Genomic DNA, 144,179 nt, shown 5'->3' with positions numbered 1-144,179 from the left:
GTGCCTTTCCTCTCAGTTGAACAGGTGACAGCTGAGATATACAGTAGTGAAGAAACTGCGGTAAGCTGTGCTTCAGGGATTCATTTCGTATTGTAACTGTAGCCATCTCTCTGCACATAGCTACTGTACAGTACATGATGATGTTTATGCTATAAGATATAGAGTTGAAAGAAAGAGTCTGTTTATGCTTGTTTTGTTTGAAACTACCAGCCAAAAGTTTTAGAACACCTACTCATTCAATGGTTTTTCTTTATTTTTAAAATGTTCTACCTTGTAGAATAATAGTGAAGACATCAAAACTATGAAATAACACATATGGAATCATCTAGTAAGCAAAAAAGTGTTAAACAAATCAAAATATATTTTATACTTGAGATTCTTCAAATAGCCACCATTTGCCTTGATAACAGCTTTGCACACTCTTGGCATTCTCTCAACCAGCTTCATGAGGTAGTCACCTGGAATGCATTTCAATTAACAGGTGTGCCTTCTTAAAAGTTAATTTGTGGAATTTCTTTCCTTCTTAATGTGTTTGAGCCAATCAGTTGTGTTGTGACAAGGTAGGGTTGTTATACAGAAGATAGCCCTATTTGGTAAAAGACCAAGTCCATATTATGGCAAGAACAGCTCAAATAATCAAAGAAAAATGACAGTCCACCATTACTTTAAGGCATGAAGGTCAGGCAATGCTGAAAATGTCAAGAACTGAACGTTTCTTCAAGTGCAGTCGCAAAAACTATCAAGCTTTATGATGAAACTTGCTCTCATGAGGACCGCCACAGGAATGGAAGTCCCAGAGTTAACTCTGCTGCAGAGGATAAGTTCATTAGAGTTACCAGCCTCAGAAATAGCAGCTCAAATAAATGCTTCACAGAGTTCAAGTAACAGACACACCTCAACATCAACAGTGTTCAAAGGAGACTGTGTGAATCAGGCCGTCATGGTCAAATCCTGCAAAGAAACCACTACTAAAGGACACCAATAATAAGAAGAGACTTGCTGGCGCCAAGAAACAAGACCAATGGACATTAGACCAGTGGAAATGTGTCCTTTGGTCTGGAATCCAAATTTGACATTTTTGGTTCCAACCGCCGTATCTTTGTGAGACGCGGTGTGGGTGAATGGATGATCTCCGCATGTGTATTTCCTACCGTAAAGCATGGAGGAGGAGGTTTTATGGTGTAGGGGTGCTTTGCTGGTGACACTGTCAGTGATTTATTTAGAATTAAAGGCACACTTAATCAGCATGGCTACCACAGCATTGTGCAACGATACGCCATCCCATCTGGTTTGCGTTTAGTGGGACTATCATTTGTTTTTCAACAGGACAATGACCCAACACACCTCCAGGCTGTGTAAGGGCTATTTTACCAAGAAGGAGAGTGAAGGAGTGGTGCATCAGATGACATGGCCTCCAGAATCACCCGACCTCAACCAAATTGAGATGGTTTGGGATGAGTCGGACCACAGAGTGAAGGAAAAGTAGGCAACAAGTACTCAACGTATGTGGAAACTACATCAAGATTGTTGGAAAAGCATTCCAGGTGAATATGGTTCAAAGAATGTCAAGAGTGTGCAAAGCTGTCATCAAGGCAAAGGGTGGCTATTTGAAGAATCAAATCATTTTTATTTGTTTAACACTTTTTTTGGTTACTACATGACTCCATATGTGTATTTTCATAGTTTTGATGTCTTTACTAGTATTCTACAATGTAGAAAATAGTAAAAATAAAGAAAAACCCTTGAATGGGTAGGTGTTCTAAAACATTTGACTGGTAGTGTATGTTACAACAAAGCAATAGAAATGTGCATGGCTCTCTTCATTTAAATCCAGCTCTCATTTCCTGGTTCTGCTGCTATCTAGCATCCCTGGATGTTTCTGTATAACCTGGTTAGAAAGAACTCTATTTTTTGGATTAACACATGTTTCATAGCATTAGATGGTTGCCTGATAATGAGGTCAGGCAAAGAAAGGGAATGGAAGAGAGGGATCTGGTTTGTATAATGCCGCAACAACACTGTGATAAAAGACACTCAACTTTGGGGTACTCTTTCATTATCTCGCATTTCCAACAAGGCAGAATTATTTAGGGAATTAGAATCACAGAAACTGTGTCACTGAGTCATTTTTCAGGTTAAGGTTTGGTTGGTAGTCATTTCATAAAGTGCCTCTTACTATTTGAACTTGTACAGGAGAGCTGAGGTTTGATAGTGACCCATAAAGATTAGCCACCAGTGAGGGCTGGCCATCTGGACAGCGTTGGCATCACTTATGACATCATAGAGGTTAATAGTTAATCATCCAGGAGAAACACCTCTGATTCAAGCACATTGATTCAAACCTGAGTAAGGTTTCAACTGGGAATTCTGGAATTTGGGCAAAGTTACCGGAATTTTGCAATCCTAAACCTGAGCAGATATAATGATATTTGTTGTGTGGTAAAACTACAGTTAGTGGTGTAGAGGAAGATACCTGCAGGGCATTAGTGTCTGGTACCCATGATTGGGGTTAACCTGGATGACATAGCTAGGGGCCCTAAGTTCTTCCTGATCCTGACTGTGTGATCTGATCAAAGGAACTCATGCCCTTACAATAGCCCACCAGGTACTGTGTATCTGACCACGTCCCCATAGCAGTCTGATTGTGTCCCCGTCAGTGACCACAGACTCGCCACACACCTGGCAGGGTGTAACGGCAGTGGATTTAACTGCAGTGTTTATTGAGTGGCCCAGAGGTACCCGGAGCATTCAGTGAGTCACACATGAAGGTCAGAGTTGATGACCCAGCTCAATCTGGGTCCTGGAGAAAAGAGGGAGGGATCTGGGAGCCACTGCAGGGCATGTTGATCTTGTCAATATGATCAAACAAATTATTTGAAACATTTTCACATGTTTTGTGTTTTGTTCAAGATATTGCCTAAGAGTGTGTATTCAGAAATAGAGGTCTTGAACACTGACAACCTCAATTCTACTTCACTAATAAGACTACACAGTCTCTAAAATGAAACACTCCTTTGAGTCCAGTTTAAGAGTGAAACAGAATAAAAAAGGTAACTCAATGTCTTTTAAAACCAGCCTATAACACAACCTCTGCGGCGGTGAAGAAAGCCAAGGCCCCAAAAAATCAATCCAATAGCGCCAGAGCACACTCAGTAATGAGAACGGGGTTGAGGAACTGGCAACAATGGGACCCTTAATAAACTCAATCCCTGGCCTGCATCTAAAGCGGCAATCTTTTGGATCCTATTGTTGTGTGTATAATGTACAGTATTGATTAGCTGTGCATTTACATTTACAAGGTGAACTCTAGGGACGTTGCTATGTGGACACCAGTTTAGTTTGTCTGGCTGGCTAACAATCACATTCTTCCTGGAGATTTTTTCCACGCTGATTTAAGGATGCTGACTTCACTGCCTACTAAAGTTCAATTAAAAAGCAGGGCCCTTCTGATTGAATGGCAGGCAAAACTCTTACTGAAATGATAAAAGAGCTAGACAGTGGAAGAGAAAATAAGAGAGGAGAGGAGAAAAGAGGAGGCGCTAGGCACAGAGAATAGACTGGGTTAGAACAAAGCGCTGATCCAGCACACCATGTCCTACACAGATAGGCTGATGCTCGCTGGCAAATTTAGAAAGGCATGCAGGCAGGCATTGTTACTCAGTCCTCAGTGTGCAGAATCACTCTCAGTCAGACCGCTTTGACTTTGCAGCATTCTCTCATTGAGCCAGTGCAGCACGATAGGCAGCTCTCTCTCTCTCTCTCTCTTTCATCTCTTCATCAGTTAGGCCTGATAGAGTTCCCTAGATTGACACACGGTGGCTATTCACAATCAACATCACAGAGAAAAAGAGATGAAGTTGAACCTTTACTGAGGAACATTGAGAATCATCCATACTGTTGGCTACTGTATGTCTTTCAGCTGTACACTATGTCCGCTGCAGCAAGAACTCATGCACTGTATATTACTTTGAAAGTGGTCAATTGTTTGTGTAAAATAATGACATTTCTTCAAGTTTCAAACAACCTATAATTTATACTGGACTTGAGGCATGATAAGATAACATTCCATAAAGGCAGATGGAGAGGAAAGAGGAAAGCAATGAAACACTGTCCTCTAGTTGTTTGTCTCTATAACACAGTGCCAATAACGTACTGTACATTACCAGAAGGCTACAGTACATTTTCACACAGGTTTGTACGGTGGTTTATTCATTCTTGAAAGACTGTAAAAATCTATTCTGTTTTTGTGTGGATGGAGGGACAAAGCACAACTTGGTGCAACAGGGATGACTATTCAGCAACTTGTCAGGGACGTTCACGTCCCAAGGTCGCTGTCGTTTTACAGTAACTCTCTGTCACCCAACTGGCTAGACTGAAATATGTTGTGTGCAATAGCACATATAAAATGGTGCCCACACATTGACTCGTTTTGCAGTAAAACTTCCTGTACATAATCTCCTCTGGTTCCTATGCGTAGTTACCTGCAAAATGCTCAGTAATGCGTATTCACAAGACTTGAATAAGCTCAGAGAATGATAACCTATTGAATCATACATCATATCGTATTGGGGTGATATCTCACTTTCAATCAAATGTTATTCATCACATGCTTTGTATACAACAGGTGTGGAGTAACAGTGCGATGCTTACTTAGGGCCCTTCCCAACAATGCAGAGAGAAAGAAAATAGAGAAATAATAGAAAAGTAATAACATGTAATAATAAAAGTCATAATAAATACACAATGAGTAACAATAACTTGGCATTAAAAACAGGGTACTAGTACCGAGTTGATGTGCACGGGTAAGGTAGATATGTCCGTGTAGCTAGAAATAAAGTGACAGATAATAAACAGTAGCAATTACAGTACCTGTGGGTAAATGTCTGGAATGCATCAAACCCGTCCATACATAATACATCAGAGTGTGTTGGGTCATGGAGATAACACCTAGAGATAAGGCCTCACCACAAGGCAGACTCTCCTCTGAAATGGAAAATGGCAAGAGATTACCATGGATAGTGAGTGTGCAGAATAGATCTCATCTTTAAACCTAGCCTCCCTGGTTGTGTACAAAACTGCCCTTAGATATTGCCTGAGAACACAGTCGTGAGTAAAGAAGCATCTTAAAAGGATGGTTGTGTATGGAGACTCTCTTTGCTCAAGAACCCTAAATGAAATAAAAATACTTAAAGGCCCAGTTCAGTTACACTGTCCCCCAAATGTATTTTACTCTTATTGGAATGCATAAACCACCTTCCACCAAAAGGGTGTTTTTTGATCAGTTTAATAACATGCTTAGGGAATGTGATTTTGGGAAAGAGGTCATCTTAATGGGAGATTTTAACATTAATTATGAAGACAAGTCTTGTAGAAAAACCCTCAAATGGATCACTAATACCTTTGACCTTACACAGCTAGTTAGACGGCCAACCAGGGTGACTTGTTGTTCTAAAACACAGATTGATCTGGTGTTCAGCAAAAAACCTGAGAGAGTGACTAAATCTTTCCTTATGGTTACTGGGCTGTCTGATCATAATCTGACACTTATAGCCAGAAATCTTTCCACGAACAGGTTTAACCTTTCTACTGATAGAAAGCCTGTTCTGCTCAGAATACCTAAGAGTGAATTAAATTATTCTGAAAATGCAATTGAGGGAATTAACTGGAATGATCTTTTGTCCTATACAGATAGGGTAGCTGATAGTCAGGTGTTTCTATCCACAATCCAGACTACAATAAATGGCTTCTTAAAGAAAATCTAATCCAAACCTGGCCAAAAGAATACTCTTCCTTAGCTAAATTGAGAAATCTGGAAACTGATGAAAGAATGAGATCATGCTCTAAAAACAGCCCTGAAGTCCAAATTAGAGCATGACAGACGTAGGTTTACCGTGGTGAGAAATAATGTGATGAAAGAAATCAGACAGGCCATGGATAACTTTTTTATCAACATAATTGGTGAAGCAAAGGGATATTCTAAATCGATCTTGGAGATTCTAAAAAAGTTAACAGGGAAAGACCATAGTAACACTGTAAAAAGACTAGAAATCAATGTGAATGACAGTCTAACAGAGGATGCAGTCAAAATAGGAACAGCATTCAATTCCTACTTTGTTGACTCTGTCAAGATACTGACACAGAACCCCTCCACTGGTTTCTTGGGCTCAGTGCTAGTGAATGACACTCAACCTGTCTTCATCATAAGGGAGGTTTCTGAGTCAGGGATGAAAAAGTTAATTAGCTCACTAAAGAACTCTAAAGTCAAATATGTGTTTGGGCTGGAATCTACCTTTCTTAAAAACTACAAAGAGTCACTCATTGGCCCCATTACTAAGGACACCAACACATCTATTAGTCAGGGGGTCTTTCCAACGTTCTGGAAGTCGAACATAATAACAGCCATCTTTAAATCAGGTGACCCTGCTGACGTGAGTAACTACAGGCCCATCAGTATATACTACCTGTGGTGTCGAAGGTTGCTGAAAAGTGTGTAGCAGAGCAACTGATTGTCTACCTCAACAACAGCCCCTTTACATTACACTCCATGCAGTTTGGCTTCAGAGCAAAACACTCCACAGAAACGGCCAACTGCTTTCTTCTGGAAAATGTGAAGTCCAAGATTGACAAAGTGGGCATTGTTGGGGCTGTATTTCTAGACCTAATGAAAGCTTTTTGTCACAGGTTCCGTTTATTTGATTGTTGTTCCCTTAGGTTACCGCTGGAGGGAACCCTTGCTTTGTGTTCTAGTTTCCAGGTTACCCTAATAATTACTTATTGGTTTCACCTGGTTTTGATTACCGTCACTGTTCACCTGGTTGCCTTGCTAATTAGGTTCCTCTGTTGCTTGTATCTGTGCTTAGGTCTTATGTTTTGTTTTAGTGCACTCTTGTGCTGTTGCCTTGTTTTTGTCAAGACTTTAAGTAAAGAGCTGAATTTACCTTTACCTCTGCTTGCTGTGTTTCTCTGCGACTGAGTTCGCATTCATACAAGCATCATTGTAACACTTTTAATACTGTTCACAAAACTGTCCAAGTAAAAATGTTCCCCGATGCTTTGAGATGGAAGAAATCATACCTTGAAGGCAGAACCCAGTGTGTCAAAGAAAGCAATGAGCTGTTGCCCACTCTCAGCTATGATGTGGGCATGCCCCAAGGGTCAATACTGGACCCCCTTCTGTTCAGCCTGTACATTAATGATCTGCCTTTTGTCTGTACTGGGACTGAAGTTCAAATGTACGCAGATGATACAGTGATATATGTGCATGGAAAGAGCAAACAACAAGCTGCACAAGAACTCACTACTGTAATGGCCCAGGTTACAAAGTGTCTCAGTGACTCATGCTTACATCTCAATGTGAAAAAAACACTCTACATGTTCTTCACAAAGAGGGCAGCTGATGCTACTGAGCCAGATGTCTACAGTACGTGTCAGGGGAGAAGCTCCAGGTGGTATCTGATTTGAAGTACCTTGGCATCATACTTGATTCCAACGTCTCTTTTAAAAAGTAGGTGAAAAAGGTAACTCAAATAACCAAATTCAACCTAGCTAATTTCCGATTCATACGCAATTGTTTGACTACAGAGGTAGCAAAACTGTAATTCAAATCTATGATACTCTCCCACATAACATACTGCTTGACTAGTTGGGCCCAAGCTTGCTGTACAACATTAAAACCCATGCAGTGTGTCTACAAACAGGCTGTCAAAGTGCTTGATAGAAAGCCCAATAGCCATCATCACTGTTACATTGTCAGAAAGTATGAGCTCCTGAGTTGGGAAAATCTTGTGCAATACACCGACCCACGTCTTGTATTCAAGATCCTAAATGGCCTGGCTCCCCACCAAGTACTTTTGTTAAACAGAAAACCCAAACCCATGGCAGCAGATCCACAAGGTCTGCCATGAGAGGTGACTGTATAGTTCCCTTAAGAAAAAACACCTTTAGTCAATCTGCTTTCTCTGAGAGAGATTACCATGTCTGGAACAAACTGCCATCAGAAACACATAACTGCACCACCTATCACACTTTCACAAAAAACATAAAGACATGGCTAAAGGCCAATCAGACTTGTGAACATAATCCCTAGCTGTGTATTGCCGCTTTTAATGTTGTCTGTAGCTTGTGAGGTGTGGAAACACTGTTTCTTTTATGTATTTTGTTTTGTTGCTTTTTGTGGTATTGCTCTGTCTGCGTGCTACGTGTTGCTTGTTCTATGTTGCTCTTTCTGCATGCTACGTGTTGCTTGTTCTAAGTTTCTCTGCATGTGCCCAATGCTCATTGTTTATCTGTATTGTTATTGTAATTGTTTTTAATAACCTGCCCAGGGACTGCGGTTAAAAATTACTTTCACTGAAACGTTGAATGAGGTACAAAAATAAAAAATAAACTCAAAAATGTGATTTTCCTGTGTTTTATATGCATTTCTACACTATGAAATTGGAATAATACTGTGAAATTGGGAAAATTATGATATTGCCCTTTTAGTGTAAGAGCTGTTTGAAGACACCCCCTGAAATTTCAGCCTGTTTTGGTGGGATGAAAATTTGTTGGGATTAAAAGTAATTATCTAATAGACCAATAAGAAAGAGAGTTCAAAACCTCTCACCCAATAACAGCTAGTTTTCCCCTTCCCGCTCAGATCACTCCCAGACAGTCCTAGCAAAATTCTTGCTTGAGAAATTGCTAATAAGCCATTTTTGTTTATTTTTGACCATTTTAATTGAAAACAATCATAGTAAGGTACCTAATTGTTACCCATAAATGTTTTGATATTGAGAAAAAAAATGGCTGTGTTGGACCTTTAAGGCCTAGTTTATCTTTGTGGCATATTGACATGGGCCGTAAAATGGATTGCAAACAAAACTGGAGTTGAGGGCTGAGAGGGGACATAATGGATACGGTCAATATTTGATACATTATGAATATGGTATTCAGGTGAGGTTATCTATGAGATTATCGGTTTACTGTTGTGCGCATGCCTCTTAAGGATCCAGCCTTTTTTTTCAATTTTCACCTAAAATGACATACCCAAATCTAACTGCCTGTAGCTCAGGCCCTGAAGCAAGGATATGCATATTCTTGGTACCATTTGAAAGGAAACACTTTGAAGTTTGTGCAAATGTGAAAGGAATGTAGAAGAAAATAAATAACACAATAGATCTGTTAAAATATAATACAAAGAAAAAAACAACCGTTCTTTTGTTTTTTTTGTGTACCATCATCTTTGAAATGTAAGAGAAAGGCCATAATGTATTATACCAGCCCAGGTGCAAATTAGATTTTGGCCCCTAGATGGCAGCAGAGTATGTGCAAAGTGTTATTCTGATCCAATGAACCATTGCATTTCTGTTCAAAATGTTCTATCAAGGCTGCCCAAATGTGCCTGATTTGTTTATTAATAACCTTTCATATTCAAAATTGTGCACTCTCCTCAAACAATAGCATGGTATTCTTTCACTGTAATAGCTACTGTAAATTGGACAGTGCAGTTAGATTAACAAGAGTTTAAGCTTTTTGCCAATATCAGATATGTCTATGTCCTGGGAAATGTTCTTGTTACTTACAACCTCATGCTATTCGCATTAGCCTACGTTAGCTCAACCGTCCCGTGGAAGGGGCACCAATCCCGAAGAAGATTTATTTTAACTCTCTGCACTTACCTTGTACATGAGCCCTGCATGTCAGTGTCAGTGGATACATACGGTACAGAAGGTCCCCTTCTATTTGTCTGTGGTGGGGTGTATACCGCAAGACTAAAGGCCAGTTGAAGAAAAAAGCAGTCCAGTTAATAATGTGGGGGTACAGCCGTCCCCCATGCAGTCTGATCCAGATCCATACAGAGTGCTGTGTAGGGTGTTTCTCTGATCAATTTGTGATAATGTGTTAATCAATACGCCCTGAGGCCAAACGTACCAGTGCAAGAAAAGTAAAACCAAGCCTGAGAACTGGAATTGTACTGTACCAGTCACATCACTGTGTCAGTAGAAATCAGGCCTTGCTAAAATGTGCATACTATAAGGGACATTCTGTATCTCAAGGAATGTTAATGAGAGCAAAAAACAACAACTTCACTCGGCCTCCCGAGTGGCGCAGCGGTCTAAGGCATTGCATCTCAGTGCTAGAGGTGTCCCTACAGACCATGGTTCAATCCCTGACTGTATCATAATTGGCTGTGATTGGGAGTACCATAGGGCGGTGCACAATTGGCCCAGTGTCGTCTGGGTTAGGGGAGGGTTGTAAAATTGTAATAAGAATTTGTTCTTAACTGACTTGCCTAGTAAAATCAGATGTACTGTACACTAAATTTGGGGTGCATTAATGTATTATAATAACCCACCCTTTGAAAGGGAAGCTGTACATTTTATCTTCTGTTAAGAACAAAGCTGTGTCCTACAGTATATCAGCCAATTGCCCACTTGCCAATTCTTGCCATGAGAGGACAATGGAAAGATACCTTTGGTGATCTGCTTTTCTCCAGCCTATTGTGTGCAAGGATTCGTCATTGCAGCAGTGACACAAATGTTTTAAAGGTAATCCTCAAAGCTTTGTAATTCTTGACTGAGCATGGCATTCTTCTTAATGAATGTCAGGGGTGTTAAATGTTCCATCATGAACAAGGCCGCTGCTTTACATTTCAACAGGCACTTTCCCTATCAAAGAATACCCAGTGTTTCTTCAGTTGTACGATACACCTCCATACAGAGAATACACAGGCAACATGCAATACAGGTCAAAATAATGAATATTAACAAAGGAAATAGAGAGACTAACAGTACAGATAGATAGCACAAAAAAAATGTACCATAGAGGCATAGAATGCGTTAGAGGAAAAACGAAAAGAAATGGAGGAACTTATTCAAGAAAGATCAGTATAATATATTATTTAAAAAATTAAGCAAACTGGATGGAACACTGGGAGAAATGCACCAAATTATTTTTTCATCTTAAACATACAGTGGGAAGAAAAAGTATGTAAACCCTTTGGAATTATCTGGATTTCTGCATAAATTGATCATCAAATTTGATCTGCTCTTCATCTAAGTCACAACAATAGACAAACATAGTGTGCTTAAACTAATAACACACAAATTATTGTATTTGTCTTGTCTATATTGAATACATTATTTAAACATTCACTGTGTAGGTTGGAAAAAGTATGTGAACGTCTAGGCTAATGACTTCTCCAAAAGCTAATTGGAGTCAGGAGTCAGCTAACCTGGTGTCCAATCAATGAGATGAAATTGGAGATGTTAGTTAGAGCTGCCTTGCCCTATAAAAAACACTGACAAAGTTTGAGTTTGCTATTCACAAGAAGCATTGCCTGATGTGAACCATGCCTCGAAAAAAAGAGATCTCAGAAGACCTAAGATTAAGAATTGTTGACTTGCATAAAGCTGGAAAGGGTTACAAAAGTATCTCTAAAAGCCTTGATGTTCATCAGTCCATGGTAAGACAAATTGTCTATAAATGGAGAAAGTTCAGCACTGTTGCTACTCTCCCTAGGAGTGGCCATCCTGCAAAGATGACTGAAAGAGCACAGCTCAGAATGCTCAATGAGGTTAAGAAGAATCCTAGAGTGTCAGCTAAAGACTTACAGAAATCTCTGGAACATGCTAACGTCTCTGTTGATGAGTCTACGATACGTAAAACACTAAACAAGAATGGTGTTCATGGGAGGACACCACGGAAGAAGCCACTGCTGTCCAAAAAAAACCATTGCAGTCTGAAGTTTGCAAAAGTGCACCTGGATGTTCCACAGTGGTACTAGCAAAATATTCTGTGGACAGATTGAGTTGAGTTGTTTGGAAGGAACACACAACACTATGTGTGGAGAAGAAAAGGCACAGCACACCAACATCAAAACATCATCCCAACTGTAAAGTATGGTGGAGGGAGCATCATGGTTTGGGGCTGCTTTGCTGCATCAGGGCCTGGACCGCTTGCTATCATCGACGGAAAAATGAATTCCCAAGTTTATCAAGACATTTTGTAGGAGAATGTAAAGCTATCTGTCTGCCAATTGAAGCTCAACAGAAGTTGGGTGATGCAACAGGACGACGACCCAAAACACAGAAGTAAATCAACAACAGAATGGCTTCAACAGAAGAAAATACGCCTTCAACAGAAGAAAATACGCCTTGAGTGCATGCTGTGTTTGTCTATTGTTGTGACCTAGATGAAGATCATATAAAATTGTATTACCAATTTATGCAGAAATCCATTTCTTGCCACTGTAGAAATGCTACCAAATATATTCATTGAAACTTGATATAAATGATGGAGTCTCCCATCAGTCACCAAACCTTATTTTGAAAGGAAGCAAAGTGCTTTAAGCATATGTTTTCATTTCAGTCTCCTCCATCTCCACTAAACAAAGTTAATTGTAAAGATGTTTTTCCTATTAATAATGTGAACTTAACAGCTGTACAGAAAGACTAATGTGAAGAATAAATGAAAGAGAAACTTCTTGATGCAATTAAAGCTTTTATGAAAATCTCCAGGGCTGGCTGGCATACCAGTTGAGGTATACCAAACCTTGTTTGATGTACTCAGAGGATCGTTATAATAATGTTTTAACCACTCCTATATAAATGGTAGATTATCAGATACTCAACAAGGTCTGATTTCATTATTACTGAAACTGGACCCAAGTTGTAAATATAAAGATCCAGTCCATTTAAAACATTTGAGGCCCCTTACACTTCATTGTTGTGGTCATTGACGTCACCAGACCCAGGCTTTTGGGGCTTCAGCCCCGAGTCTTTTGCCCTGCTGGGATGGTGTAAACAAGCTAGGCTACACTGCATTACACACTGCAATGGATACTACAAACATGAGCCCTGTCCTGCCCTGCCTTTTTAGTGCTGCCTAAAAACAGCATTTCTGTGTACAGTGGCACTTTAGGAGGCAGAGTCAAAGTGGTTTCCCAAAGTCATTTTTGATTCATCCAAAACAATTATATTTTGGCGCTCTTGTATGACTGTTCATTCTCTGAGGGAGAGAGTGCAAAGGTGAGAAGGAGAACAGGAGGAAAACTTTGTTAGCTTGCTATTGCTATAGAACATTTTGTTAGACCATGATGAGATTATTCAGAGTATTGACCTCAGAGTAATCTAGATTCCAGTGACATACATTTCAACATGTTGACTCAAAAGCTGCACTGACAGATAACGTTAGTATTAAGCTAACTAACTAACATGAGGGACTACCCAGTCTCTCTAGTAGTGCTGCTTCATTAACAACCTAGCTAAATGAACAGGGTTTTGACAGTACAGTTATTGATTAGCTATCTGGACACTGAATCCAACTTCTGGAGCTCTGTTCACCACCAGACAAAGTATCACTAACCAACCAATTACTGTCTAACTAAGTACTGTCCAAATTATGCTAAAAGTTACTAATAAAGATAGCTAGCTAATGGCCTTCCCTGTGGCTCAGTAGGTAGAGCATGATGTTTGCAACGCCAGCATGGTGTGTGCAATGCCAGGGTTGTGGGTTTGATTCCCACGGGGGGCCAGTACAAAAAAAGAAAAGAATAATAATAAATTGTTTAAAAAAAAATTATGAAATGTATGCATTCACTACTGTAAGTCGCTCTGGATAAGAGCGTCTGCTAAATGACTAAAATGTAAATGGCTAACATGATGTAAGCTACTTTTGGTAACGTCAGCTCAATTAGCTAGCTATCTATTGAAATAACTAAGCTGGATAGCTGAGTTAAAAAAATCTAATGTAGAGAAGATGGACATACAGAATTGAAGATGCAGCTCAGCAAACATAGAGATGGTTGTTGCATTTGCAGGAGTAAGTGAATATATTGTGTGTCTGTGTTTACAATACAGGTATTTAGTATCTACAGTTGAAGTCGGAAGTTTACATACACCTTAGCCAAATACATTTAAACTCAGTTTTTCACAATTCACTTACGATCACCACTTTATTTTAAGAATGTGAAATGTCAGAATAATAGTAGAGAGAATGATTTAGTTCAGCTTTTATTTCTTTCATCACACTTCCATTGGGTCAGAAGTTTACATACACTCAATTAGCATTTGGTAGCATTGCATTTAAATAGTTTAACTTGGGTCAAATGTTTCGGGTAGCCTTCCACAAGCTTCCCACAATAAGTTGGGTGAATTTGGGCCCATTCCTCCTGACAGAGCTGGTGTAACTGAGTCAGGTTTGTTGGCCTCCTTGCTCGCACACGCTTTTTCCGTTCTGCCCACAAATTTTCTATAGGATTCAGGTCAGGGCTTTGTGATGGCCACTCCAATACCTTGACTTTGTGTCCTTAAGCCATTTTGCCACAACTTTGGAAGTATGCTTGGGGTCATTGTCCTTTTGGAAGACCCATTTACGACCAAGCTTTAACTTTCTGACTGATGTCTTGAGATGTTGCTTCAATATATCCACATAATTTTTTTCTTTTGTGAAGTGCACCAGTCCCTCCTGCAGCAAAGCACCCGCACAACATGATGCTGCCACCCCTGTGCTTCACGGTTGGGACGGCTGCGTGGTCCCATGGTGTTTATACTTGCGTACTATTGTTTGTACAGATGAACGTGGTACCTTCAGGCATTTGGAAATTGCTCCCAAGGATGAACCAGACTTGTGGAGGTCTACAATTTGTTTTCTGAAGTCTTGGCTGATTTATTTTGATTTTCCCATGATGTCAAGCAAAGAGGCACTGAGTTTGAAGGTAGGCCTTGAAATACATCCACAGTTACACCTCCAATTGACTCAAATGATGTCAATTAGCCTATCAGAAGCTTCTAAAGCTATGACACATATTTTCTGGAGTTTTCCAAGCTGTTTAAAAGGCACAGTCAATTTAGTGTATGTAAACTTCTGACCCACTGGAATTGTGATACAGTGAATTATAAGTGAAATAATCTGTCTGTAAACAATTGTTGGAAAAATTACTTGTGTCATGCACAAAGTAGATGTCCTAACCGACGTGCCAAAACTATAGTTTGTTAACAAGAAACTTGTGGAGATGTTAAAAAAACAAGTTTTAATGACTCCAACCTAAGTGTATGTAAACTTCCGACTTCAACTGTAGCTACATAGATGGGTTGGCTGACAACGTCACGAAAACAACGTGCGTGCTTCCATGGGGCCTAAATCAGCCTGTTGTGATTCTGGATGGCACTGCCATGTGGGGAATAAGTGGCTTATTTCAGCATGTTTCATCATGTTATTGATACCATGTCTTGTTTTGAGGTGTTTTGACTGATTTCATGTCAATGCAAATATGGCAGATAATTTACTAGCTACTGTAGCTAACCAACAACTGTAATGATGTATTTGAAACAAGTGGTCATTCTGCAAATGTATTTGATTTCAATAAATATTGGAGACGAAATATAGCTTACATGCTAACATTCTAAGCCAACCTCATCTGTTTTGCCCATGGTTGCACATATTTTGATTTTGTAGCTAAAGCGACAGAACACAGGTATTGTGGTTAGTGTGAAGGGTAAGACAGCTGAATGTTAATCAGGTTTAAGATTGAGTGAACTGCTAATATCAATAAGGAACAGAAATGATCCAAGATTTTACTTTTAGCTCAATTCAGGTAAACATTATTTGCCTGTTGTTCATATTGTGTGTGTGTGTGTGTGTGTGTGTGTGTGTGTGTGTGTGTGTGTGTGTGTGTGTGTGTGTGTGTGTGTGTGTGTGTGTGTGTGTGTGTGTGTGTGTGTGTGTGTGTGTGTGTCTGTGTGTGTGTGTGTGTGTGTGTGTATTGCTTCTGTGTGTGTTCGTCTGTTCAGAATACTCCATATTGCTATGGCACTGATACTATGCCGTCTCTGTAATAATATAAGAGATCCAGGAAAGCAGAACTTCCGACAGCAAGGAAGAGAGGGGAGCAGACAGGTCAGAGCGAGAACACAGGAGAACAAAGAGAGAGGGGAGGCCCACACAACTCAAACATGGCATATTCCTCTCAAGACAGAGGAAGTAGACCTTGCTAAACATTACCTCTCAAAAAAGAAACATGACATTTCTGACAAATCCGGTATGTATAAATTGCTAGACCCTGATATGTTCCCATCACTGAGGGCAATCATACAGGCTGCGTTGACCATTCCAGTTAGCAGCTGTGAGAGATCCTTTAGTGCATTAAGACGTCTATATACATGGTTTAGGAGCCCAATGACCAAAGATAGAATGCATCGTGACAATTGACAAAGATATACATACTAACGCACTTGGGAAAAAGTGAAGTCATAGACAGGTTTTCACCTACAGTTTAATTTTGTTTAATTTCTAATCTTTATGGATGGACTAAAATCCTAGTACTGTGTAATATAACTCGCAAACATTGTGAATATTTATTTGGAGAAAGGATTGTATGCTGTGTGTGTGTAAAATGTGTGTAAAATTGTGAAATGCTGTTACTACAGGGATGTTGTAGGGGATGTATTTGTTTTTGTGTAATTAATAAGGTAGAAATATTATCCTGTAGCTAATTGACCTTGACATCTGTGATTTATTACCCCAAATATTATAAAATCATGATTTTCAAGCGTGTTTGGTGCCTGCGTTTGTACATATGATATGTAAAAGATGTGTTGTCCCCACTGCCCCCCACTCTACAGTTATAATACAAGCTGCTAATACATTTATGCTGTTCGAACATATTCCAAAAGGATGGCAGCCTAAAATCTCAATCCAGCTATATTGCATGTAACTAGATTTTTTTTTCATGCAAAACATTAATTAATTTGTGGTTTAGGCTGCCACCATTTGGAATATTTTGGAATTGCACAGTGCACGCAGTATGACTAGCTCACATTAGTTATAGTAATGTGACTAACATCAACAGGAGGCTTTTTTATTGCCAATCAAATATTCGACATGGTTTATGGAAACATTGCAACAAAATGATAAATACTATTTCCCCCCAAAAAAATATTTCATGGAAAATTACGATATAGTTATGCACTTGTAGTTAGTACTTGCTAATAGATTTAAAAAATATATTATTGACACAATATTCTATGGGTTTACTGACCACAATCCATTGAATTAATATTGAGAAGTGTTCATTATTTGGCATCAGGAGAACAGCGCATGGAAGAAAGCAGTTAGATATGCAACATTAAGTTATGTTTTCATATTATATGTTACAAATTTACAAAATGTACAATATGTCAATAATTCGCATAACTATTATATGCTACGAATTCTAGCTAGGTTGCTAGGTGGCTAACATTAGCTAGCTGGTTAACGTTAGCTAGGCTAAGGGTTAGGCTTAGGGGTTATGGTTAAAGTTCAGGTTAAGTTTAGGAGTTAGGTTAAAGGGTTAAGTTTAGAGTTAGGGGAAGGTGTAGGGTTAGCTAAGAGGGTTAGGGTTAGGGGAAGGGTTAGCTAAAAGGGTTAAGGTTAGTTAAAGAGTTGCTAATTTTGCTAAAATGCTAAAGTTGTTCATGATGCGATTTGAACTCGCAACTTTTGGGTTGCTAGACCTTCGCATTATATGCCCACCCTGACCAACCATGTAACCATACCAAACATAACATATCATACAAATTTAAGTGTAACGGATTTACATTTACTATGTTACGTCTAGTCTGTGAGACCATGCTGGTTATTCATATTACAATATTTGCCATTAGCCAGAATATCATACAGTAGGAAATAAAAGCTTCAGAATTTAATGCTTCAGACTCTTTCAAGCCCTGATTTACTGAGTAAAGCTATTTTTAAACGAAACACGACAATATAGCTATTGTTCTCCAATTATAAAATAAAAATGCAACACAAGAAATATCCTTGTGTTCAGTTCACCCAAAACAACTGCAGATTTCCATGTATTTAGAGTCAGTGTGAAAGGGCAGCAGTCAAGAGCAGGGTCTGTTCCACCCAGATAAGGTAATATTAAGCATGGGGGAACCACGAGTTACAAAAACAGTGGTTAATTTTATAAACAGATGCTCAGCCTATTGAACAGCAGGGAGAGCCTGCCAGCCTGTGCTTCTAATCTCCCCCACATCAGGGACAACAGGCATGCTCTGTGAGCTGTGGGTGGTCAAGCAAGGCTGCAGGTGCATGACAATGACAAAATACAAGCTGGGGAGAGTCGATCGAACTGTAAGTGACTCTCTTCTACTCTCCTGGAAGGAGGGAGGACCGGACAGTCAGTTCCTAATACACTGAGTCACACACAGGAAGCAATGGCAGGTGTATGTTTCTACATGTACTGTAAGTTTACATTTCAAATGTTAATGGTCACATGCACCAAATATAACAGGTGTAGACTTTACCGTGAAATGTTTACTTACGAGACCATTCCCAACAACGCGGAGTTAAAAAGTAAGAAAGATATTTGCAAAAAATGTATACAGTACCTTCAGAAGGTACACACCCCTTGACTTATTCCACTTCTTTTTTTTTTACAGCCTGAATTTAAAATGTATTAAATTTAGATGGTTGTGTTACTGGCCTACACACAGACCCCATCATTTCAAAGGGAAATTATGTTTTTAGATTTTATTTTACAAATTACCAAAAAATGAAAATCTGAAATGTCTTGATTCAATAAGTATTCAACCCCTCTGTCATGGCAAGACTAAATAACTTCAGGAGTAAACAAATCACATAATAAATTGCATGGACTTACTCTATGTGCAATAATAGTGTTTAACATAATTTTTGTATGACTACCTCATCTCTGTACCCTAAGGTCCCTCAGTCAAGCAGTGAATTTCAAACACAGATCCAACCACAAAAACCAGGGAAGTTTTCCAATGCCTCGCAATGAAGGGCACCTATTGGTAGATGGTTAAACATTTAAAAAAAGTAGACATTCAATTTCTCTTTGAGCATGGTGAAGTTATCAATACACCCAGTCACTTCAAAAATACAGGCGTCTTTCTTACTGTAACTCAGTTGCCGGAGAAGAAGGAAACTGCTCAGAGATTTCACCATTAGGCCAATGGTGACATTAAAGCAGTTAAAGCGTTTATTGGCTGTGATAGGAGACAATTTAGGATGGATCAACAACATTGTAGTTACTCTACAATACTAACCTAAACGACAGAGTGAAAAGATGCATCCTGTTTGGAATAAGGCACTAAAGTAAAACTTCAAAAAATGTGGCAATGATATTGACTTTATGTCCTGAAAGAAAAGTGTTGTGTTTGGGGGAAATCCAACACAACATCACTGAGTGCCACTCTTCATATTTTCAAGCATGGTGGTGGCTGCATGTATGTCATCGGCAAGGACTAGTGAGTTTTTTTAGGATAAAAATAAATGGAATAGAGCTAAGCGCAGGCAAAATCCTAGAGGAAGACCTGATTCAGTCTGCTTTCCAACAGACACTGGAAGACAAATTCATCTTTTAGCAGGACAATACCCTAAAACACAAGGCAAAGACCAAGACAACATTGTGTCACGTCCTGACCATAGAGAGTCCTTATTTTCTATGGTGGAGTAGGTCAGGGCATGACTGGGGGGGTTATCTAGTTTATTTATTTCTATGTGGCGTTCTAGGTTTGATTTTCTATGTTGGTGATTTGTATGATTCCCAATTAGAGGCAGCTGGTTATCGTTGTCTCTAATTGGGGATCATACTTAAGTAGCATTTTTCCCACCTGTGGGTTATGGGATATTGTATGTTTTGAGTTAGTGCACGTAGCATCTCTGTAGTCACGGTTCATTTATTTATTGTTTGTTTTGTATTTTGCTAAGTTTCACTTTATAATAAAGATGTGGAACACTACTCATGCTGCGCCTTGGTCCGACCATCATTATTACAACGACGTTCGTGACATATTGAATGTTTCTGGGTGGCCTAGTTACAGTTTTGACAAATCGTCTTGAAAATCTATGGCACGACTTAAAAAGGGCTGTTTAGCAATGATCAACCAAACAACTTGACGGAGCTTGAAGAATTTTTTTACGAATAATGTGTAAATATTGTATAATCCAGGTGTGCAAAGCACCTAGGGAAAAAAAGACTCACAGCTGTAATCACTGGCAAAGGGGATTCCAACATGTATTGATTCAGGGGTGTGAATACTTATGTAAATGAGATATTTCTGTATTTCACTTTCAATAAATTAGCAAACAATTCTAAAAACATGTTTTCGCTCAGTCGTTGTGTGTAGATGGGTGACACAAAAATATATTTCATCAATTTTTATTTCAGCTGTAACACAACAAAATGTGGAATAAGTCAAGGGGTATGAATACTTTCTGAAGGCACTGTACAAGGAGTACCAGTACTGAGTCAATGTGCAGGTGTAAGAGGTAGTTGAGGTAAATGCGGTAATACAGTATGTACTCGTAGATAAGGGTAAAAGTGACTAGGCAATCAGGATAGATAATAAACAGTAACATTCGCTTGTGAAGACTGTGAAAGAGTCTGAAGAGTGTGTCTATATGTGAGTGTGTGTGTCGTCAATATGCATGTTGTGTGTTTTGTGTGTGTGAGCGTGTGTTTGTGTGTGTGTGTGTTGGAGTGTCAGTTTAGTATGTGTGCGTGTGTGTGTGGGTAGAGTCTAGTGAGTATGCATAGAACAAGTACAAGAGAGTCAGTGCAAAGAAAGTAACAAATAATCATAACAATAATGATACAGTCTACTGCATAGGGAGGCATCTGTATGTAAGTTTATATGTCAAATACAGTAAAAAATAATAAAACTGCCAAGCTTAGCTAAATAAGCTAACATACACACACTCACACAGACAGACCTTCACTCTCTGTCACACTCTTCACATTCTTTCACACTCTTTCACAGTTTTCACATGCTGCTGCTACTCTGTTTATTATCTATCCTGATTGCCTAGTCACTTCTACCCTTCCCTACATGTACATTTACATTTACGTCATTTAGCAGACGCTCTTATAGACTTACAAATTGGTGCATTCACCTTATGATATCCAGTCGAACAATCACTTTACAATAGTACATCTATATCTTTTTTGTGGGGGGGTGGGTTAGAAGGATTACTTAATCCTATCCCAGGTATTCCTTAAAGAGGCGGGGTTTCAGGTGTCTCCGGAAGGTGGTGATTGACTCCGCTGTCCTGGCGTCGTGAGGGAGCTTGTTCCACCATTGGGGTGCCAGAGCAGCGAAGAGTTTTGACTGGGCTGAGCGGGAACTGTGCTTCCGCAGTGGTAGGGAGGCGAGCAGGCCAGAGGTGGATGAACGCAGTGCCCTTCTTTGGGTGTAGGGACTGATCAGAGCCAGAAGGTACAGAGGTGCCGTTCCCCTCACAGCTCCGTAGGCAAGCAACATGGTCTTGTAGCAGATGCAAGCTTCAACTGGAAGCCAGTGGATTGTGCGGAGGAGCGGGGTGACGTGAGAGAACTTGGGAAGGTTGAACACCAGACAGGCTGCGGTGTTCTGGATGAGTTGTAGGGGTTTGATGGCACAGGCAGGGAGCCCCGCCAACAGCGAGTTGCAGTAATCCAGACGGATTAGGACCTGCGCCGCTTCCTGTGTGAGGCAGGGTCGTACTCTGCGAATGTTGTAGAGCATGAACCTACAGGATCGGGTCACTGCCTTGATGTTAGCGGAGAACGACAGGGTGTTGTCCAGGGTCACGCCAAGGCTCTTAGCACTCTGGGAGGAGGACACAATGGAGTTGTCAACCGTGATGGCGAGATCATGGAACGGGTAGTCCTTCCCCGGGAGGAAGAGCAGCTCCGTCTTGCCGAGGTTCAGCTTGAGGTGGTGATCCGTCATCCACACTGATATGTCTGCCAGACATGCAGAGATGCGATTCGCCAACTGGTTATCAGAAGGGGGAAAGGAGAAGATTAATTGTACATACTGTATTACCTCAATTTCCTCGTACACCTGCACATTGACTCTGTACTGGTACTCCTTGTACAGTGCCTTCAGAAAGTATTCATACCCCTTGACTTATTCCACATTTTGTTGCGTTACTGCCTAAATAATAAATGCAAAAAGGGTTATTGTGTATGCTGCAGGGGTTTTCAAATGGCAATTTATCCAACATGTCCAGGGCCATTGTTCAACCCAAAGTCATTACCACAAATAAAAATTGTATCTACCTCGTCATATCTACACTACCACAACAGAGCAACTATCAGAAAATGATCTGCAGTTTGCATAACAATGCAGTTGTAAAGCAGCCATTTGTATCCACGTTACAAATGATGTGCTGACAACACCGAGTTTCAGTCAGTAACTCGAAATGGGAGGCTTTTGCATTCAGCCCATTGAAAACAGTCAAAGATGGATCTGTTTTTAGGAGCCATGAAAGGCAGCCTTTCTTTCTGTGATTAAATCCTAGTCAATACAACAACAAACTCTAATGAGAAACCTTGGGAATTAGGCCTACGTTGTTGTTACATGACGTTCTTACCTTCTTTTATATACAGTAGTTGTGTAGGGTACTTATTAGCAAATTCTCTAAAAGAAACTCTCTGGCAAACCAATTTCCAGAGCATGTTGGTGTTTGTGAAAAGGTAAACGTGCACTACTGTCTTGGTCTTATGGGCAGGCAGCAGTAGGCATTTTTGGTTTTATAAAAAAATAACTGTAGGGTAGCAGGGCTAGCGTTATGGGCGGGCCCTAGGGAGCTTGCCCTACCTCAACTCCTTGCCTGTCCCCCCAAAAATATTGAATTATTGATAAATAATTATGTCGACGCGCGCCGACATAAAGATGCATCAATCTCAGATAAAGCATCCGAGCGAGCCAAACAGTCTGGACAAAAAGAGTATGGCATGTCATACTTTTTCTGGCGAGATGGCATCAGAAACATGGGCTACATATAGTAAGTCAGTCAGAGAGGGGTGCTGTTTCGCTCGCTAGTTTAAGAAGAGAGGAAGTGGCGATGCGCGAGGGCTCACTCTTGCCAAAATCTGTCCTGAATAAGCCCAATGTGTTTCTATGGGCATAATATGCTGACCTAAGCTTGTCTCCTGCATTCCCGCCTTTGGAACAATGACTCGCATTGTTAGGGTGGAGACATGAACATTTTGTCATTATATACAAATCTCTCATTTCAGCCACTTGCAAATTAAAAGGAACATTGGCGGGTGCACAGTTTGGATGCTTGCTTCCTGCTAAAGTAAATTGATGTTTTGCCAAAATTATATAATTACTCCTGTCTAAATAAAATCATTCAAAATATTTTACCAGAGAGCTTGGCTTAGCTACAGAGGATCATCAGGTTATTTAAAAAAGAATGTAAATACAGTAGCAGTGGATTGTTTCTAATCACATGTGCGTAGGCCTATGCATATTTGAGAAGCCAACAATTTGGGCAGCGCACGTGGCAATTGGCCTAGCTGATTATTGAGTTGTGGCTGTCAGTGAAAACCGTCTAAAATGTGTGAAGATAATGTGTCTCGAGTAAAATGTAAAATACTGAGACATGGTGAAGTGAGGGGTATGTGGAGAATATATGGGCGTCTCTCTTCAGAACGCATGCACTCAGCTCTCCAGAATGTGCTCCGCTGTCTCCCACCAATTCTTGCACATTCATTGTATCATTGTGTGAATTGTTTGCCCTCTGATTGTTTAATTTATTAGTTCCCCATTACATATGTAACCAGTAGGCCTAGTAAATGTACTGTTAATCCCCATAATTTGGTTACATTAACTTTCCTTAAATACATGATTGAAAGAACCTGCATTTTCATCAGCATATTTTCGATTGATTTTATTTGTCGGCTTTAGGCCTATGTATTTTACTTAGTTGACAATGGAAGTTATAGGCCTACTGCTGCATTGGCCTTTTGGCCACCTCTGAGTACCATACATAGCCGCAGGAAGAAGTTTGGAGGTGGGGGTGCTGCAGAAGAAAACAACTTTGCCTGCACTGAAGACATCTATATTCATTTCAATTCAAGGGGCTTTATTGGCATATGAAACATATGTTTACACTGCCAAAGCAAGTGAAATAGATAAACAAAAGTTAACTTTTACTGCTCCAAAAGAATAAAGACATTTCAAATGTCATATTATGTCTATATACAGTGTTGTACTGATGTGCAAATAGTTCAAGTACAAAAGGGAAAATAACTAAACATAAATATGGGTTGTATATTAGTCTGTTAATACAGGACTAGTAAAGGCCCAGTGCACTACTTTTGTGAAAAAATGTAAACTAAATGTGCTGTATTTGAGTGTTTACCAGCATTTGTAATTTGAGTCGGATAATTATCTGTACAAAACAGCTAATCTGATAATACTCGTGGAATATAAAAATACTTGCTTGATATACAGTACCAGTCAAAAGTTTGGACACACCTACTCATTCAAGGGTTTACATTTTTTTTTTTTTACATTGTAGTAACCAAAAAAGTGATAAAGAAATCAAAATATATTTTATATTTAAGATTTTTCAAAGTAGCCACCCTTTGCCTTGATGACAGCTTTGCACACTCTTGGCATTCTCTCAACCAGCTTCACCTGGAATGCTTTTCCAACAGTCTTGAAGGAGTTCCCACATATGCTGAGCACTTGTTAGCTGCTTGTCCTTCACTCTGCAGTCCAACTCATCCCAAACCATCTCAATTGGGTTGAGGTCCAGTGATCGTGGAGGCCAGGTCAGCTGATGCAGCACTCCATCACTCTCCTTTTTGATGAAATAGCCCTTACACAGCCTGGAGGTGTGTTGAGTCATTGTCCTGTTGAAAAACAAATGATAGTCCCACTAAACGCAAACTAGATAGGATGGCGTATCGCAGCAGAATACTGTGGTAGCCATGCTGGTTAAGTGTGCCTTGAATTCTAACTAAATCACTGACAGTGTCACCAGCAAAGCACCCCCACACCATCACACCTCCTCCTCCATGCTTCACAGTGGGAACCAAACATGCGTAGATCATCCGTTCACCTACTCTGCGTCTCACAAAGACACGGCGGTTGGAACCAAAATCTCAAATTTGGACTCATCAGACCAAAGGACAGATTTCCACCAGTTTAATGTCCATTGCTAGTTTTTTATTGGTATACTTTAGTAGTGGTTTCTTTGCAGCAATTCGAAGATGAAGCCCTGATTCACATAGTCTCATCTGAATAGTTGATGTTGAGATGTGTCTGTTACTTGAACTCTGTGAAGCATTTATTTGGGCTGGTAACTCTAATGAACTTATCCTCTGCAGCAGAGGTAACCCTTGGTCTTCCTTTCCTGTGGCGGTTCTCATGAGATCCAGTTTCATCATAGCACTTGATGGTTTTGTGACTGCACTTGAAGAAACTTTCAAAGTTCTTGAAATGTTCCGTTTTGACTGACCTTCATGTCTTAAAGTAATGATGGACTGTTGTTTCTCTTTGCTTATTTGAACTGTTTTTGCCATAATATGGACTTGGTCTTTTCCAAATAAAGCTATCTTCTGTATACCACCCCTACCTTGTCACAACACAACTGATTGGCTCAAACGAATTAGGAAGGAAAGAAATTTCACAAATTAACTTTTAACAAGGCACACCATTTAATTGAAATGCATTCCAGGTGACTACCTGATGAAGCTGGCTGAGCGAATGCCAAGAGTGTGCCAAGCTGTCATCAAGGCAAAGGGTGGCTACTTTGAAGAATCTCAAATTAAAATATACTACTCAAAAAAATAAAGGGAACACTTAAACAACACATCCTAGATCTGAATGAAAGAAATTATCTTATTAAATACTTTTTTCTTTACATAGTTGAATGTGCTGACAACAAAATCACACAAAAATAATCAATGGAAATCCAATTTATTAACCCATGGAGGTCTGGATTTGGAGTCACACTCAAAATTAAAGTGGAAAACCACACTACAGGCTGATCCAACTTTGATGTAATGTCCTTAAAACAAGTCAAAATGAGGCTCAGTAGTGTGTGTGGCCTCCACGTGCCTGTATGATCTCCCTACAATGCCTGGGCATGCTCCTGATGAGGTGGCGGATGGTCTCCTGAGGGATTTCCTCCCAGACCTGGACTAAAGCATCCGCCAACTCCTGGACAGTCTGTGGTGCAACGTGGCGTTGGTGGATGGAGCGAGACATGATGTCCCAGATGTGCTCAATTGGATTCAGGTCTGGGGAACGGGCGGGCCAGTCCATAGCATCAATGCCTTCCTCTTGCAGGAACTGCTGACACACTCCAGCCACATGAGGTCTAGCATTGTCTTGCATTAGGAGGAACCCAGGGCCAACCGCACCAGCATATGGTCTCACAAGGGGTCTGAGGATCTCATCTCGATACCTAATGGCAGTCAGGCTACCTCTGGCGAGCACATGGAGGGCTGTGCGGCCCCCCAAAGAAATGCCACCCCACACCATGACTGACCCACCGCCAAACCGGTCATGCTGGAGGATGTTGCAGGCAGCAGAACGTTCTCCACGGCGTCTCCAGACTCTGTCACGTCTGTCACATGTGCTCAGTGTGAACCTGCTTTCATCTGTGAAGAGCACAGGGCGCCAGTGGCAAATTTGCCAATCTTGGTGTTCTCTGGCAAATGCCAAACGTCCTGCACGGTGTTGGGCTGTAAGCACAACCCCCACCTGTGGACGTCAGGCCCTCATACCACCCTCATGGAGTCTGTTTCTGACCGTTTGAGCAGACACATGCACATTTGTGGCAATCATTTTGCAGGGCTCTGGCAGTGCTCCTCCTGCTCCTCCTTGCACAAAGGCGGAGGTAGCGGTCCTGCTGCTGGGTTGTTGCCCTCCTACGGCCTCCTCCACGTCTCCTGATGTACTGGCCTGTCTCCTGGTAGCGCCTCCATGCTCTGGACACTACGCTGACAGACACAGCAAACCTTCTTGACACAGCTCGCATTGATGTGCGATCCTGGATGAGCTGCACTACCTGAGCCACTTGTGTGGGTTGTAGACTCCGTCTCATGCTACCACTAGAGTGAAAGCACCGCCAGCATTCAAAAGTGACCAAAACATCAGCCAGGAAGCATAGGAACTGAGAAGTGGTCTGTGGTCACCACCTGCAGAATCACTCCTTTATTGGTGGTGTCTTGCTAATTGCCTATAATTTCCACCTGTTGTCTATTCCATTTGCACAACAGCATGTGAAATGTATTGTCAATCAGTGTTGCTTCCTAAGTGGACAGTTTGATTTCACAGAAGTGTGATTGACTTGGAGTTACATTGTGTTGTTTAAGTGTTCCCTTTATTTTTTTGAGCAGTGTATATTTTGATTTGTTTAACACTTTTTTGCTTACTACATGATTCCATATGTGTTATTTCATAGTTTTGATGTCATCACTATTATCCTACAATGTACAAAATTGTACAAATAAAGAAAACCCCTGGAATGAGTAGGTGTCCAAACTTTTGACTGGTACTGTACATTTTCCTGTTTTTTTAATACTTTGCAAATGAAACTTATTTCTATGTGAAAACTGAAATTGTCTGTTTATTCCATTGCTATTTTAGTTGATGCTCTTATCCAGAGAAACCTACAGTTGTACATTTTCAAACTTTTTTGTACTGGTCCCCCGTGGGAATCGAACCCCCAACCATAGAATTACAAGTGCCATGCTCTAAAACTGAGCCACATCATCACAAACCCTGTGACATCTCAATGTACTCAATTGCTGTATTGTTCTTCTTCGTGGTGATGGAAAGTCTACAGGAAACAAACCTAGATGACCAGCCTATGTACAATACAGTAATGTACATATACATTAACCTGTCTGGGAACCTGGGACGCTTGCGTCCCACCCTAGTCAACAGCCAGTGGAATCGCGTCGCGCGAAATACAAATACCTCATAAATGCTATAACTTCAATTTCTCAAACATATGACTATTTTACACCGTTTTATAGATACACCTCTCCTGAATCGAACCACGTTGTCCGATTTCAAAAAGGCTTTACAGCAAAAGCAAAACATTAGATTATGTTAGGAGAGTACCCAGCCAAAAATAATCACACTGCCATTTTCAAAGCAACTAGCATGCATCACAAATACCCAAAACACAGCTAAATGCAGCACTAACCTTTGACAATCTTCATCAGATGACACTCCTAGGACATCATGTTACACAATACATGCATTTTTTGTTCGATAAAGTTCATATTTATATATAAAAACAGCATTTTACATCAGCGCGTGACGTTCAGAAAATATTTTCCCTCAAATGCTTCCGGTGAATCAGCGCTACAATTTACAAAATTACTATTCAAAAACATTGTTAACATGTAATATTGTCATTCAAAGAATTATAGATTAACATCTCGTGAATGCAACCGCATTGCCAGATTTAAAAATAACTTTACTGGGAAATCACACTTTTTAATAAACGAGGTGCTATGCTCAGAAAAATAGGCTAGGCGATACAGGTTAGCGCCATCTTGGAACCATCTAACATCAAATATACTATTGTAAATATTCCCTTACCTTTGATTATCTTCATCAGAAGGCACTTCCAGGAATCCCAGGTCCACAACAAATGTAGTTTTGTTCGAAAAAGTTAATAATTTATGTCCCAATAGCTCCTTCTTGTTAGCGCGTTCCGAAGGCTACTCATAATGTACGAGGCGCGCTGGACTTGTCGTCACGAATGTGCAGAAAATATATATTTACGTTCGTTCAAACATGTCAAACGTTGTATAACATAAATCTTTAGGGCCTTTTTCAATCAGAGCTTCAATAATATTCAAGGCGGACGATTGCATTGTCTTACTAAACGTTTCGGAACAAAAGGGTACCTATGGGCGCCCGCGTCATAGTAGTAATGGCCCTCCCCCTATGACCAACTTCCCAAGCCTCTCTTTCGGTCAGTTTCTACCGGAGAAGACTCAAACCACTTTGTAAAGACTGTTGACATCTAGTGGAAGCCTTAGGAAGTGCTAAATGAATCCTAACTCACGGTGTGTTTCATAGGCAAAGTGTTGAAGGTGATTCCACAAATCAGATTTCCACTTCCTGCATGGAATCTTCTCAGGTTTTGGCCTGCCATATGAGTTCTGTAATACTCACAGACACCATTCAAACAGTTTTAGAAACTTTAGAGTGTTTTCTATCCAAATCTACTATCTATTATATGCATATTCTAGTTACTGGGCAGGAGTAGTAACCAGATTAAATCGGGTATGTTTTTTATCCGGCCGTGCAAATACTGCCCCCTAGCCCCAACAGGTTTTAAGTGGTTTGTAAGGATGGTAAATGAATACTGCATAAAAAGTGGTTGTTTTCCATGTTATTTGATCAAGAAAAATATTGTATTTATTGTAGATATTTTGTCTTTGCCCATAGCTATGCACCTTTTAATATACATTTTTGAGGACAGGATTTTGTTCTTTAGAATGACAATCGCAGAGAACGGGACAGGGCAACAGCTCTTACAATTTCAACATGTTTTTTGTGTGCATGCGCTACATGTGAGAAAAAAATATTTTTCACAAATTGAATATTTTTATCATTTTTTTTTTTTCTTCAGATTTTCCAGGGGGTGCTGCAGCACCCTCAGGACCCCTACTTCCCGGGGCTATGGTTCCATTTGCTAATTTCTTTAGCCACCAATGGATCACGGTGTATCAATGTGTTCAAATGGAAATGTCTGGTGCTCTTGCGTTTAACTTTTACATTTTTATCATTTTTATTCAGATTTGTATGATTAAATAATGGTTTGCTTTAGAAATGCCTGTGAATATTATGTGATGTTTTGGTGGTCTACTTCTAGACGGTTGTAGTATAGGCCTAGCCTTCAGTTTGTAGTTTAAAGCAGTTGTTGTCAAATCTGTCCTCGTGGAACCACAAATGTTTACATTTTATTGTAGCCCTGAACTAGTTCACCTGATTCATCTAAGGGCTTGATGATAGATTGACAAATTCAATCGGGTGTGCTAGCTCTGGAATAGTTAAAATACATGGAACAGCTGGAGGTCCCCAAGGCCTAAAGGAGGGGTGTGTGCACCCCTGCTTGTTGAGGCAATGGTTTTGCCCAGGTAGTGGCTCAAAGTATTGGTACCTAGCTTTGCCAGCGTTCTGTAAGCTCTTAAGGACATTATCCTTATGTGGTTAAATAACCTTTTATGGCTAGGGGTTCCGCTAGCGGAAAGTTTCGACAACATCCGGTGAAATGGCAGAACGCGAAATAATATTTAACTTTCATACATTCACTTTCATACATTTCATACATTCACAACGGCAATACACCAAATTAAAGCTTAACTTCTTGTTAATCTAGCCACCGTGTCAGATTTCAAAAAGGCTTTACGGCGAAAGCAAACCATGCTATTATCTGAGGACAGCACCCCATCAAACAAACACATGACAATCATAATTCAACCCGCCAGGCACGACACAAAACTCAGAAATAACAATATAATTCATGCCTTACCTTTGAAGATCTTCTGTTGGCACTCCAATATGTCCCATAAACATCATAAATGGTCTTTTTGTTCGATAAATTCTGTCGTTATATCTCCAAAATGTCCATTTATTTGGCGCGTTTGGTTCAGAAAAACACCAGTTCCAACTCGCGCAACATGACTACAAAATATCTAATAAATTACCTGTAATCTAGATCCAAACATTTCAAACAACTTTCCTAATACAACTTTAGGTATTTTTTTACGTAAATAATCAATACAATTTAAGACGGGATAAACTGTGTTCAATACCGGACGAAAACAAAGTGGAGTGAGCTTTCAGGTCGCGCGCACCAACCACAACAGTACACTAGACTCGACCCTCGTTCTGAACAGCCATACTTCTTCATTACTCAAAAGAAAAACATCAACCAATTTCTAGACTGTTGACATCCAGTGGAAGCGATAGGAACTGCAAGCAAGTGCCTTAGAAATCTAGATCCAAACCCATTGAAAAAACCCATTGAAAACACTGTCACCTCAACAACAACAAAAATCCTGAATGGTTTGTCCTCAGGGTTTCGCCTGCCAAATAAGTTCTGTTATACTCACAGACATAATTTTAACAGTTTTCTATCCAAATCTACCAATGATATGCATATCCTAGCTTCTGGGCCTGAGTAGCAGGCAGTTTACTTTGGGCACGCTTTTCATCCAAAATTCCGAATGCTGCCCCCTATCCCAAAAAGTTAAGGACCATATCACCTCTACCTTACATCCTAGACCCACTTCAATTTGCCTACCACCCCAATAGATCCACAGGCGATGAATTCGCCATCACACGGCACACTGCCCTATCCCATCTGGACAAGTGGAATACCTACAGTACGTCAGAATGCTGTTCATTGCCTATAGCTCAGCTTTCAATACCATAGTACCCTCCAAGCTCATCATTAAGCTTGGGGCCCTGGGTCTGAACCCTACCCTGTGCAACTGGATCCTGGACTTCCTGATGGGCCGCCCCCAGGTGGTGAAGGTAGGAAACAACACCTCCACTTCACTGATCCTCAACCCTGGGGCCCCACAAGGGTGTGTGCTCAGCCCCCTCCTGTACTCCCTGTTCACCCATGACTGTGTGGCCACGCACACCTCCAACTCAATCATCAAGTTTGCAGATGACAAAACAGTAGTGGGCCTGATTACCAACAATGACAAGACAGGCTACAGGGAGGAGGTAATGGCCCTGGCGGAGTGGTGCCAGGAAAATAACCTCTCCCTCAACGTCAACAAAATGAAGGAGCTGATCGTGCACTTCAGGAAACAGCAGAGGGAGCACACCCCTATCCACATCGACGGGACTGCAGTGGAGAAGGTGGAAAGCTTTAACTTCCTCGGCGTACACATTACTGACAATCTGAATTGGTCCACCCACACATACAGTGTGGTGAAGGCGGCAAAACAGCGTCTCTTCAACCACAAGAGGCTGAAGATATTTGGCTTGACCCCTAAGACCCTCAGAAACATTTACAGATGCACAATTGAGAGCATCGTGTCGGGCTGTATCACCGCCTGATACGGCAACTGCACTCCCCGCAACCGCAGGGCACTCCAGAGGGTGATATGTTCTGCCCAACGCATCACCAGGGGCACACTGCCTGCCCTCCAGGATACCTACAGCACCCAATGTCACAGGAAGGCCTACAAGATCATCAAGGACATCAACCAACCGAGCCATGGCCTGTTCACCCCGCAAAGTCAGTACATGTACATCAAAGCTGGGACCGATCTAAAAAACAGCTTCTATCTCAAGGCCATCAGACTGTTAAATAGCCATCACCAGCCAGCTACCACCCGGCTACTCAACCCTGCACCTTAGAGCCCTATATACATAGACGTAGAATCACTGGACACTTTAATAATTGAACACTAGTCACTTTAATAATGTTTACATTCTGCTTTACTCATCTCAAATGTATATACTGTATTCCATTCTACTGTATTTAGTCAATGCCACTCCGACATTGCTTGTCCTAATATTTATATATTTCTTAATTCCATTCTTTTACTTTTAGATTTGTGTAGTGTTGTGAATTGTTAGATGCTACTGCACTGTTGGAGCAAGGAACACAAGCATTTCGCTACACCCGCAATAACATCTGCTAAATATGTGTATGTGACCAATAAATTTGATTTGATTTAGAGCTCTGCTACCTGACCCGAGCCGGACGGCCCCGACATTATTCTGTACATCTGGTTAGGGCCAGGTAGGGCCTGTTTTTTCATCAATAACTAGGGTACAGGCAGGGCTCGGGTATCACTATGAGGCAACAGTTTTGCTAGTCCTGTGTGGCTACATTGGTAGAGCATGGCACTTGCAATGCCAGGGTTGGGGCTTTGATTCCCACAGGGGACCAGTATGAAAATGTATGAACTCGCTACTTACTGTAAGTCGCTCTGGATAAGAGCGTCTGCTAAATGACAAACGTAAACGCGTGCAAGGAGTGAGTGACAGACAGAGAGCAGCAACTAATAGAGCCCAAGCTCGGTCCTTACATTTGGCAGAAGCAAATCGGGCCTGGGGTAGGCTAGGGCCTGAACGGCATGGGTAGGGCTCGGACTTAAAATGAATGCCCGTGCAGGGCTATAATGTGTGGAATTTGCAGGTTGCTTTCAAAATAAAAGTCCCTCACTGAAAAGGATGCAAATGGTTAGCAATAGTGGAATCATGACATATTTGGACTAGATAATGCTAAAGAAGGTTGGAATGTTGTTGCCTAATTTTAAATGAAATACCAATAATTCATTAGTTTGACAACAGAGAGAAAGAAACTGTTGAAATCTCATTGTGGATCTATTAGACTGCATAATTGCATTGGGGAATACTTATATGCACTGTACAGCCTTACCTATGGATTGTGAACCCATCGTGTCAACAAATATGTAATAACATTCCAACCTTGTTAATTATTATCTAGTCCAAATATGGCATGAATCCACTATTTGTATCCATTTGCATCACTTTCAATGAGGGACTTAGATTTTGCAGACGAAACGCAAATTCCACAATTTAGGCTAATCCTTATTGTGGCTAGTGTCACATACGTAGACAGAAGTGGGTACCAACGATGTATATAAACTCTGGATTGCTGATGCTATTTATTGGCCATTGAGAGGCTTTGAAGGCACCGTTCGGCCGTATTGGCACTCCCCAGTAGGAGCAGCCCTCCATAGGAATGAATGGAATTATACAGTTTTTAGAATCAATGTTTTTTTGTAGTGGGACAGTAACATTAGTAATCTCAAAAAAGTACACAAAGGAAACATTCAAAAACGTTTTTCTACTGAATATGGCCAGGCAAACCCACTGAGCTATACGATTCCTGCTCTACCCATTGCTTGTTGGTCTGGAAAGCCTCCGCAAATGAAAACGTACCTTAACACAGATGCTGCATTCATCACAAGTCAGAACCTCCAAATTAAAGTTAAGTTATTTGCGTGTAGCTTCCCATTGGTTGATTCTGATACTTTCCAATTGGAAAACTTTGAACGGCCTACTGCCTATCATCTTTCTACAATGAGTTTCCAAGTCGTAACAATTCAGAGTTTCCTTGATTCGACATGTCATGAATGCAGAGACACATGGGACCATTATTAAAAACCTGTACACACCCCCTCCCTAACCTTGAGGCATGCTGAAGTGATTAAGCAGCTAAAAGTGGCCGCCCTAGTTGTCCCTGTATATCCTGAACGGGATCAGCAGTGTTGTTTTGCTGAATGAGGGATTGAGCCCACCACTTATCTTCCCCTGGGAATTAAGGAAATCTATGTGATGCACCTCTGCCAGACTATAAGGCAAAACAGAGGTCAGGTTATTAACTGTTGCTGACCTAACAGCTTTTGGAACTCAGCAAAGTCAGGCCACCTGGGAGCTTTTTTTCCCTGCTTGGCTTATTGTTGTTTATCTCCCCTCAGCAAATTGCATAACCCAATTGTTGAAATGTGAACAGTGATGGCAAAAGCTCAAAATTATGTCATGACAATTAATCACACTTTATTACATCTTTGATCCCCCCCCACCAAACTTCCTTATCAAACTACAGTAGAATCAAAACCACGTGACTGTAATCATGCCGAATGATCATAATATTCCGTTTGTAATTGTAATCCATTTCTCCTCATTCATCTAAAAAAACATTTTGACATGTCTGTCAGTTGTCAAGCACAGTTTTGAATATGACTGGTGCAGGCCTCCATTTACTCAGCTTCTTCACTTCCAGGATGTCTGCCTCTCTGTCCTCCATCCTCTTCCTCGCTACATATGGAATACTGCAGAAAGACATCACACACACCAGCCACAAATAAATGGCAAAACATACTATACATCTGGAATGCCTCTTCATCTAAACCTTGCATCAATCATGTACATTTGCATAAATAATATCACTTGTTAAATACAATTCTTCTTCCCCAGGTCTCCAGAAGTGCACTAGTTTAAGAGTTATCTTAATTGGTTATATGTCTCACCATGTCTTTTTTGGAGGTGGCTGAAGAGGAACGAATGTATCTGCACTGAAGGTCAGTGACCTACAGAGGACAATTCCACTGTGAGTATGAAACCACCATCACACATCACTGAGCATGCTGATAACCACAGTTTCACATTTGTGAAAAGATGGGTATGTCTCAATTATCTCTCTTTCCTTCCAAAGTGTGCATTTGTCCACTCCCCTTCACTGACTTGAAAGGAAATATGGTGGAAGCTCCCACTGCCCCATGACTCCACCAATCTACTGCGTTTAGATTGGTTGAAAGTAGTGAACAAGTGTACACTTCAGGTGAGAGGAGAGATTATTGGGATGCTCCCTGTGTGCGAAATTGTTGTACACTTGCTGTTTGTCCCTTGAAACTGGGCAATATAAAGACCAATAGCACCATCTTTCAGCCATCTGTAGTACTTCATGTATGAAAACAAGACAGAGCTACAGTATATCTACAGCACCGTAGCCTACTGTATCCTATTTCAATCAAATGTACCATCAACACAACTGAAGGACAACAAAAACCTTACCCAAAATGTGTTGTTGCTAATGTTGATCCAAACTTGTGAAAGTCAGGACTGTACTCAGGTGTTAGATAGGGTCTAGAACCAGGTGCAGAATGGCAGGTAAACCTGGCTGGAATGGAGGAACAAGCGGTTACATTATGATACATGTATTCTCTCGTCGACAGACTGCGTAAACATAATCGAGTGTCTGACCAAATGATGCAAGATTTTAGTTCTGGGTTAACTGAGATTATAATACATTTAACACTGAGCATAACCTTGTTTAACCCAGAAATAACATTGTGTGTAATTTTATGTTTACTTAGTCTGTCCAGGAGAAATTACACAGAGCATAGCCAATCTAGAATGTATTATTCTATTAGCCTAAATCATGCATTCCAATTTACCATCAGAAAGCCTAACCATAAACGTAGATAATCATAAACTACTTATCAACTTTAACACAATAGCCTTCATCGGATAATCTTGTTTCAATAATACTTTGAACATTCTGCAAAACGTATGCGTTTTCACAGCTACTGAATATTTGCTGTACATACCTTGTTTTTTCCTCCCAATGGTGGCCTCCAGAGTTCTCTCTGAAGAACACCGTATGGTCCTATAATGGTGACCTCCCTCCAGCAAACAGCGTTTGCCAACATGGAAGGTTCTGGGCTGACCAAAGTTGGGATAAAACGTCCACTCAGTCTGGGACACCATGTTGGCCTCTACAAAAATAAATAAAGAGAGTAATAAACGTAAATACAGAGGTTTGATTAATAGTATGCAAAACATCCGAGTTAGTGATCTAATAAAGAATGACGTCACACAGTTCTATTTATGATGTAGTACTGTACATTCAATAGGGGTTACTGTCGTGGCACTGTTTATGTCAGATTATTGGCACTTTATACACCGAGTGTATAATTCGTCAGGGCATGGACTCTACAAGGTGTTTGTATGTTGTATTTATGAAGGATCCCCATTAGCTGCTGCCTCTTCCTGGGGTCCAGCAAAATTAAGGCAGTTATATACAATTTAAAATATTACATTTCTTATCACAACACATTAAATGTGTTCCCTCAGGCCACTACTCTACTACTACATATCTACAATGCAAACTCCATGTGTACATCTGTGTAGAGTGGGTGTCTTATCATGTGTGTCTGTGCCTGTGTGTGTGTCTCTTCACAGTCCCCGCTGTTCTAGAAGGTGTATTTGTATCTGTTTTTTTAAATCTGATTCTACTGCTTGCATCAGTTACCTGATGTGGAAGAGTTCCATGTAGCCATTGGCTCTATGTTGTACTATGCGCCTCCCATAGTCTGTTCTTTACTCGGGGGTTGTGAAGAGACCTTTGTTGACATTTTATTTAACTAGGCAAGTCAGTAAAGAACAAATTCTTATTTACAATGACGGCCTACCTCGGCCAAACCCAGGCCAATTGTGAGCCGCCCTATGGGACTCCCAATCACGGCTGGATACAGCCTGGAATCGAACCAGGGTCTGTAGTGATGCCTCTAGCACTAAGATGTAGTGCCTTAGACCGCTGCGGCACTCGGGGAGCACCTCATGTCTTGTGGGGTATGCATGGGTGTCCGAGCTGTGTGGTAGTAGTTTAAACAGACAACTCGGTGCATTCTGCATGTCAACGCTTCTTACAAAAACAAGCAGGGATGAAGTCAATCTCTCCTCCACTTTGAACCATGAAAGATTTACTGCATATTATTAACGTTAACTTTCTGTGTACATTTAAGGGCCAGCTGTGCTGCCCTGTTCTGAGCCAATTGTAATTTTCCAAGGTCCCTTTGTGGCACCTGACCACACAACTGTAGTCCAGTCATGACAAAACTAGGGCCTATAGGACCTGCCTTGTTGATAGTGCTGTTAAAAAGGCAGAGCAGAGCTTTATTATGGACAGACTTCTCCCCATCTTAGCTACTGTTGTATCAACATGTGTTTAATATTCTTAGGTAGCGGAATAACTTTTGCTTTCCTCCAGGAATGAGGGCACACACTTTCTAGTAGGCTGAGATTAAAGATATGGCAAATGGGAGTGGCAATATCGTCCACTATTATCCTCAGTAATTTTCCATCCAAGTTGTCAGACCCTGATGGCTTGTCATTGTTGATAGACAAAAGTTCTCTCACCTCTTCCACACTCACTTTACAGAATTCCACAGGGAGCATTCCACATGGATGCTGGCCCATGTTGACTCCAATGCTTCCCACAGTTGTGTAAAGTTGGGTGGATGTCCTTTGGGTGGTGGACCATTCTTGATACACACGGGAAACTGTTGAGCGTGAAATACCCAACAGCGAAATACCAGTGCCCCTGGCACCTACTACCATACCCCGTTCAAAGGCACTTACATGTTTTGTCTTGCCCAATCACCCTCTGAATGGCACTCATACACAATCCATGTCTCAATTGTCTCAAGGCTTTAAAATCCTTCTTTAACCTGTCTCCTCCCCTTCATTTACACTGATTGAAGTGGATTTAACAAGTGACATCAATAAGGGATCTTAGCTTTCACCTGGTCAGTCTATGTCATGGAAAGAGAAAGATTTCTTAATGTTTTGTACATTGTGAAATCATGGCCTCTTATATATTGGTAAATTAAATGGGGGGCATTTTCAAACAAACAATCAATCAATCATTTGTAGACATGATCTAAGCCCAGTGACTCACGTGGGAAGGACCTGAGCAGTCTGGTCTCTTCAGGGAACTTGATCAGTTTGATGTGAGGGAGTGGAGCATCACTGTAGCGAGGCGCTGGCAGCCACCGCAGACCAGAGCTCCAGTCAAGGTCACACCTGGAGAAGTACAGTACCCAGTCACCAATCCGTGTGCTGGACAGCTACTTGGTGTGCAGGCTTTTATTCCAGCCCAGCACTTACACACCTGACAGAGCTCATCTGTTAATCATCAACTAACAATCAATAGCTTGATTAGCTGTCTTATGTTAAGGGTAAGGTGCCATAAACATGAGGCATCATGAACTTCGGAATATATATATATATATTGCAGACAAGGCGAAAGGTAGGCTGAGCTTCCGTCTAGAAGCACTGCAGGATTTACTGGTTGCTGGCTTGCTGCAGCTTCCTCTGCTCTGACATTGTGACATAGCTAATGATGAGACAGACAGCCCTGTCAGAATGCCATTGTGTCAAGCCAGTTCCAGACATGGGAGTGGTGTGAGTAAACACTTTCTCAGTTAGTCTTTTGTGTTCATCTTACATTAATGTCAATGACATATCTTGGTATGTCAATGAATGAAGTGAAATTATAAAGGAATGCTATTGCCTACAGTCTGGTGTTCTTAGATCCTCTCAACGCGCTGGACTTGGATTTAGCTTGCAAAGGTCACTGTGCCTGCTCTGTATCTTAGCTACCCTACAAACAAACAGTGTAGAAAAAGAGAAAGCACACAAAATAAAGTGATTGGTAGGTTACAAAACTTTAACGTCTAGACTATACATTCAGTTGTTCGTAAAGTAACCCTTTATCCCTGTACATTGAAAACCCTTTTATCAACTTTGTTGATGTTCATACAATAGTCTAAAGACGATCACATACTCTGTTAGGTTGGGCTCTATGTGCCGAATGTGCGGTCTGTATTGTATCTCTCCTCCATGTGAATAGTGTCCGAGCTTGTCCTGGGGTCCGAGCTTGTCCAACGCGCCAAAAGAACACATACTGAATGGGAACCACCTTTTGCACGAGTTTATTACTTTATATTACAAGGAAGCGTATCCTGATAGCTATTTTACTTTGACCGTGTTTTGCAGCGGTCATTCATGTTATCTAGATTAAGTTTAATGCGTCTCGCCCAAAAAAAGTTGTTGGAAACAATAGGCCTGTATGACACGTTTGTAGCCTATAGAACGACCCAAGCTGTTGCTAGGAGAAAATGACAAACTTCTCTGAGGGGTGGGTCGTTCCACCAATTAGGTGCCTTTTGAGGAGTGTAACTTCGTGAGAGAAGAATACGTGTTATTTCTCCTAATTGTAACATTCTGTCATAAAGAGCAAAGTTAGACTTAATAAAAAACCTGTTTCCCCATCTCAAGAGGTCAAATAAAATATCTACCATTACATTTACATTTTAGTCTGTCTGGCTAGGGTCCGGTAGCAGAGCTCTAACCCCCCCCCCCCCCCCCCCCCCCCACAAAGGCTTAGACTTTTAGGTGTTAAATGGCACTTAATTTAATTTAATAGGATTTTAATATGTGATATTTGTGCACAATTTCTACTTAAAATATCAAAGGCACTAATTTCATGGAACGACCCAGGTATGAAAATGAGAGGTGATGGGAAGATTACTTGTGCAAAGCATGGAAGGGTCAGACCTATACTACATTGACAAAGTGTCAGTTGTATGACCTGTTATAATAACCTATTTTAGTATGAATTTGCATATAGATTATTTGTGAAGAATCTATATAGGCATTGTAAAGGTTTTATGAAGGCAAATTTCTAAATTTGGTAGTGCATCAGCAGTTTTCCACTTATTATGTCAGTCACTGACAGTCATTCAGTTAGCCCATGTCAGCTAAAAACATGTATATTGCAAAGTAAGGTAGTCTAGCCAGCCATCCAATAGTACTGTTGACCAAGTGCCGTTTACAAATGTAGACCTATTTTGTAGGCTACTATTTAAAAACGGCATAATTTGCTTATTTCTCATCATTATGGTCAGAAACGAGATTTGGTTGTTTGCTGACATAGGCTACAAATGTTAGGTGACATGGGTTAATTGAGTGACTTCTCAGTAACTGAAATAACAACTGGGAAACCGCTGATGCACTACCAAATGTAGAAATTGCACCTTGTGTATTCTAATTTACTAACTCGCAACAGTAAATTTAGTTTTTTTTTTAAAACGGCCAGAGGCGCCTCTGATTATGGTGTCATTATCTGTCACACCAATTTATCAGTGTCAAATTTTTTTTATGTTCAGACAAGTAGGCGATACTATGTAACCATAGTCACTAGATGGCGCCAACAGATAATTTACTAAGCATTTGCCTGTCTACTTCCTAGTCAAGACCTAAACTTGACTGTCTCATAATGGTGCCCTGATGTGCCCTAGTCTAGATACATATGTCAAAGGCTTTGGCAGAGTAAATTGCAATTCGTAATGCTTTCCCAATAAATGTATCGGAGCCACACTCAAAATAAATAATCTGTGGCATCTTTTTGCATTTTAGTCATTTAGCAGACGCTCTTATCCAGAGCACTTACAGTAGTGAATGCATACATTTTTTCTTCTTCTTCCGTACTGGTCCCCGGTGGGAATTGAACCCACAAACCTGGCGTGGCAAACACCATGCACTACCAACTGAGCCACAAGTTGTATTTAGATTTTTAAACCCTATCTCTGTAGCCTAAATGTGGGGTGTGTCTTATTATTTGAGATAATCTGTCGACTCTTCACTTGCTTGAAAACAATAGATTACAGTAATTTATATTTGCTAAAACTTCAAAATTCTAAAAAGCATATGCTTTTGAATGGGAATCGGGAAGATAAATTAGATCAACACTACTGCCTGAACACTGGCCCTTTAAATCCACCTGTTGGGGCGCAAGACTGCGCCTTCGGAATCGTGGAGCTATAGGTTAACTGTGGTTTGAAGACACCGTTTAGTACGAGTGCCAGGAGTGTTGCGGAGCTCCAATTTTAATACCGTTACATTGTAGCCAACCAGATTCTCTTTAGTAATTTGCCTGTCCAAAGCATTCTTCCTAACCTGGGATGTTTTTGAGCATAATTTGGATCTCTTGATATCCATTTCAAGACATCGCTTGGATTTATATTATTTATATTCTTATTGTGTAATCTCTGCATTGAAATGTCTGTCGTTTTCATCAAGTCTAGGCCACTGGTCTAATTTCCAATTAAGAAATTGCGCCGCAAAACGTTTCGACTTCAAAGTGAGACCGTGGATGCGCGTTTCGTTGGAGACGTTCTGCAACAATTTGTTGCAAACATTCAGAGCAAAGTGATGGATGGAGTCGTTATCACCTCGGTTTGCCATGGCACCTTAATCATTTAGTTTTTTTAATGTGATTCATCTGAGTCCTCTTTTCGTGTTATTCAATTATGTTCACTTTCGCTGCCTTTTGCTATATGCTGTCACTGGTCCTCTGTGCTTCCCTGATCTTCTTTGCGATATGGCATGTAAGTGGGTGTTTTATTACTTGTTTTTGTTGTTGTTATACGTTTTTTAAGATGTGAAAATGAATTTTTATATGATTATGAATGATTTTGGCTATGGGCAATATTCCATAATGGTGCGTAATAGCCTAGTGTATTTATACCTGCTCACAACCCCTTTGCCTTTTGCGCAAGATAATTAATACATTATTCGATGTATGCAAAGGTGCTGTTTCAATGCCCAACCTTTCACTTGAATTATAATTTTATTAAGATCCCCATTTGCTGATGCCACCCGCTCTAATGGGTAGGAAAATATAATACATCCCCAAATTGACACGAGCGCACCTGTATCTCGGACGTTTAGCCTTTAACACCACTAATTTTTTAGCTATGGTTTCATCAAATGGTTTTACAATTCACTTGACTCAGTCATCATGCACCTCTGCAATCGATTGGGAAATATGTTAGAGACGTTGGACACACTGAGACGAATTCTCCCCCGCACACAGTTTTATCTGTGTGTTATTGTCTTTGTTCAAACCAGCCGGGAGACCCTGCAACACAGAAATGCCAATAAGAACGCATTACAATATTTGGATAATATAATTATTTACTCTGAAAGCCCTTGCGCCCTCCTGCGGAACTTTATGTAAAGGCAGATTTCGGTCTGGTCACACAGTCCGACGTACCTTTGCATAGCAATAGACCCGAGACTGGAGAGCTTCAGGTTTACTTCTGATCCCAGGCAATTACTGGAGGCATGGCATGTGTCAGGCCCATATGGGGTACAAAGCGGTGGACAGATCTCATCTAGTCTGCCTGCTACTCAGGAATAGAAGAACATACAGCTTATGCCAAGAGCAGAATTATCACCATGGATGTTTTCATTCTGTCTATATTACTGTAATATACTGTAAAGTGGTAATTTCTCACACACACACACACACACACACACACACACCACACACACACACACACACACACACACACACACACACACACACACACTCTGTTATCCAAAACAACTAACAGCTCATACATACAGTACATTCAATGTATCTGTGGTCTTGTAAAGCACCATGTTCCAACCAACTGAGACTTATGGGAAACACAATGCTTCTGATGGCAGGGTGGCGATTTCAATTCACAAACACAGGCATAAGCTACGAATAGCCTGTTATGCAGGCTTCATGGCGTGATGTCACATGCATAGTCAAATAAATGGGTTTTAATTACCAGCCCTTTTCACATTACAGCATGCCTGTCATCCAGTCATCATCTGGGTAATTGTAATACATGATCCCATACACTCTGACAGTGAAATGTACCCATACAAGTACAGTAAATATCCGTCCCACTGGGCAAAAACTGGTTAAATCAACAACAAAAAATCCAAGTCATTTCAACCAAAAATATAAATCTGATGATGTTGAATCAACATAGAAAAGCTCATTGGATTTGCAAAAAGTAATCAGTAATCAACGTATTTTCTTCACCCAGCTTTTAACCTAAATCCAATGACTTGGTGACATTTGATATTGATTTCCCATTGAATTCACAGTTAGTTGACAACTCAACCAAATGTAAATCAAAACTAGACGTTGAACTGATGTCTGTGCCCAGTGGGACTTTATTCATTCTCTTTCATCTATACTTGTCCTGCCAAATATGGCATCCCTCTACTTGACAGGTTTATTACAGTTCTGCCTGTTTTTCAGTGGACCTGTCATGTGTACCATGACCTCCTCTTTACTCTCCTGACACGTTTGGAATATCAGGACATGTCTTGTCATTAATCACTGCCTGTTAACAGGCGGTCTCATCTCTCACAGGGCATGTACTGTACTGCACTAAGGCTGACTGAGGAGAACCCTATCAGACGCTACGTTGACTGATGGATAGGATTTGTTGAGCTTCCATGTCCAAGAAATCATCATTTCAGTCTCAGTGATGATGCTTCTTTACATGTCCAGGCCGCACAGCACTCCCCATTCTGGGCTTTGGGGGACTCTGAAATGTTGTATCTATAGCAGTGAAATAGATTTTTATGGTAGTGACAAAGACAAGCTGACGTTCAGTCGTCAAGTTCATTGACTAAGCTGAAGCCCTCGACTCTATCTAGCTTAACACATGTTCAAGGTTGATCAATAACAAGATAATCTCATTCGATACGCTTAAAAGTCACTCCGTCTGTGGAAGGAAAATCACACCTCACTGGTTAGCTATCGAGCTTCTGTCCAGATTGAATGATCAGTAATCAATCATGTAATCCCGGTTACACCATCACTCCTGGGACAGCTTGTAGCAGATTAGGGGGAATTTTAATTAACATACCCAATGAACTGTGTTCTCTTGCACTCCGCTCAGCTCCACACTCACCGACAGAAAATGCTTGAGTGATTTCCCTCCATGTAGCAAAGCCCCTAATGTATTATGAGTGTCATTATCACCATGTGAATGGCTCCTGTGGATCCAGTGACTTCTGGGAAAACCCCCGTGCCCATATGATGTGTAGAGAGAGTCCATTGGCTAAGAGGGCATATGTTAAGTTAACGTCATTCACTTTCATTGTGGCCATACAGTATATTGTTGTTTTAGTTTTTCTGACGCTTTTAGTGGATGCCGGTTAGATTACCATAAGCGTAGTAGGAAACTATGAAGGAGTCATATGTATGCATGGTTTCTGTCCTGCTGCTTTAATGTGTGCCTCATGCTGGTTCCTTAGGCAAGTACAGGACATTCACAGGTCTAATTATCCTTCCAACTGACTCCCATGCTCCTCCACTCAATGCTACTGTCCTCAGAGCATGGTATTATTTGGAAAGGACATCTTGCTTCAAATTTCAATCTATGTGCAGTATAAGAACATTTCTCTTCATCTTTGAGGCTGTGAGTAGCCTAAGTGGCTCTATAAGAGTCAGCTTGGGTTTAGTTCAGTAGGGCTGCGCTTATAAAGACAGCCCAATTTTGATATTTCTTTCACAAACTAGTCTTGACTAATCAGGTGAGCTCTGAAAAAGATCTGATGTGATTGGTCAAAAGACCAATTAGTGGAAAAAAGATCCGATTTGGGGCTGCCTGTGTAAACACAGCCTTTGTGGTTGGTTTTGCACGTAGTCCCACACATTCATTAATTCCTCATAGGTTGTTCATCCATCAATATGACATCAATTACATTAAGTTACATTGTTCCTCACTGTATGTTATATTGCCTTGTATAAATGAAATTGTATTTTCCTGGCAAGAGGAGATAGGGATTTTATTATTCTGAGCCAGGGGGAAAAAAACAAAAATATTACTTGCCATGCTGGTCTTTGGAGATATACTGTAGGCCTATACAGATGTGAGCATGTTTTTAAGGCCAGTCAACCATGAAGAAGCAGAAACGTCAAGTCCCAGATATGGAACCAATGCCATTAAAAAAAAAGTATTGATAGAAAGCTTCAGGAAATGTAATAAAATAAATAAAACACATAATATAAAGTCCATTCCCTTCATGTAGCTCTGCTGCCTGCAGCCACATCAAAAAGAGCAGCAATCCCCAAATGGGCAGTCTCCACTCACCAAGGAAACGTTTGTGAAGCTTCCAAGCGGTTGCACTGGGCACATCAGACATTTTCTTGGTATTCAGTTTAGTGAGTTGATTTGGGGCGTCATCCTGCAATGACTGTGACTGTGAGCAAACCAGACCTGTCAGTCCATGATTGCCTTTCCAGTCATAGAGAAGTACTGCACCCAATGATGTTAAAATTAACCCATTTCAGGCATTTTAAAATCCTTCTGAATAATTAACCATAGCTGGTCAATTATTAACATCAAACTTGAAGTCTTTTTCATCAGAATTTATGTTCTCCGCATCGCAGTTGTAGTGTTATTTTTATGTATATGAATGGCAGTGACGTAAGGTAGGGAATGTGTTCAAAGAGGGTCAGGGTCTGTCACAAAGAAAGATAACAGTTGAGTTGCAAGTCGACCACAGAGTCTGTGGACCAAGGGCGGCCAGCCATGCTCATGTATGGATGTACACAACTGTTCAAAAGTTTGGGGTCACTTAGATATTTCCTTGTTTTTGAAAGAAAAACACATTTTTTTGTCCATTTAAAATAACATCAAATTGATCAGAAATATAGTGTAGACATTGTTAATGTTGTAATTGACTATTGTAGCTGGAAACGACTGATTTTTAATGGAATATCTACATAGGCGTACAGAGGCCCATTATCAGCAACCATCACTCCTGTGTTCCAATGGCACGTTGTGTTAGCTAATCCAAGTTTATCATTTTAAAAGGCTAATTGATCATTAGAAAAGCCTTTTGCAATTATGTTAGCACAGTGTCTGTGTTATTTTGCCCATCTTAATCTTTTATTTTATTGACCAGTCTGAGATATGGCTTTTTCTCTGCCTAGAAGACCAGCATCCCGGAGTCACCTCTTCACTGTTGACGTTGAGACTGGTGTTTTGCAGGTACTATTTAATGAAGCTGCCAGTTGAGGACTTGTGATGCATCTGTTTCTCAAACAAGACACTCTAATGTACTTGTCCTCTTGCTCATTTGTGCATCTGGGCCTCCCACTCTTTCTATTCTGGTTAGAGACAGTTTGCGCTGTTCTGTGAAGGCAGTAGTACACAGCGTTGTACGAGATCTTCAGTTTCTTGGCAATTTCTCGCATGGAATAGCCTTCATTTCTCAGAACAAGAATAGACTGACGAGTTTCAGAAGAAAGGTCTTTGTTTCTGGCCATTTTGAGCCTGTAATCGAACCCACAAATGCTGATGCTCCAGATACTCAACTAGTCTAAAGAAGGCCAGTTTTATTGCTTCTTTAATTAGCACAAACGTTTTCAGCTGTGCTAACATAATTGCAAAATGGTTTTCTAATGATCAATTAGCCTTTTCAAATGATAAACTTGGATTAGCTAACACAACGTGCTATTGGGACACAGGAGGGTTGGTTGCTGATAATGGGCCTCTGTACGCATATGTAGATATTCCATAAAAAATCAGCCGTTTCCAGCTACAATAGTCATTTACAACATTAACAATGTCTACACTTTATTTCTGATCAATTTGATGTTATTTTAAATGGACAAAAAAATTGCTTTTCTTTCAAAAACAAGGACATTTCTAAGTGACCCCACATTTTGACCCCACACTTTTGAACGGTAGTGTATGTTTACACCTGGTGAGCAGGAGGTGTCTCTGTCAGTTTAGGCAACATTGAATTCAAAGACTTCTATTGAAACCACCCAAAGGTGGCATGATGTCAACTGTGTGCATACAAGATGTCACCTCATATGATGAGGATGACAGGCATGAATATATAGCGTGTATTTGCTGAACATTCCATCTCCTCATCACACCCCACTGCCCCAGGTGTTTACAAACAGTCCATCCATGTTGTTTGCCATCGGCCCGTGAAGAATTTAGGGAGCATCAACACACAGTGGAGCCCGCCAGAATCACACCACAGGGAAATATGGCTGGCTGGCTGTCTGTGTTTGTGTGTGTGTGTGTAACACGGGAAAAAAATCATAAAATACACACACACACACACACACACACACACACGACCCTAAGGACTTACATACATGCAAACACGTCCACTCTCTGCCTCTGCTGTGCCGCTGTATGACCACAGGGAATAGACATGCAATGTCAGCTGTCTCTGTAAGACGATACCCTCCTATGAAATTACTAGCACTGCTTCTAGTCCTATTCCTAATGCAGCTCTGTCTGTCTGATTGATCCTGTTTGTCATGCAGTGTTGTAATCGCTGTGCTAGCTCCCAGACAGCCTATAGAACCACTGACACAGCTCCAGCCACTGACACAGCCACTGTGAGTGATTAACACTGATGCAGGCAGAGAACTAAAACACATTGTTCTTTTTCCTCACTTTGTCACTCTCTCTTTCTCTCTCTCTCTCTCTTTCTCAGATAACAGCCTTTGATGAACTGCAGGCAGACTTTAAGGTCCCCATCGATCAGGGCAATCCACTCCATGCGGTACGTGTGTTTCTCTGCTGTGCTAGTACACATACATGTTACTCATGTACTACTGTCAAACATCCTCTCTCACTCCAGTAGTGTGTTTATTTTGGCGAATGGAAAGCGTGTGGAAAGTGTGGTGACTGTAGGATGTGCTCGTGGTGAATTAGTGTACGATGTGTCATGAGTGTGGTATCTGGAATATGCATGTGTAACCAGCATGTTTAGAGCATGTGAGTGTGTGTGCTGATTGTTTTGGGCAAATATGTGGTGCGTGTGTTAGTGTCTGCGTGCGTGTGTGTCTTCGTGTGTGTGTATCTGTGTGTGTGTGGGGGGAGGGGGCGGGGGGCCTTGGAAGAGGTGTGTAATCAGCACCAGGGGCCGCGGCCAGGTGTGGTGCCACCCTGCTCCTCCAGAAGATCTCCCTCAGTCATCTGCAGCTCTGCATTAATACTACAGGGACCAGATGGCTGCATGCTGTTCAATTCCTCCTCCTCTGGACTGGGACTGAGTGGCTGACAGGCACCTCACATCACAGGTTTAAAGGCCACAACACCCTGGCTGTGTCTGAAATATCGTGCACTACTTTTGACCTGGGCCCACATACCATGTAGTGCCATTTCAGGTGCAAGCTCTGTATAAATTATACCCCCTTCATCAGAGAAGAGATGGGACCCTGAGGTTGCTAAAGGACAGGTTCCGCTCCATGAATCCCCTCTGGGGTTTCTGGCTTATTATTCCCTCTGGCTCCTTAATAGAGGAGAATGACTTGAGCAGTTTAGGTATGATGTCCCGGGGACAACACAGTTTAGAGGTGACTTTGACTGTACTGCCGCAGCACTTGAATGTTGACAGCTGTGTGTCCTTTGGGATAACTAGAGAGAAAAGGTGGATGGAGAGACAGCATATTCGAGGAACAGGATTGCTGAGCAGTTTCAAATGCAAATGTAGGAATTACTTTTTTCAAAGTCATTGTCGCTTTGAAAATTATCTCAAAGTACAGCGACACTTGTTTTTTGTAGCATTTGCTTTACATGTAATTATGAACAGCACCTGGATACTAAACTTGATGCTAATACTTGTGATCTCAGAGAGAGAGAGAGAGAGAGAGAGAGAGAGAAAGAAAGAAAGAGCCTGAGTGTTCAGTCTTTGCCACTTAAAGAAATTGTGTCGTTATCACTGTGCAGATTTTTTTTCAAAGCCATTTTAGCTGTCGCACTAGCTGTTCGGTCAAAACAGATTCCCAAATGAAAATTTGTCAGGCTATGCAGAAGTTGCCTCCCACCGAGGCACACGTTGCTAGGCAACCCCTTGGACTTGCCCAGGCAGGGTCTGGCTCAAGCCAGTTTAAAAGACTTGCTAGCAAACATTTGTGCTATGGAACTAAATAAGTACTGCACTCTGACCACAAAGCACATTTGCTAGATTAGTTCATCGTGTTTTTATTCAAGCAATGAAAGTGAACTTCAAAACGTGGTATAGTTTTATTGGGATTTGCAGCTGTTGTTGGTAAGAAGTGAAACTGCTAGCTTCTGATATGACTTACTCAACCTTTAAATACTTTGAAATAAAAATGTATTTAGTAAAATCCATTGCACTACTTCATAGTCTCTCACTCCATATGGCCTCCATGCTCTTTCCTTCCACTGTGACATGGATACCACCTTCCCTTTTTCTCTCCCTCCATCTCTCTTCTTCCCACCATTTCTCCCTCCCTCTCCTCCCTCCCTCTCTCCACCTCAACCACCTCATGAGTCCTGATTGGAGATTGATGGCCCTGGGCACCACCCTGCTCCCCTTCCACCCTTGCCACCTCTGCCACCAGCAGTGTCATTCCCATAGGGAGCACAGGGGCATGTGCCCACTCAGATTTGTTTTTAAAGATAATTGTTTCTCTTTAAAACTACTAGTCGTCTAGCAATTTTATAAAGTTGGCTTTAGCTAGCCCAGATACTGTAGGTTCCCAATCTCCCAACCTCATAACTAGCCACCAAGAAGCCATTTCAGGCTATCAATCAAGTTATAGTAGCTATCATAGCTGGCATGCCTGCTGCCAAGGTTGGTAGAGTTTAGAAAAGCAAGCAATAACTAAATGAACTGAATAAGACTCCCATTCCTCTCAATCTTTTACCCAGATTTTAGCAGAGATGCAGAGAAGAATATATAGTTTATTTAATAAAGAACCACCAGTCAGGAGGATACAGACAGCTCAAGAGGTATGCTTAGATACATTTATTTTTTACATAGAATTAAGCATAATGATTATGGCTCTAGATTGCAGGAACAAGCTGCTTCAGGTGTTTGAAAAATGCACAATTCTCCACCACCAGCCATCCTCACATACTTTGTGCCCTCTCAGATTTTTGGGGTGCATGACGCCCCTGTCTGCTACATCAGCCTCACACCCAGGCAGCAGGCTAATTAGTGGCTGACTGTCATCTGCCCCTCCCCCAGGGGGCTCTCTGGGAGTCAGGGCTCACCCTAGACCTAGAGCAACCATAGTAGGGATCCACAGACACACACACACACACACACACACACACACACACACACACACACACACACACACACACACACACACACACACACACACACACACACACACACACACACACACACACATAGAATCAAACCTCACACACAAACATACACACACAGCTGTGAGTCTCTGGTTCTGGGGTTTCAGGCACATATATAAAGACAGGGCCTATTATCACAGGGAGGAGTGCCAACACAGAGAACAGTGGGCTGAAAAAAACTAGGTTTATTCCTAGAGAGTTTGTGTTCGAGAAGGGTGTGTGTCTGTGTGTGTGTGTGCGAGCCCTTGTGTGTAGTGTATAAGTCCTCTGGGTCTATGGGGACGTACACTCAGGCCCAGATGTATTTCAGCACTGCCAATGTTGTTTACTTTGAGGAGGCCAGTGCCTATCTGCCTATCTCTTCTGAGACTCTCAGATGACACACCACTGCAGAGCCTGATGAGAATACGTTATGCTTTAATACTTTATTCCCCACAGCGCTCAGGGCCCTTCTTGTGATGGGGCCCTGCTTTGTGATGCTGATGGCATCTGTTGCTTCTCCGACTCTGAACTAACGTTCTATCAGCCAGGGATTAGCCTGAAGCAAATAATATCATCTAAGTCTTGCATTAAAAATCAGACTGATAAAACAGTGAATAAATGAATACAAGGAAAGGGAAGCAGTTGCCATAGTTGCATTATCATGCAGAGAGAGGAGTATTACTTGTGTTATGATTTTATTTCCCTAGACTGATCATGGAATTGCGTACTACCCATGTGCTCATATAGGTTACATTTTAGTCAGATCTCTAGTAAATTAGTACTATAAGTTATATGTCAGTGTGACTCCAAAGGGTGAATGGAGGATTGGCATAACACTGGGTCCTGTCTAAAAACGTTGTTGTTGTCGTTACAAGAAAATGTTGAAAGCGTTACAGTAGGCCCGTGTAATCGGCCAGATATCAAACCTGGGATGACGGCTCACTGGGTAAACTCTAGGTATTAGCTCTGGGAGTCGACACAAGTCCTGAGATCTCAGGCAAGGTAAGTCATAATATAACGCCAGCTTAGAGAACCACCTGCACTATACTGACAGTACATCAGCCTCCACTACTGTATCGTCACATTTCTCCTCTCATTATGAATATTATTGACGTCAAACGGGAGAACCAAGGACACGGGTAGTTCCTAATGTTGTAAGATTCTGGTTAGTGTTTACAGAACAACTGGTTCTGAGAGATTAGGATCCGGACTTGCAATAGTAACAGTAAGCAGCTTTAACAAAATGGATGACTGCAGTGTAGCCGTTATTATGAGTACATGTTCCAAATCTTTTGTCACATGCATCGAATTCAACAGGCGTAAACTTTACCATAAAATGCTTACTTACAGGCTCTTTCCCAACAATACAGTTACAAAGTAAGAAAAATGTGCAATAAGAAGAAGGAATTAGTAACACATTAAAATAACAATAACAAGACTATATACAAGGAGTACCGGAACCGAATCAATGTGCAGGGGTACGAGGTAGTTGAGGTAATTATGTACATGTAGGTAGGGGTAACTGTGACTAGGCAATCGGGACAGATAATAAACAGAGTATTCAACAGCGTACGTGAAGAGTGTGAAAGTGTGTCTGTGTGTGCATGTGTGTGTGTGTGTGGGTTTGGCGTCTATGCATGTACAGTGAGGGAAAAAAGTATTTGATCCCCTGCTGATTTTGTACGTTTGCCCACTGACAAAGAAATGATCAGTCTATAATTTTAATGGTAGGTTTATTTGAACAGTGAGAGACAGAATAACAACAACAAAAAATCCAGAAAAACGCATGTCAAAAATGTTATAAATTGATTTGCATTTTAATGAGGGAAATAAGTATTTGACCCCCTCTCAATCAGAAAGATTTCTGGGTCCCAGGTGTCTTTTATACAGGTAACGAGCTGAGATTAGGAGCACACTCTTAAAGGGAGTGCTCCTAATCTCAGTTTGTTACCTGTATAAAAGACACCTGTCCACAGAAGCAATCAATCAATCAGATTCCAAACTCTCCACCATGGCCAAGACCAAAGAGCTCTCCAAGGATGTCAGGGACACGATTGTAGACCTACACAAGGCTGGAATGGGCTACAAGACCATCGCCAAGCAGCTTGGTGAGAAGGTGACAACAGTTGGTGCGATTATTCGCAAATGGAAGAAACACAAAAGAACTCAATCTCCCTCGGCCTGGGGCTCCATGCAAGATCTCACCTCGTGGAGTTGCAATGATCATGAGAACGGTGAGGAATCAGCCCAGAACTACACGGGAGGATCTTGTCAATGATCTCAAGGCAGCTGGGACCATAGTCACCAAGAAAACAATTGGTAACACACTACGCCGTGAAGGACTGAAATCCTGCAGCGCCCGCAAGGTCCCCCTGCTCAAGAAAGCACATATACATGCCCGTCTGAAGTTTGCCAAAGAACATCTGAATGATTCAGAGGACAACTGGGTGAAAGTGTTGTGGTCAGATGAGACCAAAATGGAGCTCTTTGGCATCAACTCAACTCGCCGTGTTTGAAGGAGAAGGAATGCTGCCTATGACCCCAAGAACACCATCCCCACCGTCAAACATGGAGGTGGAAACATTATGCTTTGAGGGTGTTTTTCTGCTAAGGGGACAGGACAACTTCACTGCATCAAAGGGACGATGGACGGGGTCATGTACCGTCAAATCTTGGGTGAGAACCTCCTTCCCTCAGCCAGAGCATTGAAAATGGGTCGTGGATGGGAATTCCAGCATGACAATGACCCAAAACACACGGCCAAGGCAACAAAGGAGTGGCTCAAGAAGAAGCACATTAAGGTCCTGGAGTGGCCTAGCCAGTCTCCAGACCTTAATCCCATAGAAAATCTGTGGAGGGAGCTTAATGACTTGGAGAAGATCTGCAAAGAGGAGTGGGACAAAATCCCTCCTGAGATGTGTGCAAACCTGGTGGCCAACTACAAGAAACGTCTGACCTCTGTGATTGCCAACAAGGGTTTTGCCACCAAGTACTAAGTCATGTTTTGCAGAGGGGTCAAATACTTATTTCCCTCACTAAAATGCAAATCAATTTATAAAATTCTTGACATGCGTTTTTATTATTTTTTTTATTTTTTATTCTGCCCACCATGTTCAAATAACCCTACCATTAAAATTATAGACTGATCATTTCTTTGTCAGTGGGCAAACGTACAAAATCAGCAGGGGATCAAATACTTTTTTCCCTCACTGTATGTGTGATTTGTGTGTGTGTGTGAGAGCGTGAGCGTATGTAGTCTATGTGTGTGTTGGAATGTCAGTGTACAGTGCCTTCAGAAAGTATTCACACCCCTTGACTTTTCCCACATTTTGTTGTGTTAAAGCCATCATTTAAAATGTATTATATTGAGACATTATATTGGCATTGAATGTTCCTGAGTGGCCTAGTTACAGTTTTGACTTAAATCGGCTTGGAAATCTATAGCAAGACTTGAAAATGTCTGTTTAGCAATGATCAGCAACCAACTTGACAGAGCTTGAGGAAATGTTTGTCTATTCATGTTTTGTATTGTGTCATGTTTTGTGTGGACCTCCAGGAAGAGTAGCTGCAGCTTTGGCTGTAGCTAATGGGGATCCTAATAAAATATTAAATGCTCATCTCCAGAAAGTGAACCAGTAATTAGCCTTTTTTCATTCACTCCTCCGACAGAGCACTGTGTGTACTGTGTACTCTAGACAGTGAAGGTACACACTCCAGAGAAGGATTTCTCACCTGTCAAACACTCCTCTTCTTCTCTCAACAGTTCCTTGACCTCTCTAGCTCTCCTCTCTATTCTCACCCTGAGCCTCAGTTTACTTTTGTGTGTCTTATTTACAGTACCCCAGCACACTTGCTTGTCAAGCAAATTCTCGCTGAGTAACATTTCAAAGCGAGCCCTGTCTAATTGCTTGCTAATGAGAAGTGTTGATACGTCGGCAGTTATCTGGCGTCTCCATGGCTACCACTGGAATATATTAGCATGGCCTCGTTCATACTCCTCAAGATGGGAGAGGAGAGGAAAACATGTGTAGAGGCAAATTCAGGTTCGCCCAAATGAGGTGCTGCAGTCCCAAAATAGGGCTAATTTACGGTAACTTCTCATAGATGTTGTGGTTTCTTATGCTGAACTACTGCAGTGGGTCGTGAGAGGACATGGGGAGGAGGAAGCAATGCAAAATGTGCTTGGAGAACATCAAAGTATTCTGCAGATTTGACTTCACGTATGTATATGAGACTACCCGCAGCTCAATTTGACGTTTCCTCAACCCCAACCTCTTTCCTACCTCTACTCTTAATAATATAATAGCACATTTCTCTCAGTGGAATGGGACTTCCTTAAAGTGAAACTTTAAAGTGCATTTAAAACATCTCAATACACTTGGCACTTTTAAAATAGAAAAACAGTACAGTAAAAGGAGGCAATTGAAGACATTTTCCGCCGTCTTTACCCAGAACAATTCCAAGCGGACTGACGTGTAGATTATGTGTCGTATCAGATTTTGAGATGAGAGATAAAAAACGGCTGATGCTCAAATGGAGATTAGCCACCAGACTGCACATTTTCCCCACAGAGCCTGTAGAACCGTTCCAACGGTCTTAGTTCCAACGTACACTAGACTGGCTTTCTACAGTAGTGTTACCTCCGATTACATTATTTAGAGGCGTACAGGCGACTCCATGATGAATTATACATCCCATCAGAGGAAGTTCTTCTGTAGTGTTTTTTTTTTCTCCAAAATACTAATCAAATATGTATGTTTAGTCTTGATTAATGCAGCCCCCCCCCCCCTCCCCCCCCCCCCCCCCCCGTTTCAGGGGCCTTTTCACCAGCACTCTGCAGAGGAAGATAAGCCTGTTTGGGTGTCATTCATATATCATTTATCCTCAAGATAGCACATCATCCCAAGTATGACAATTTAGCACATCAACCAAGTCAATTTGGTCTGATAGAGACACATGTACAGACTGGGACTGTCAGGGTGAGGTATCCATCCAAAACAGGCATAGAAACAAGCACTGCCCAAAATAGGGAACGTTTCTATGTAATCGCCATATGCCATGCTGCTCACATGCGCCATTCAAGAAATGGTGTCGCCTGGCATTGGTTTTTCTAAATATGGCCCTTGATGTCCTCGCCAGTTTCTGGTTGCACTGTAGTTCTGCAGAGAGAGGAGCGCTGGGCCAAGAAGTGGGGGGTAGACAAGTGCTTTAGGCAGTGCTGGGTTGACTCCACAAAGCCCCAGCACCACACACAGACAGACACAGGCAGAGGAAGATGCAGAGTCTGCTTATAGCTAAGCAGAGGTGGGAAGGAAGGAACCAGCATCATCCATGTCTCACTGTGGGCCTACACAGTGCAAATCCAGCTTCACAGGCCAGCAGCATCATGCTACCCAAAACACTCCTGTGTACCTAACACACTCCTGAAACATTCCTGATTCTCCCCAGCTTGTAACAAGTATGCTACAGGCCTTAGTGACTAGACAGTTGGACTTACTACACTATCTAGTCACTAAGGTCTGTAAAATACCCATATTTTTGGACTGCTGAACCTCATCAGAACAACTGTTGTGTTTCCATATGTATATTTAATGCAGGTGATGTAACTGTTTCCTGTTTGGCTCCAACAGAGAGAACGACTCCGGAACATTGAGAGGATTTGCTGCCTGCTGAGAAAGGTAAATAGCCACTGAACACTGTCCTATTTAAAACATTTCCTTTATTACTTCATGTGCATGTGTCATTTAGCCTACATTTTAAAGCCAGCAAATGATCACGGTCTTCTATATATAGACTGGTGGCCCGCTAGTTTGTGAGAGTTAAAATAGTAGAATACACAAGGAGCAATTTGTAAATGTGGTTGTGCATCAGCAGTTTTTTCCTCTTATGTCAGTCACTGACAGTCACTCAATTAGCCCATGTCAGTTAACATTAGTCTAGCTAGCTATTTAAACCTGTAGTTATCATGGCTGAATTACCGACCAGGGGGCCCCCCATTGATTTTGTAGTCACTCTAACTCAGATATCATATAAAAAAACATGTCTCTCCACCCCATGGCAAAATGTGTAGAATTGCAGGAAATTAGCTGTAAAACTGCAACATTTTCTCTCCGCCCCATGGCAAAATTAGTAGAATGAATTGCATTTGTTGTACATTGCAACATCTTTTCTCTGCCCATGCCAAAATGTGTAAAATTGCCGCAAATAAGCTTTAAAACTGCAATATTTGATCTATGCCCCATGACAAAAGAGGGGGGCCGCTAAAATGTTTTGCTAGCAAGGTATATTTAATATTAGTATTTTATTAGGATCCGCCAAGGCAGCAGCTACTCTTAATGGGGTGCAAACAGGAAACAAAACACAACAAATAGAATACATAATATACATATACAATGCATAATGAAATGCAAAATACAATGCATAATACAATACATAATACAGTGCAAAATACAATACATAATACAATATATAATACAATGAAATATACAATACATGATACAATGCATAATACAATGCAAAATACAATACATAATATATGAAAATCTGATTTTATTGCTAGCTTGAGTTACCTGGGGTGGCTCGGAGTTCCATGTAGTCATGGCTCTATTTACTACTGTGCATTTCCCAGCCTCTGTTCTGGAACTGGGGACTGCGAAGAGACCTCTGGTTGCATGTCTTGTGTGATACCGATGAGTGTCTGAACTGTGTTCCAACTGCTTGAACAGACAGTTCGGTACCTTCGACACATCAACACCTCACACAAAGACCAATATTGATGCAGTCAATCTCTCCTCAACTTTGAGCCAGGAGAGATTGACATGAATGCCATTGACATTCAGCCCTCCATATATATATGGTTGCAATATGTGCTACCCTGTTTTGGACCAACTGCAACTATGCCTATGTCCTTATTTGCACATGACCACACAACTGGGCAGTAGTCCAGGTGCGACAAAACTAGGGCCTCTAGGACCTGTCTGGTTGATGTCAAGAAAGAAGAACAACGCCTTATCTTGGACTGACCTCTTCCCATGTTAGCAACCATTAAGTCTAAATGTTTATACCATCACAGCTTGCTATCTAGGGTTACATCTAGCAGTTCAGTCTCCTCAACTTGCTTAAACGCCACATTATTCAATAATAGATCTGAAGTTTAGGGTTGAGCGAGTGATTTGTCCCAAAAACGATGCTTTTAGTTTTTACAATATTTAGCACCAGCCTATTGCTAGTTAGCCATTCTAAAACTGACTGGAGCTCTATGTTAAGGGTGCCAGTTATTTATTTTACTGTCGTAGCCGACGTGTATACTGTTGACTCGTCCGCATACATAGACACACAGGCTTTATTCAAGGTCAGTGGAAGGTCATTGGTAAAAACAGAAAACAATAATGGCCCAAGCCGACTGCCCTGATTTTGGAATGAGATGTTCGACAAGCAGGTGTCCACATACTTTTGGATGAGGTAATTTCGTCAAACTTGTGAGGCTCTCCACGCTCATTAGTTTCTCATTCAACATAATTTGCTGCTGCTTCACTCAGTCTCAATCCCACTTGAAAAGCCTCCCTTCCTAGCTGTTTTACATTCCCTAAGACCAAATATTGGCCAAATATTCCCAGATTTTCATAAAACGGCCACATGTGGTCTCTCGTTTCTGCATCACCAAATTTTGCGGTAGGCAACAATTAGTTGGCTAGTTGCGCCGAGTGCTGTGTAGTCCGGGTGTAGTGCTGCACTTCTCACAATGGTGCTCGTTCAGTAAATTTACATCAAAGCTCAATCAGTGTCTTGGAAGATCACATAATGATTCATTAGTATTCTGCATAACATAACCAAGTATAATAGCATAGTATAATGTTGCTGTTACATCAAAAACACCACCTCATTTCATGAGATTTTAGGATGGTTAGCTGATTAGTCCCAAAAAAATCTCACACCACCAAAACTCAAAACAGTGCACCACTAGGTTGAATGTGCTCCGATTGAAACAAAACACAGGAAGGCTCTGTAGTTTAACACCAACTGCTCTAATTTGCTCGCAAAACACTTCAAGAAGATCTAAATACATATTCCCATGAAACTGATTGAGATCAAATGATTGGCAGGCAGACGCAGTTTGGACATTTTCACTGGTAAAACGTGAAGAATTATCATTCATAATTTACAGTGATGATGCCATGGCCTATTTTCAAATGGTGTTTGAGGGTATTAAAAATATATTTTTATTTTGAGACAATATGTGTGGGCATAGGCAGATGTTGCAATTGGAAGATGCATTTTATGCATATTCTATAATGATATTCAATAGTGTACTTCTGTCGGTACATACTTTGAGAAATGATGACATCATTTACATTTTGATTGCTCTCCGGCACTTAAAAAATGTGCACTGCACCATGAGCGAGAGTTGTGTGTGTGTGTGTGTGTGTGTGTGTGTGTGTGTGTGTGTGTACACTGTCCCGCGAATGTCCAGCAAAATGTCCAGCAAAATCCTCCTGTTGTCCCAGGACGATTTTAAATGTGGTCACCCCAGTTCTATTAGATAGGTAACTTTCAATCCATGATAAGGAAGAGGATGTAAATCCATAACAACATGTTTTTTCAGCAATAGGTTATAATCAGTGATATCAAAAGCTGCACCGAAGTCTAACAAAACAGCTCTTTATTATTACCAATGTCTTTCAGCCAATCATCAGTCATTTGTGTCAGTGCTGAGCGTGTTGCGTGTTCTTCCCTATAAGTATGTTGAAAGTCCATTGTCAATTTGTTTTCTGTAAAATTAAATGATATTTGGTCAAACACTGTTTTTTCCAAAAGTTTGCTAAGCGCAGGTAACAGGCTGATTGGTCGCCTGTTTATACCATTAAAGGATGCTTTGCTATTCTTGGGCAGCGGAATGACCTTTGTCTCCCTCCTGGCCTGAGGGCACACACCATCTTCTAGGATTAAATTGAAGCTGTGGCAAACAGGAGTCGCAGTGTATTCTGCTTCCAACCTCAGCAATTTACCACCCAGACTGTCGGTATCAGGTGGCTTGTCCTTATTAAAAAAAATCAACACTTTCACACCATTTTTGCCAAACTCAAAAATACAGCGCTTGTTTTTCATTATTTGGTTCGATATTAGAATTTTTTTATTTTACCGTTATTTTACCAGGTAAGTTGACTGAGAACACATTCTCATTTACAGCAACAACCTGGGGAATAGTTTCAGGGAAGAGGAGGGGAATGGATGAGCCAATTGTAAGCTGGGGATGATTAGATGGCTGTGATGGTATGAGGGCCAGATTGGGAATTTAGCCAGGACACCGGGGTTAACACCCCTACTCTTATGATACGTGCAATGGGATCTTTAATGACCTCAGAGAGTCAGGACACCCGTTTAACATCCCATCCGAAAGACGGCATGCATGAATACGAAGGCTCAGCATTTGTTGTTTGCATGTAATGCTTAAGTTTGCAAATCTTATCAACAAAAAAGTTATTAAAGTGGTTGGCAATACCAAAGGGTTTTGTTAAGAACAAGCCATCTGCCTCAATGAAGAGGGAGCTGAGTTCGCTTTTTTGCCTAGAATTTCTTTTAAGGTACTCCAGAGCTTTTTACTATCATTCATTATATAATTTATCTTTGTTCCATAGTATAGTTTCTTCTTCTTTTTGTTTAGTTTAGTTACGTGATTTTGTTTGCCAATCTGCTGTGTTGTCAGACTTATTTGCGATTCCCTTTGCCTCATCCTTCTCAGCCATACAGTTTTTCAATTCATCATCTATCCATGGGGATTTGGCAGTTCTAACAGTCAGTTTCTTGATGGGCGCATGCCTATCAGTAAACAGAAGAAGCAATTTCATAAGTGCTGCAAGTGCTGCTGTTCCTCATTACATACATCAGACCAACAAATCTTTTTCACATCTTTGACATCGGAATCATTGCAAAACCTCTTGTATATTGTATATTCGCTTATACACAATTGAGTTTTTTCTAGATATGGCTATTATATTATGATCACTACATCCGATGTAGTGGGGGGTGCTCTGACTGCAAAATTTCACTTAGGGCTAGGGCTCTGACTGCATATGTGGGTATAGATGTGTGTACGCAGACCCACGAGCCACTATGGCCCCTCATGAGATATATATATATATATATCCCAGCCCCTGTCCCCACAGGAGGTCTTTTGCCTTTTGGTAGGCCGTCATTGTAAATAAGAATTTGTTCTTAACTGACTTGCCTAGTTAAATAAAGGTTAAATAAATAAATGATGAGTTCAGATTTTTTGTGGCCCCCACTCCCATCAAAGTTGCCCATCCCTGATCAAGACTTTGCACAGGGGTGAGTACAGTACTTCAGTCACTGTATCTCAAAACATTAATACTCTCATTGGGTCAGTACTGCAACAGTCCCCAGGAGTGACAGATGAGCCTAAGGCAGTGTTGACAACACAGATAAAGAACAAAAACGGCCTCCATTCCAGCAGCCCCAGTATGAAGGAAGTTTGAGGTAGTTTCGAATGCTAGCTGTTCCGGTAGACTTCCAGTCATTGCGCTAACGCTAGTTAGCATTGGCTCGCGAAACTACCTCTAACTTCCTTCATACTGGGGCTGCTGGAATGGAGGCCGTTTTTGTTCTTTATCTGTGTTGTCAACACTGCCTTAGGCTCATCTGTCACTCCTGGGGACTGTTGCAGTACTGACCCAATGAGAGTGTTGAGCTGCACCATCAACACCACATCAGAAGTTAATTTCCTACCCTGCCTGGAGTCATAAAGCTTATTCATTAGATTTCATCGTTCCTAGAGGATCTTCAGCACTACATGGACTACGTGTATGTTACTGTAGAAATGGTTATTGTTTGTTCCTCGTCTGTTACAAATGCATTCTCTCAGCATTTGCGGATATGAGTCACCCCACACAATATTACATAGAAATTGATCTTGGATAGATTGTGGGGTTTGTCTTATGGCAGCAGGTGCTGTGCTTTGCAAGCCAGTCACTGGCTGGTGGTTTTATTTCTCCCGTTCGCTTTGGGAGTGTAAAACAGCGGTGTTGTCACAGCAACAGAACCAACCATAGAGTGCTGCTCATCTATCTTTATTTATTTTTTGGTCTCATTCTCCCTCCCCATTCCCCACACACCTCTGTGAGTACAGAAGCAGAAGCACAGAGGCGGTTAGGCCAGCGTGTTCATTTGCAAGGCGGTGGAGCCTGCAACCCTGCTCGATTCCTGCTCCTAAAATACATAGGAGTTCCATTTTCTCCCTCCCCTATCATTTGACAGGAGATGAAATGGCGGTACAGTAGATGAGAGAAAGATAGAGAGGGGGAAAGATAGGAAGAGATGGAGAGAGAAAGAGATGAGGGAGGGCTGCTGATTCCGAGCCAATCAGAGCATTTCTGTATACTGTTGAGTCATGGAGGATTCCACTCCCCCCCACATGGTGCCTGGCTGGACCCACGCCATGCCACCATGTCTGGCTTTACAGACAACCTCCAGTCATTCAGGCTGTACTACCACAGACTGAACAGACAGCCTCCAGTCATTCAGGCTGTACTACCACGCATCGTTTTTAGCTCAGCAAACTAGACTTCTCACAACACTTCAACATGTTGTTTGGCAATGGATGGGGAGTGTCATCCTGACCTACTGTATTACACTCAGGCACAGTTTAGCTCATCAAGCTATACACTGAGTATACAAAACATTAGGAACACCTGCTCTTTCCATGACATAGACGGACCAGGTGAATCCAGGTGCACGCTATGATCCCGTATTGATGTCACCTGTTAAAGTGAATCACTGTAGATGAGGGGGAGGAGACATGGCTTGAGACTTGTGTGCCATTCAGAGGGTGAATAGGCAAGACAAAATATTTGTGCCTTTGAACAGGGTATGGTAGTAGGTGCCAGGCGCACCTGTTTGTGTCAATAACTACAACACAGTGTTTTTCACGCTCAACAGTTTCCCATGGTATCAAAAATGGTCCACCGCTCAAAGGACATCCAACCAACTTGACACAACTGTGGGAAGCATTGGAGTCAACATGGGCTAGCATCCCTGTGGAAAGCTTTCGACACCTTGTGGAGTCCATTCCCTGACAAATTGAGACTGTTCTGAGGGAAAAAGGGGTGCAACTCAATATTAGGAAGGTGTTCTTAATGTTTTGAACAAAGTCAAAGCATGCATCCTCTTTCTGTGTGTACTATTAAGGGAGCACAGTGTTTTATTGACCTTTATTTAACTAGGCAAGTCAGTTAAGAACTACATCTTATTTTCAATGACGGCCTAGGAACAGTGGGTTAACTGCCTTGTTCAGGGGCAGAACAACAGATTTTTACCTTGTCAGCTCAGGGGATTTGATCTCGCAACCTTCCAGTTACTAGTCCAACACTCTAACCACTAGGCTACCTGCCGCGACATAGTAATGATGATGAAATATGAATGTAAATTATGACACAACCAAGGAATAGAGGATTACCATGGATTATTAACATTAGAGAGTCTTAGTAGATGCGTGTGTGGATCTGTCTTCACAGGATATTGAAAATAAATTTTTACCTGATATTCTTAGATCTCTCATACTTGACTGTACTATCCTCTTGTCTTTCTAACAGCTCATCCCAGTTCCCAGCCCCACATTATTACACTACAGAAGGAGATTAAAAAAGAAGTCAATAAAAAAAAAAATCTTCCTCAAATCCTGCATGTGGCTTTGCATCATCCTGACAGAAAAAACAACAAATCCTTGTGAGCTCAGCAGTGATAAGGAATAGGACTGAGTGTTTCCTCAGCACCCTCCCTCGCCCGGGTGCGTGAAATTGCCAACTTCTCTCTCCAGAATATTTTGAATTTATGCAAAAGAACTGGAGCTCTGATCCCAGGCAGTGAGAGAGAGGAAAATAACACCCAACTGGTGATTGACAGCCACCGCTAAGCAAATGGAATTAATATTAATCATGCCAGTGCAGTGTGTTTGGCATTGGAAATGGAACTGGGATATGAGTAGTGGGGAACATAGTGTTATTTGACTGTTGTTTGTGTTGTATGCTTGCAATGAAGGGATTGTACATTATAACAGTAGAATTCCATTCATCTAATAATTAATTTAAAGACTCATGTTGTACGTTTAATCTCGGATCGATTCATTCATGTTTGCATTTGTTATTTCTCCAAGTCATCCATTGATTTGGGTAACTCATGCTGGAGTTGCTCCTGTAGCCTCCAGTATTTTGATTGGAGCGCTGCTTTAGTGCTACTCTACTCCTCTGCTTTGATGCTTGGGCTGTCGAATAATAAAACGTCCCCAACAGGAAGACTTGGATACCTGCCTTGACCTCCCCAGCGCTTAACACATCCATCTGCATCTACTTTTCATCCCTTGTTCATTCCTCCTTTCCTCCCTAATGGAGAAGGGTTAATGTCCCGGTTGCAGAAAACCTCCTGGATGAAGAAGCCTTGGTTTTTTTTTCTTCTCCAATGTGAGTGTCAAGGTGAATCTCCCTCACATCCAATCAGTGCTCAGCGAGTGGTTGAGTACAGAACAATCCCCGGTGGTTTCCGTAGCGCCTCATGTTTATTCTTCAAACGAGGAGCTACTTTTGATGTTTCAGTACAGAGGTTTCCGTCCACTCCGTCACACCGTCTCACGCCGCATTCATCTCTCCAAAAAGCATTTGCATAGGATTGTCAGTTTGCAGAGAAGCGGGGAGGGAGGTAGGTCGGGTTGGGCTTGACAGATAAGATGAGTGCTTCATGTGGAGAAAGTAGAGGTTACCAGGGTATAGACACAAGCGACTGGTGATGTAGTCAGATGATGTAGCTACAGTGTCTGATGTAGGCCATAGATAACTTGGTGGTTTGAGGAAGCTCCTGTAAGGACTGTTGATGTGAACCAGGAAGTACGACATGGCAAGGTACACTGCACTGAAGATCTGGGGCTATACTATACTGTGGTTATGGGTTTGCTTGTCGTTATGTTGATGTGTGGGTTATTTCAAGTGTATGATGTCCGAACTGTTGCTGCTTTGATGTTATGGTTGGATAGTGAGATACACTTTCACTCTCACGGTAACGCATATACATTATGATATTTGCCCGATTGAGTTACTATATAAAAAAAATAAAAAAATACATACTTTCTTTTCACTGCTCTGATAGAGAAAATACATATTTTGTAGAGGACCTGAAGCTGTATATATATAACTACATTAGGCTACTTCATTTACAATGTACTGATAGAGACAGGCACATAGACATCGTTAGACAGAGCGAGATAATCTTTCAGGAAATCCCCCAAATCATTGGTTCAGACTGTTGAGCCCATTAACTTACTTTGGTGGATATTGTGAACTCAGCATAAAATCAATGTTCATCTCTCTCTCAACATCAATACAGTATAACGAAGGATTTCCCTTCAAGACAGGAACGAGATTTGTTAGTCTGAAATCCTGCAGTAATTCATTAAAGTTTCCAATTTTATTTGTCACACGCACAAGTACAGTGAAATGCTTAACTTGCAAGCCCTACCCAACAATGCGGTATTCAAAATCAAAATAGTATAACAAAAAACACAATAAATCGGAAATAATAATGAAAGAATTAAAAACAACAGGAGAGTGTAAGCAGGGTCAGTGCCAGTACCAAATGTACAGTGTGCAGGAATATTGGAGTAGTTGAGTTAGCTAGATAGTAGATCTGTACATATACGAAGGGATTAGGAGAAAGAGACTGGTAGCAGGATAAATAATAATAATAATAATAATAATAATAGTAATAGTAAACAATATAACTGTGTAAACAAGACTGAAAAGTGACTGGTAGCAGGAATATGAAAATATTTATGGTAATATAAATGATAATATATACATGCAAACAAGTAATATTGACCAGTAGCAGGATAAATAAATGGATACTAATGGTAAATGCAATCAATAATTAATGAACAGCAGCTTAATGATAGTAATAAATCTAGTCAATAATCATTTTAGTAGCAGTGTAGGTGTGAGGGAGTCTGTGCCTGTGGGTCTAAGTGTGTGGCTTCAGTAATGACTGTGTGAGTGAGTGAGTGAGTGAGTGAGTGAGTGGGTGGGTGGGTGGGTGGGTGTGAGTGTGTGCGTGTGTGCGTGTGAGTAAGAGTGACAGTGAAGGTGTGTATGTCTGAGTGGGTAGAGACCTATGGATGGGCATCGAGTCATTGTGGCTAGATAGTCTGTGAGAGAGGGAGAGCAGTAGTTGTTAGCCATTTAACAGTCTTATGACCAGGGGATAGAAGCTGTTTAGGCATCTGTTGGTCTGAGCCTTGACGCACCGGGACCGCCTGCCGGACGGTACTCATCCCCTTTGATGCGCTGGGCCGTCTGTACCAGCCTCTGTAGGGCCTTCCGGTCGAGGGCGGTGCAGTTGCTATACCAGACAGTGATACAATCACTCAGGATGTTCTCAAAGGTGCAGCTGTAAAAGTCCTCCCCCGCTCCCTGTTTCCTGTAGTCCATGATCAGCTCCTTAGTCTTGCTGACGTTGAGGAATATGTTGCAATTCAGTCCAGTTGTAATGGTGCTGTGCAGGCACTGATGTACTGTAGGGAGACTAGTGAATCAAGTTGAGTTTGTTTGCACAGTGACCGCATACAATACAAAGTATCTGTATTGCCTTACTACCGTACTACAAGGCCACAGAGAGGACCTTTACTTTCCTCAGGCACTGTGTCACAGCAGCAGTGAGCTGCTTGTGTTGTCTCAGACAAACCTGATCTACACCCTCTGTGCTGTAATTCACTCTGAAGAAACAACCAGTACTGCCTGGAGCCTTTTGCCTTTAATGTGCTGTGGCCAGGGAAAAGTGGAGGAGAGGAGAGGATCCACAGGGGAAACAGTCTCTCTCTCTCGCTCTCTCTATGTCTGTTTCTCTATGTCTGTCTCTCTCTCTGTCTACAATGGCTTGCGAAAGTATTCACCCCCTTGGCATTTTTCCTATTTTGTTGCCTTACACCCTGGAATTAAAATAGATTTTGGGGGGGTTTGTATCTTTTGATTTACACAACATGCCTACCACTTTGAAGATGTAAAATATTTTATATTGTGAAACAAACAAATAAGACAAAAAAACAATACTTTGTAGAGACACCTTTTGCAGCAATTACAGCTGCAAGTCTCTTGGGGTATGTCTCTATAAGCTTGGCACATCTAGCCACTGGGATTTTTGCCCATTCTTCAAGGCAAAACTGCTCCAGCTCCTTCAAGTTGGTTGGGTTCCTCTGGTGTACAGCAATCGTTAAGTCATACCACAGATTCTCAATTGGATTGAGGTCTGGGCTTTGACTAGGTCATTCCAAGACATTGAAATGTTTCCCCTTAAACCACTCAAGTGTTGATTTAGCAGTATGCTTAGGGTCATTGTCCTGCTGGAAGGTGAACCTCTGTCCCAGTCTCAAATCTCTGGAAGACTGAAACAGGTTTCCCTCAAGAATTTCCCTGTATTTAGCACCATCCATCATTCCTTCAATTCTGACCAGTTTCCCAGTCCCTGCCAATGAAAAACATCCCCACAGCATGATGCTGCCACCACCATGCTTCACTGTGGGGATGTGTTCTCGGGGTGATGAGAGGTGTTGGGTTTGTGCCAGACATGATGTTTTCCTTGATGGCCAAAAGCTCAATTTTAGTCTTATCTGACCAGAGTACCTTCTTTCATATGTTTGGGGAGTCTCCCACATGCCTTTTGGTGAACACCAAACATGTTTGCTTATTTTTTTCTGGCCACTCGTCCGTAAAGCCCAGCTCTGTGGAGTGTATGGCTTAAAGTGGTCCTACGAACAGATACTCCAATCTCCGCTGTGGAGCTTTGCAGCTCCTTCAGGGTTATCTTTGGTCTCTTTGTTGCCTCTCTGATTAATGCCCTCCTTGCCTGGTCTGTGAGTTTTGGTGGGCGGCCCTCTCTTGGCAGGTTTGTTGTGGTGCCATATCCTTTCCATTTTTTAATAATGGATTTGATGGTGCTCCGTGGGATGTTCACAGTTTCTGATATTTGTTATAACCCAACCCTGATCTGTACTTCTCCACAACTTTGTCCCTGACCTGTTTGGAGAGCTCCTTGGTCTTCATAGTGCCACTTACTTGGTGGTACCCCTTGCTTAGTGGTGTTGCAGACTCTGAGGCTGTCACAAAAAGAGCCGTATTGAATAGACCAAACTGCAGCGGGAATATGGATGCTCATGTTTTAATTCAAAAAAGGAGTAACGCATCCACTGGAAAACAATATACACGACAGGAACAGTTTTGCAGGCACACAACACGCAGTGCAAAAACAACTACCCACGAAAACCAAACAAACACACACCTACTTATGGGACTCCCAATCAGAAGCAACTAGAAACACCTGCCTCCAATTGAGAGTCCAGCACCCAAAACTACACATAGAAAAACAAACCTAGAACCTATACCAAACTAATACACCCCACTACACCACACACAAAACCCCATAATACAAAACAAATATACCTCTGCCACGTCCTGACCAAATATAATAGAAATAATACCTAAATATTGGTCAGGACGTGACATTACCCCCCCCTAAAGGTGCAGACCCCGGAATGCACCTTAAAAGAAAACACAAAAAATCCCCATTACCCCAACAAAACCAAAAAGCAATACCCCCTAAACAATAAGGGAGGGAAGGGAGGGTGGCTGCCGTCAACGACGGCACTGTGCTACACCCTCCCTCCCCAACCCACCTATCCTGGAGGTGGCTCCGGTGCAGGACGTGGACCCTGCTCCACCCTCGGCGTCGCCCACTTCGGTGGAGCCGATAGCTGCGCCAGGCAGACGGACCCCTCGGGCCGGGCCGGAGGACAGGAGGGCCCCTCGGGCTGGGCCGGGGGACAGGAGGGCCCCTCGGGCTGGGCCGGGGGACAGGAGGGCCCCTCGGGCTGGGCCGGGGGACAGGAGGGCCCCTCGGGCTGGGCCGGGGGACAGGAGGGCCCCTCGGGCTGGGCCGGGGGACAGGAGGGCCCCTCGGGCTGGGCCGGAGAGCAGGAGGGCCCCTCGGGCTGGGCCGGAGAGCAGGAGGGCCCCTCGGGCTGGGCCGGAGAGCAGGAGGGCCCCTCGGGCTGGGCCGGAGAGCAGGAGGGCCCCTCGGGCTGGGCCGGAGAGCCGGAGGGCCCCTCGGGCTGGGCCGGAGAGCCGGAGGGCAGGAGGGCCCCTCGGGCTGGGCCGGAGGGCAGGAGGGCCCCTCGGGCTGGGCCGGAGGGCAGGAGGGCCCCTCGGGCTGGGCCGGAGGACAGGAGGGCCACTCGGGCTGGGCCGGAGGACAGGAGGGCCACTCTGGCCGATCCTGACAGGCAGGGCACCCTGGCAGATCCGGGCAGGCGGGCACCTCTGGCAGAACCGGGCAGTCTGGCCACTCTGGCAGAACCGGGCAGTCTGGCCACTCTGGCAGAACCGGGCAGTCTGGCCACTCTGGCAGAACCGGGCAGTCTGGCCACTCTGGCAGTTCAGGGCAGTCTGGCCACTCTGGCAGTTCAGGGCAGTCTGGCCACTCTGGCAGTTCAGGGCAGTTTGGCCACTCTGGCAGTTCAGGGCAGTCTGGCCACTCTGGCAGTTCAGGGCAGTCTGGCCACTCCGGCAGTTCAGGGCAGTCTGGCCACTCCGGCAGTTCAGGGCAGTCTGGCCTCTCCGGCAGTTCAGGGCAGTCTGACCTCTCTGACGACTGTTGACTGGCGGGCAGCTCTGACGACTGTTGACTGGCGGGCAGCTCTGACGACTGTTGACTGGCGGGCAGCTCTGACGACTGTTGACTGGCGGGCAGCTCTGACGACTGTTGACTGGCGGGCAGCACTGACGACTGTTGACTGGCGGGCAGCTCTGGTGACTGTTGACTGGCGAGGCTGGGTTGACACACTAGACTCCTGATGCGTGGGGCTGGTATAGGACGTGCCAGCCTGGAGACACGCACCTCCATGCTAGTGCGTCTGGCGGGAAACACCGGACCGAAAGGGCGCACTGGCGGTCTTGAGCGCAGGGTTGGCATCACCCCTTCCGGCTCGATGCCTACTTCGCCCTGGCACATGCGGGGCGCTGGTACCTTGCCTACCGGCCTGAAAATCCCAGGCCTCACCACAGCCCCAACCCCAAAGCACGGGACCTGTCCAGTCTGCCCTACAAGGGTACGGGGAGCTGGCCTGGGGCTGTAATCTCGCCCCGCCAAATAGCCCTTGTGCCCCCCCCTAAAAAATTCTTGGGGCTGCCTCCAACATTCCTCCCTCACTTGCCTCTGTCCTCTTCTCCGCTGCTTGGTCCTTTGGTGGTGGGTAGTTCTGTCACAAAAAGAGCCGTGTTGAATAGACCAAACTGCAGCGGGAATATGGATGCTCATGTTTTAATTCAAAAAAGGAGTAACGCATCCACTGGAAAACAATATACACGACAGGAACAGTTTTGCAGACACACAACACGCAGTGCAAAAACAACTACCCACGAAAACCAAACAAACACACACCTACTTATGGGACTCCCAATCAGAGGCAACTAGAAACACCTGCCTCCAATTGAGAGTCCAGCACCCAAAACTACACATAGAAAAACAAACCTAGAACCTATACCAAACTAATACACCCCACTACACCACACACAAAACCCCATAATACAAAACAAATATACCTCTGCCACGTCCTGACCAAATATAATAGAAATAATACCTAAATATTGGTCAGGACGTGACAGAGGCCTTTCAGAACAGGTGTATATATACTGAGATCATGTGACAGATCATGTGACACTTAAACTGCACACAGGTGGACTTTATTTAACTAATTATGTGACTTCTGAAGGTAATTGGTTGCACCAGATCTTATTTAGGGGTTATTGTTTTCATTTCACTTCACCAATTTGGACTATTTTGTGTATATCCATTACATGAAATCCAAATAAAAATCAATTTAAATTACAGGATGTAATGCAACAAAAATAGGAAAAACGCCAAGGGGGCTGAATACTTTTGCAAGGCACTGTATCTCTGTCAATCTCTCTATCTCTCTATCTCTCTATCTCTCTATCTGTCTGTCTGTCTGTCTGTCTGTCTGTCTGTCTGTCTGTCTGTCTGTCTGTCTGTCTGTCTGTCTGTCTGTCTGTCTGTCTGTCTGTCTGTCTGTCTGTCTGTCTGTCTGTCTGTCTGTCTGTCTGTCTGTCTGTCTGTCTGTCTGTCTGTCTGTCTGTCTGTCTGTCTGTCTGTCTGTCGTCTGGCTCTCTCTCTCTCTCTCTCTCTCTCTCTCACAGACGCTGGGATGAATCCCTGATAGACATCAGGCAGTTTGGCAGGCCACTGCTGAGTTGGACTACTGTGAATAGACATGAGCAGCCACAATGTACAGCTGGGAAAACAACAAGAAACAGCATGGTAGTCCAACATTAGTGGCTTTTAAGCTGTACATGTAAATGCTAAACTGGCCTTACCCAAATATGAGACAGAAAAAATAACTCAACTCTTATGCCTTGGTGTTCAAAGTCCCCTTCTAGCTCTCTTTCATAGAAAAATACATTCTCAAATCTCTACGATTTTAAAAATCGAATAGTACTGTATGCAGGATGTAATCAGCTGATGTGTCTTGCCAAGGCCTGATGCGGCTGAGTTAGTGTTGGGTGCGTGGCGGGGGCTGGGGGCGGGGGCTGGGGGCTGGACGGAGCCATTAGTGTGTCACGCGTCGAGTCAATGTGGAGGTGTGAGATCGCCTCGCAGAACTATTGCATGTTATCATTAGGTGAAACACACTGAAACAGACTGTTCTACATCTAGCCTGTGTCTTGATCAATACGATCCTCTAGTATACAGTAGTCTACCCATTATCTCCTCACTTTGCCCCTCATTTCTCTGTCATTGTATGTTGTTCTACCTCTCTTAGTGGGCTATAAGAGTGAGTAAGGCATGTCTGAGCTCTGTGTTCATGATGCCATGACTCTTCCAGACGGGGTGTGTGGAGCAGAGCAGCTCCCAGCAGATTTCTGCTATGTCACTGGGCACTAGATCAAAGGGGGCTAGCAGCAGCATTCTGCAGCAGCATACTGCCTAGATACCTGCACTTCATTAACAAGGGTGTTGATGTGTCCTTGGATACTCAGGATCAAAGGTCTAGTAGCAAAATACTGCAGAGATACCAGTCACCTACTTTATTGTCAAGTGTCATCTGAAGTCACTCTAGCTTCTGTTTATATGGGGACTTGTGGATTGTTTTATTCCTTTAACCATGGGGTAGTGACCATGGCTTTCACTGGAATGGATTGGAGTGGAATTCAAACCATTTGTTCCTTTCATGTTTAAAAACAAGAATGGTCCGCAGACTTTTGTGTTCAGAACATGAACAATGTTTAACCTGATTAGTAACAGGTTTTCCTGATTAACTCTATCTTCAAGCATGTCAAATATCAGAGGTGCTGAGTTGAAAATTGTCGGTAGAAATGTTTTGGAGCTACCGTATGACTATCAAAGCAGTAGCAACTCTGTATGCTTGTAATGCAATTATACCTTTCTGTGAAGTCAGTTGGAAATAAATGTAAAGAAAATGTGCCCATGCACACGTGTCGCCTAATATTCTACAGATGCCTTCCAGTTCAGCCTTTGGGGCCAACTTTTCATCTATCCACAAAGTTTTACAAACTAAATGTACTGTGGACTTATGTGCTATTGGGTCTCAGAGGAATACGTCTATTTTAAAGAGAAAATATGTATAATTATTTGCTACTTTTAATTATCGTTGCTGTTGTAACGAGAGAGAGTAAATGGAGAGAAGGAGCTCTTTTGATCTCTGGCGGCAGCAGAGGACATTTTACTGCTGCTCAAATGAGAGTGATATCCAGATTAGTCACAAACACAAATGAGCGAGGCGGAGAACAATATTGCATACGTGATTGCATATGTGTTACAGGCGTTTCATATGATGGATGCCTGGATAGGCCACTGGGTTTGCTCAACCAGATAAACTTCAGCTAGTTTCAACCCCTTTTCTGCTTCAAGTTAATTCAAGTAATTGAATTGATTCCTTTTTATAATGGACAAACTGCTACTGTATAATTATGAACTTCCTGTACCATAGCCATTAATGGCAGCAACACTTGGCACTGTCATGGCACTTGTAGAAAGATGGACTTTCTGGGTTGGTGCTATGGTTTCAGACAGTTAGTAAACCTTGTTAACTTTTTAGAACATTTGATCCTCTGGTTCCATTGTATTGTGAGTGTACTGAAGGCTACATGCACTCCCCTCCATGTATTTGGACAGTGAAGCAATTATTTTACATTTGGCTCTGTACTCCAACAATTTGGATTTGAAATAAAATGTGTCATATGAGCCGACAGTACAGAATGTCACCTTTTATTTTAGGGTATTTTCACATACATATCTGTTTTACCATTTAGAAATGAAGGCACTTTATGTATCTAGTCCCCCCATTTGAAGAAGTCAATAGATATTTGGACAAATGCACTTATAGTTCATTAAAGTATTCAAAAAGTGTTGTATTTGGTCCCATATTCATAGCATGCAATGATTACATCAAGCTTGTGACTCTACAAACTCATTGAATGCATTTACAGTTTGTTTTGGTGATGTTTCTGAACACGTCTAAATGAATCCTGATTATGCCATGATTAAGACAAATCACTGTTGATCAGAGAGAGAGAGGAAGAATGGAGGGAGTGGAGTAGAGGAGAGTGAGCTATAGCTCTGTATATCACGAGAGTGGAGTAGAGGAGAATGGGCTATAGCTCTGTATATCACCAGAGTGGAGTAGAGGAGAGTGGGCTATAGATCTGTATATCACCAGAGTAGAGGAGAGTGGGCTATATATCTGTATATCACCAGAGTGGAGTAGAGGAGAGTGGGCTACATTTACATTTACATTTAAGTCATTTAGCAGACGCTCTTATCCAGAGCGACTTACAAATTGGCTATAGATCTGTATATCACCAGAGTAGAGGAGAGTGGGCTATAGATCTGTATATCACCAGAGTGGAGTAGAGGAGAGTGGGCTATAGATCTGTATATCACCAGAGTAGAGGAGAGTGGGCTATAGATCTGTATATCACCAGAGTGGAGTAGAGGAGAGTGGGCTATAGATCTGTATATCACCAGAGTGGAGTAGAGGAGAGTGGGCTATAGCTCTGTATATCACCAGAGTGGAGTAGAGGAGAGTGGGCTATAGATCTGTATATCACCAGAGTGGAGTAGAGGAGAGTGGGCTATAGATCTGTATATCACCAGAGTAGAGGAGAGTGGGCTATAGATCTGTATATCACCAGAGTGGAGTAGAGGAGAGTGGGCTATAGATCTGTATATCACCAGAGTGGAGTAGAGGAGAGTGGGCTATAGATCTGTATATCACCAGAGTGGAGTAGAGGAGAATGGGCTATAGATCTGTATATCACCAGAGTGGAGTAGAGGAGAGTGGGCTATAGATCTGTATATCACCAGAGTGGAGTAGAGGAGAGTGGGCTATAGCTCTGTATATCACCAGAGTGGAGTAGAGGAGAGTGGGCTATAGATCTGTATATCACCAGAGTGGAGTAGAGGAGAGTGGGCTATAGATCTGTATATCACCAGAGTGGAGTAGAGGAGAGTGGGCTATAGATCTGTATATCACCAGAGTGGAGTAGAGGAGAGTGGGCTATAGCTCTGTATATCACCAGAGTGGAGTAGAGAGTGGGCTATAGATCTGTATATCACCAGAGTGGAGTAGAGGAGACTGGGCTATAGATCTGTATATCACCAGAGTGGAGTAGAGGAGAGTGGGCTATAGATCTGTATATCACCAGAGTGGAGTAGAGGAGAGTGGGCTATAGATCTGTATATCACCAGAGTGGAGTAGAGGAGAGTGGGCTATAGATCTGTATATCACCAGAGTGGAGTAGAGGAGAGTGGGCTATAGCTCTGTATATCACCAGAGTGGAGTAGAGGAGAGTGGGCTATAGTTCTGTATATCACCAGAGTGGAGTAGAGGAGAATGGGCTATAGATCTGTATATCACCAGAGTGGAGTAGAGGAGAGTGGGCTATAGATCTGTATATCACCAGAGTGGAGTAGAGGAGAGTGGGCTATAGATCTGTATATCACCAGAATGGAGCAGAGTAGTGTGAGTCGCTCTGCAGCAGCGGCCCTCTGTCATTAGCTCTGTGTGCTGTAGAGAGCCTGCCTCCAAGTGTTGCTCTGCTCTCCCTCCCAGGGAGCTGCCTCAAATCACACTTGAAAAGCACTTTGACACTCCAGCCTCTTGAACTGTGGCTGAGTTGGGCCCTCGCAGGAGTCCACTCTAATTGGCCGACAGGTTGAACCCTGCCTCGCCACCGGCTAGTGTGTGTGTATGTGTGCCCTGGGGTGTTCAGATGTGGAAGACAGAGAGGGAGGAACCCTTCAGGGCTCAGAGCCCAGAGACTGATCCCCTCGTCATTAGACCTACAGTATCATGTAGCTGTGTTGCTCCGTGTGCCTCGCAACCAAACCCTTTGTCTTCCATCATGTCACTGTTTTAGTCATGGTTGGTGTGATGACTGCTACTGATGTATGTGCTCACAATGTATTTTAGGTTGTAGGTTGAATTTAGTTATACAGAAGCCTGGTACATTAGCATGGGAGTGGTTCATAATGTTTGTCTGCATTCAGCAGGAGTTTAGCCAGCGACAGCGAGGGTAGGATTGGGACTTGATGGATGGGGGCTGAGAATAAGCGGGGGTAATAAAAAGTTTAGCGTGACTATTTGTATTTTAATGAAGCATGGCGAAGTGTCGCGTTTATATATAGATCTGTTTGAGCAGCGGTTTCTCCATCACCTGCTGTTATGGAGCTTCTCCACTGTGCTCCAATGTGTTTTTATGTTATTAGGGAGTATGCAGCACTGTGAATAATGTATAATAGAGCCAATGCACATCGTGTACAAGTCCAGGTGTTTCAGACAAGGCTCCAGTTGTGCCTTTAGCTTGTTAAATATACATGAACGTGTGGAGGGCTTCACATCAAATCAAATCACATTTTATTTGTCACATACGCCGAATACAACAGGTGTAGACCTTTACAGTGAAATGCTTACTTACAAGCCCTAACCAACAATGCAGCTGAAACATTTTCCAAAATAAAAGAATACCTAAAAACGACATAAGAATGAGAAATAAAAGTAACAAATTATTAAAGAGCAGCAGTAAAATAGCATTAGGGAATAGCATTAAGCCTACATACAGTAGTTTAACTCGGCCGGTGCATCTCTCCTTCTGCTTCTCTGAAAGCTTTTTTTCTTTTTAAATCGTTACATATTTTAGAGTTTTCAACAGGGTACATCTGTGGCGCTAAGGAGCACAAATCCTGGTATTGTTGGTATTGCCTAGGATAAAACCTTCTGTATGAGTCAAACATAATAACCTAAAACCCCTTTCCGTGTGTTTACACAAACACAGAGCTGGAAACAGGGCTTACACCGTGAGCATTTAGGACTCAAGACATTGTATTTATCAGCACTGTGGTGGCAATCGCATTGAATTTCAGGTTGACTACGCACATGAATACAACTACTAATCCTGTTGTATTACCGTATGTATATCCTAAGTCTTCCACCACTATGTGCCAATATAATCAATGGGATACGCTTATGACTAACACACCTGATTCGTACCATAATCATATCCACAAAGTTCTATAAAAACTTTTCAGAGCAGACACAATTTAAACTAAGGCTTTCATTTTTGACTTGACGCATTGACGTTTATTGGGTAGGCTCCTAGCGTCTTCCAAATGTTTTATTTCACACAGCGTTCATTTCACCACAAGGAAAGATGCCGCTGACATTTTGGTGAGAGAGACACTGTATGTGGCCCAGCTAGTGATAATGACTACTCTGTAATCTCGGTACTCACTCTTTGTCAGACTCTAACCATGTTTGGAGCTCCACTCTGATGACTAATAGCTGCTGATGCTGGATTCATTATAGTGACTGATGGCAGTTTGCCACCATGTGTTTGACCCCACTCACTCAATTTGAAAAGCTTATGTACAGGAATGCTATCAAACACATGACATGGCACAAGATCAGTGAGTAACATTTATGATAATTGCCCATGTATATTTGCTCCCTAGTGGCGCTGCGGTCTAAGGCATTGCATCTCAGGGCTAGAGGCATCACTACAGACCCTGGTTTGATTCCAGACTGTATCACAACCGGACGTGATTGGGAGTCCCATAGGGCAGCGCACAATTGGCCCAGCGGGTAAGGGTTTGGCCGGGGTAGGCCGTCATTGTAAATAAGAATTTGTTGCTAGTTAAATAAAGATAAAAAACACATTTACAGGCTAGCCAGTTGTTCAATGACATTGTGAAGCCCTGTGGGTAATTGTTTGGAGCTGTCTATGATTGCCATATTTTACTGAGTTACAGCTCATATAAGGAAATCATATGACTGTGAATACAGATATGCATATGTTGGTCACAGACACCTATAAAAATAAAAGTAGGGGTGTGGAAAACCAGTCAGTATCTGATGTGAACACCATTTGCCTCAAGAAGCGCGACACATTTCTTCAGATGATCAGGCTGTTGGTTGTGGCCTGTGGAATGTTGTCCCACTCATCTTTAATGACTGTGCGAAGTAGTTGGATATTGGTAGGAACTGGAACACACTGTGGTACACGGTGATCCAGAGCATCCCAAACTTGCTCAATGGGTGACATGTCTGGTGAGTATGCAGGCCATGGAAGAACTGGGATATTTTCAGCTTCCAGGAATTGTGTACAGATCCTTGCGATATGGGGCCTTGCATTATCATGCTGAAACATGAGGTAATGGTGGCGGATGAATGGCACGACAATAGGCCTCAGGATCTCATTTTTTATTTAATTTGATTTATTTCACCTTTATTTAACCAGGTAGGCTAGTTGAAAATAAGTTCTCATTTGCAATTGCGACCTGGCTAAGATAAAGCATAGCAATTCGACACATACAACAACACAGAGTTACACATGGAATAAACAAAACATACAGTCAATAATACAGTAGAAAAAAAGAAAAAAAAGTCTATATAGTGAGTGCAAATGAGGTAGGATAAGGGAGATAAGGCAATAAATAGGCTATGGTGGCGAAGTAATTACAATATAGCAATTAAACACTGGAATGGTATATGTGCAGAAGATAAATGTGCAAGTAGAGATACTGGGGTGCACAGGAGCAAGATAAATAAAATACATACAGTAAGGGGATGAGGTAGATAGATGGGCTATGTACAGGTGCAGTGATCTGTGAGCTCCTCTGACAGCTGGTGCTTAAAGCTAGTGAGGGAGATCTGAGTTTCCAGCTTCAGTGATTTTTGCAGTTCGTTCCAGTCATTGGCAGCAGAGAACTGGAAGGAAAGGCGACCAAAGGAGGAATTGGCTTTGGGGGTGACCAGTGAGATATACCTGCTGGAGCGCGTGCTACAAATGGGTGCTGCTATGGTGACCAGTGAGCTGAGATAAGGCGGGGCTTTACCTAACAGAGACTTGTAGATAACCTGTAGCCAGTGGGTTTGGCGACGAGTATGAAGCGAGGGCCAACCAACGAGAGCGTACAGGTCTCAGTGGTGGGTAGTGTATGGGGCTTTGGTGACAAAATGGATGGCACTGTGATAGACTGCATCCAATTTGTTGAGTAGAGTGTTGGAGGCTATTTTATAGAGGACGTCGCCGAAGTCGAGGATCAGTAGGATGGTCAGTTTTACGAGGGTATGTTTGGCAGCATGAGTGAAAGATGCTTTGTTGCGATATAGGAAGCCAATTCTAGATTTAATTTTGGATTGGAGATGCTTAATGTGAGTCTGGAAGGAGAGTTTACAGTCTAACCAGACACCTAGGTATTTGTAGTTGTCCACGTATTCTAAGTCAAAGCCGTCCAGAGTAGTGATGCTGGACGGCGGGCAGGTGCGGGCAGTGATCAATTGAATAGCATGCATTTAGTTGCATTCATCACAGTATTTCTGTGCATTCAAATTGCCATTGATAAAATGCAATTGTGTTCGTTTTCCGTAGCTTATGCCTGCCCATACCATAACCCCACCATGGGGCACTCTGTTCACAACATTGACATCAGCAAACCGCTCGCCCACACGAAGCCATACACGCTGTCTGCCATCTGCCCGGTACAGTTGAAGCCAGGATTCATCCGTGAAGAGCACACTTCTCCAGAGTGCCAGTGGCCATCAAAAGGGAGCATTTGCCCATTGAAATCGGTTATGATACCAAACTGCAGTCAGGTCTTGACCCTAGTGAGGAAGACGAGCATGCAGATGAGCTTCCCTGAAACGGTTTCTGACAGTTTGTGCAGAAACTGTTTGCTTGTGCAAACCCACAGTTTCATCAGCTGTCCGGGTGGCTGGTCTCAGACGATTCTGCAGGTGAAGAAACCGGATGTGGAGGTTCTGGACTGGAGTGGTTACACGTGGTCAAAAATGACATTGGAGGTGGCTTATGGTAGAGAAATTAACGTTCAATTATCGGGCAACAGCTCTGGTGGACATTCCTGCAGTCAGCATGCCAATTGCATGCTCCCTCAACTTGAGACATCTTTGCCATTGTGTTGTGTGACAAAACTGCACATTTCAGTATGGCCTTTTATTGTACCCAGCACAAGGTGCACCTGTGTAATGATCATGTTTAATCAGCTTCTTGATATGCCACACCTTTCAGGTGGATGGATTATCTTGGCAAAGGAGAAATGCTGACAAACAGAGATGTAAATAAATGTATGCACAACATTTGCGAAAAATAAGCTTTTTGTGTGTAAAGGTCATGAAACCAACACTTTACATGTTGCGTTTATATTTTTGTTAAGTGTATATTTAGAGCTCTATTTTAACAAACCTAACACAATGGTAAATCTAAGCGCAGGCGGTAGCACTATAGGTTCAGGGGTGTGTCAGAAATATTTTTTCTATTTTCACTATTAGAATTATCCGCACACTTGCTGGTGTTGGCTCGAAAGTGCTGGGTTTTGATGAATTAACAAGTTGTGAGTGTGTCGAGGCTTGGTCCATGGCGAAATATACGGTTGCTGTAACGTGGGTCGTCTAAAGGAGACCAAGGTGCGGCGTGTGAAGTGCTCATATCTACTTTTAATGAATATATTTAAACAAAACAACCGACAACAGTTCCGTCAGGTGACATACACTGAACAGAAAACTACCCACAAAACCCAGGAAGAAAAACCCCTACTTACAGTGCCTTGCGAAAGTATTCGGCCCCCTTGAACTTTGACCTTTTGCCACATTTCAGGCTTCAAACATAAAGATATAAAACCCATTTTTTGTGAAGAATCAACAACAAGTGGGACACAATCATGAAGTGGAACGAAATTTATTGGATATTTCAAACTTTTTTAACAAATAAAAAACTGAAAAATTGGGCGTGCAAAATTATTCAGCCCCTTTACTTTCAGTGCAGCAAACTCTCTCCAGAAGTTCAGCGAGGATCTCTGAATGATCCAATGTTGACCTAAATGACTAATGATGATAAATAGAATCCACCTGTGTGTAATCAAGTCTCCGTATAAATGCACCTGCTCTGTGATAGTCTCAGAGGTCCGTTTAAAGCGCAGAGAGCATCATGAAGAACAAAGAACACACCAGGCAGGTCCGAGATACTGTTGTGGAGAAGTTTAAAGCCGGATTTGGATACAAAAAGATTTCCCAAGCTTTAAACATCCCAAGGAGCACTGTGCAAGCGATAATATTGAAATGGAAGGAGTATCAGACCACTGCAAATCTACAAAGACCCGGCCGTCCCTCTAAACTTTCAGCTCATACAAGGAGAAGACTGATCAGAGATGCAGCCAAGAGGCCCATGATCACTCTGGATGAACTGCAGAGATCTACAGCTGAGGTGGGAGACTCTGTCCATAGGACAACAATCAGTCGTATACTGCACAAATCTGGCCTTTATGGAAGAGTGGCAAGAAGAAAGCCATTTCTTAAAGATATCCATAAAAAGTGTCGTTTAAAGTTTGCCACTAGCCACCTGGGAGACACACCAAACATGTGGAAGAAGGTGCTCTGGTCAGATGAAACCAAAATCGAACTTTTTGGCAACAATGCAAAACGTTATGTTTGGCGTAAAAGCAACACAGCTCATCACCCTGAACACACCATCCCCACTGTCAAACATGGTGGTGGCAGCATCATGGTTTGGGCCTGCTTTTCTTCAGCAGGGGCAGGGAAGATGGTTGAAACTGATGGGAAGATGGATGGAGCCAAATACAGGACCATTCTGGAAGAAAACCTGATGGAGTCTGCAAAAGACCTGAGACTGGGACGGAGATTTGTCTTCCAACAAGACAATGATCCAAAACATAAAGCAAAATCTACAATCTACAATGGTTCACAAATGAACATATCCAGGTGTTAGAATGGCCAAGTCAAAGTCCAGACCTGAATCCAATTGAGAATCTGTGGAAAAAACTGAAAACTGCTGTTCACAAACGCTCTCCATCCAACCTCACTGAGCTCGAGCTGTTTTGCAAGGAGGAATGGGCAAAAATTTCAGTCTCTCGATGTGCAAAACTGATAGAGACATACCAAGCGACTTCCAGCTGTAATCGCAGCAAAAGGTGGCGCTACAAAGTATTAACTTAAGGGGGCTGAATAATTTTGCACGGCCAATTTCAGTTTTTTATTTGTTAAAAAAGTTTGAAATATCCAATAAATTTCGTTCCACTTCATAATTGTGTCCCACTTGTTGTTGATTCTTCACAAAAAATTACAGTTTTATATCTTTATGTTTGAAGCCTGAAATGTGGCAAAAGGTCGAAAAGTTCAAGGGGGCCGAATACTTTCGCAAGGCACTGTAAATATGATCTCTAATCAGAGGCAACGAAGATCAGCTGCCTCCAATTAGAAATTAACCCAAACAATCTCAACATAGAAATAGAAAAACTATAACTTAAACAGAACAACCCAAAACACCCCCTGTCACGCCCTAACCTACTCTACTATAGAAAATGGCATCTTACTAGGGTCAGGACGTGACAGTACCCCCCCCCCCCCCCCCAAAAGCTGCAGCCCCCGAATGCAACATAAACAAAACAACCACAAAACACAAAGGGAGGGTGACAAGTCTATGGTGGCTCAAATGCAGTCCACATAACCTCCAGCATAGGAGGCGGCTCCGATTCTGGGCGTACTCCCCGCTCCACCCGCTGATCCTTCTGCTTTATTACCACCTGACTGTGGATCGTCGTTGAAGGAACCGGACTGTAGATCATTGCTGGAGGCTCCGGGCTGCAGGCCGCCGCTGGAGGCTCCGGGCTGCAGGCCGCCGCTGGAGACTCCGGGCTGCAGGCCGCCGTTGAAGATTCTGGACTGAGGAGTGTCGCTGGAGGCTCCGGACGGAAAAGCGTCGCCGGAGGCTCCGGACTGGGAGGCGTCATAATAGGTTCCGGACTAGTGACCGTTGCTGCTGGCTCCATGCCATGGATCATCTCTACAGGTTCCGTGCCAAGGATCATCACTGGAGGCTTCTTACCATGGATTATCTCTACAGGTGCCGGGCCATGGATTATTTCTACAGGCTTCGTGCCATGGTTTATCCCTACAGGCTCCAGACCATTTATAATCCCTCCAGGCTTCTTGACAAGGATTATTTCTTCAGGTTCCGGGCCATGGATTACCTCTTCAGGCTTCGTGCCATGGAATATCCCTACAGGCTCCGGGCCATGGATCATCACTAGAGGCTTAGTGCCATGGATCATCTCTACAGGCGTCGGACCATCGACTATCACTGGAGGCTTTGTACGTGGAGCAGGAACTGGTCTCACCGGACTGGGGAGACGCACTGAGGACCGAGTGCTCAAAGCAGGCACCGGCCGTACTGGGTTATGGATGCTCACTGGAGGGAGAGTGCGAAGAACAGGCACGGGACATACTGGATTCTGGAGGCGCACTGGAGGGAGAGCGCGAGGAGCAGGCACAGGACGTACTTTGCTATGGAGGCGCACTGGAGAGAGAGTGAGAGAGGCAGGCACATGCTCACCACAAAAAGCACAGGGAATTGGCTCAGGTCCCAGTCCTGGCCCAGCCAAACTATCTGTGTGCCCCCCCCCCCCCCAAAAAAAAACAATTTGGGGCTGCCTCTCGTTCTTCCCAGGTAGGCTCCGATATCGCTCGATTACCTGGCCCCAAGTCCAGTCTCTCCTCTCAATCCACTCCTGATGTGACCAGGTGTCCATTTCTGCCCGGGCACGCCGCTTGATCCAATCATGGTGGGTAGTTCTGTAACGTGGGTCGTCTAAAGGAGACCAAGGTGCGGCGTGTGATGTGCTCATATTTACTTTTAATGACTATATTTAAACAAAACGACCGACAACAGTTCCATCAGGTGACATACACTAAACAGAAAACAACTACCCACAAAACCCAGGAAGAAAAACCCCTACTTAAATATGATCTCTAATCAGAGGCAACGAGGATCAGCTGCCTCCAATTAGAGATCAACCCAAACAATCCCAACATAGAAATAGAAAAACTAGAAATTAAACAAAGAAATAGAAAACAGAACAACCCAAAACACCCCCTGCCACACCCTGACCTACTCTACTATAGAAAATGACATCTTACTAGGGTCAGGATGTGACAGTTGCTTTCATTTGTATATTTACTCTCTTTAATGTATTGCCTTTCAATCAACACCAATTTCAATGTTTGTCCGTATTAGTTTATCAAATGGCTTTCAGAAACGAAATAATCAAATATAGACCTATCCAATCTTTCCTAAATTTGCAGTCCACATTGTTCTAAGTAATTGCATGACTTCAGTAGCATTCACACTGATACAGGGGCTAGGCCTACTGTATATTGCATTATGGTTGAGCATGGACATGCCAAACATTGTCAATAAGCAAGATTAAATTCATTATTGATAAGGCCTAAAAAGAGAATGAATAATTCTAATCAAATTCTAAAAAAACTAAACAACAACTTGTTTTAAATAAGCTATGTCACACTTACAGGCATATTCATTTCTCCCCATGGGCATATAATATTAAAACAACTCAGACTATGGAGAATTTAATGGACATCCAAAATGGTACCTGCATGGCTAAAATAATGTGGGCCTGCCTACAATTCATAGATAAAAAGGGAATGTCAGCTCACTGTTTCACTCCTCTCAAACTTGATATTTTAATAAAGTTTTCGGGATTAAGATTTATTTCCAAGAAGCCTCAGAAGCCAAACTCTTTATTGACAGTCTTTTTGATTACTTCCAGATTGCATTGGGTCAACAAGAAAAGCCCTCATTGAGATGAGGAGAGGCTATGCTTGGTTGTATGTTTCTAAATACGAAGTATGCAGGCTTCAAATCACATTTGGCTGCTCTTTTTGTTAATGTTTTATTGTGTTATTTGTTTGTCTTTTTATTTCTATTTTCATTATTTATTTATTTTATTAACAACAAATCATTACAAAAAGTACATGGGGACATTAGGCTACTCTTGTTCCATGCACGTATGGGCAGTGTGTGCCATGGCTGGATAGGCTGCGTTTCCGCTGTCCAAATTCATGCCATAACCAACTGCGTTACCGCTAAAACCAGCTTTTGGTTGGTCTTAATTATCCATCAGCGCTGCCTGAAATTAGCACTTCGGATCATGTTTTTAAGACAGGTAAATAGCCGAACCTGGCGTTAGGGCTGGAAAATGCAAGTGCGCCAGTTTTTGCATGACGAACTGTGTTAGACACAAGCGCCGCCTTAACGCCATGTCAAATTGTGATGAATAATCTGTGAATGAGAAGATTTGATGTGAAATGACCTCTCTCAAGAGCGTTTCACTTTCCCTCTTACCCCCCCTTCACTCCCCCCCTCTCTTCCGTTCTCTCTCCTTCCCTCCCTCCTTCTCTCCCTGCCAGTTGGTGCTTCCAGAGTATTCTATCCATGGGCTGTTCTGTATCATGTTCCTGTGTGCCCAGGAGTGGCTGACAGTAGGCCTCAACATCCCTCTGTTCTTCTACAACACATGGAGGTAACTATCGAAGCTGGACTAGTCTTTTCTTGTCTTTCATTTTGTAAGATGGCATTAATTCAGTATGGTGCCCAGAAGATAAGCACTTATTTATGTATGTATTATATTATGTATGTATTACATTATATTATGTATGAATTATATTATGTATGTATTATATTATATGATGTATATACAGTGGGGGGAAAAAGTATTTGATCCCCTGCTGATTTTGTACGTTTGCCCACTGACAAAGAAAGGATCAGTCTATCATTTTAATGGTAGGTTTATTTGAACAGTGAGAGACAGAATAACAACAAAAATAATCCAGAAAAGCACATGTCAAAAATGTTATAAATTGATTTGCATTTTAATGAGGGAAATAAGTATTTGACCCCCTCTCAATCAAAAAGATTTCTAGCTCCCAGGTGTCTTTTATACAGGTAACGAGCTGAGATTAGGAGCACACTCTTAAAGGGAGTGCTCCTAACCGCAGCTTGTTACCTATAAAAAAAGACACCTGTCCACAGAAGCAATCAATCAATCAGATTCCAAACTCTCCACCATGGCCAAGACCAAAGAGCTCTCCAAGGATGTCAGGGACAAGATTGTAGACCTACACAAGGCTGGAATGGGCTACAAGACCATCGCCAAGCAGCTTGGTGAGAAGGTGACAACATTTGGTGCAATTATTCGCAAATGGAAGAAACACAAAAGAACTGTCAATCTCCCTCAGCCTGGGGCTCCATGCAAGATCTCACATCGTGGAGTTGCAATGATCATGAGAACGGTGAGGAATCAGCCCAGAACTACACGGGAGGATCTTGTCAATGATCTCAAGGCAGCTGGGACCATAGTCACCAAGAAGGACTGAAATCCTGCAGCGCCCGCAAGGTCCCCCTGCTCAAGAATACATATGAACATCTGAATGACTCAGAGGACAACTGGTGAAAGTGTTGTGGTCAGATGAGACCAAAATGGAGCTCTTTGACATCAACTCAACTCGCCGTGTTTGGAGGAGAAGGAATGCGGCCTATGACCCCAAGAACACCATCTCCACCGTCAAACATGGAGGTGGAAACATTATGCTTTGGGGGTGTTTTTCTGCTAAGGGGACAGGACAACTTCACCAGGGCATTGAAAATGGGTCGTGGATGGGTATTCCAGCATGACAATGACCCAAAACACACGGTCAAGGCAACAAAGGAGTAGCTCAAGAAGAAGCACATTAAGGTCCTGGAGTGGCCTAGCCAGTCTCCAGACCTTAATCCCATAAATCTGTGGAGGGAGCTGAAGGTTTGAGTTGCCAAACGTCAGCCTCGAAATCTTAATGACTTGGAGAAGATCTGCAAAGAGGAGTGGGACAAAATCCCTCCTGAGATGTGTACAAACCTGGTGGCCAACTACAAGAAACGTCTGACCTCTGTGATTGCCAACAAGGGTTTTGCCACCAAGTACTAAGTCATGTTTTGCAGAGGGGTCAAATACTAATTTCCCTCATGAAAATGCAAATCAATTTATAACATTTTTGACATGCGTTTTTCTGGATTTTTTTGTTGTTATTCTGTCTCTCACTGTTCAAATAAACCTACCATTAAAATTATAGACTGATCATTTCTTTGTAAGTGGGCAAACGTACAAAATCAGCAGGGGATCAAATACATTTTCCCTCACTGTATTTAACGACTTGAGCATTTGTAATTTGACAGACAGGCTGTGAGTGACTTTGGTTATGATGCACTGAAATCTCACCTTGAAAATTGGTCACCTGTCAAGGCTTCCTCCCATTAATATGTTGTTTTCTCCCTTCTTTGGGCTTGTTGTTGTTTCGTTATTTGATGTGCATCACTTGCAGAACTCTGTGATTGTTTTGCTCAGCCGGTTGAAGTTACGCAGCAGCACTCACTGTTTCATTAATTGCAGACTCTGCCAGATGCCCAGTGGCAACAGATGCTGTTTTCTCTACACATCTGAGGGGAGACGGGGAGAGGGGGGAGAGAGAGAAATAGAGGCACAGAGACAAAGATAGAGTGATGAAGAAATAGAGAGAGAGATACAGAGATATGGGGGAGGGTGACCCACAGCAGATAGATCTGTCCATTTCTGTTTTCCTTCCCAGTGAGCACAGCTGATGCCTGATGTCTTCAGCTCGTCCCCCTCCTCTCCTCTCCATCAGCCCCCACTGGCTCTGCCTCTCTGCCAGCCTCTCCTCCCCACCTCCACATGCAGCAGGGGCTCAGTGACACACAGGATAGTAGAGAGGTTTAGATGTAGGTTTAGCAGCAGCAACACAGTGGAATGGAGCACCACTACCTGTGTAGCGGAGATAATGTACATACTGTATATGCCGATGTAAAGCAGTGGCTACATTTCTGAGAAAGACGTCTCAGTTTAAGGCCAATTCCATAGCTTCATCAAAAGAGGAGGCTCATGGTTCTCACCCACTTCCATAGACTTCCGTCCGGAGGACGTACTCCAACTTATCAGAGCTCTTGCAGCATGAACTGACATGTTGTCCACCCAATCAAAGGATCAGAGAATGTATCTATTACTGAAAGCATAACCTACAGCTAGCTAGCGCTGCAGTGCATAAAATGTGGTGAGTAGCTAACTAAACGAGAGAGAAAAAAAATTGTTAAACAGTTTTGTACAAATTCCTAAATGAAGGAGAAGCAAGAGAGAAATAGAGAGAGATTTCGTAATTTTTTTTCTTCAGTTTCACTTACTTAGCTAGCAAATGCAGCTAGCTAGTTTAGCCTACTGAAACATCCTGCTCAAACAGCTATGACTATGCAACACAACACTGGAACTCTTCCAAGTCAAGGCAAGCTTTTGGTTTGACTAATTTATTGCCACCAGGGCCCGCCGGTGTAACTGCTTACTGTACACTGTAACATTACTGCATGATTGTAGTGGGTTTACTAACGCGTTAGTTCTCTTAGCTATGCTGACTATGACATTACTTTAGCTAATATGGTGACAACGATGTAGGCTATGTGTAGCGGTTTGGCTTGGAAAGGTTTTATCACCTGGTCACAAACAGCTGATGTGTTGTGCATTGAAGTCCACAAGTGAAGGGAAGAGGTGAAAGGAGGAGAGCGCCTAACGTAGATGCAAGAAGGAATACAACATGGCTGTGAAGGAATACAACGGGGTGTATTCAATCTTTCCGATTCTGTTGAAAAATGTTTCACAAACAGAAGCAAACGAAACAAAACGGGGATAAACATACCTGAATTTATCCAATAGAAACTCTCGTTTGCAACTGTTGGACTAATGATTACACCCACTATCAGCTAGATGTAGGCAACAATGTGCAAGGCGGTATTGATTTCACTGTCTGTCCATGTGTCACTGTCTGTCACATCAAATTTGTCTTTCGACCTGTGTGCACCTACGTTGTAAACTTTCATTCATAGGCATGATGGGTACAGGCAAAATGTGAGTATCATGTAGTAGCCTAAACCTATCGCTGTTACATTGAGCTGGGTGATTGGAATATTAATGACAGTCATCCAATATGATGTAATAGAAATAAGGCCATGATCATGAAAAAAAGATTGTCATCCCTAATCTGAAATGGCACTGACCGCCACTGTTCTAAATGGTACCAGATAGGGGTTATTAAGCTTGTAACCATAGCGGAACCCTTTTTGGTGCTATTGAAGGTTCAATAAAGAACCATGCTCATAAGGTTCTAAATGGAACCTGTATGTTGCTATAAAGAACCCTTTCCTAAGGTTCTATAAAGAACCATACCATTTTCTTTCTATATAGCACCAAAAATGGTTCCGCTATGGTTACAACCCTATTTGGGGCTATATAGAACAATTATTTATGGTTCTTTATATAACCTTAATGGAGAAGGGTTCAATAAATAACCTCTCTCAATCTTAAAGGTTCTTTGTAGATTATTTTGAAGAACCACACAGGGTTTTCTATTCTGGTCAGCCATATTATATTGTTAACATTTAATTCTTATTATTGTCTTCATTGACAAGTTGAATCAAGTGAGCTATCTCTGGAACAGCTGGGGGTCCCTGAGGAGAGAACCACTGACTGATTTAGTCAACTGTTCTCAGTTGACACAAGGCTATACATGAGTCTTTCACAAGACACCGTCACTGGCCATAGTCGTATATCATTATCACTTGTAGACTTCGGTGCACAACACAACAGCTGTCTGTGACCAGGCGAAGAAAAAAAAAAATTCATACCTTAACCGCAACACACAACCTACATCGTTGTCACCATATTAGCTAACGTCATAGTCAACATAGCTACAAGAACTAACGCGTTAGTAAACCCACAATCCAATCCATGTGTACAATCACACAGTAGTGTACAGCAAGCAGTTTAGCAGTTACACCGGCGGCCCCCGGTGGCAATACATTTATAAAACCGAAAGCTTACCTTGAATTGGAAGTGTTGGATAGCCTTAGCCAGCTAGCTAACATACATATCATTCCTCTCTTTTTGAGTCAGGATGTTGAGCAGGCAAAATTATCTAGTGTAAGTGAAAGTTAAAAAAAATACATTTTTGACAAAACTTTTTGAGTCAGCTACTCACCATATTTTATTCACGGCAGTGCTAGCTACCTGTAGTTTATGATTTCAGTACGAAATTAATTGTCTAATCCTTTGATTGGATGGACAACATGTCAGTTCATGCTGCAAGGCAGACGTCCTCCAGAAGTCGTCATAATTACTGTGTAAGTCTAAGGAAGGGGGTGAGAACCACGGTTTTGTATTGAAGTCAATGTACCCAGATGAGGACAGAAGCTAGCTGTCCTCCGGCTACACCATGGTGCTACCCTACAGAGTGCTTTTGAGACTACTGTAGATCTTTAGTGCAAAACAGTGTTTAAATCAGTTATTTGGTGATGCAAATATATTTACTATAGTTCTATCTAAGAAGGATAACTTTCTAATGTTTCACAATTTTTATTTTATTAAATTCACTGAGTAGGATAGTCCTCCCCTTTCTCCTCTGAGGAGCCTCAAGTGTAATATACAGTATAATATGTAACAGGATAACACAACACATTAGTGGAATGACACATTCACTCACTTGTCACGGTTGTCGTAGGGTTGAGACCAAGACACAGCGGGAAAATATTTACTCATCTTCTTTTATTTATGTGAAGAAGGAAAAACACCAAAAACGTATACAAAACGAACTTGACAGTCTTGTCATGCACACATAGCTAAACAAGAACAATCTCCCACAAAATACTAACACAAACACATACCTATTTATAGGACCCTCAATCAGAGGCAACTAGAAAACACCTGCCTCCAATTGAGAGTCCAACCCCCAATTAACTAAACATAGAAATACAAATGACTAGACTAAACATAGAAATACATTAACATAGAACAGTGCCCAAAACCCGGAATAATAAATCAAACATCCAACTACTAACACAACCAGCCCGAACCACATAAAACAAATACCCCCTGTCACGTCCTGACCAAACTACAACAACAAATAACCCCTATTACTGGTCAGGACGTGACATCACTGTTGCGCAAAAAGAGCTGTAAGCAAACCACACCCCAAAATATTGTAATGAGCTGCCTCCCCTACATTTTAAAAGAGCAAATAAACATTTTGTGAACTGTAAAGAACCATTGAAGAGCTCAAAGGTTTCTTTGGGTCATTATGGATCCCCATAGAACCATCACCCTTCCAAAAGAAACTTGAGGAATCTCCTTTTTTTGTGTGTGTATAGTAGAAGGGATTCCGCTCTCTCTGTGTTTTGAGGTGAACTCATCCTTTAGCACACATACTGTACAGACAGCTGCTCCCTATCCCCCACCATGACCCCCTCGCTGTCACAGAGAGGGATGTCTTTCTCTACAAACCTCCATGTGGGTCCCTCTCTCTGTGCCTGTAGCTCACGCTACCTCAGGTGCTGTGGAGCCCCACAACCTATCAGGTGGAGTCAATCAGTGTGTTGTAGAAATATAGGCCACCCCACAGCAATGAGTTACGGTCTGCTGTGAAATAGGGCACTACTGTCTCAGGTGGTGCTTGTCCTAACAGTAGAGGTACCAAATGATGCAGATGTGTTAGTGGAGTGACTTACCAGGTGGTAGTAGTAATAGTAGTGGTAGTGGGTTGAGATTCAGGTTCAGCTGGGTTTTTCAGGTGTTACAAGGTGCATGAGTAGAAATGGAATGGGCAGAATGGTTCTGATTTTGTATTATTTATTTTTGACTAACCTTTATTTTATCAGGTACATTAAACTGTCTGGCAAGGCATTCTCTCACACATTCTCATTTACAGCAATCTTGTTCTACATGAATTTAAAAAGCCCTGTCACAATTTATTTAATAGTCTGTCTAGGACAAACGACTTATAAACCATTACTGAATAGTTTGTTAGTCATTAGCAAACTATTGGTAAATCATTATAAACCATGTGTTCATGTATCTATTAACATAATTAAATGCATGTACAGTGCCTTGCAAAAGTATTCAGCCCCTTGGTGTTTTTCCTATTTTGTTGCATTACAACCTGTAATTGAAATAGATTTTTATTTGGATTTCATGCAATGGACATACACATAATAGTCCAAATTGGTGAAGTGAAAAAAATAAAATGACTTGTTTAATTATTTTATTTTTTAAATAGGAAAGGTGGTGCGTGCGTATGTATTCACCCCTTTGCTATGAAGTCCCTAAATAAGATCTGGTGCAACCAATTACCTTCAGAAGTCACATAATTAGTTAAATGAAGTCCACCGGTGTGCAATCTAAGTGTCACATGATCTGTCACATGATCTCAGCATATATACATCTGTTCTGAAAGGCCCCAGAGTTTGCAACACCACTAAGCAAGGGGCACCACCAAGCAAGCGGCACTATGAAGACCAATGCGCTCTCCAAACAGGTCAGGGACAAAGTTGTGGAGAAGTACAGATCAGGGTTGGGTTATAAAAAAATATCAGAAACTGTGAACATCCCACGGAGAACCATTAAATCCATTATTAAAAAATGGAAAGAATATGGCACCACAACAAACCTGCCAAGGGAGGGCCGCCCACCAAAACTCACGAACCAGGCAAGGAGGGCATTAATCAGAGAGGCAACAAAGAGACCAAAGATAACCCTGAAGGAGCTGCAAAGCTCCACAGCGGAGATTGGAGTATCTGTCTATAGGACCACTTTAAGCCATACACTCCACAGAGCTGGGCTTTACGGACGAGTGGCCAGAACAAAATAAGCAAACATATTTGGTGTTTGCCCAAAGGCATGTGGGAGACTCCCCAAACATATGGAAGTAGGTACTCTGGTCAGATGAGACAAAAATGTAGCTTTTTGGCCATCAAGGAAAACGTAATGTCTGGCACAAACCCAACACCTCTCATCACCCCGAGAATACCATCCCCACAGTGAAGCATGGTGATGCCAGCATCATGCTGTGGGGATGTTTTTCATCAGCAGGGACTGAGAAACTGGTCAGAATTAAAGGAATGCTGGATGGCGCTAAATACAGGGAAATTCTTGAGGGAAACCTGTTTCAGTCTTCCAGAGATTTGAGACTGGGATGGATAATCACCTTCCAGCAGGTCAATGACCCTAAGCATACTGCTAAATCAACACTCGAGTGGTTTAAGGGAAACATTTAAATGTATTGAAATGGCCTAGTCAAAGCCTAGACCTCAATCCAATTGAGAATCTGTGGTATGACTTAAAGTTTGCTGTACACCAGCGGAACCCATCCAACTTGAAGGAGCTGGAGCAGTTTTGCCTTGGAGAATGGGCCAAAATCCCAGTGGCTACATGTGCCAAGTGTCACGACTTCCGCCGAAGTCGGTCCCTCTCCTTGTTCGGGTGGTGTTCGGCGGTCGACGTCAACGGCTTTCTAGCCATCGCCGATCCACTTTTCATTTTCCATTTGTTTTGTCTTTGTTTTCTATACACCTGGTTTCTATTCCCCAATTACATGTTCATTATTTAACCCTCTGTTTCCCCCATGTTTGTGTGCGTGTTTGTTTTATTGTGAAAGCTATATCTGACGGCTGGTATTATTGTTGCCGGGTTTTGTTATTATGCCCGTTTATTTCGTGGTACCGGTATTTTTCCCGCACCATAGTATTGTGTTTATACTGGTGTTATCTTGTATTAAATACCTTGTCCACACATCTCAGCTCTCCTGCGCCTGACTCCTTTCACCAGTTACCCACAGCCTTAACACCAAGCTTATAGAGCCATACCCCAAGAGACTTGCAGCTGTAATTGCTACAAAAGGTGGCTTTACAAAGTATTGACTTTGGGGGGGTGAATAGTTACGCTGTAGTTATGTGAATAGTTACGCTCAAGTTTTCAGTTTTTTTGTCTTATTTGTTGTTTGTTTCACAATAGAAAATATTTTGCATCTTCAAAGTGGTAGGCATGTTGTATAAATCAAATGATACAAACCCCCCAAAAATACATTTTAATTCCAGGGTGTAAGGCAACAAAATAGAAAAAATTCCAAGCGGGGTGAATACTTTCGCAAGCCACTGTACCTACGTATATGCATAAACCATGCATTACAATTCCTACAACCTTTAATCATGTACAACTTAATCATACTAATCATGAACAGTCAGATGTTTCATGTGTCCCCCTACTCATCCTCCATCTCTCCATTCTTCCTTTCATCTTCCCCTCCGTCCCTCCGTCTCTACGGGTCAACTACCCCTCGTGTGTCGTGTCCCTATTCGGTAGGTACTTCCACAGCCCCACAGACACTAAGGAGCTCCTCTATGACCCAGCCTCGGTCATGAACGGGGACACACTCAAGTTCTGCCAAAAAGAGGCCTGGTGCAAGATGTCCTTCTTCGTCCTGTCCTTCTTCTACTATCTCTACTGGTGAGTGACAAATGCGCTTTCCACTGTGTTGTTTGGTAATGTGTTAAGGATACAGACAATGATCATCATTCACCTCAAAGTGACTATCAACTATATGCAGTACATCTAGCCTAAGTAGAGTATAGTTATTACTCTTGTACATTTTCCAGATGTTTAGTACAGGCTTTTACATGCTTTTAGAAGCATGTTATGTGCATATTGTTTTGTATTGCTAGGTATTATTACTGCACTGTTGGAGCTAGAAGCACAAGCATTTCGCTGCACTTGCGATAACATCTGCAAATCTGTGTACGCAACCAATAAACATTTATTTGATTTGATTTGACCAGGGATGGGGTCAATTCCATTTCGGTTTAGCCAATTCAGGCAGTGATTGGGTAATTTTCAATTCCCGAACTAAAACGCATTAATAAAACGTTTTCATAAACCCATTAATTTCATTGATTAAGTTGAAATGGAATGGACCCCACAGTCCCTGGAGTACTAGTGACCTCTCACCAGAGGCACAGGGGGTTTTTCAATTGACCAATCAGAAGTGTTGAATGTGACTCTCCTCCTCTCGCCTGTAGCGTGTACTGGACCGGACCATCCTCTAGTAGTGAGTCTCTTCAGTGGGTTTGTCACCTCGTGATACTGAACCCCTCACTGCCCCACGGTGCCCTGCCCCCTGCACACACCACCATACCACACCTGTGAATCTTTCCCTCTCTCTCTTTGTTTCTCTCTCTCTCCCCTCCTTTCTCCCTCTCATTCTCTGTTTCTCCTTACTCAGCGATACTGTAACACTAACGGACACAGCCTTTTCTGGAGAATGGGCCTCCTCAGAGAGATAACCTTTAACCCCTAACCTCTGACCTCCATTACTTCAGTCCCCCCTGACCTACTGGTGTTTGTCACAGTGGAGGTGGTCACTCTGGTGGAGTATAATATGGAATCCAATATAACAACTGACCTCCATTGTTTAACCTTGATGAGATGTGCATTTTCCCCTGATGTTTAACCACTGCTATGGATGTTATGTAACGTTACTGTATATGAATGCTTCCCTCTTTGTCTAATAAGTACCACTCCTAAACTGTTCTCACCCACTTCTCCACTTGTCTTTGGCATGATCTCTAACCCTTCCTTGCACACACACACTTACACACAGACTCACGCTCGCTCGCATGCACACACACACACACACACACACGCACATTTACTGTACACACGCGCACACACACAGTCTGAAGCTATTGAGCATCAGCTGAATAATGCTCTCCCACTCACAGATTGATGGGAAATCAAAGATTGACTCTGGAGGCCTAATCCTCCCAATTACAATGGCCAGGTTTGCTTCGGTTCATTAGCCCAACAGCCGTTTAAATGTAATGGAACAAGAAATTATTACGTGGCTGTGATAAGGAAGCAGAGCTCCATATAAATGTTTATGACAAGCCCTCAGTGAGGAATATGCTATATTCGCCTGTGGAAGCCAAGCTACTGGGTGAATTGAAACAACCTCAATGACAGAGAGATGACAAGCTGACAGCAAGGACATATGTAGCATCTCTGTCTACCATGAATAGCAGTCTAAAGACGTAATGTGATGTAATGATTTTTTTTTATGTTAATGCAGTAACAGTAACCTCTTGTCAAACTGAATGTAGATTCCAAGTACAGGGCTTGAAGTTTTTTTTACAGTACCAGTAAGTGGGAGATCCAGTAGCTAGAGAGTGTCTGTTCCACACATCTCCTCAGCTGTTGTTCAGCTTGTTGTCTTACTGTTTGGTGCAGTGTTGAAGACCAGGCTTAGTCTTCATCAAGTGACCAGGTGATTAAACCAGTGTTTTTTCAGCTAACAGCTGAGTAATAATGAAGATGTTTGTACGGTAGAATAGGCCCAGTGATCATGTGATGAGCTACAATTTGTAGATACAGGCTACTTATTAATCTAGCTACAGCTCTGAGGGGTGATGGAGCCTGGGCATGATGGAGGGCATGGTCTGTCTAAGCTGCCTCTGGTTCCCCTGCGTATGACACCTCCAGGCCACCATACGTATTGTGCGTCCATTACATTAGGAAACATGGATATTGATAACCCAGACAGACAGGTGAGCTCAGGCTTCACCACAGCAGCAGGGATTAGTGTCTCACTGGCCAGAGGACACCACATTTCTGAATTTGGGAGTAGCTAAGTGGTCATGATTAGTTAAAGCAGTAAATAAGCTATTATGGTACAGTTAGCTAGGAAGCTGAATTATTTTAGAAGATGTTTATTTCCCTAAGGCTAAGAACAAATGTTAAGTATTGGCATCTGGGAGATCTAGGCTTGTCTGAGCAGCTCACAAAATGTTATTAGGCTAACATGACTAATAGTTTGTAAAGAACGAAACTCTAGGGCTGTCCTTACTTTATTAAACCATCAAATCGTATATTTCATGAACAGTGTTGTCCACGCTAAGACATAGGCATACCTCTTAGTTCGAGCCCAGTTCTTCAAATTAATATTAAATATTTACATTTGGTTTATCGACAAGCTTAATCAAGCATAACTGCAGCGGCCTCACATCAATTTCTTGCTTATTTATTTGCTCGTGTTTTGAATAGGCAAAATGTTTATCCTTTGTAGTTGAGAAGGCTATATGCACAACATTAAAGGGCTCTTTTAATTGAAACTTAAAATAAAGAAACACAAACAAATATCAGTGAATCTGGCAGGCACCCAGGCATGGGTCCTAAAAAAGACACTACACACTACTATACCACACATGGATTAATCAGTTGTTTCTGAAACACTTTTAACACACACTTGAATGCTCCTTTCTTGTATGCTTATTCATTCCAGTGGATCAGTTTATAATGGGATCATTTTTGGCACTGTTGATAGTTATTGTTGTTGTTTTTACTGTTTGGTCCAATCATGTACTGTAGTCTCAGTCATTGATTTGTTATCTTGTGTTTTTCCTCCTCTCTTGTCTTCCAGTATGGTCTACTCCTTGGTAACCTCATAACAGTAAAACTCTCAGTATTTGAGCCATCTTCCGGATATCAGAGACTGTTTTCTGGAATTCCAACTAGCTAGCACAAAAACCAACTTTGCAGCAAAAAATAGCACTTTGGGTCACAATTTTTCTGTTTCATCAGAAGGACAGTCGGTGGGTCTGGTCTGGGGGGAAGGGAAGAATTTCAGCTCCAGTCCCCATTGCCTCAATGTATGTAAAGGGACATTACTGTTTACAGTTCTCTACAGGTCAAAAGTCCTTTATGAGTCACAGTGACCACCATATCTACTTTTGTCCGTCACTGCCCGGCTAATGTCTGTACTTACAGCCTGTCCTGTCCTGGAGAAGTACAGTAGCATCACCACTACCGTAGTAGGGTACACAGTAGTGTTTGCACAGTTTGTCTCAGGCACAGCACATAGAAACACAGCACAGCACAGTCGTGTTTGTCATCGGGACAAACAGGTCTTCTTCGACACCCATCTGCCCTTAGAGTCTCACCGATAGTAGCTTCTTCTTCACTGGTGGGAAGGGGAGATGACACATCCTGTACAGAGACATGGTGAACCTTCTGTTCAGGGACAAGGAAACCGGGTCAGCGAATGTTGCATTTTTACCTGCTGCAATACAATACATGGCCTGTGTGTTTATATACATTACATATGTGAATGGCTTTTGTGATGTGTGCATTTTGTGTATTCTTAACAAAATCATTTCTAATGGAAATATGATCTACGAAGAATCATATACAAATGGAATATTGTGTGGTTATAGTGTTGTTATTTGGTAGAGAAATTAAAGCTTGTTTTTTAGAACTAGAAAAGCAGTAATTCTTTGCACAGTAGTGTACGCCTATATCATTTTTGTTGCCAAATATTTGCGATGTTTGGTTGTGTTTCAATACTCTATAGTCTTTCCATAATGGACCGAATGTGGTACTTATTCATTCACTTAAATTATTCATAGTCATTTAAAATGAATTGTTTCCCTTCACACTTTGTCCAAGATACTTTTCAGCAAATATAAGTGAATGGCATATCAGCCTCCACTGTAAGATGACTAATATATGAAATGAACGACACTGTTAATGTTCTAACTACCCCCTCTGTCATTACCATTAGCTAGCAGATGCTGCCAATAATGAAACAGTGTCTGAAAACAGCTATGGACTACAGAGCTTTTGGCAATGCTGTTTCATTTTATTGTCTTTCAGAGAATTCATTATACCAATGCTGTCGGTTTGCTGCATAGTTCGTAATCATGCATCTTTACGCAGAAGTTTTGCATTAACCTTTACTCAAGGACAAGACGGGAATGCCCATATTGTTGTTTTCTGATTTAAGAGCATTTTGTATGTTTACTGTGTATGTGTCAACCTAAGATGAATTTAGATAATTGTTTATGAAATAAAGTATGACTATTTTAAAATGTGACATCAGAGGCTTTCTCTTTTTGACATTTAATGTGTTTATTTTTTTATTTATCTTTTCCTGTCATGGTGTAGGTTTTTGAAATGGATAAAGGACTATAACCTATTTATGCACACATGCATTTGTTGTTTCCTAATCTCTCCACCTAGAACTAAATATATCACCAGAGACAAGTTGTTTCCTGATAACAATTTTTGATGCAGTGACACTGTCAGAGTCCTACAGTATGTGTTCTTACCTCACTTTGCCCTACTACCACAGCTCTTGTCTCCTGCTGTATCCTGTCCACCTGTCTGGCATCTGTATCACTTCCTTAATGTGGTTACGGAGAGGTAGGATCCTTTGTTCTTCTGATTTGTGTGAAGAGCAAAGGAAGCTGTGATTCCTGCTGTTGTCATTTGCAGTCCTTACCTGTGTGATTATACAACCCTGTGTGTGTGTGTGTGTGTGTGTGTGTGTGTGTGTGTGTGCTTTCATGCATGCTTTCAGAGCTGTGCCCATGTCGCCAATGCGATGTGAGGGCGGCGACAGATCGGTGACAGCCTGTCCTCCCACAATGCACCTGGGCACCTGGGCACTCTCCAGATCACTACCACATGCCTCATAATTAAACTGCACTCAGACTGCCGTTATCCTCGACGTTCCTTTCCTCTCCCTCCCCCCGCATTCCCCCCTCACTCCCTTTCTGCTCCCCTTGGCAGCATCTGACGCTCCTCACTTATAGCCGTGAAATGGCATTCAGCTCATGTCGAACGCCTCTGGCACTCAATCTCAAACTCACTTGACTGATTCTGTGCTCCCACTCCAAAGACGCCCCTTGCCCAACTACAGATGCCTGTGTTGTACAGTAGATGTGCTGTACTGTATGTGCTAAGAGGCTCTGTACAGGACATCTCTTTTTGATCTTTTCATTTTAGAGTGTGATCAGGTGACTGAGATGTTCATATGTCATGTCTTGCTACGGTGTAACGTCTCACCTCTTCCCTCAGTAGTGAGTGACAGATTCCAGATCCCAGCTTTTCTCTAAAGCCTTATGACGTCTGAATTTCTGTTTTCTACCTAGTCTGACCTGAAGTCTGACCTGAAAATACCCCCTACGTCTAAAGCCACCTGCCTGTTCCTGCCTGTTCCTTCCACTCCCTCTAACCCTGGATCTGGTGCTGTATCTCCCGTCATAACTCATCCCCGGTCCAGATCAGAGTCTGTCTCGTACTGTCCACTCCACTGGCTTTGGTTTACATGGGATACCAGACATAGTAGATGGGAGTCTGAAACAGTGTTATAAGTTCTAACACCATGTATTTTTCAGAAAGATTTTAAATAATTAAATAATTGAAATGCTAAAATAACTCTTGGCCTCAGCTGTAGATCAAAACGCAAATCTGAATGTGACATTTAAAAGGGCATATAGAGTGCATTCGGAAAGTATTCAGACCCTTGACTTTTTCCATTTTGTTAGATTACAGCCTCATTACAGACCCTTTTTTCCTCATCAATATACACACAATAACCCATAATGATGAAGCAAAAACAGATTTTTTTAAATGTTCCAGGTTTATTACAAATAAAAAACAGAAATATTTCATTTACATAAATATTCAGACCCTTTACTCAGTACTTTCTTGAAGCACCTATGGCAGCTATTACAGCCTTGAGTCTTCTTGGGTATGACACTACAAGCTTGGCACACCTCAAGCTCTGTCAGGTTGGATGGGGAGCGTCGCTGCACAGCTATTTTCAGGTCTCCTGCGTTGTGTTGGTTGTTTGCTTAGGGTCGTTGTCCTGTTGGAAGGTGAACCTTCGCCCCAGTCTGAGGTCCTGAGAGCTCTGGAGCAGGTTTTCATCAAGGATCTCTCTGTACTTTGCTCCGTTCATCTTTCCCTCGATCCTGACTAGTCTCCCAGTCCCTGCCTCTGAAAAACATCCCCACAGCATGACGCTGCCACCACCATGATTCACCCTAGGGATGGTGCCAGGTTTCTTCCAGAGGTGTCGCTTGGTATTTAGGCTAAAGAGTTCAATCTTGGTTTCATCAGACCAGAGAATCTTGTTTTTCATGGTCTGAGAGTCCTTTAGGTGCCTTTTGGCATACTCCAAGCAGGCTGTCATGTGCCTTTCACTGAGGAGTGGCTTCCGTCTGGCCACTCTACCATAAAGGCCTGATTGGTGGAGTGCTGCAGAGATGGTTGTCCTTCTGGAAGATTCTTCCATCTCCACAGAGGAGCTCTGTCAGAGGCCCATCTCTCCTGTATGCTCAGTTTGGCTGGGAGGCCAGCTCTAGGAAGAGTCTTGGTGGTTCCAAACTTTTAAGAATGATTGAGGCCAAGATTGATCAAAGTCAATGTGTTCTTGGGGACCTTCAATGCTGCAGACATTTTTTGGAACCCTTCCCCAGATCTGTGCCTCAACTCAATCCTGTCTCGGAGATCTACGGACAATTCCTTCGACCTCATGGCTTGGTTTTTGCTCTGACATGCACTGTCAACTGTGGGACCTTGTATAGACAGGTGTGTGCCTTTCCAAGTCAATGTCCAATCAATTGAATTTACCACAGGTTGACTATAATCAAGTTGTAGAAACATCTCGAGGATGATCAATGGAAACAGGATGCACCTGAGCTCAATTTCGAGTCTCATAGCAAAGGGGCTGAATACTTATGTAAATAAGGTATTTATGTTTTATGTTTTATACATTTTCTAAAATGTATAAAAACCTGTTTTTGCCTTGTCGTTATGGGGTATTGAGTGTAGATTGATGAGGAAAAACAATAATTTAATCCATTTCAGAATATGGCTGTAAAGTAACAAAATGTGGAAAAAGTGAAGGGGTCTGAATACTTTCCTAATGCACTGTAAATCAGCAGTAACCAGACATACAGTGTACAGTATTTGCTATTTGGATAAACTTGACATATTCAAGAAAGTTTCAGAAATCGTCTTGTCAGAGGTTATACAGTAATAGTCATTTAGTTTTAGGGAAGGCTGTAAAAATCACAAATAAAACCTGTCAGATTACAGAATCATCCCATAATAACAAGTAATTGTTTCGTTGCCTGTTTAAATTATCATCATCACACCAAAGATTATATTAATATCCAGCTAAGACTCCTGATGCTTCAAATCAACCTCTGAATGTTCTGAGAGTTAGCGTTCTAGTAACATCTTATTGCCTTCTGGTAAAATAGCCTACAGAGTTGGGATGCGGAGACAAAAAAGCTGGATTAATTAAGAAATAATGAGAGACTTATCATTAATCACTTTACAACACTATCTGGCTCAGTGTTCAGGATTAGATAAATGGCCAAGATGTTTTTCGCTCCTTGACTGAGATCTCTCTTTATACAGTCGTTTCTGCCAGCAATAATGATGAAGTCAACTGGGTCAAGTTAAAGTACAGTCTTTCTCTTCAGTAATTAGCACAGTGAGTGTCTGCCCGTGACACCCTCCAGGCCTGTCGCTAAGGGGTTTCCTCAAACACACAGTGATGTACGGCTCATTAGTCAGTGGTGAAGCAAGCAGACTGAAAAATACTACTTGAAGGTACCTGACTGCTCCAGCCTTTCACTTTTGGTTTGTCTGAGATACAAACACAGAGGTCATTAATATACTGTATGTTGAACCACATTAGTGCCTTTAATGTATGTAGGTTGAGCATTTCATGAACCCAAAAAGGAGACACCTCTAGAATAATGATTGTTCTCATGCGCTAGACTAGACCTGTATCAGAGTCATAGTCAGACAGTTAGACAGTTCGCTAAAGCCCATCCAGACAAATCTGAAACCAGGATAAGAGGGCAGTGAGTTTTGTTTCCTTCCACTGTGGATCGGCTGGTGTGAATAAAATCCAGTCCACAGCCCACTAGGCCCAGTAAACGCACAGTGCTGAGAGCAGAGATCCTATTAAATGAATATGTAATTCTATGTCGCTGAGAGACAAACACGATGGCATCAGATTAAAAACACAGCCTATGACTCTGTCTGCACCAAATATCTCCCCATTTACTTCCCACCACCTACATAGAGCAAACTGCTGTCTAGAATATCCCACTGCCTTTCCCATTGTGCTCAGTGTGCTCAGTTATTGGATGCTACTCTAACCTAACTAGAATAGGTGACCCACTCCCTTTTGTAGGCCCGCAGATCAATCCCCCCCAAAAAAGAAAATCGTAGTCTCAATTTATTGTTGAGAGTTAGACTAGTAGAATACAGAAGGTGCAATTTCTAAATTTCATAGTGCATCAGCAGTTTTTCTCTTGTTATGTCAGTCCCTGACAGTCACTCAATTAGCCCATGTCAGTTAACATATAGTTTTTGGGGTAAGTTAGTCTATGTAAACTTATAGTAATCATGGTTGAATTACCGACCGGGGGGCCTCACTCAGATATTTATATTAAAAACAGAACATTTTTCTCTCCACCCCATGGCAAAATTTGTAAAATTGCATGAAATGAGTTATATAATTGCAAAGTCATCTCTCTGCCCCGTGGCAAATGTGTAGAATGGCAGAAAACTTGCTTTAAAACTGCAACATTTTCTCTATGCCCATATGGCTCTCCGCTGTCGAGAGAGGGCCCGTTCAAATATGTTGCTCACAAAAAGCACACCACTGGTGTATCTCTCTCTCTCTCTCTCTCTCTCTCTCTCTCTCTCTCTCTCTCTCTCTCTCTCTCTCTCTCTCTCTCTCTCTCTCTGTCTCTCTCTCTCTCTCTCTCTCTCTCTCTCTCTCTCTCTCTCTCTCTCTCTCTCTCTCTCACTCACTCACTCACTCACTCACTCACTCACACTCACACACACATATTCACTGCGTCTCTCAGCATAAGCACAGTGGGTCATACGCCACTCCTTTCCCAGAAGATGCCAATTCTCATTGTTCCTGACCTTTCCTGATAACCACTTCTGCTGAGGATCCTAATAAAATACTAAAACTTCTAAGAAAAGCAGCAGCTCTAAAATAAGACACTGGCTCATAACTGTGGACCTCTGTTGTTCTCGGCTTGTATTCAGATTGACTACAGCATCATACCACTTGTTCACTGTCTGCGGCATTGCCCACCATGTCTGTGTTTGCTTGCTTTTCTATGTCCTTATCTCCCACCTGTCCTAACGCATGCTCTCTCTCTCTCTCTGTGTGAATGGGCATGGATGTGGGTACGCAGTCACTGCGGCCCCTCATGATGATTTCAGATTGTTTGTGGCTCCCATCAAAGTTGCCCTTCCCTGATCTAGACAAAAGGTCAGAAGACAGGCGAGCTATGCCACACACATACACACACACACACACGCAGAGGTGGGTTGTTTTTAGGAAAGACTAGATTCGTGACTGTCTGATGATTGCTGTATTGAACTATCTATAATCATTGCGGTCATAGGCAGTGGATATACTCATTTAACAGAACTACTTTTAAATGGTCTGCTCTTCACCAGAGCAGATATCCTCTATTGATCCTTATCATAGCAAGCTTTGGGCCGTGGATGATCAACGCTATGTGATATTGCTTCTGAGGTTTGATATAGATCTGAGAGTGGATATGCTGAGAAAGAAGTTGTGGGAAAGGCACTTTCTTGCTCCTTACGCCTATTGACTTCAATGGAAATTAGTGATGGTAACTGAGATGTTTGAATGGCCAGCAGAAGTCTAGATTAGCATCCATCAGAGCAGAGGCATATCTCGGTGACACGTAGGCGGATTAAGTGTGTGTGTGTGTGTGTGTGTGTGTGTGTCTGTGTGTGTGTGTGTGTGTGTGTGTGTGTGTGTGTGTGTGTGTGTGTGTGTGTGTGTGTGTGTGTGTGTGTGTGTGTGTGCATGCCAGTGTGTGTGTGTGTGTCCTGCGGCTTGCTGAGACACAGATGCTGGGCTCTCAGTCAGAGTGCTAATTAGCACCGATCTGTTTCTCCTCGGCACTGAAATGACCTTCATCACTGTTCCCTCAATCAGTGCTACTGTATACACTGGAGTTTGCACACACACACACACACACACACACACACACACACACACACACACACACACACACACACACACACACACACACACACACACACACACACACACGCAGAGCATCTCTCAGCATGAGCACAGTGGGTCATACGCCACTCCTTTCCCAGAAGATGCCAATTCTCATTGTTCCTGACCTTTCTGATAACCAGTTCTGCTGAGGATCCTAATAAAATACTAAAACTTCTAAGAAAAGCAGCAGCTCTAAAATAAGACACTGGCTCATAACTGTGGACCTCTGTTGTTCTCGGCTTGTATTCAGATTAACTACAGCATCATACCACTTGTTCACTGTCTGCGGCATGGCCCACCATGTCTGTGTTCGCTTGCTTTTCTATGTCCTTATCGCCCACCTGCTCTAACGCATGCTCCCCCCTCTCTCTCTTTCTATCTCTCGCTCTCTATCTCACACACACAATGTACTACTCAGCCCTACAAGTCCATGGACACAGAAATGTATGTTAGTGGTCTTTCCACACGCACCCCTGCTCTCCTGTGTTATGTCATAACATGCATTCCCCTTCAGTATCTTTACGTGGTCTATTGGTGGGGTTCCCACAGTGATGATGAATGTGATAGCTGTCGTGTATCAGGCTGCATTTCTGGGGAACGGGGCTAGCCTGTGTCTGGTAGCCCATGGCTGTCCCTCTACATCAGGTATGTCAGCATGCCCACAGCCTGGACCCTACCACTGCCACTGAAGGCTGGCCAACACAGGGCTCCAGCACAGCCATGGAGCTACACACACATAGAGTAGAGAGGCACACACCCACATACACACCCACATACTGCACACATACTCGGCCCCCCTGATGTTCACCATATAATAACCTCACACACACACACACACATTTATCTGTTAAACACACACAAACACACTCAGACACCGTATACACATACTCAGTCTCTCATGTACACACACACACACAAATACACTCACCATACAGAGAAACTAACAAACACTTTGTGCACGCCACAAACTCAAACACACCACACACTGTGCACTGGGGGAGCCAATGCGAGGCGGCTGTGTTTACTCATAAACAAATCTATTAACAAAGAAGCCGCGGGCTGCTTCAGACGGAGGACCTCCTAAAATAGCCGAGCTCCTGTGTGACTACTGGGATGACTCCAGCTTCTGCCTGCCTTCTGCATGCTACAGCTAGCTAGCTACATCCGGCCCACTGTCTGCAAGTGGAGTGTGTTCAAATACTCACAGGAGTCCTGCCGTGGTCCTGAGAGAGGAGAGGAGAGGAGAGGAGAGGAGAGGAGAGGAGAGGAGAGGGAGAGAGGAGAGGGAGAGGAGAGGAGAGGAGAGGAGAGGAGAGGAGAGGAGAGGAGAGGAGAGGAGAGGAGAGGAGAGGAGAGGAGAATGGTATTCTCTCACAGGCTGTTGGTTTAACATTCTGGCAGCAGTTTGACTTATTTTTACATGTCTACAGATAGGAGCTGCTTAAATGTTGTTGCTATTTATATACAGTAGTTCTGTAGGGCATCTAATGTAAACATAAGGGTATAGGCAGCGACAGGGTATCTAATGTAAACATAAGGGTATATGCAGTGACAGGGTATCTAATGTAGGCGGTGACAGGGTATATAATGTAAACATAAGGGTATATGCAGTGACAGGGTATCTAATGTAGGCAGTGACAGGGTATATAATGTAAACATAAGGGTATAGGCAGCGACAGGTCGTTCAATGCAAGCATAAGGGCAGTCATGCAGGTATAATAGGGCATTCCCTAGGTTTGAACCCAAAAACATGATTTGGCTTATGACAGTGCTAATATTGCTCTCAAACACATACAATGACACCCCATTCTCCTCTCTCATTATCCCCCCATTGGCTGTTTCGTACCATGTTAACCTCTGCAGGACATGTCTGTTTACTGAGGGATAAAGCCACTAAAACAAAGAGAGATGGAGCGGATGGAGCCTGTAAAACCCTACAGCAGCAGTCGGCAACAGGCAACCCACGGGCCAAAACCGGGAATCAGCAAAAAAAATATTATATTCCCACAAATAAGAAAAGAGACATACAGTGCATTCGGAAAGTATTCAGACCCCTTGACTTTTTCCCCAGTTTGTTACATTACAGCCTTATTCTAAAATGTATTAAATATTTTTTTCCCCTCATCAATCTACACACAATACCCCATAATGACAAAGTGGAAACAGGTTTTTTGAAAAATGTTATACATTTGCAAAATGTCTAACAGAAATACATAATTTAGTAGTATTCAGACCCTTTGCTATGAGACTCGGTGCATCCTGTTTCCATTGATCATCCTTGAGATGTTTCTGCAACTTGACTGGAGTACATCTGTGGTAAATTCAATTGATTGGACATGATTTGGAAAGGCACACACCTGTCTATATAACGTCCCACAGTTGACAGTGCATGTCAGAGCAGAAACCAAGCCATGAGGTCGAAGGAATTGTCCGTAGAGCTCCGAGACAGGATTGTGTCGAGGCACAGATCTGCAGCATTGAAGGTCCCCAAGAACAAAGTGGCCTCTATCATTCTTACATGGAAGAAGTTTGGAACCACCAAGAGTGATCCTAGAACTGGCCTCCCGGCCAAACTTTCCGAATGCACTGTATGTTATCGTGTGATGTAATCAAGGCATGTCATCTTTTCGGACTTAATTGTGTTCAATCTGCAGTACACAAAATAAATGTGTCCGTGCGTCTGTATGTGTGTGTGTGTGTGTGTGTGTGTGTGTGTGTGTGTGTGTGTGTGTGTGTGTGTGTGTGTGTGTGTGTGTGTGTGTGTGTGTGTGCCTGTGTGTGTGCCTGTGTGTGTGTAATGAGTCAATGGCAGTCAGAGACTGGCTCCTGCCTCTTTCCTTTCGGTGTTTCTATGTCTGAAGGGATTAAAGCCTTTGCCAGACCACAACATTTCCACAAGCACTCCTTATTCTCCAGCGTGTTTGCTGCACAACATCCAGCAGGAAGGAAGGGCTTAGCTTTCAATTAGGTCAAATGGTCTTCATGCAAACAATGGAAGACTTATGCACCAAGATGTTCACTTCACTGTCGCTTTTTTACATTCAGAATTTTTCATAAATTCTGTTTTACGTGTTACTCCATTGACTAGAGTCACTTTTTCCTAGATTCCTCAAATAGCCTCAATATGTGAAGGTCTTAATGCAGTTGTGTGCTTGCATGCGTGTGTGTGTGTGTGTGTGTGTGTGTGTGTGTGTGTGTGTGTGTGTGTGTGTGTGTGTGTGTGTGTGTGTGTGTGTGTGTGTGTGTGTGTGTGTTGTCCTGGACTTCACGCCTGACAGAGCTCCAGCGGGACTGGAGTGTAAAATGCTGCCTCTGGGGAGGCTAAAATAGCCTGGGTGAGAAGAGAACACAGGCTCTGTAGCCAGCTCACCACTGATGCTTACTGCTTATGCATGGGGTTGTTTATTCTCATTTATTCTTTATTCTCCCCTTCCTCCCTCCCCATCCTCCCTCTGTCCTCCCTCGCTTCATCCTCTCTCCATCCTAGCCCTCCTTTCATCCTCCCTCCATCCTCCCTCCCTCCAAACTTCCCTCTTTCCTCCATCCTCCCTTTATCCTCCATCCTCCCTCCCTCCATCCTCTATCCTTCTCAGTCTGTTCCATCTTCCTCAGCAGATCTGTCTACGGTGGAGGAAAAAGGACTTCCCAAACCCCCACATCAGGAACTATAAATGACTTCTTAGACCAAATGTGACCTACCGGCTCGATTCGGTTTTCTGTAGCAAAATTTGACATTTTGTTTTTTCCATTGGATAAAAGTAGAGACTCAGAGCTCGAAAATAGTCTATCATACACTACAGTTGAGGAACAATGGAAAAGTAATTCTGCTTTGAATGTTGATAAACTTGTAACCTCACTTTTGAGAAAATGGGCTTTGAATGTTTTTGTACACCTACCAGAGAGCTCTTCTTTGTCCACCCTCATTCAGCATCGTTCACACCCTCTTAAGCCTTAGTCCCATCCATCTCTTTAAGGATTCACATGTGAGGCCATGTACTAAACAGCCAAAGATTTAAAGACTAAAGGCTGGTTGTCACAGTGACATCAGTGACAACATTCTATTGTCGTCCAAATCAAACTTGTCATTGTCGTTATGAAAAAGTATAAACACAAAAAACTACAGGCTGCATTACAGCCTTGTGGTCCAAAATAGCATAACTAGTGTATTTTATCACCAATAAACCCACCCGTTTAAAAATTAATTTAGTATATGTCAATCTAGCAAAACAGGCAACTAAAATCAACTTTCTAAATAATGTTTGGTTAGTTTCTAGCTTGTTAGCTAGCTAGCTAATGTTAAGTTAGCTGGCTAGCCAGATCAAATAATGACCATATCATATAGCTGACAACATCTTCACTTTAGCTCATTTGTCTTCATTATTACATGAAAATAGACTCACAACAAGATCATTATTTACAAGTTAATGGTGAGCCAATTACAGAAAATAGCTTACGGTTGTGAGTGTGACAAAATAAAAGCAGTGCATTCTACCAGAGAATTTTAGAACTCGGATACTGTCTTGTTGGCCTAACATTATATCCTAATTTGACTTTGGTACAGGTCACGTTCTTCATATTACCGTATCTGGTAAACACATGCTATATCAAATAAAATCAAAGTTTATTTGTCACATGCACAGGATACAGAAGGTGTAGCGAAATGGTTACTTGCATAGTGGAGTCTTTTTTTTTTTTTACATGTAGCTAGATAATCAATGAACCATAATCCCAACTCATAACGTTACTACCCTGCATGAATCTGCAGGTAGCTAACCAACCAGGATCAATGTTAGCTAGCTTGCTAACATTAGGCTACAACTAGCAATTACTACACGTAATGTTAGCTAGCGAGACAGACAGCTAACGTTAGCTAGCTAGCTAACAGTACACTTTAACTTGAAATGAAAATGACTTTGTGACAAAATTAGAAACTTATAATATCTGAAAATGTAGCTAGCTGGACTATCTTACCCGTATAAATGGATGGACATTTCCCCCTCTCTGTCACCGATGCCATGGTTGCCCTTAGTTTGAAGATGTAATCTGGAGACAGGTGTTTTATACAACAGTGTTCTCTTTTCAACTCTGCATGTTTGCAATAAAACGCCAGAGTTTTCTCCATCTCCTTAGCTATCATAATCTAATTCACGGTGCATTACACTGATTTCAAAACTCGGTCCTCCAGAAAGTGGAGAGCAACACTTTTTCAGTTCTACTAAGTGATATCTTTCAAAAAAGCCGCGTTAGAAAGGATTACCTACACATACTGAACAGCTCATGTTGTAGACAGAAGCATGCAGACCAATCCAAACTCATCTCTTGGCATGTCCAACCCATCCATTATCTCAGCCAATCATGGTTAGCGGGAATGTTCCTGTCTTTTTAAACCAACTAGGCTTGTAATTTAACAATTTTATTCATATTTACAGATGGCATACAAATTTGTTATTGAGGTACATGAAAGTGCAAATGTTCCAGAAAACATTTCTGCCAAAAAAAGCATTTAGATTTTTTTTTTAAATGTACGTTCAAATGCCTCTCCTGTGATGTAGTGACACATGACATACGCAAGTTTCCTGAAACGAGTCACAAATGTTATGACAGGGCGGAGAGGCATTACTGTAGTGATTCTAGTTCTTGAAAAGTATCTCAATTGATCACCCTGGAGCCATTTTCTTTGCTTGGTCCCCTAAAGGGAGAGGCGGTTTGAGCGTGGAGTTTTTACAGATGATAGCTGCTGACCTTGCATGGCCTATTGTTCTGAACCACGGCACTCTGAGAGCCAAAGCCTGTATTTTCACCGTGCTTTCTCATTCATGTATGCACCAAACAGCATTGCTGATGTGATGTTTGACTCTCCTGTTGAGCGTATAATGAGAGTGCTCTGTAGTCCTGTTATTACCTGTGACACCCACTGTAGTGGAAATAAAAAGCTGTCAGGGCTCAGTAGAAAGAGAATCCAGATGTCAACGCTCACAGAACCTTCTGATTCCCATCACAGTTCCTGTCTCATTAGATATCATCCCAAAAATGTTAGCATATCTGTCTGTATGGAATGTGTCCATTCTCACAGTCTGATTTTACTCTCTGTCAAGGCCCAGGAGAAGACCCAGATGCAGATAGTTTTGAAGTAACAAAAGTTTATTACAAAAACAGGGGGAAGGCAAACGACAGGTCAAGGGCAGGCAGAGGTCAGTAGTCCAGAGCAGTAATCCAGGGTGGTCTGACAAAGTACAAAACGACAGGCAGGTTCAGGGTCAGGGCAGACATAATGGTAAGAAACGGGAAAGCTATAAAACAGGAATTAGAGACAAAGGAGCATGGAAAAAAACGCTGGTAGGCTTGATGAAACAAAATGAACTGGCAACAGACAAACAGAGAACACAGGTATAAATACACTGGGGATAATGAGGAAGATGGGCGACACCTGGAGGGGGGTGGAGACAAGCACAAAGACAGGTGAAACAGATCAGGGTGTGACAGTATCCCCTCTAGGGGTGCTACCTGGTGTCCTACATGGGCGCATACCTGGTTTACCGGGGTGCTGGCGTTGGAACTCAGCAATGAGGCCTGGGTCTAGGATGTCTCTAGCGGGGACCCAGCACCTCTCTATAACCCTCCCAGTCAACCAGGTACACTGCCCTGCGGTTGAACCTTCAGGAGGCGCTTCACCGTGTACGCTGGTTGACCATCGACGAGACGGAGAAGAGGGGTGTGGGCCTAGAAACAGGAGACAAAGAGCTGTGAGACAGGTTTAATCCTAGACACACGAAAGTGGGATGTATACAGAGGGTACGGTGCAACAGAAGGCGAAGAGCAGGGGGGCTAATAATCTTGGGGATAGGGAAAGGGTCGATAAAAACGGGGGGAAAGTTTGCGGGACTCCACCCAGAGGGGCAGGTCTCAAGTGGACAGCCATACCCTCTGCCCGAGGCGATACCGGGGAGCCGGGGTCCGGTGACGGTCCGCTTGTCGTCAATACCTGCAGGTAGTCTTGAGAAGAGCCATCCGGGGCTCTCTTCCAGGTACGGAGACAGCGGCGGACAAACATCTGGGCCGAGGGTATGCCGACCTCTTCCTCTTGCTCCAGGAAGAGCGGGCGCTAATAACCTAGGGAACACTCGAAAGGCGAGAGCCCAGTGGCAGAGCAGGGGAGGGTGTTGCGGGCGTATTCAACCCACACGAGTTGCTGGCTCCAGGTGGTGGGGTTGGCAGAGACAAGGCAGTGAAGAGTCCTCTCCAGGTCTTGATTTGCTCGTTCTGACTGGCTGTTGGACTGAGGGTGGAACCCAGAGGACAGGATGGCCGACAACCCAATGAGTGGGCAGAATGCCTTCCAGAACCAGGACAAGAACTGAGGACGCAGGTCGGGAGACCATGCCCACCGGGAGTCCATGGATCTGGAAGACATGCTGCACCATGAGCTGGGCCGTCTCTTTGGCAGAGGGTAGCGTGGGGAGGTGAATGATGTGGGCGGCTTTGGAAAACTGGTCCACTGCTGTCAGGATGGCAGTGTTGCCATCAGACGGGGGAAGACCCGTGACGAAGTCCAGGGATATGTGAAACCAGGAACGGTGAGGGACAGGCAGTGGTTGAAGGAGACCAGCCGGAGCTTGCCAAGGCATCTTGTTTTGCGCACAGACCGTGCAGGTGGCAACGAACGTGGAGACGTCCGGTACCATGGCCGGACACCAAAAGCGCTGCCACACAAAGGCCACGGTCCGATGGGAGCCCGGGTAGCAGGCAAGCCTGGAGGTTTGGGCCCACTTCAGGACCGAGGAGCAGACAGCGTTAGAAACAAACATCCGGTTATCTCGGCCCCCCCGGGGTTTGGCTGGGAATGCTGCGCCTCACGGACTTGCTTCCCTATTCCCCAGCTGAGTGCCGTCACCAGCTACGAGGTGGGAAGGATGGTCTCGGGGTCCGAGGGTGTAGCCGTGGGGCTATAGCGGTGTGACAGCACATTCTTGGACCCCGGTCAGCAGGAGAGGGAGAAGTTGAACTGGGTGAAAAGCAGGGCCCACTTAGCTTGCCTGGAATTGAGACGCTTGGCGGTGTGGAGATATTCCAGGTTATTGTGATCCGTCCACACAATGAACGTATGTTCCACCCCCTCTAACCAGTGTCTCCACGCAATCTTCACAATGAAAAGCTCACAATTTCCCACATCATAATTTCTCTCCGTGGCATTGAGGCATTGGGAGAAGAAGGTGCAGGGACGTAACTTGAGGTCCAGGGCAGAACGCTGGGACAGGACAGCTCCCACTCCGACATCCGAAGCATCAGCCTCCACCCCGAACTGACGGGACGGGTCAGGTTGAACCAATATGGGAGCTGTGGTGAAGCGATGCTTGAGGTTCCGAAAGCCCGGTCAGCAGCTGGGGATGACGTGACCGGAACCATGGGAGAGGTGAGTCCAGACGGGGGGAAGCCAGGGTGCTCTATCTCGAGATAAAGCGGAGATAAAAGTTGGCAAATCCCAGGAAACGTTGCAGCTGCACTCTGGACGTAGACTGGGGCCAATCCACCACCACTCTCACCTTCCTGGGATCCATCTGTACATTCCCTGCAGCGATGCTGTAACCAAGGAAGGGGATGGTGGAGCGATGGAATTCGCATTTCTCCGATTTAACAAAAAGCTGGTTCTTCAGGAGGAGCTGGAGGACCTGTCAGATGTGGAGCACGTGTTCTTGGGCTGAGTGGGAGAAAACGAGGATGTCGTCGAGGTAGACGAAGACGAACCAGTTCAACATGTCACAGAGAACGTCATTGACAGGTCCAACTTGGAGAAACGGTGGCCCCCTGGAGCGGCTCGAAGGCTGAGGCGATGAGTGGTAGTGGGTAGCGGTTCTTCACCATGATGTTATTGAGGCCCCGGTAGTCGATGCACGGTAGCAGGGTTTTGTGCTTCTTCTCCACAAGGACAAACCCTGTGCCGGCGGGGGAGGCAGAAGGACTGATTCACCCTGCAGCTAGGGAGTCCTCGATGTAGGTCTCCATAGCCTTGGGCTCCGGACCGACAGAGAGTACAGTCGTCCCAGGGGTGGTGTGGTGCCTGAGAAAACGTCGATCCCGCAGTCATTGGGTCGGTGCGTAGGAAGTGAAGTTGCCCAGGCCTTACTGAAAATGTCCCGGAGGTCCTGGTACCCCGCGGGAATGGAGGATAGGTCCAGGGCAACTTCTGAGCCCACCGGAAGACATCCCGGGGCAGGCTGCTCTGACTTCAGGCAATGGGCTTGGTAGAACAGGCTCCAGCCTATGATGGCACCAGCAGTCCAGTCAATAAGGGCAGTCCAGTCAATAAGTCCTGGAGCCTAGAGAATCACAATACTATGGGAACCTGAGGAGACTTAATTAGCATGAATTGGATAGCCTCGTTGTGGTTCCCTGACACTGGTAGGTTGTTGGGAGTGGTAGTATGGGTGACCGGGCCTATAGAGTGCCCATCCAGCTCTCTAACGTCCATGGGAATGGATAGGGGCTGAGTGGGGATGCCCAGCTCAGACGCCAGGGTAGTGTCGATAAAACTCTCATCGGCTCCAGAGTCGATGAGTACCCGGAGAGATTTCAACAGGTTCCCCCACAGCAGAATGGCATGGAAAGGGGTGCGAGTAAGGGGAGAGGAAAAGTTCTGTGTATGACCACCAGAGTTCCCGCCCCTACTGTTGAGCCTGGTCTTTTAGTGGACAGGATGACACGAAATGACCAGTAGTCCCACAATACAGGCAGCTCTTCGTGTGAAGCCGGTGTAGACGTTCAGCTGGGGACAGCCTAGCTCTCCCTATTTCATCGGCTGAGGAAGAGGGCATTCAGCAGACTTCGGAGACTCTCGGTGAAGCCTCGGAGGCAAGTAGGAATCCTTGGGCAGGCAAGTGGAATTGTACCCCCTCTCCTTCCTGCATTCCCTTAGCCGCCCATCTATCTGGATGGTCAAGGCAATGAGCGAGTCGAGATCGGTCGGTAGTTCCCGGGCTGCTAGTTCATCCTTTACCTCCTCCGATACTCCATGCAGGAACATGTTGAACAGCGATTCCAGGTTCCAGGCACTCTCAGCTGCCAACGTGCGGAAATTCACCGCATAGTCTGCCACACTGCGGTCACACTGAGTCTTGCCGAAGCTGGAGTAACTTCCGGGCAGCCTCTCGCTGACTATTGTTCTGACACGGCCGTAGCTCAGCCAAGAGCCCTCCCGGACATCATTTTTAAGCGGTCCGGGGGGAAGGAGAAGGGCTGCAGCTCGATGATGAGAAAACACTGAGCGAGAAATGCCCGACAGGTTCCCAACTCTCCAGCGAAGCAACTTCTAAATGCTTTTTAATATGTTGGCGTTTTTAGGTGTCATTAGGGGTTAATTGGGAATTCAGATGTGGCTGAGCCCTATTTGGAGGGGCTAGGGTTAAGCCAGAGTTGAACATAGAGTAAGGTTAGGGTTAGGGTTATGGCTACGATTAGGGTTGAGTCGGGTTGTGGAAATGAAGCTAGGGTTAGGGTTATGCCAAGGTTACCATAGAGAGCAATAGTAATGGTGTCTTTTCGTAGGCACTAACAGAGGCTAACTCCGCTATGGCTCGCTGGCCAAAGTCTACGGGGAACACCTCACTGTCAGTTTTTTGTAGGTTTACATTCAGATTTTTTTATCAATTTTGTTTTACGTGTTACTCCATCGACTAGAGAAACTTTTTCCTAGATTCCTCAAATAACCTGTGAAGGTCTTAATGCAGTCGTGGGCTTGCATGTGTATGTGTGTGTGTGTGTGTGTGTGTGTGTGTGTGTGTGTGTGTGTGTGTGTGTGTGTGTGTGTGTGTGTGTGGTGTGTGTGTGTGTGTGTGTGTGTGTGTGTGTGTGTGTGTGTGTGTGTGTGTGTGTGTGTGTGTGTGTGTGTTGTCCTGGACTTCACGCCTGACAGAGCTCCAGCGGGACTGGAGTGTAAAATGCTGCCTCTGGGGAGGCTAAAATAGCCTGGGTGAGAAGAGAACACAGGCTCTGCAGCCAGCTCAGCACTGATGCTTACTGCTTATGCATGGGAGTGTTTATCCTCCCTCCATTCCTCCCTCTCTCCTCCTTCCTTCTATCCTCCCTCCATCCTTCTTCCCTCCATCTTCCCTTCATCCTCGCTCACCGTGCTTTCTCATTCATGTATGCACCAAACAGCATTGCTGATGTGATGTTTGACTCTCCTGTTGAGCGTATAATGAGAGTGCTCTGTAGTCCTGTTATTACCTGTGACACCCACTGTAGTGAAAGTATAAAGCTGTCAGGGCTCAGTAGAAAGAGAATCCAGATGTCAAAGCACACAGAACCTTTTGATTCCCACCACAGGTTCTGTCTCATTAGATATCAAATAGAAAGTTTTAACATATCTGTCTGTATGGACGGTGTCCGTTCTCATAATCTGGTTTTACTCTCTGAATTATGTGAAATCTTTATGGTAAAACTTCCAAATGCTTTAAATATGTTGGGTTCTTTAGGTGTCATTAGGGGTTAAATTGGGAATTCAGAGGTGGCTGAGCCCTATTTGGATGGGTTAAGGTGAGAGTTAAGCCAGGGTTGAACTAGGGCTAAGGTGAGAGTTATGCCAAGATTAGGGTTAGGGTTATGGCTATGGTTAGGTTGAGCCGGGGTGTGGACAGGAAGCTAGGGTTATGCCAAGATCAGAGTAATGGTTAGGATTACCATAGAGAGCAACAGTAATGGCGTCTTTTCGTAGGCACTAATGGCTCGTTTGCCAAAGCCTATGGGGAAATGAATGTTTTTTTAAGGGGTCTGTGGTAAATACAGGCTTAGGAGATATTATACATTTTGTTGTATAATAAAATATAATCTCATCAGCTAACATCAGTTTTTGTGAATTTTGAAGCATTTATGTGATCAAATCAAGTAAAAAGTTTACTATGTGCTAACTTAAAAAAAAAATACAACTACAGCTCAGTTTGCATACCTTTACGTCATCTAACATGCTTAGCTTAGTTCGGGAACCGACAAAACAAGCACCTACCAGCAGGAGAGATATGGTTGCAGCCTTTTCGTTCGAGCTGGTATGCAGAAAGCTAACTATAATAACTAGCTTTTTGGCGGACTGTAGCCTAGACTAGTTTGCGTAGTTGGCATAGTGACAAACATTTTTGCAACTGATGTTGTCGTTCCATTTCTCTGACAGTTAGCGACTGGTTAGCAACTGACATATTTTGAACACATAAAGGCTTCATAATTCATAAAGGTTATGTTAACTGACTGATATTATCTCACAGAACAAAACGTATAAAATCTCCTAAACCTGTGTTAACCTCAGACCTTATTTTCAGCATATCCCTAAACTCCCTTCTTGCCCGGCCTCCATAGGAATGCCCAACAAACCAGAGGTAGAAAATGACAACTAATTTCAATTTTTTAGGACTACAAGCTGGCGATCTCTATTACAGCAGTAGGTGCATTGTATTACCATGTTATGGACTTGGTATTTTACCAAATAGGGCTATCTTCTGTATAACAACCCTACCTTGTCACAACGCAACTGATTGGCTCAAACGCATTAAGAAGGAAAGAAATTCCACAAATTAACTTTTAACAAGGGACACCTGTTAATTGATATGCATTCCAGGTGACTACCTCATGAAGCTGGTTGAGCGAATGCCAAGAGTGTGCAAAGCTGTCATCAAGGCGAAGGGTGGCTACTTTGAAGAATCTCAAATGTAAAATCTATTTGGATTTGTTTAACTCTTTTTTTGGTTACTACATTATTCCATATGTGTTATTTCATAGTTTTGATGTCTTCACTACAATGTAGAAAATTGTAAAAATAAAGAAAATCCCTGGAATGAGTAGGTGTGTCCAAACTTTTAACTGGTACTGTATATACAGTACAACTATCCTGTGTATGCTACCTGAACCTGCATGACATGAGCCGTCCTTGTGCTCTCTCCCAGCTTGGGTAGAAAGTTGTGCTTAAAACCAGTCTATTAATGCCAAGTAATACAGTCAGTCCACCCTCAAAATATTAGATTACTAAGGATTGTTTCATTATGCAGTGTACTATCTATAGCTATATAACATATTTAGCTGCTATTTATAAACATTCTATAAAAATTACACATCAAATAGCTATTTATTGTTGAACTCAACGGGTTTTGTCTGGTTAATAGCCTACACAAATGGGCTGCAATATTCAAGGTAAATTAAATAAAATAAAATTAAGCCCAACTTGAGAGACTCCCCTGGTGTCTTGAAGTCCTGCTTTTTTGTGTGCAAATGTTTTCATCACTGCATGTAGGTCCAAGTTTCGGGTCCAACTGTTTTCTATACTGAGTATTGCCAACCCAGACATTGCGAATTATACTGTATGTCCATCGCACTGCACACAATTTAAACGTAGCCTTGAATGATTCATTCCAAGATATACCAGAGATAAGGGTCTAATGATATTGCAGCCACACAAATCAAATGCTGTTTCACTAGTATGAACAAAATTGCAAACAGCTTTTTTTGTTCAAGCCCTCAAGAAGTGTTTTCTGCTAAATATGATAATCTGTTTGAATCTGCCAATATCCAGAGGACTTGTCCTCAGAGCTTCCTTTACAGTTTACACTGTCTATTTGACTTCCCAGAGTTGCTTTTTTGTGTTGTGAACATCCATTCCCCAGATTTTACAGGTGAGTGGCTGTCTGAAGTACACCCTGGCCTAGTGGGCAGTTTACCAACCATGGTCACTGAGACACACACACTGGGCCAACCTGCTACTGTGCCCAGAGACAAACTACTGTACTGTACCACTGACCTAACAACACCTGTTTCCTGAAGCACAGTGTACACTGTTAATCCACAGAGAGTACACACACACACACCAAATCCAAAGTTAGTTTGGAAGAGGATGTACAGCGAGCACTTCAGATAACGGACTCACCACAGGTGATTTTTGGAAGCAGTGGATATGGAGTTGGTTGGTTTTCCTAAAACTCTTTCCTTCCTCAAACTTTGCATGTCTGCTTGTATCCACAAGGCTTATATCTACATAACCTCAAACTGGGTATTGTAGAGCTAAAGCAGCTGCTACTAAAGTATACCTATTTCAAATGGTGCCTAAACCAGAGTCACCACATTCCTTCAGCTCTATTGTGCAGCATGGGACCTTTGCATGCTGAAACTGGCAGAGCACGCACACTTGTGCAAAGGTTCTCTCTCTCGTTTTCTCTCTTTTTCTCCATCTCTCTCTCTGCCTGGCTGTCTCACATATGCTCACTGTCTGCTGCTTCACTTCAATTATCAGGCAGCAGCAGGGAGAATGGAGCATGTGGCAACAGAGTTTTTTTCTCCTTCACTTCTCCCGCTCTTCTCCCCTCTTGTTTTCTTGGGCTGCTAATACAAGGGAGCCAGTAACAATGTCACGTCAAAGAATGTTCTGGATGAAATTCGGGCATGTGTAATTGAATGGTGTCTTTGTGTTAGACTAATGCCTCACTGTGAGGGAGCCATCTTCTCCCAGTCAGGGTTGAAAGGGTATCATGTCAACAGCAATCTTTAGCATCCTCTTTCGACCTAACACTACAGACATTACACATGAAAAAATACTACAGTATACTATGATATGTATTCACTGTAGTATTTACAGTTAACTATAGTATAAATACTGTAGTAAAAGACCCCTTGACCTTTTCCACATTTTGTTATGTTACAGCTTTATTCTAAAATTGATTAAATTGTTTTTCCCCCCTCGTCAATCTACACACAATACCCCGTAATGACAAAGCAAAAACAGGTTTTAATTGAAATATCTGAAAATATCACATTTACAAAAGTATTCAGACCCTTTACTCAGTACTTTGTTGAAGCACCTTTGGCAGTGATTACAGCCTTGAGTCTTCTTGGGCATGTGCTACAAGCTTGGCACACCGATATTTGGGCAGTTTCTCCCATTGTTATCTGCACATCCTCTCAAGCTCTGTCAGGTTGGATGGGGAGCGTTGCTGCACAGCTATTTTCAGGTCTGTCCAGAGATATTCGATCGGGTGCAAGTCCGGGCTCTGGCTTGGCCTCTCAAGGACATTCAGAGACTTGTCCCGAAGCCACTCCTGCATTGTCTTGGCTGTGTGCTTAGGGTCCTTGTCCTGTTGGAAGGTGAACATTCACCCCAGTCTGAGGTCCTGAGCGCTCTGGAGCAGGTTTTCATCAAGGATCTCTCTGTACTTTGCTCTGTTCATCTTTCCCTCAATCCTGACTAGTCTCCCAGTCCCTGCAGCTGAAAAACAACCCTAAAGCATGATGCTGCCACCACCATGCTTCACCGTAGGGATGGTACCAGGTTTCCTCCAGACGTGACGCTTGGCATTCAGGCCAAAGAGTTCTATATTGGTTTCATCAGACCAGAGAATCTTGTTTCTCATGGTCTGAGAGTCTTTTTGGTGCCTTTTGGCATACTCCAAGCGAACTGTCATGTGCCTTTTACTGAGGAGTGGCTTCCGTCTAGCCACTACCATAAAGACCTAATTGGTGGAGTCCTGCAGAGATGGTTGTTCTTCTGGAAGGTTCTCCCAACTCCACAGAGTAACTGTGGAGCTCTGTCAGAGTTACCATCGGGTTCTTGGTCACCTCCCTGACCAAAGCCATTTCCCCCCGATGGCCAGCTCTAGAAAGAGTCTTGGTGGTTCCAAACTTCTTCTATTTAAGAATGATGGAGGCCACTTTGTTCTTCGTGACCTTCAGATCTGTGCCTCGACACAATCCTGTCTCAGAGCCCTACGGACAATTCCTTCAACCTCATGGCTTGGTTTTTGGTCTGACATGCACTGTCACCTGTGGGACCTTATATAGACAGGTGTGTGCCTTTTTTTGCTTTTCCCTTTTTTCGCTTTGCCATTGTGGGGTATTATGTGTAAATGGATGAAGAACATTTTTTATTTAATACATTTTAGAATAAGGCTGTAACGTAACAAAATGTGAAAAAGGGAAGGGGTCTGAATACTTTCCAAATGCACTGTATATAGTAAGCACTACACAATCAAGGGATACGACAGTGTGCATTATAGTATTCCACTGTATACTATAGTTTACTACAGAATTTGATAAGAAGTTCTCTAATATTCTATAGTAAACTGTAGTATATTTTCATATGGGATGTTCACATTTTATACATCACAATAATAATGGGGGTCTTGCACACACTCAGATTAAGCTGACTCTTGGACTGTGAAGCTGTTTAAATGGAAGTACTCTTATCCACCCTAATGTGTTATTCTGTTATTCACAAAATGTGTCATTTCATTAGTCTTTCAGTATGGACACAATCATGAAGGTTCTTTGTTTACAAAGCCAAATATCACAAGTGGATAGGATCTGTGAATCAAATTTGCATTTACGAAGTAGCAGAAATGCATCAGAGAAATTGCAGTCAGCTGAGTAAAGATAACACTAACAACACAATGATTCAGTAACATAAGTGTGCTCCTTCTGTTCCAGAGCTCCCAGCGAGCTTCAAAGGGGTTCACACACGTAGCTTGTCAGATGATATGGAGGAGTTTCTAAGGCCCTTCTCGAGCTGAAAACAGGCTTCAACTCTCCTCAGAGCTGCTTGCTGGAAAATCTGTTTTCAACTCTACACATGAAAAAATCTCTCTAACTCGTTTAATAAATTACTCATAGCTCACTTCAGACTGTTAATGACTCACAGAAGACCTATGTATCCGGTTGAAACACCCAGCGTTGGGTTTTCTGAGCTGAGACAGTCTAACAGTGTCAATAACTCCATTCCTGCTCATACTGGTCATGATGTCCGTCTGTTTTTCTGCACTGCAGTTGCTGATTGCGGAATGGAGAATACTGGGCTGTCATGCAGTTCAAACATAGACCTATTTTGTCACATTCATCCATCATACAGAAGTTAAATATGTATAGCGCTGTGGTGGCTCTATTGATCCTCTTGTCGTGTGTCACATGCTGTGCGTCCTACAGGAGAGTTGGTTGCAGGCAGATTCAGTGACTTCATATACTGTAGAAGCACTATGCACACAATGAGAATGAGTACAAAGATCCATATTGCTAGTAAAAGAAAATAGAACTTAGATTCACCAGCTTGAGTGTTTTTCAACTCCCGGTTCGAGAACTGGCACTGGTCCCTGGGATGTTGCTGACTAGTCCCTCAGATGGGCTAATGTGCTTAGAGTCTGGGTTGCAAGGAGTTTGCCAATTAATGGTAGAAATGGACAAAACACAAATTACACCCTATTCCCAATGTGGGTCTGGTCAAAGTAGTGCACTATAATGGGAACAGGGTGTAATTTGAGACACAATTGAGAGACACTGCATGAGAAATGTATTATTCATCACTCACCCCAAATCATCATTATTAAGCCATCTTCCATGTTATCATTAAAATGTTGTTGCGTTTGTGGAAGATTTAGTTTGACCAACCGAGAGTCTACGCACACAGTCTGTGTCTGTACAATGAAATGAGGGTTTCCAATACAATATTATTGCAGGCATTTCAGCTTAATAATTGCATGCACTCCAGTGGCTATTAAAGTAAAAATGATCTTATGGAAGAAATATCCACTATTACATAATTGAAATGAACTGTGATAAAAACGAATAGATTTAGAAACAGACAAACAACTTATGCAATGGTAGACTTATTTCTGTCGTCTCCCTGTTATTTAAATTTTTTTTGCATGATCTGCGTTATGAGCTGTGGGGATGACTAGGAGAGATATAATCCAGTTAAGAGATGGAGATTAAGCTATTGTAGCCCCCTTCTCTGGCTGATATCCTGCTAATAGAATGTAATGCTGACACACATAAAGTGAGAGGAACTTTAACCAAACAATTTATTATCGCTCGTTCGTAGGTAGAAATTGTTGTAGCAATATGTTTTTTGTGCTGAAATGCCTATTTGCATTTGCGTCCACTGGTACAATATCCCTTAGAGGATAAGACTTAAGGTTAGGGTTAGGGTTAGGGTTAGTAGAAAGTTCGTTGAAATGTTACTGATAGTTTGTAGACAGTGTCGTGGAAATTCAGTACTGAGAGAGACTTGGTCATTCCCCCTCCCCCCATATAGATTAGGGGCACCATAAATCACTTTGGGTTCATCCTCTGGTCATCTGCCTCGGGTGCTGTCTCCCAGATGCCAGGAAGATTAGGAATACTGAGGCCTTTGTTCTGTTCCTCCAGGCTATCTTTATCTCGGTGACACCTACAACATCTTATCTATGGAATGCCAGCTGTAGGTTTTTACCTAGCCATCACTTAATCAGTTGCGAGCCCCAGCTTAAAAAAACTCCTCTTAGTTCACTCAGAATGAAGGAAAGACATGTCTTTCTACAGTATTAGTTAAGTCAATAATAACTAACTAATAATCTCAAACAAATGAGGTGAATCCATCATTTTCCCCTCACAATAGTCTGTAGAGCATCTACAGATGGATCATCCAAATAAAGTGTTGCCGTGTATTTTTGTACCTTTAGCAAGAATATCTTGCCAACACCATCATTTGTGGGAACATTTATACAAGTACTCAATATTTGAATATTGAATAATAATACCTATCTTTGTGTGCCATCAGGAGATAACACATACTGTACAGTCAGCTATGGGAATCGTTATGGTAAGATTGTCATGCTGCGTTTCAGCTGTGTGACTATCATGGGGCTCCTTACCATTTTCAGTTGACATCCTCATTTGTCTGTTTCAATAGTAAGCCTACTATTAGCCTACTTGCACAGTACAGCTTGGGTTGGCCTGACGTTGAAAGACCAATGTGGGATTCATAATTTTAGGCCATTTAGGCCAACAGTATGTCACTGTTTCTCATATAATTTGTCAGACAGGGTGCCTTATACCTCCACTTCTGCAGGCACCACAACACCACGGAGTGTTTCATCTAGAAATACATGTTTCATATTGCAATACATGTTCATATGAAGTAATTGCCATTCACAATGCAATTCTCACATTACTTTTGATACGATGCTCTTGTTTATTTATTTTATAAGAGATTTTACTATTACATAATCCGAATGATCTTCATTGATTGTCGCTGAAACGTTTGGTGAACCTAAAGATTTTACATGTAAACTGGCTTGTCTATTACAGATTCTGAGAACTACATAACAAAAATGTATGTCTGTAAATTAGAAACATAAAAAGTATGATATATATCGTCAAATGTACTACGGTGATGATGATATTGACAAGATCAGGGATGTACTGTATGTAACAAATCAAATCAATGTTTACTGGTTGCATACACAGATTAGAAAATGTTACAGCAGGTGCAATGAAATGCTTGTGTTTCTAACTCATACAGTGCAGTAATACAATATCAATACAATACCAATATGCACATTTTCGAGAAAGTCCAAAACAAGAATGAAATGCATCCCCTATACAGTAAACATGTATCCAAAATAAAGTTGCTGGGGTATGCTTTACTACTGTTACTGTTTAACACTCACAAGTACAGGGTTGCAGGTGTGATTGCAGGGTACAGTGGACATCTTAGGCTTCGAGCTCCAACACGCAGGACTAAGTGAAAAAAAAATAAGAAAACGTTATAAAGACAACAACAGAAATAGAAATGGTGTTAAATGCGGAAGACACATTTTAGTTGAATGCATTCAGTTGTACAACTGACCAGGTATGCCCCTTTCCCTTCCCTTTCCTTTATATACATAATAACAACTGTGATTAATAAATATATGCCCTTCTAATACGTTGCATGGACTCACTCTGTGTGCAATAATAGCGTTTAACATGATTTTTAATGACTACCTCATCTCTGTACCCCACACATAAAATGATCTATAAGGTCCCTCAGTCGAGCAGTTAATTTTAAACACGGATTCAACCACAAAGACCAGGGAGGTTTTCCAAGGCCTCGCAAAGAAGGGCATCTATTGGTAGATATTTTTTTTAAAGCAGACATTTGAGCATGGTGAAGTTATTAATTAAAGTTATTAAACTTTGGATGGTGTATCAATACACCAAGTAACTACATGTAACTACAAAGATACATGTGTCCTCCCTAACTCAGTTGCCGCAGAGAAAGGAAACCGCTCAGGGATTTCACCATGAGGCCAATGGTGACTTTCAAACAGTTACAGCGATTAATGGCTTTGATAGGAGAAAACTGAGGACGGATAACCAACATTGTAAACTCAGCAAAAAAAGAAACGTCCTCTCGCTGTCAACTGCGTTTATTTTCAGCAAACTTAACATGTGTAAATATTTGTATGAACATGACAAGATTCAACAACTGAAAAATAAACTGAACAAGTTCCACAGACATGTGACTAGCAGAAATTGAATAATGTGTCCCTGAACAAAGAGGGGGTCAAAATCTAAAGTTTCTGTCAGTATCTGGTGTGACCACCAGCTGCATTAAGTACTGCAGTGCATCTCCTCCTCATGGACTGCACCACATTTTCCAGTTCTTGCTGTGAAATGTTACCCCACTCTTCCACCAAGGCACCTGCAAGATCCCAACATTTCTGGGGGGAATGGCCTTAGCCCTCACTCTCCAATCCAACAAGTCCCAGATGTGCTCAATGGGATTGAGATCCGGGTTATTCGCTGGCCATGGCAGAACACTGACATTCCTGTCTTGCAGTAAATCATGCACAGAACGAGCAGTATGGCTGGTGGCATTGTCATGCTGGAGGGTCATGTCAGGATAAGCCTGCAGGAAGGGTAGCACATGAGGGAGGAGGATGCCTTCCCTGTAACGCACAGCGTTGAGATTGCATGCAATGACAACAAGCTCAGTCCGATGATGCTGTGACACACCGCCCCAGACCATGACTGACCCTCCATCTGGTGTAACTCGGGCAGTTGTTGTTGCCATCCTGTACCTGTCCCGCAGGTGTGATGTTCGGATTTACCGATCCTGTGCAGGTGTTGTTACACATGGTCTGCCACTGCGAGGACCATCAGCTGTCCATCCTGTCTCCCTGTAGCGCTGTCTTAGGCGTCTTACAGTACGGACATTGCAATTTATTTCCCTGGCCACATCTGCAGTCCTCATGCCTCCTTGCAGCTTGCCTAAGGCACGTTCAACCAGATGAGCAGGGACCCTGGGCATCTTTCTTTCTGTGTTTTTCAGAGTCAGTAGAAAGCCCTCTTTAGCGTCCAAATTTTCATAACTGTGACCTTAGTTGCCTACCGCCTGTAAGCTGTTAGTGTCTTAACGACCGTTCCACAGGTGCATGTTCATTAGTTGTTTATGGTTCATTGAACAATCATGAGAAACAGTATTTAAACCCTTTACAATGAAAATCTGGAAGTTATTTTGATTTTTACGAATTATCTTTGAAAGACAGGGTCCTGAAAAAGGGAAGTTTCTTTTTTTTGCTGACTTTAGTTACTCCACAATACTAACCTAATTGGCAGAGTGAAAAGAGAGAACCCTGTACAGAATACAAATGTTCCAAAACATACATCCTGTTTGCAACAAGGCACTAAAGTAATGTGACAAAGCAATTAACTTTTTGTCCTGAATAAAAGTGTTACGTTCGGGGAAAATCCAATACAGCACACTCTCCAATGTGTACCACTCTCCATATTTTCAAGCATAGTGGTGGCTGGATCATGTTATGGGTATGCTTGTATTCGTTAAGGACTGGGGAGTTTTTCAGGATAAAAGATTACTCATGTCACACCTATTCCTGTTCCCTCGATGCCGGCGGTCTATTAACCACCGGTCCTGTCAACCCACAATGTACACACCTGGCAAAACTCATTGCACACACCTGCTTCCCATCGTTAAGCACACCTGAACTTCATCACCACCCTAATTACGCTCCCTTCATATAGCCCTCAGTAGCCTCAGTAATCAGGCAGTATTGTTTTCTCTCACGTTCAGTACGCTTCTCATGTTTGTTCTTTTGTATCGTTTCATTATTAAACTCACCTTCTGCACCTGCTTCCTGACTCCCTGCTTATACATTACTCATTGTATTTCACAGTAAACATATATTTTGGACCAATGCTTGTATGGTGAATGATGTCTACAAGCAAAATGAAAGGTTTTGAATGGCTGTGTTACAAGTGTTATCAGTTTGGAGTTTAGAAAATTCACATATCAAAGTGATTTACTGTAAATGGAAGGTCTGCCATACAAATAACACCACACGGAACACATCTACGCCCTCTCCCTGCTTCCTGTGTGTGCATGTTCACGTGCGCGTGTGTGCGTGTGCATGAATCAGTGTTTGTATATGTGCGTGTATGTATGTCTCCTGGAGAGTCCCCACCATCAGAGCTCTCAGAGGGGTGTACTTCATGTAGGGTTCATGACCTTATCATTGCCTTGAAGCCAAAACTTCAGGAGCCAACCATTCAATATTAATGATCAGGCATTGCCAGTGACTCAGCACTCCGCACAAGGTTGTGACTGACTACTTCATGAATACAGATACCTTTAAAAACAGTCTGTAAAATTATCTGAATTATTTGATCATTTTCCTTCTACACTGAAAGTAAACACGTACGTACTGCATGTGGAATGATGCTTATTCAATACTTTTTTGGGAGGGCTGTGTATAGGAATGTGTGAGAGGGTCTAAGACAGGGATGGTCAACTTTGATGGGGGAAGGGGCCACAAATCTGAACTCATCATGAGTCTGCGTACCTGAGGGTGAATGGGCAAGACAAAAAATGTAAGTGCCTTTGAATGGGGTATGGTAGTATGTGCCAGATACACCGGTTGTGTCAAGAACTGCAACGCTGCTGGGTTTTTCATGCTCAACAGTTTCCTTTGTGTCAAGAATGGTCCACCACCCAAAGCACATCCAACCAACTTAACACAACTGTGGGAAGCGTTGCGTCAACATGGGCCAGAATCGCTGTGTAATGCTTTCGACACTTTGTAGAGTCCATGCCCCGACAAAATGAGGCTGTTCTGAGGGAAAAGTCATGTGGGAGACTCCCCAAACATATGGAAGAAGGTACTCTGGTCAGATGAGTCTCAAATGTAGCTTTTTGGCCATCAAGGAAAACATGTCTGGCACAAACCCAACACCTCTCAATACCCTGAGAACACCATCCCCACAGTGAAGCATGGTGGTGGCAGCATCATGCTGTCGGGATGTTTTTCATCGGCAGGGACTGGGAAACTGGTCAGAATTGAAGGAATGATGGATGGCGCTAAATACAGGGAAATTCTTGAGGGAAACCTGTTTCAGTCTTCCAGAGATTTGAGACTGGGACAGAGGTTCACCTTCCAGCAGGACAATGACCCATACATATTGCTAAAGCAACAGTTGAGTGGTTTAAGGGGAAACATTTAAATGTCTTGGAATGGCCTAGTCAAAGCCCAGATCTCAATCCAAAAGATTGCTGGTCACGAGCGGAACTCATCCAACTTGAAGGAGCTAGAGCAGTTTTGCCTTGAAGAATGGGCAAAAATCCCAGTGGCTAGATGTGCCAAGCTTATAGAGACATACCCCAAGAGACTTACAGCCTTTATTGCTGCAAAATGTGGCTCTACAAAGTATTGACTGTGGAAGGTGAATAGTTATAGTTATGCACTCTCAAGATGTCAGTTTTTTTGTCTTATTTCTTGTTTGTTTCACAAGAAAAAATATTTTGCATCTTCAAAGTGGTAGGCATGTTGTGTACATCAAATGATACAACCCCCAAAAATCTATTTTAATTCCAGGGTGTAAGGCAACAAAATAGGAAAAATGCCAAGGGGGGTGAATACTTTTGCAAGCCACTGTATATATAGTACCAGTCATAAGCTTGGACACACCTACTCATTCAAGGGTTTTTCATTATTTTTAAAATGTTCTACATTCTAGAACAATAGTGAAGACATATAAACTATGAAATAACACATATGGAATCATGTAGTAACCAAGAAAGTGTTATATATTTTATATTTGAGATTCTTCAAAGTAGCCACCCTTTGCCTTGATGGCAGCTTTACACACTCTTGGCATTCTCTCAACCAGCTTCATGAGGTAGTCAGCTGGAATGCATTTCAATTAACAGGTGTGACTTGTTAAAAGTTAATTTGTGGAATTTCTTTCCTTCTTAACGCATTTGAGCCAATCAGTTGTGTTATGACAAGGTAGGGATGGCATACAGAAGATATCCCTATTTGATAAAAGACCAAATCCATATTATGGCAAGAACAGGTCAAATAAGCAAAGAGAAACAACAGTTCATCATTACTTTAAGACATGAAGGTCAGTCAGTTCGGAAAATTTCAAGAACTTTCAAAGTTTCTTCACGTACAGTCTCAAAAACCATCAAGCGCTATGATGAAACTGGCTCTCATGAGGACCGCCACAGGAAAGTAAGACTCAGAGTTACCTCTGCTGCAGAGGATAAGTTCATTAGAGTTAACTGCACCTCAGATTACAGCCCTAATAAATGCTTCACAGAGTTCAAGTAACAGACACATCTCAACATCAGCTGTTCAGAGGAGACTGCGTGAATCAGGCCTTCATGGTCGAATTGCTGCAAAAAAACACTACTAAACGACACCAATAAGAAGAAGAGACTTGCTTGGGCCAAGAAACACAAGCAGTGGACATTAGACCGATGGAAATATATGCCATCCCATCGCTTAGTGGGACTATCATTTGTTTTTCAACAGGACAATGTCCCAGAACACACCTCCAGGCTGTGTAAGGGCTATTTGACCAAGGAGAGTGATGGAGTGCTGCATCAGATGACCTGGCCTCCACAATCACCCAACCGCAACCTAACTGAGATGGTTTGGGATGAGTTGGACCCAGTGGCGAAAATCTGATATCAACTTTGGAGGGGACAATTACATTACATTTTCTCAAGAGCAATTCCTGAGGGGGACACCAAAGTAGTGCTGTAACACATAGCCTACATTGTAATATGGTAAATGTATATTGAGGAACCAAAGAAATAAGGTGTTTGCCGTACTCCTAACTACCGGTACCCAAAACTACACAACTAATCACAACAGCAATACCATTGCCTTTAACAAATCTTAGTTCAGTCATCAGTTTAAGTTGAGAGTGGGGGTATCCATGGCATTTTCCAATTATGTTCCTATTTTACAAGTAAAAAAAATGGAGAACCTTTCATAATGTTGCCAAACAAAGACTCAACAAACTTACCTGAGACTCCCTGTCTCTGCCAGTTTGTCCCTGCATATCTGTCCCCAACTCTGCTGTCTGTGTGCCATCTGTTGCCTGCTCTGCCTAATGACATCATTGTGAAACATTTCCATTAGAATTTCATTTCTTTCTTATGAACATTTTATCAACTAGTCTTTGAGATATTAGGCTACTAGGGTTCTTACTTTGCGTTTTGGTGTACTGAAAAATACTCTGATGTCCGTCTTTTTTCTGCCATTTTTCTACGGCGCCACATAAATGGAATAGGTACTAGCTAGCTTAATAGTTAATATTTGCGCGCTAGCTCTGCATATTCAGCTAGTGTGTGTGCGCGATTGACTGGATTAACCTCACGTCAGTTACGTGCATTGAGTGCCTTTCAGACAGTAGATACGACCTCTACATTACCTAGCAAGCTAAGGAACTGGCAGTGGATCAAACCATTGTGAGGCAAAGGGTGGGGGGGTCGCAATCTTTTGAAACTTAAAAATGCGCTATTAAGTGTCTATAATCAGCACAATTGCTTTCATTGCGTATTATTAATATTATTTCAATTACATAGTTATGTTTCAGTGATATATTGGGGGGGACAAATCATATTTTTCCCAGGATGGGGGGGTCGTGTCCCCCCCGTCCCCCCCGGGATTTCCGCCCCTGGTTGGACCGCAAAGTGAAGGAAAAGCAGTGAACAAGTTCTCAGCATATGTGGGAACTCCTTTTTTTCAAATCAAATCAAATGTTATTGGTCACATACACATGGTTAGCAGATGTTAATGCAAGTGTAGTGAAATGCTTGTGCTTCTAGTTCCGACAGTGCAGTAATATCGAACAAGTAATCTAACAATTCCCCAACAACTACCTAATACACACAAATCTATAGGGGTGAATGAGAATATGTATGAGCGGCATAGGCAAGGTGCAGTAGATGGTATAAAATATAGTATATACATGTGATATGAGTAATGTAAGATATGTAAACATTGTTAAAGTGGCATTATTTAAAGTGGCATTGTTTAAAGTGACTAGTGATCCATTTATTAGTGTCCAGTGATTGGGTCTCAATGTAGGCAGTAACCTCTCTGAGTTAGTGATTGCTGTTTAGCAGTCTGATGGCCTTGAGATAGAAGCTGTTTTTCAATTTCTCGGTCCCAGCTTTGATGCATCTGTACTGACCTTGCCTTCTGGATGATAGCAGTGTGAACAGGCAGTGGCTCGGGTGGTTGTTGTCCTTGATGATCTATTTGGCCTTCCTGTGACATCGCGTGCTGTAGGTGTCATGGAGGGCAGGCAGTTTGCCCCCGGTGATGCATTGTGCAGACCACAGCACCCTCTGGAGAGCCTTGCGACTGAGGGTGGTGCAGTTGCCGTACCAGGCTGTGATACAGCCCGACATGATGCTCTCGATTGTGCATCTGTAAAAGTTTGTCAGGGTTTTGGGTGACAAATCAAATTTCTTCAGTCTCCTTTGGTTGAAGAGGCGCTGTTGCGCCTTCTTCACCACACTGTCTGTGTGGGTGGGCCATTTCAGTTTGTCTGTGATGTGTACACCGAGGAACTTAAAACTTTCCACCTTCTACACTGCTGTCCCTTCGATGTGGATAGGGGGGTGCTCCCTCTGCTGTTTCCTGAAGTCCACGATCATCTCCTTTGTTTTGTTGACGTTGAGTGAGAGTTTTCCTGACACCACACTCCGCGTTCCCTTACCACCTCCCTGTAGGCTGTCTCGTCATTGTTGGTGATCAGGCCCACTACTGTTGTGTCGTCTGCAAACTTGATGATTGAGTTGGAGGCGTGCATGGCCACGCAGTCATAGGTGTACAGGGAGTACAGGAGAGGGCTGAGCACACACCCTTGTGGGGCCCCAGTGTTGAGGATCAGCAAAGTGGAGATGTTGTTTCCCATCTTTACAACCTGGGGGCGGCCGTCAGAAAGTCCAGGACCCAGTTGCACAGGGCGGGGTTGAGACCCAGGGCCTCCAGCTTGATGATGAGCTTGGAGGGTACTATAGTGTTGAATGCTGAGCTGTAGTAAATGAACAGCATTCTTTCATAGGTATTGTTTTTGTCCAGATGGGATAGGGCAGTGTGCAGTGTGATGGCGATTGCGTGATCTGTGGACCTGTTGGGGCGGTTTGCAAACTGAAGTAGGTCTAGGGTGGCCGGGTAAGGTGGCGGCAATATGTCCCTTGACTAGTCTCTCAAAACACTTCATGATGACAGAAGTAAGTGCTACGGGGCGGTAGTCATTTTCTTCAGTTATGTTTGCCTTCTTGGGCACAGGAACAATGAAAGTCATCTTGAAGCATGTGGGGACAACAGACTGGGATAGGGAGTCGATTGAATATTGCCGTAAACACACCAGCCAGCTGGTCTGCGCATGCTCTGAGGACATGGCTAGGGATGCCGTCTGGCCAGCAGCCTTGCGAGTGTTAACTTCTCTAGGGTAGGGGGCAGTATTTTGACATCCGGATGAAAAGTGTGCCCGTATAAACTGCCTGCTACCCAGACCCAGAATGTAGGATATGCATAGCATGTGATGTTCAGAACTAGCATACCCACCGCAAACTTCCGGTGAATTTACTACATTACTCACGATTAACGTTCACAAAATACATAACAATTATTTTAAAAGAATTATAAATACAGAACTCCTTTATGCAATCGCGGTGTCAGATTTTAAAATAGCTTTTCGGCGAAAACACATTTTGCAATATTCTGAGTAGATAGCCCGGCCATCACGGCTAGCTAATTTGATACCCACCAAGTTTGGCCCTCACCAAACTCCGATTTACTATAAGAAAAATTGGATTACCTTTGCTGTTCTTCGTCAGAATGCACTCCCAGGACTTCTACTTCAACAACAAATGTTGTTTTGGTTCGAAATAATCCATAGTTATATTGAAATAGCTCCGTTTTGTTTGTGCGTTGAGGTCACTATCCGAAGGGTGACGCGCGAGCGCATTTCGTGACAAAAAAATGCTAAATATTCCATTACCGTACTTAGAAGCATGTCAAACGCTGTTTAAAATCAATTTCTATGCGATTTTTCTCGTAAAATAGCGATAATATTCCAACCGGGCGACGTTGTATTCATTCAAAGAGAGAAAGAAAAACATGGAGAATTCACATGAACGCGCATCTCCAGTGTCACTGTTCTCAGCCTGACCACTCACAAACAGAGACTGCAGACACCCCATTCTACTTTCTGGCGCCTTCTGAGAGCCAATGAAAGCCATAGAAAATGTCACGTTACAGCAGAGATGCTGTATATTCGATAGAGATGCCGCGATTTTTCTCGTAAAATAGCGATAATATTCCAACCAGGCGATGTTATATTTGTTCAAAGACTGAAAGAAAAACATGGAGTCCTCTCGTGGATGCGCACTCCAGTGTCATTGTTCCCTGCCTGACCACTCACAAAAACTCCTGCTGTTTTTCGCCCAGAGACTGCAGAGACATCATTCCACTTTCTGGTGCCTTCTGAGAGCCAATGGAAGCCTTAGAAAATGTCACGTTACAGCAGAGATGCTGTATATTCAATAGAGATGCCGCAGAACGAGAACAAATTGTCAGACAGGGCGCTTCCTGTATGGAATCTTCTCAGGTTTTGGCCTGCCATATGAGTTCTGTTATACTCACAGACACCATTCAAACAGTTTTATAACCTTTAGAGTGTTTTCTATCCAAATCTACTAATTATATGCATATTCTCGTTTCTGGGCAAGAGTAGTAACAAGTTTAAATCGGGTACGTTTTTTATCCGGCCGTGCAAATACTGCCCCCTAGCCCCAACAGGTTAACAAGTTTAAATGTTTTACTCACGTCAGCCACGGAGAACGAGATGAGGGGACGCAGTCTTTATTAGTGAGCTGCGACGGTGGCACTGTATTATCCTCAAAGCGGGCAAAGAAGGTGTTTAGTCGGTGTCCGTGATGTGACTGTTTTTGTTTTTGTAGTCCGTGATTTCCTGTAGACCCTGCCACATACGTTTCGTGTCGAGCAAGGCAACCCTTGCTCGAATTGTGTCTACCTTGTTGTCAAGAGACTGGAAAAGATTGTTGGAAAAGCATTCCTCATGAAGCTGGTTGAGAGAAGCCCAAGAGTGTGCAAAGCTGTCATCAAGGCAAATGGTGGCTACTTTGAAGAAAATATGTTTTGATTTGTTTAACACTTTTTTGGTTACTACATTATTCCATATGTGTTATTTCATAGTTGTGATGTCACTATTATTCTACAATGTAGAAGAGCTGCACCAGAGTAAAAACACTTTTTACCTTTTTGTAGTTAATTAATTTAATGTGAAACATCCTAACTAGGCATCTAGTATCCTTAACTATTATTGAAAAAGTTAATCCATTCTTCTCTAACTAATCAAAAAATCGCTCTCCCTATCTTCTGAATCACGCTTGTAAAGTCAGTACAGTAGCCAATGCTTCAGAGGGGGGAGTGGCAAGTAGCCTAACCATGCACACACACTGGCAAAGATTTTCAGACACTGGAATCAATTTCTGAGTGACAGTGTGAGGGCTTTGCATAGGCTCTGTGTTGTGTTTTTTCATGGGACTAGAAAATTGCCTGGAACGTAAAATAACGCTCCGAACCGGTTCCCATGCTTTAAAATAAAGGTTCTGTTCCAGAACATTATGGGTCACTTTCGTTCCCGGTTTTCAGTTCTGTTCCCTGGACCGGTTCCAACCCCCGTTTTGCCCTTAGCCTGTTAGGGCTAGGGGGCAGTATTGACACGGCTGGATAAAAAACGTACCCGATTTAATCTGGTTACTACTCCTGCCCAGTAACTAGAATATGAAAGTTTCTAAAACTGTTTGAATGGTGTCTGTGAGTATAACAGAACTCATATGGCAGGCCAAAACCTGAGAAGATTCCATGCAGGAAGTGGCCTGTCTGACAATTTCTTGCCCTTCTTGATTATCTCTATCCATTACAGAGGATCTCTGCTGTTACGTGACACTTCCTACGGCTCCCATGGGCTCTCAGAAGGCTTCAAAAAGCTGAATCGTGGCTTTGCAGGCTCTGGTTGAAAAAAAGTAGCGCGTTTGGGTAGTGGCTGGTTACAGTACTGTGAGACTCAGGCACGTGCCCGAGTCGACCTCATGCTTTGTTTTCTTTTGTCTGTTTACCTAAACGCAGATTACCGGTCGGAATATTATCGCTTTTTTACGAGAAAAATTGCATAAAAATGGATTTTAAACAGCGGTTGACATGCTTCGAAGTACGGTAATGGAATATTTAGAATTTTTTTGTCACGAATTGCGCCATGCTCGTGACCCTTATTTACACTTCGGATAGTGTCTTGAACGCACGAACAAAACGCCGCTATTTGGATATAACTATGGATTATTTTGGACCAAACCAACATTTGTTATTGAAGTAGCAGTCCTGGGAGTGCATTCTGACGAAGAACATCAAAGGTAATCAAACTTTTGTAATAGTAAATCGGAGTTTGGTCAGGGCTAAACTTGGTGGGTGTCTAAATAGCTAGCCGTGATGGCTGGGCTATGTACTCAGAATATTGCAAAATGTGCTTTCACCGAAAAGCTATTTTAAAATCGGGCACCTCGATTGCACAAAGGAGTTCTGTATCTATAATTCTTTAAATAATTGTTATGTTTTTTGTGAACGTTTATCGTGAGTAATTTAGTAAATTCAACGGAGGTTTGCTAGTTCTGAACGTCACATGCTAATGTAAAAAGCTGGTTTTGATATAAATATGAACTTGATTGAACAAAACATGCATGTATTGTATAACATAATGTCCTAGGTGTGTCATCTGATGAAGATCATCAAAGGTTAGTGCTGCATTTAGCTGTCTTCTGGGTTTTTGTGACATTATATGCTAGCTTGAAAAATGGGCGCCTGATTATTTCTGGCTGGGTACTCTGCTGACATAATCTAATGTTTTGCTTTCGTTGTAAAGCCTTTTTGAAATCCGACAGTGTGGTTAGATTAACGAGAGTCTTGTCTTTAAAATGGTGTAAAATAGTCATATGTTTGAGAAATTGAAGTAATAGCATTTCTAAGGTATTTGAAAATCGCGCCACGGGATTACACTGGCTGTTGCGTAGGTGGGACGATTTCGTCCCGCCTAGCCCAGAGAGGTTAGAACAGCCTCAATTCGTTGGAGCATGGACTCTACAAGGTGTCGAAAACATTCCACCGGGATGCTGGCCCATGTTGACGCTAATGCTTCCAACAGTTGTGTCAAGTTGGCTGGATGTCCATTGGCTGGTGGACCATGCACACAGGAAACTGCTGAGTGTGAAAAACCCTGCAGCATTGCACTTCATGACACAAACCGGTGCGCTTAGCAACTACTACCATACCCCGTTCAAAAGCACTCCAATCTTTTGTCTTGCCCATTCACCCTCTGAATGGCACAGATACACAAACTGTGTCTCAAATGTTTCAAGGCTTACAAATCCTTCTTTAACCTGTCTCCTCCCCTCCATCTACACTGATTGAAGTGGATTTAACAGCTGACATCAATAATGGATCCAGCTTTCACCTGGATTTACCTGGTCAGTCTAAGTCATGGAAACAGCAGGTGTTCTTAAAGTTTTGTACACTCAGTGTATGTTCTTTACTATACATTATTCATAGAAAGTTTGAAGCATAGCATAAGGTAACCAGTCCATCCAGTATGCATATTAATACAGTCCACACTCAAAGGCGATTACCAGAATAAGTTTAATTATATAGGCTAGACCAATTATGTACCAGACACCTTAAATCAGTTTTTCTGCCATGCATAATATGCGGTAGGCTATGTATTGTATAACGACACAATCATTATTTTAATTCTGGTTATTTTTTCGAGCTTGGGCTCATATATAGGCCTATGAGTATGCATAAGCATATGGGTGTTTTGAATTAATCATCACCTTAGAAAGTGCTATCCATTTCATTGTGTTAGGCTTTCAAACAACAACCATGTTTTCCACTCAGATTCAACCTGTATTCTGAACTTCTTTCTTCAAATTGATCAATCACAGTGAGGTGAGTTTTAAAAGCACAAACTGTTTTGATGATAAGTGTTTGATGTGATTTTTGATTGCATTTGCATTGCTGCCATATTGGTTAGAGGGACAATGGAGCCCTGAGTACTAGACCATTAGGACCTGATGGAGGGACAATGGAGCCCTAAGTACCAGGCCATTAGGACTCGATGGTCATTAGCAAGTTGGGTATTACGAAGGCATGTCCAGAGTGCATAAGAGGAGATTACCGTAGAATTTTACTGTGTTTCATGGCACATCACTGCCAGTGTGGGGGTAATATGGTCACCGCAACAGGCCTAGGTGCAACTCAATATTAGGAAGGTTCCTAATGTTTCTTATGCTTTGTACACTCAGTGTATATACCGTATAATGGTGTGTATAGACAGTATGAACAGTATATGAATAGAAAAGGTGTGTACAGCAGTAGTTATATAGGGTGATCCATGACTAGAATACAGTATATACTTATGAAGTGGGTAAAACAGTATGTAAACATTATTAAAGTGACCAGTGTTCAATGACTATGTACATCCTTATCATTTATCGCCCTCCAGGTTCCCTTGGAGAGTTCATCAATGAGCTTGACGCCTTGATAAGTTCCTTTCCTGAGGATGGCTGACCTCTCACAGTTCTGGGTGACTTTAACCTCCCCACGTCTACCTTTGACTCATTCCTCTCTGCCTCCTTCTTTCCACTCCTCTCCTCTTTTGACCTCACCCTCTCACCTTCCCCCCCTACTCACAAGGCAGGCAATACGCTTGACCTCATCTTTACTAGATGCTGTTCTTCCACCAATCTCATTGCAACTCCCCTCCAAGTCTCCGACCACTACCTTGTATCCTTTTCCCTCTCGCTCTCCTCCAACACTTCTCACTCTGCCCCTACTCGGATGGTATTGCGCCGTCGCAACCTTCGCTCTCTCTCTCCCGCTACTCTCTCCTCTTCCATCCTATCATCTCTTCCCTCTGCTCAAACTTTCTCCAACCTATCTCCTGATTCTGCCTCCTCAACCCTCCTCTCCTCCCTTTCTGCATCCTTTGACTCTCTATGCCCCCTATCCTCCAGGCCGGCTCGGTCCTCCCCTCCTGCTCCGTGGCTCGACGACTCATTGCGAGCTCACAGAACAGGGCTCCGGGCAGCCGAGCGGAAATGGAGGAAAACTCGCCTCCCTGCGGACCTGGCATCCTTTCACTCCCTCCTCTCTACATTTTCCTCTTCTGTTTCTGCTGCTAAAGCCCCTTTCTACCACTCTAAATTCCAAGCATCTGCCTCTAACCCTAGGAAGCTCTTTGCCACCTTCTCCTCCCTCCTGAATCCTCCTCCCCCTCCCCCCCCCCTCCTCCCTCTCTGCGGATGACTTCGTCAACCATTTTGAAAAGAAGGTCGACGACATCCGATCCTCGTTTGTTAACCTCTATGGGCTAGGTGGGACGCAAGCGTCCCACCCGTGGTGCACTCCATCAACAGCAGGTGCATTTCAAGAGCGGCAAATTTGAATCCAAATAAATGTCAAAATTCAAATTTTTCAAACATACAACTATTTTACACCCTTTGAAAGATAAACATCTCCTTAATCTAACCACGTTTTACGATTTCAAAAAGGTTTTACGGCGAAAGCATAAATTTAGAGTATGTTAGGACAGTACATTTACAAGAGTTGTGTGTAATGTTTTGTCAATTCAAAGACAGGGTCACCAAAACCATAAAACCAGCTAAAATGATGCACTAACCTTTTACAATCTCCATCAGATGACACTCCTAGGACATTATGTTAGACAATGCATGCATTTTTAGTTCTATCAAGTTCATATTTATATCCAAAAACAACGTTTTACTATGGCATTGATGTTGAGGAAATCGTTTCCCTCCAATAACCGGCAGTCAAGTCAGCACCACAAATTAAATAATTAAAATTAGAAAACATTGGTAAAATATTATATTGTCATTTAAAGAATTATAGATTTACATCTCTTGAACGCAATCAACTTGCCAGATTTAAAAATAACCTTACTGGGAAATCACACTTTGCAATAATCTGAGCACTGCGCCCAGAAAAATACGCGTTGCGATACAGACTAGACGTCATGTTGGGGAGATCGAAAATCGAAAATACTATGTAAATAATCCATTACCTTTGATTCTCTTCATCAGATGTCACTTCCAGGTATCACAGGTCCATAACGAATGTAGTTTTGTTCAAAAAAGCTCATCATTTATGTCCAAAAATCTCTGTCTTGTTAGCACATGATCTAAGCCCGCCGGACTTCACTTCATGAACGAGGGGAAAAAATATATTTACGTTCGTTCAAACATGTCAAACGTTGTATAGCATAAATCATTAGGGCCTTTTTTAACCAGAACATGAATAATATTCAAGGTGGACGAATGCATTCTCTTTTATAACGTATTGGAACGAGGGTACCCAACATGAACTCGCGCGCCAGGTGTCTAATGGGCCATCATCGTTCCATGGCTCTTGTTCGGTCAGATCTCCCTCCAGAAGACTCAAAACACTTTGTAAAGGCTGGTGACATCTAGTGGAAGCAATAGGAAGTGCCAAAATATTCCTCAGCCCCTGTGTTTTTCAATGGCATAGGTTTAAAGGTAATACAACACATCAGGTATCCACTTCCTGTCAGAAAATGTCTCAGGGTTTTGCCTGCCAAATGAGTTCTGTTATACTCACAGACACCATTCAAACAGTTTTAGAAACTTTAGAGTGTTTTCTATCCATATATAATAAGTATATGCATATTCTAGTTACTGGGTAGGATTAGTAACCAGATTAAATCGGGTACATTTTTTTATCCAGCCGTGCAAATACTGCCCCCTAACCCTAACAGGTTTTAAGTCAAACAACACCGTTGGTCCTGCTCACACTACCCTACCCTGTGCTTTGACCTCTTTCTCCCCCCTCTCTCCAGATGAAATCTTGCGTCTTGTGACGGCCGGCCGCCCAACAACCTGCCCGCTTGACCCTATCCCCTCCTATCTTCTCCAGACCATTTCCGGAGACCTTCTCCCTTACCTCACCTCACTCATCAACTCATCCTTGACCGCTGGCTACGTCCCTTCCGTCTTCAAGAGAGCGAGAGTTGCACCCCTTCTGAAAAAACCTACACTCGATCCCTCCGATGTCAACAACTACAGACCAGTATCCCTTCTTTCTTTTCTCTCCAAAACTCTTGAACGTGCCGTCCTTGGCCAGCTCTCTTGCTATCTCTCTCAGAATTACCTTCTTGATCCAAATCAGTCAGGTTTCAAGACTGGTCATTCAACTGAGACTGCTCTTCTCTGTGTCACGGAGGCTCTCCGCACTGCTAAAGCTAACTCTCTCTCCTCTGCTCTCATCCTTCTAGACCTATCTGCTGCCTTTGATACTGTGAACCACCAGATCCTCCTCTCCACCCACTCCGAGTTGGGCATCTCCGGCGCGGCCCACACTTGGATTGCGTCCTACCTGACAGGTCGCTCCTACCAGGTGACGTGGCGAGAATCTGTCTCCGCATCACGTGCTCTCACCACTGGTGTCCCCCAGGGCTCTGTTCTAGGCCCTCTCCTATTCTCGCTATACACCAAGTCACTTGGCTCTGTCATATCCTCACATGGTCTCTCCTATCATTGCTATGCAGACGACACTCAATTAATCTTCTCCTTTCCCCCTTCTGATAACCAGGTGGCGAATCGCATCTCTGCATGTCTGGCAGACATATCACTGTGGATGACGGATCACCACCTCAAGCTGAACCTCAGCAAGACGGAACTGCTTTTCCTCCCGGGGAAGGACTGCCCGTTCCATGATCTCGCCATCACGGTTGACAACTCCATTGTGTCCTCCTCCCAGATTGCTAAGAACCTTGGCGTGACCCTGGACAACACCCTGTCGTTCTCCACTAACATCAAGGCGGTGACCCGATCCTGTAGGTTCATGCTCTACAACATTCGCAGAGTACTACCCTGCCTCACACAGGAAGCGGCGCAGGTCCTAATCCAGGCACTTGTCATCTCCCGTCTGGATTACTGCAACTCGCTGTTGGCTGGGCTCCCTGCCTGTGCCATTAAACCCCTACAACTCATCCAGAACGCCGCAGCCCGTCTGGTGTTCAACCTTCCCAAGTTCTCTCACGTCACCCCGCTCCTCCTCTCTCCACTGGCTTCCAGTTGAAGCTCGCATCCGCTAAAAGACCATGGTGCTTGCCTACGGAGCCGTGAGGGGAACGGCACCTCCGTACCTTCAGGCTCTGATCAGTCCCTACACCCAAACGAGGGCAATGCGCTCATCCACCTCTGGCCTGCTGGCCCCCCTACCTCTGAGGAAGCACAGTTCCCGCTCAGCCCAGTCAAAACTGTTCGCTGCTCTGGCACCCCTATGGTGGAACAAGCTCCCTCACGACGCCAGGACAGCGGAGTCAATCACCACCTTCCGGAGATACCTGAAACCCCACCTCTTTAAGGAATACCTGGGATAGGATAAAGTAATCCTTCTAACCCCCCCCCCCCAAAAAGATTTAGATGCACTATTGTAAAGTGGTTGTTCCACTGGATATCATAAGGTGAATGCACCAATTTGTAAGTCGCTCTGGATAAGAGCATCTGCTAAATGACTTAAATGTAAATGTAAATGTACAGTTGAAGTCGGAAGTGTACATACACTGAGGTTGGAGTCATTAAAATCGTTTTTCAACCACTCCACAAATTTCTTGCTAACAAACTATAGTTTTGGCAAGTCGGTTATGGCATCTACTTTGTGCATGACACAAGTAATCTTTCCAACAATAGTTTACAGACAGATTATTTCACTTATAATTCAATTATGTCATGCTTTAGAAGCTTCTGATAGGCTAATTGACATCATTTGAGTCAATTGGAGGTGTTTCTGTGGATGTATTTCAAGGCCTACCTTCAAACTCAGTGCCTCTTTTCTTGACATCATGGGACAATCAAAAGAAATCAGCCAAGATCTCCAAAAAACTATTGTAGACCACCACAAGTCTGGTTCATCCTTGGAAGCAATTTCCAAACGCCTGAAGGTATAAACACCATGGGACCACGCAGCCGTCATACCGCTCAGGAAGGAGACGCGTTCTGTCTCCTAGAGATGAACGTATTTTGGTGTGAAAAGTGCAAATCAATCCCAGAACAACAGCAAAGGACCTTGTGAAGATGCTGGAGGAAACAGGTACAAAAGTATCTATATCCACAGTAAAACGAGTCCTATATCGACATAACCTGAAAGGCCGCCGCTACTCCAAGGAAGAAGCCACTGCTCCAAAACCGCCATAAAAAAGACAGACTACGGTTTGCAACTGCACATGGGGACAAAGATTGTACTTTTTGGAGAAATGTCCTCTGGTCTGATGAAACAAAAATAGAACTGTTTAGCCATAATGACCATCGTCATGTTTGGAGGAAAAAGGGGGAGACTTGCAAGCTGAAGAACACCATCCCAACCGTGAAGCATGGGGGTGGCAGCATCATGTTGTGCGGGTGCTTTGCTGCAGAAGGGACTGGTGCACTTCACAAAATAGATGGCATCATGAGGTAGGAAAATTATGTGCATATATTGAAGCAACATCTCAAGACATCAGTCAGGAAGTTAAAGCTTGGTCGCAAATGGGTCTTCCAAATGGACAATGACCCCAAGCATACTTCCAAACTTGTGGCAAAATGGCTTAAGGACAACAAAGTCAAGGTATTGGAGTGGCCAGCACAAAGTCCTGACCTTAATCCTATAGAACATTTGTGGACAGAACTGAAAAAGTGTGTGCGAGCAAGGTGGCCAACAAACCTGACTCAGTTACACCAGCTCTGTCAGGAGGAATGGGCCAGAATTCACCCAACTTATTGTGGGAAGCTTGTGGAGGGCTACCCTAAACGTTTGACCCAAGTTAAACAATTTAAAGGCCATGCTCCCAAATACTAATTGAGTGTATGTAAACTTCTGACCCACTGGGAATGTGATGAAATAAATAAAAGCTGAAACAAATCATTCTCTCTAATATTATTCTGACATTTCACATTCTTAAAATAAAGTGGTGATCCTAACTTACCTAAGACAGGGATTTTTTACTATGATTAAATGTCAGGAACTATGAAAAACGTAGTTTAAATGTATTTGGCTAAGGTGTATGTAAACTTACGACTTCAACTGTACGTAGGGCAGCAGTCTCTAAGGTGCAGGGTAGAGTACTGGGGGGTAGCCGTCTAGTAACAGTGACTAAGGTTTAGGGCAGGGTACTGGGCAAAGGCCAGCTAGTGGTTACTATTTAACAGTCTGATGGCCTGGAGATAGAAGCTATTTTTCAGTCTCTTCGTCACAGCTTTGATGCACCTGTACTCTCTCCGCCTTCTAGATTGTTGCAGGGTTGAGGTCCTTGATGATCTTCTTGGCCTTCCTGTGACACCGGGTTCTGTAGATGTCCTTGAGGGCAGGCAGCATGACCCCGGTGATGCGTGAGGCTGACCGCACCACCCTCTGGAGAGCCCTGCGGTTGTGGACGGTGCAATTGCCATACCAGGCGATGATATAGCCCGACAGAATGCTCTCAATGGTGCATCTGTAGTAGTTCGTAAAGATATTAGTGGCCAAGCCAAATTTCTTCAGCCTACTGAGGTTGAAGAGGCGCTTTTGCACCTTCTTCACCTCACTGTCTGTGTGAATGGACCATTTCAGGTCCTCAGTGATATGCATGCCGAGGAACTTGAAGCTCTCTCCAAGCCTTGTGAATAACACAGCAGCAGCGTCCTTTTCTGACTAGGAGAAGTCGGAATTGCTTCTGAAATTAATCACAACTCAGTAAGGTGAGAAATTCAAATGAATCAAAATAGGATGCAGTGTGGCTCAGTTGGTAGAGCATGGTGTTCGCAACGCCAGGGTTGTGGGTTTGAGTCCCACGGGGGACCAGTACGGAGAAACAATGTATGAAATGTATGCATTCACTACTGTAAGTCGCTCTGGATAAGAGTGTCTGCTAAATGACTAAAATGTGAAAATTAAAAAAAATATATATTTGAATATTTCATGTTTATAATCTAGAATGGCATCTGCTTCTTTCTAAAAGAAAATGTATTAGGTGGTGGCAATCAATTGAAATACAGTTTTATTCTATAGCAACGCACGTTGATACTTTCATATTGTACAATAATAACAATAATTGCAAAACCCTTTGGCTAAAAGAGAAAACTTAGCAAATGAAATCTCACATTGTTTCGCCAACATCAAAGGTATTTTCATCTTCCCTTGCCAAGAATTAATTCCATTACTCAAGGATTTGTCTCTATTTTGGTGACCATTACCCAGTAACTGTGTCTATGTCTACCCCTACAGCTACTGTAAGAGGTTAATGAACATTGCATCGAGCAGTTGGGTTAATGATCTTATTCCTAATGATAATGACTGTTGTTATGGTCCATTATTTCACCATCCTACAGTAACTGTTGTCATTTGGCAACAAAGTCATGATGGATTCAGCAAAGAGGACAAATCAGACAAATCACTGTTCTCGACATAGACAATGCTGGGGTTGTATTTAGTGATACTAAAAACGATGTTAGATGATGTGGTGATTGTGTGGGGGGTCTCGTTTTGCAGCGGGGTAGTGTGGTTTTAGGATGCTCTTTTCCGCAAGACTCTAGGGAGGTTGGGGAAACTGTGTGTGCGTGTGCATGCTTGCGCTTGTCTCTTTCTCCCCAAGACTGTGAGTGTGTGAGTCACAGGTCTAATGGCAGTCTATTCAGGCAGCGGAACAGTCTAACAATCTAAGAGGATAGCCTCTCTCTGTCCTTTATATACACCGGGAGAGGGAGCTAGCTAGCTAGCATTATAATCCTATTTTAGAATTAGAAACAAGATCATGTATTACTCTAACATATTAATGAGACTGGAGTATAGCCCCAAAGCACTTACTAAGCTGGCATAAGGAAATTGTATTTTTATTCACTTCATTTGTTTCCTATGAACGTCTTGTATCTTCATCAACAAATCACATGTTCATACACGTCACATGTTCATACACACTAGGCCAAGCAGTCAGTAGCGCCTGTAACAGGAACACCGTGGACAGAAAAAAAACTGAAAATTATTTCCTTCAAGCATGACACATTCATCTGACATCTCCCCATGAAAGAAACTGCTAATACATTTGGTATGTATCCCCCCTCACCCACATTGCCCTAATTTCATAGACAACACAGAAAACAGAAAAAGATACCTCTTCACGATTTGCATCTAAATGAGAGGCAATGTTTTAACATTTATCCACAGACTAAAAGAGACCATTTTATCTGTGCAGCCATCCGTGTTCAATCCAGAGGATATATTTTTTTTGTAGTTATAATGGCTGGGATTATTGAAGCATAATGCCACTGCCTAGTCAAGGGTAGCAACATGACAGCATAACTCATAAGGCATGAATGACTGAGTTAGTAACATAGGGGGCATCATGTACCATACAGCTGTTTAAAGCAGTGAGCGCAGCTGAAATGGTGTAGAAACAATGTGTAGAAATCAGTCCAGAGTGACGCAATCTGCTCTTTTATACTAGTAATACTCCATTGACTCAGGGTGCGATACTGTAGTAATTGTCTGCTGTGCTGCAGGGAATTAAACAAGGTCTGAATAGCACTGACCCTCTTTTGAATTTCATAAAGTTATCGCAGAGTTAATTAACGGGTGCTGAGAGTTTAACAAGGAACCATGGCGGTGGTATGATTCATAGAGACAATGATAGACGTTGAACAAATGTGCCGTATCTTTGAAACAGACCCTGGTGTGGTGGAGCCGGTGTGGGGGGTTTTGCTGTAGGGGTATAGGC

General features: G+C 42.7%; 2 protein-coding genes across 5 annotated transcripts; one reads left to right on the top strand and one right to left on the bottom strand.

The window, feature by feature from the left end:
• Positions 1-34,279: 34,279 nt before the first annotated feature.
• Positions 34,280-39,206, bottom strand: spats1 (spermatogenesis associated serine rich 1). 2 transcript variants are annotated; one of them, XR_001320942.3, is made up of 7 exons: positions 38,878-39,206; positions 38,609-38,694; positions 37,990-38,114; positions 35,858-36,025; positions 35,322-35,427; positions 34,778-34,837; positions 34,280-34,579 (listed from the first exon to the last, which is right to left on the bottom strand). XR_001320942.3 is itself a non-coding variant. In XM_014144705.3 (6 exons), the coding sequence occupies exons 1-6, from the start codon at positions 38,994-38,996 to the stop codon at positions 34,462-34,464; spliced, it is 696 nt and encodes a 231-aa protein (XP_014000180.1). In that variant the 5' UTR covers positions 38,997-39,206; the 3' UTR covers positions 34,280-34,461. The 2 variants fall into 2 exon arrangements, 1 of the variants encoding a protein (XP_014000180.1); XM_014144705.3 differs by lacking the exon at positions 38,609-38,694.
• A 1,738-nt stretch (positions 39,207-40,944) lies between these two features.
• LOC106571455 (protein cornichon homolog 3) lies at positions 40,945-97,262 on the top strand. 3 transcript variants are annotated; one of them, XM_014144586.3, is made up of 7 exons: positions 40,945-41,482; positions 47,400-47,468; positions 55,642-55,689; positions 83,889-84,001; positions 92,702-92,845; positions 93,415-93,443; positions 95,811-97,262. In XM_014144586.3, exons 1-7 carry the CDS (start codon positions 41,405-41,407, stop codon positions 95,828-95,830), a joined length of 501 nt encoding a protein of 166 aa, XP_014000061.1. In that variant the 5' UTR covers positions 40,945-41,404; the 3' UTR covers positions 95,831-97,262. The 3 variants fall into 3 exon arrangements, with proteins under 3 accessions (XP_014000061.1, XP_014000062.1, XP_045551703.1); XM_014144587.3 differs by lacking the exon at positions 93,415-93,443; XM_045695747.2 differs by having other exon boundaries at positions 93,415-97,262.
• The last annotated feature ends 46,917 nt before the right edge of the window (positions 97,263-144,179 follow it).

Source organism: Salmo salar, chromosome 15 (genome assembly GCF_965601325.2).
Source record: "Salmo salar chromosome 15, fSalSal1, whole genome shotgun sequence".
Taxonomy (NCBI): domain Eukaryota; kingdom Metazoa; phylum Chordata; class Actinopteri; order Salmoniformes; family Salmonidae; genus Salmo; species Salmo salar.
Note: the sequence above shows the minus strand (reverse complement) of the source record. Positions and strands in the feature narration are given on the sequence as shown.

Coding starts and splice junctions, on each gene's coding strand:
- spats1 (XM_014144705.3), bottom strand. CDS start 38,996: ATGTGTTCTTTTGGCGCGTTGGACAAGCTCGGACCCCAGGACAAGCTC. Junction 38,115..38,877: donor ATAGAGCCCAACCTAACAGA/GTATGTGATCGT, acceptor GTACTTCTCCAG/GTGTGACCTTGACTGGAGCT. Junction 34,838..35,321: donor TTAGCAACAACACATTTTGG/GTAAGGTTTTTG, acceptor TGTCCTCTGTAG/GTCACTGACCTTCAGTGCAG.
- LOC106571455 (XM_045695747.2), top strand. CDS start 41,405: ATGTTCACTTTCGCTGCCTTTTGCTATATGCTGTCACTGGTCCTCTGT. Junction 41,483..47,399: donor TCTTCTTTGCGATATGGCAT/GTAAGTGGGTGT, acceptor TCTCTTTCTCAG/ATAACAGCCTTTGATGAACT. Junction 47,469..55,641: donor AGGGCAATCCACTCCATGCG/GTACGTGTGTTT, acceptor TGGCTCCAACAG/AGAGAACGACTCCGGAACAT.